This window comes from Rattus rattus, chromosome 10, assembly GCF_011064425.1.
Source record: "Rattus rattus isolate New Zealand chromosome 10, Rrattus_CSIRO_v1, whole genome shotgun sequence".
NCBI classification, from domain to species: Eukaryota; Metazoa; Chordata; class Mammalia; order Rodentia; family Muridae; genus Rattus; species Rattus rattus.
In genome coordinates, this window is record NC_046163.1 from 42,487,005 (window position 1) to 42,631,183 (window position 144,179).

Here is a 144,179-nt window from a genome sequence, read left to right on the forward strand (position 1 = left end):
TCTGTTGACGGACATGCAAGCTGATTTCACGTGTTCGCTACTGTGAACAGCACGAACAAATTTCATGTACAATTTGATGGCTCCCATATTTACTAGCTATACTATACTTCTTGTTAGAATGGCCAGGTCTGCTTATATTAAAATATCTACTTTTTTCAGTTAGGATTTTGCCTTCAACAAGCTATTATTATTCAGTCAAAATTTTCGTTAAGCCTGTAACTATGTGGGCACAGCACTCAGATAAGTTGGTGTGCCTCATACCTCTGCAGTTTGTTGAATTGGGGTCCATCACGTAAATAATCAAGCAATACAGATAGGTCATATGGTAGATATATACGCTGAATTTTTTAAAAGAGAGGACAGAGACGGAGGATACTCATGAAGTAGAAGCAAAGAAGAGATATTAAGAAGTTGGGGAAAGAAAAATAATAGAATACTTGTCACATGAAAGCAGAGAGGAATCCAGAGAACAGAAAAAGACAGTGGGGAAAGGAAGAATTATCATAAAGTGTAATGACACATCTGTATGAAATGTAATAAAATTCACTACCTTGTATGCTCACTTAGTGACTGAAAAATAATTCTGTTGCTGTCAGGCAAGACCATCCTCTGCTACATATATATCTGGAGCCATAGATCCCTCCAGGTACACTCCTTGGTTGGTGGTCAGGGAGGTTTGATGCCCTAGCATAGGGAGGTGCTGGAGTGGTGGTACTGGCGAGTGTGGGTGGGCGGGGGAGCACTCTCATACAGGCAAAGGGGAGGGAGGAGATGTGGGGTTAGTGGAGGGGTAACCGGGAAGTGGGATATCATGGGATAAGGGTTGGTGAATGGGATAACTGGGAAGTGGGATATCCTTTGAGATGTAAACAAATGGAATGATAAGTAAAAAAATAAAAAGAAAATGAAGAAAAATAATTCCGAATGGGAAAAATAGCTAATCCTGCACCCAATCCTGTTAGAGCACTTCAGAGGTTATCAACCGTCCTCCCACATACTGTATTCCTCACCTCCTTGCTTCCCTTTGAACAAGGTGGCTCAGATGTCATTGGAGGACTGTCCTCTAATCAGACACTCAGGACTGGGGGCTCCACCCTCCAACATCCATTCCATTAAGTTTCTTGACTGATGGCAATCTTGTCCTCTCTTTCTTCACTGAGAATTACAAATTGTCAACTATGCTTTCGGCTCTCCTTGGTCTGTTTTCTGTCTTCAGAGTCATTATTAACTTCTATTACACTTGAAAATTCCCTTGGTTAGGTAGACTATTTTACTGTCTATCTCTCTCCATGAGGTTTGAATGCCTACATGTTTACTGTTGACCTGAGTCGTGTGTCCACATAGTTGCAGACCTAACAAATGCTTTGACTCAATAATGATGGTTTCTATAAAGGCAAAAAATCCTAGCGGGAAAAAAAAAGTAGATACTTTAATATAAACAGAACTGTCCATTCTAATAAGAAGTAAGTCTATGCTGATCCCTGTTGTCAGATGAAGAATTTAAAGATTCTTGTTTAAAGTCCATAGCTCATAAATATGGAGGCAAAACTAATAGGTGGCTAAGTTACAGAACAACAAGGCTAGTAAAATTTTAATCTCAAAGAAAACACACATTGAGAGTAAAAGAAATTAAAGTAAAAGAAAAAATGTCTGACATTTAAAGAAAACCACAAGACTGGCAGAAAGACCAACTGCCCTTATTTAACAAATGAGGACCCTGAGAATTATAGGGCAAGTCCATGTGGTCACCTCCTACAGCATCTTTCAGAAGTGAGGCTGTTATTCAGCAATTCAGTACTGGGCTCAGTCCTCAGAACTGGACACAGCCACACTCTGTGTGTGTGTGTGTGTGTGTGTGTGTGTGTGTGTGTGTGTGTGTGTGTGTGTGTATCAGTTCATGATACTGTAACCTAATGGTCACTCTAACACATCCGTGCCCCCCTCATATTTCTATAGAAAATGGAGAGGCTCCACAAAGAAAATTGATTCCTGTGAAAAACCTAGGATAACCTTGAATAATTTGATTTAGCACAAGTGCGAAAGAAATGACTACTCGAAATAATAAGCTCTGGTCAACTGAGTTTCAAATTTACATGAGAAAAAAATGAACTTGAAAAAGTATGGCTACGTATTGACGCTTTAGAGCAATCCACTTTAATTAGAAGATGGCTTTTAATGTGTGTTGTTAATAGATAAATATGCAAGAAATTGTTTTGGTAGAAATATCCTCTTTAAAATGACTGGAACTCATATTTGCTCTTTAATTTTTACACATTTCCACAGGCTGTGATTCATATCTTTAGCAGACAAGCATTTGTTTATGTGCCTAGCATTATTACATGTTATATATACACACATTTACACATTGATTTGTCCGTGTCTCTGCGCCTGATAGAGACAGGTGCTACTCACATCCAGATTGTGTCTCCAGTTTACCTATGTGCATTCATAGGAGTGACTTTAATTTTTTCAAACCCTATTTTTAATAATGATTCTTAAGTGCTTTAATCTCCCTTTTAGCCCACCATTCACCAGAGGAAGTGGGAAAGTAAGGATGTGGGAAAGTGGATCTGTTTAGAAAGGTTCTTTGGAGCAACTCCCATCTGTGCTGTTTGGGACTCAGCACTTCCGTTCACAGGTTAGCAGCAGCAGCTCGATCCACTCAAAAACACTTCACAGAAACACCAGCAGTCCAGTTCCACAGCGTAGGGCTAGCAGTAGTGGTGACGTGACCTAGCAGAGACAGCCAGCAGAGAGGACCAGGAGGAATGCCAGAAGTTCTTGGCTGTGCCTCTTTCAGGGAAGCAAAGGTCACAGGAGACCCTTAAGCATGGCACAGCTAGCTCTACAAGCAAGAGCCGAGCTAAGGCCCAGTCACTGTCCAGTGAGTCCTATTTACACCCTCCAAACAGCACGTGTCCTCCATGGCTCTTGCTTCAGCACGTGACTTGTCTCAGCTGACAGCCCTCTGCCAATCAGCCTGAGTCTAGAGAGGCAGTAAGAAACTGCAGCACACCACCAGAAGGTTTTGGTGTGTCTATCTCTAAGAAGTCCAGACAAATGCAGCTCAATCACGTAATATAAGGCAGACTGATACATGCATGTTGATATCAAAGAACCCATCATGTGTCCTTTCACGTGCTTGCTTTCGCGGAACATCCTTTCTCCTGTGACTGCTTCAGCTAAATGTTCCTTCACGAGTCTGCTTTAGTCTTTTACCTGTGTCCATGTCAGGAAAACACTCTTTCAAGTGTTTGCCCCAGCCAAACGCTATCTAGCTGACTTTCCAAAGAGTCCTTAGGTTTCTACTCCATGTAGGCATCAACAATGATTGGTCTTCAGGCCTGAGGGAGAAACGTTTTACAGCCCCAGGTTCTCTTTGCTTTCCATTACACACTTGTAGCATTTTGGAGTCCTTGGCTGTGTGTCAACCATGAAATGGAGAGACGCATATAAACTGGATTCCAGAAACCTTGACCTGACCTTGTCCTTGGGATTAAATTATAAATAAGCAACTAAAAAACTTCAGTCCTTTCATTTAAAGTTTAACATAATAAATCAGAAAATGCTTTCTGAAAGCATTTAAAACATTACTGCATCGGGACAAATCACACTTACATTACAGTTATAAGGAAGTCCCCTAATCCCAAAGCAAGACCGATAGAGTCTCTGCCTTCCTCGAACACAGTGTCTAACATGTGTATCATGCAACATGGCTAACTGTAGGCATCGTTTTGACTTATAGTGATGCATGCTGATGTACAGCTTTTCTAAACTCTGTGTCTCCCTGCTAATGGCTTCCACAGTGTCACCCAATTATGCATGAGAATAACCAGATATATGCTGATAGTCATCTTCCCACCACAGCAACCATAGTGCATCCTCTGTGCTTTCCCTCCATGTAACTTCTATACACCTACCCCTCCGCCACACCTACCCCTCCTCCACACCCATGTCAATGGATGACTTTCGGTAAGGCAATGGGGACAGTTCACTTAGCCTCTGTCACTGCTATACATGGTAATGTGCCCCAGAATTCTTCTGTTGTCCTGGCCTCAGGATTCCAGCACTCACTGTTCTAAGCATACATAACCTCTCTCTCACAAGTCTATGTGTGGGACTCAATGTTCTCTTACATGGAAAGACTATTTCTCTCAGTTAAAATATTCTAATGAATACCCTAGGATCGGGAGTACAAATTCGCAGGTGTGAATGTGACCAGGACCAACACATGAATAGGTTCTTATGCATGACATTGTTTTGTTTGGAAAGGGAGGGAAAGAGAGGGTGACATGAATAAGGTACCCAGTTGGTGGATCAGGCTCATGTTCTGTGACCCAAGGGATCAATGGAAGCTTCCTGGAAATGAAAATATATTAGAATGGAAAAGCCTAAGGTATAATTAGATGTTTCCAATTCTTCGGTGCAATGCTTTCTTCTATCTCTTAGTCATTAGCTCCAAATCCTAAAAGCATACATACTAAAATCATACTAAAACATTTATAATATACTAAAATAATTTATACATAAAATACATACTAAGTACATACTAAGTTATTTATAAACACTTTGTGAGAATATAAGCCCAGAGAAGAAGAAACCATGTTTGGGCCAGTGTGGTATAAAAGTTTCAACAACATCAACATCAACAACAACAACAACAACAACACCTACAACAACAACAGCGACAGAGGTAATTGTTGAATAGCAGTATAACTTCCTATCCCACCTCTACCAACAAATTCTCAGACATCCTGGGGATGGCTTTTGGATTCCTGTTGTCCATGAAATGGGTAAAGGAGTTTAAAGGAGTAAGTAACCTTGTGAGAATTAGAGCACATTGTCCTAGAATAAGAGTTTCCAGTCTGGACTCCATTGACAGCTTTCGAACAGTTGACAGCAGTCAGGATACTTGTACTGTTGGGCTAGCTCTGTGTTTTATTTAGCAGTATCTTTGACCTCTAGACACCAAATGCTAGCAATAGACCCCTAATTGCGACAACCAAAAATGTCTCCTTTTTTTGAAAGTTGTATTTTTCTTAATTATTTTTTATTGGATATTTTCTTTATGTGCATTTCAAATGTTATCTCCTTTCCTGGTTTCCCCTCCAGAAACCCCCTATCTCATCTCCCTCCTCCTGCTTCTATGTGGATGATCCCCTACCCACCCACCCACTCCTGCCTACCCACACCCCACACTCCCCAGTATTCCCCTACACTGGGGAATTGAGCCTTCACAGGACTAAGGGCCTCTCCTACCATTGATGCCCAACAAGGCCATCCTGTGCTACATATGTCTTAATATATTGTCAAATATTTCTTGAAGGGTGAAATCATCCTCAGATCAGTGTCTGAGATGAGACAGAAAAAGAACTATCGTTAGAAGGTAATTGGGAAAGACAAAAGCAATGGCTGTATGTGATCCCCTTTGCTGTCATTTTAGACCTTTATTTGGGGAAAATGGGAATAAGATGTATTAAAATGTATTCCTGAGTAAGCCTGCTCTTGGTGCCACTTCTCAGAATCTTTTCTTTCTGTTGCACTGTGTATATCTTACCTGGCTGTTTGCTTGGGATCATGGTCTCATTGCCCTTTTAGATTCTGTTTTAAAGATCTCTCTGTAAAGTACTCCATTCAGCAATTCCACAGGTAATGATCAAAAGCTGCCTTTGTCTATCCCAACTCAGTCTCTCTATCTTACGTTTCCCAACAAGTTTCCAACGGTAACTCTTTCAGTATTCATCTGTATATATTTACTATCCATTTTCAATTATTGAGGCAGAACTTCTTACCGATCAGCTTGACCTTGAAGGCAACTCAGACCCAAAGATGGTCTTGAACTCCAGACCCCCCTCCCCTGTCTGAAGCTTTCCAAGTGCTGGGTTAACAGGCCTGTGATGCCATCAGTCTAGTTTTAAAATATTTTGCATAGGCCTTCCTTCAACAACAGATGATAGGGTCTTCTGGGTTGGAATAGGATTCAGAGACCTTTGTGTCCCAGATAACAGTAATAAAAGCAGCTAGTTTTAATGTGAGTATAGCACTTCACGGCAAAATTTCCATACTGTCTGCCTGGCTTCACTCCGACAGTTTTGTAAAGTATGTGTATTTAGAGAGGAAAATCTAAAGGGTTTTGGAGACATTCATTTGATATCATAGATCCAATATCCTATGGCCCTGACTGAGAACCTAGTCCTTCCGATGTTTAAAAGAATAAAGTAATAGCAATATTTTAAAATCCATGGAGTTTGATGGTTGAAGTTAAGGTATTGACGATCTTCAAAGGATAGACCCCATAACAAGAATTATAAAGCTCTGTATACATTTTCATAAAGGAGGGATGAAGGAGAAAATATGTATTTTGGAAATAAAACAGAGGAAGGCCAAAGAATAAGGTGATGGAGTGACAGGTCGGGGAGGTAGTTTTTGTATCACAGTGCTAGGGACACTGTGGTTGGTCTACAGAGTAATGCAGTCCAGGTGGCTTAAAGGGTAGGCCAGTTTAATAATGTGAGTGCATATAGTTTTAATGATGCTAGGAGCATAGGAATTGAGTCATGCAGCCATGCAGTCAGGGAGGTCCAAGAGGTAGGCTAGAAAAATTGTGCAGGAGTATCTCCCTAAAGAGTTACAGGAAATAAATTCAAACAAAGGTCAAGGTGAAGTATTAAAAGATAAAGTTATTTAATATTTTTAAAGATACTGCAGATCTACCAAAATCAAAGTGGCTGGAAGATTGTTTCCTAAGGTCTGTGATCTTGGCAGCCTCAGAAGCACGTTTTTCCTCCTGTTGTATGGGCCTCAAGTCCAGTTAGACAGATGCTGGTTGCCAGTTACACGTAAGTGACACTTATGCACCTTTACACAGATCTTCCCATGGTAATTGTCATGGCTCATGGGTCCTATAGCTGTGTGGACTGTGAGGTTTAATTTCTTCTCTCCCTCAGCAGCTTGCTGAGTATTTTCGGGAACAATGGAAGCTAGAGAGCAGGAAAGGGAATTTCAGGTTAGACCCAGCCCGAGTTATGAGTTATGTGTCCCAAGTGTGTAGTATCTTTAACAATGGAGGCTCATCTCCAACTTCTAAGGGGCAACCAAGGGCTGCGTTGATAATCTATATTGTTTGGGAAGAACATAAACTGCCCAGGTCAACCGTTGGAAAGTAGGTTTCTTGTGTCTGACACTGGGCTTTTGTCTATGGTTCTGTGGTGGGGAGCGTTGTTAACTTAAGCGGCTTTGCTTCCTTTAATGTCTATACTATGAGTGTGTGTGTGTGTGTGTGTGTGTGTGTGTGTATGTGTGTGTGTGTGTGTGTGTGCGCGCACGCACGCGTTGTATTGTTTATAATTTTAGCTAAATGGAAAATGAATCCTTGATGCCAAATCAAACAACCTTGGTGTTGCTATTTGTCCCTCCTCCTTCTGTATGGAACCCCCTCTCCCATTATTTCCTCTGCAACTTCTGTATCACTTGTATCCTGCCATTCCCCTCACAGTTTCCCTCCCCCCCACACACACACTGTGACACACATATGGTCCCTTCATACATTCCTAGTTTCTGTGTTTAGTTCATGTTGTATACTCACAACTGAGGATGTGGATCTGGGGACCACAGGTGGGAGAGAGCATGCAGCATTTGTCTTTCTGGGTTACCCCACTCAAAATCATCTTTCCTAGGTCCATCTACCTCCCCTCAAATTTCACGGTTTCATTTTTCTCTACAGCCAAGTAGGATCACGTTGCGTTTTTCTTTTATACGTTCATTATCCACATGGCTGCTGAGGGACAGTTAATTAGTCTCCATTTCTCAGCCTGTATGACTAGGGCAGCTATGAACATTGCTGAGCAGAAATCTGTGGAGTAGGCTGTCTGGTCCTTGGGGCATATGTCAAGGGGCGACATAGCTTGGTAATATGGTAGAGATTTGTTTTCCGGTTTTGGGGACTCTGTATTGATTTCCAGAGTGGTTCCACCAATTTGCATTACCAGCACCAGTGAAGGAGGGTTTCTCTGTCTCCACAATCTGCCATCATTAGTTGTAAGTCATTTTATTAATCATGGCTATCCTTGACTACCCTTGGCTATACTTGACTGAGGTGAGACGAAACCTTGAGGTTGTTTTAATTTGCATTTTTTTAATTGCTAAGGGTGACGAACACTTTGGGGAGGGGTATCTTGTAACTATTTTTATTTCGATTGAGAACTTTCTGTTTCGATTCCCCCAGCACTGGGTCATTTCTTTCCTTGAGTCTTCATTTTTTGAGTTCCTTGTGTATTCTGGATTATTAATCCTTTGTCATTTGCATAACTGGCAAAGATTATCTCCCATTCAGTGGACTTCTTCTTCACTTGATTGATTGTTTTCCTAGCTATACAGAGGCTTTTTAGTTTTACAAGACCCCAGTTGTCAATTGTTGGCCTTAAATCCTTGGCAACCGGAGTCCTGTGCAGAAAGCACGTTCCTACATCTCTACCTTGTAATGCTCTATCTATGTTTTCTTCTAGCAGTTTTTAGGTTTCAGGCTTCAAATTAAGGTCTTTGATCCATTTGGGATGATGATAATGATGATGATGATGATGATGATGATGATGTGTGTGTGTGTGTGTGTGTGTGTGTGTGTGTAATTGGAGTCTTCTGTGATATAGTTTCCTAGCAACACTTGAAGATACTGTCTTTTCTCTAGTGTGTTTTTGCATGTGCATTCAAGAACACACACACATCAACTTTTAAAAGGACACTGCAGATCTAAGCTTTAGAGTAAAAATTACAAACAAGAGCTTGCTAATCTATGCAACACTCGGGTGTCAGTGCCCACTCTTCTGCACTTGGCCCTCTTCAACCACAAGCTGCTTTTTCCCTGCAGTGACTCCTTGAAGGAGTTGTGCTTACTCTACATCTTAGGTTAGGAGAATAAATTCTGAAATAAATGATCAATCCTGAATGAGTGAGTGTGGCCCCGCTGACTCTGACTCACTTTTCCAAGAGGGAAGGCGTCCCCTGACCTCAGAGAGGGCATCTCCTCTGATCTGAGGGAAGCAGAGAACGAGCGTCCAACCTCTTGTCTGCCTGGAGAAGCATGAGGGAAAAACTTCCTATTCTGCTTCTCTGAAGCACTTAAGCTACTCTGATATGCAGAAAATACTGTTACTGGCACTGCCTGTGTTTGTGATATTCATACAATGCCTCAGTAAAAGGAGCCACAGGAAGAAGAAATCTCTCCTTAGAAGGTTTAGGTTCCGTGCAATTCTTTCCAGATCCACCATGTGGTATTGTTGTGCAATTAAAATAACTGCTTCCCTTAGCAATCTGGCCTTGACCAGCTCTGAGCTAAAGGGAGAATTTTCTGACCCACAGTTGTTGCTCACCTACCCGCCCCCAAGTGCGTCCTTTTCTGCACCTCAAATTTCTCTAAAAGCTGAGAGAAATAGCTGGCCAAATACATGTGTTTAGAAAAGACAGTAAGCTACATTTTCCTGTGATTCCTGGAAGAGGAAGAATTTTGTATTTGTTGGCTGGCTACTTTCTATCACTGAGTACTACACGGGAGAGAAAAGTTGAGTCACAGGCCACCTTCAGGAGACATGATGTCTTGTCTAGAGGACATCACCCAGGCAGTTCTGATGCGTCCCAGCTCCTCCACATGAGAGCCACATAAAAGCACATAAAAAAATCAGGTCTCACATTGCAACTTCCTAAGAAAGAACTATGGTGAGGGAGGCCAACTGCCAGAGAAGGAGAACTCGCAGTGTTGGAATTTGCATTGGAGTTCTGGAATCTTCTATCATACCTCCGGAAAGTTTCAGCCCTTAGATATTTATTTCATTTATGCTTTAAATGTTTGCCTTTGTCACCATCCAAAGGAATTTTAAGCTTTTAATGATTTTTTTTTACTCTTTTACACTTGTGTCTGGACACCCTATATGACAGTCCTTAGATACTATCTACAATTGAGGCAGCCACTCAAATCAAATATAGAGACGCACATCAGACAAATAGTAATAACCCTGAACATTTTTCTGTTTATGCACTTTCAGAGTACCCTACATTATCTGATTCATGCTCACAATTCTGAAAGATGTGTGTATGTGTGTGTGTGTGAGAGAGAGGGGGGGGAGAGAAGGAGAGAGAGAGAGAGGACAAGACAGTGCACAAGTTCCTCTACCTTGTATTCTTACTGAACCCATTTCAGGTTTGACTAGAATTTGATCTTGATGGAGAATCCCATGAGAAATTACCAAACTCTATTCAAGAAACCCAAGGTCAAGATGTCCTGAGTAACTTAGCTTCTGTTATACTGCTTGATTGAATGAAGACCCTCCCCAGAAGCTACCCAGCAAGATGCCAGGAAGTGGTTTCTGCTCTGCACACTGTGCTACCTGAGTGAAGTAGCAGCAGACTGGAATAGAGACTTTCAGTTGTATAAAATATCTGAATGGTCATCTCTTGTGGGCTCCCCCTAACACATGTATTGGTAACTATGAATCAAGCCAAGTGTTGGTAAGGTTAAATGGTTCTCGTTCTTTTGCAATATGGGGTTTTGATTCTCAATGTTCTCAGTTTCTACTGTATCTCAGTTAGTTGGGCTGAGTGTCAAAATATCACCACCAAATATATGCCCAGTAAATGCAGTTTGGGATGAATGGCAACGGTAGAGTAGGGCACTAAGGGAAGAAATGGCTTCCATGAATCGAGGGAAATTTCCACGATCAGCACATGGCACTTGCTTTGAACTCTCCTTAGGTAGAATTCATATAGAACAGCTTAGCATGCTGCCAGGAAGTTGATTCCATGGTTTAAAATAAAAGCACCTCTCATCAGCTAATGTTTGTCATGGTGTCTTTCAGTTGAAAATGTGTTTCGCACATGTGAATGCTTAATAAACGCTAGTTGATAATGACAATGAGGACCAATGAACTGAAATCGCCTTTGGCATTGAAGTTGTCCGCTTTCCCATGAGTAGCACATGAAGAAGAATTCTGTGTCCCATTAGCAGCTTTCTGAGCGCTTAAGTCCATGAAAGTAAGTCTTTGAACCCACAGCGATGGGGGTCCCAGGGTTGATAGCACAGGGCCATGCACGCACAGTGTCAATCACTCCAATGAAAACTGAAAAATTCAGTCAATCATCTGGGGGATTTATCCGCATGACACCAAACATCTGGATGACTGAATGTTTGCAGTTCTCACTAGAGCAGTGTCATGTAGGAGTCACTCAAGACCAGCAATGCTGCAAGGTCCACTGTCACATAGCGTGCTGCAAAAGGGAACACAAGAACATACTTCATTTATTACTTCTCTGGCTAGCATGTATAAAAGGAAGTACACGTGAGTAGTCATTCTTTTCACATACAAGAACGAACATTTGCAAAGAACCTACAGCCAAGTGGTAAAAGTCAAGCAGGTTATGATGGATGCCCGAACAAGAGGACAAAGGAATTCCTTGCAAAGGTGAGTTCGAAATGCTTCGAAAGCGGGGTGGCATTTGATCAAGACACCATACTTCAGTGCACAGCTCTACACCAAGTGGCAGTTCTTTGTGTGCTGTAAGGATAGGTGTTCGCAGAAGTCCCTCCAACTGCAGACTGGAGGTGGGTAGCAGATGATAGGACATCTGCACCCCACTCTTGGAGCCCATGACTTCTAAACTGGAACCTAGCCTTGCAGGTTGTTATAAAGATCGGATAATCGACAGGGAGTGGTATGGTGTATTTATTTCACGGCTTGTAACCCTGTTTTAGAGCATATCGATACTTAAGTGAGAGTAGATAGGCTTCCATTGGTACTCCTGGTGGGATCCTGTAAATGTTAGGGGGAATTCTGTATCTGCGGGGGATGGGTCAGAAGTGAAGTGGGAGAGACTGCAACAAGGTGCTGGAGAGTCTCATGCATCTTAGCAGATACATTCCTGAAATAGATACACGAGCTGTTTGATGAAGTTCTTCATCATTTCCCATGTTCCCCAGCTGTTCCTGACCTTAAAGAGATCTTCCTTTCCCAAACTAATTATTCCAATGATAACCCACTGTATGAAATCAGACCCTTATGTGTGGACTATATCTAGTTACTTCCAGAAAAATGAATAATATATATACATATAACAGCAAACACCCTTATTACCCAAGCTCTGAATGATGGTTTATTTGCCTTCCCGGGCTTTGATCTTCCACAGATAGAACTCCAGTCCCTCAACTCTAAGCACATAGCCATCTGCTCTGCCACACTGGTCTGGTCTTGAGGCAACACAGGCGAGAAGCTTGCCCTGCTGGAACTGCTCCTCCAGAAGACTGTTGATTTGGGGATTCTTTTTCCTTTTGTCATATTTCTTTTGAATTTTCTTTGACCATCTTTGATTTAAAATCTCTTCCTCCTCAGGGGTCACCTTGGCCCCCTTCTTGCGGCCCAGGGGCAGCGCATAGTGGGACTCGTACCACTGTCGGTACCGTGTGCTGTCAACAAGCACAATGCTGTTCCTCACCAGGGTCTTGGTGCGGACAAGCTCATTATTAGATACATTGTAGACAACATCAATGATCCTTGGTTTTCGAGTACAACACTCAGAGCTTCAGGAAAACTTCCCCACATCCTATCTCAGGGCACGTTACTGCCTCTCGAACTCGGACTGTGTATGCGGCAAGGACCAAGCTTAGTGTTGGCAGCGGGCCGTCTCAGCTCATTCTTCTGCTTCTTGTAGTAGGGTTTTCTCTTGTAGTGCTTGGGCGAGTTGTCCTGAGAGATGCCCATCACTCGGTGCTGGCTGGGAAAGAGGAAGCGCAAAGCTTCACGGTCCTATTTCTAAAACACCCCTAACAGCTTTCTAACGATTCATCGCAAAGGAGCTCCTGAAGTAAAGAATTCTTCAGTGTCACCATTGAACTATACTAGCTGCCAGCCTTTCCTAGTGCTCTACCCCTTCAGGATTGACTACACACTTTGCAAAACCTGGTGAAAACTGAAAAATATGGAACCACTTGTTGAAAACGTATTCAGAATTTCAAGAAGGTGACAGCTGAGCATTAAAGGAAGCCTGGGGCCCTCTGAGCATGGGTCCATGTGTGGCTGCACAGGACCTGCCTGCCTTGCTCATCCAGACAAGATGCTTTTCCTCCAGGCTTGGTTAGTGAATTTTGGTGCAATTTCCCAAAGCGTAGTCCAGCAGTAAATGATGCTTGGTGGCACGCAGATGGACATTTGTTTAGTGTCATACTTATGTACCAATGTGTTATGATATGTGTAATAGTTATGTAAATGTGCCCGAGGGAAATATAATTTGCACATCAATCAATAATTTCATGTTTATTATTGTTTGGGACAAGGCGAAGTAACAAAATAAGCCAAATTAAAGAAAATATTAAGTAAATAGGAATCCAGGTGGTCGGCAGATGTTGCACCAAGTACAAGACAGTACTTAAATGACTGAGCTTGGGAAACACTGGGAATGTTGGATGTCCTGATGACCTTGACTGTTTGGTAGGATCCTCAGGCACACCTGACCTCTCATTTTCCGTTCTAGCTGATCCCCTTTCCATGGTTTCCCCCCTTTAATAAGTTGGATTTTGATTGGAAGGAAGGCCCAGTTTAAATCAGATCTGGAAGGATTCTTAGGTCTAAAACTTTGCCCTCTCTTCACAGCATGCACTCCTGGTCCTGTTCTGCAGACTGGAGAGACTCATCAGCCTCGGCAGAGTGCTCATAATTACACATGGAGCTGTTGCCAGGCAACCTTGATGGACTTCAACATTTTCCATTTGCTATTTATTATTGCAGGTATTAACCTTGCTTGTCTGATAAACAGTATTTACCAATTAACCCCAATTACTATTCTCAAAATTACACACGGGCACACAAAATTTGGTAAATATTATGTGTGGTTATTCTTTGCATTGGTATGGGGTATTTGTAAAGAGTGTATTGAATGGTGTTAAATGATATAAAGATTAACCTTAATTCGATTTTTATCACCAATTTTGTTACATGTTAGTATTTTCCACTTTGTAAGAGTCACAGGAGCCTGAGTGGCCTACTCTAACTCCTGATTTCTTTCTTTCTTTCTCTCTTTCTTTCTTTCTTTCTTTCTTCTTTTTCTTTTTTTTTTTTTTGAGATTTATTTATTATATATACAGCGTTCCACCTGCATATACACCTGTAGGCCAGAAGAGGGCACCAGATCCCATTACAGATGGTTGTGAGCCACCATGTGGTTGCTGGGAATTGAACTCACGACCTCTGGATGAGCAGACAGTGCCCTTAACCTCTGACCCATCTCTCCAGCCCTAACTCCTGATTTCTAAGTTCAAAATATTTTCATCCTTCTTTGCTTCTTCACTGAACATCAGAGTCCTCATGTTACATTCAAGAATGGTGTTTCTCCCTAACCCAGGACTAACTAGTGCTACTTTGTATCGAAAAATGTTAATCTTAGGGATTTAGAAAACAAGACATCAGAACTTCTGGGAACTCTTAGGAATTTTATGTCTTAGGTTATTCTTAATGTACTTCTGACCTTCTGTATACTCTTGCTCATTATTATAGACGTCTAAATGGTGTAAGTACGATAAAATATTTGTTTAATAAATTCATTAATAATAATGTAAATAGTAAATATGGCTTGGTATCATTAAAAAAAATCTATAGTCTTTAACTAATGTACAGACACTAGAAAACACCAGAGAACATTATTTAGGATACTGAAAGACGCTGATGGTCATATCAGCTAACATGAATAGCAACTGAATCACATGCTGGTGTGAACAATTTAAAGATCATTTCTGCTTCCAAACTCTTATTATTTCTTGAAACACTACCCAAAGAACATGACACAGAGTCTGATTAAGCCTACCAGGATTTAATTTATTTACAAGAATGACTCAGTATGAGCTGCACACGGGGCCGTGGACACACATCGGGACCATGTTAGCAGCTCCAGGCAGGGCCGACCTCAAGGTCCTTTCTCACCGTACATCTTCTCATCCCCCTGCCCAGGTAGCTAAAGTGTCAGTCTCAAACTCTCCTATGTGATCATTTCCTGAGAATCCTCTAACTTGGCAACCTCTCTTTATTAAGTTTAGTTTTCTCAGGAGATTTTGCTTGGGATTCAGGATTAGAAAAAAAATCAGATTTTTTTTTTTAATGTTGAAAAGAAAAACCCACAGGGATACATTATCTAAAACAGACAGCATTATGGGCTCATGGGCATTTGGGTGGAGCACTTTGGTCAAATTATTTGTGTTCCAAGAAAGAGGAAGGCAATAATTAAATAAGGTTTTCAAGAGCACCCCCCTCTTTTAAACTGAAGAGCACTTGAAAGCTTATACTAGATAATGATCACTTTACATCGAATTAAAATGTACCCGGACCCTAGAAGGAATTATTACTAGGAGTTAATTGCAAGTCGCACGTTTAGAGTGTCTGCGGCTGTCAGGTTATGGCTGCATGGAGGCCCTCATAAACAAGGAGGAAGCTGCCTAACGTGTCCTCTCCAGACCAAACGGACATGTGTTTCTCATTTAAACATTTCATTGCCCCAACTGGAAACAAATCAGCTGTGTCCTTGGGATCTTAAGGGGAGAAGGTTGGGATTTATTCCTGGCCAAGCCTGAGGAAAACATTACCCTAATGGATGAAATATGTTTGCACTGAAGACTTCTGAAAAGTGTTGAACTAGCCTCTCCTAACGTGAGCTCCCCTGCCTTGGAAAGAGGGGAAATTCAGAGAAGTCCATTGGCATCAGGCTAGCTTTGTCTTCCTGTGAGGAATGGCGGGTAAACCTTGCTTTGCTTTAGCTAAGCATCTCAAGTAGTCACTGTCCCCAAGATTTACACACAACCCCCACCTACCTTCACCAGAGTGGTCTACCAATGCCATCCTGGGCTGTAGACAGTAATTGAAGACCACTTCCTGTTATCTCAGGTCAAATTCCTCAATCAATTCAATGTTGTTTCCTTAGAAAAGGTTTCCCTGATTTCTCAATGCTCAATGTGGCCAGCAAGAACATCAGTTCAAGGAAGATTATTTCTACATTGAAAATAATGGTCTCCTTAGGTCTGTGAGCCTACTGTGGAGGAATTTTGGCTTCCTTTTATGGCTTTTAACCCTGACAGAGCACAGGAAATAGGAAAATAGATTTATTTTCCTTGGCAAAATTGGAGGATGCTTGGTTTAGCAATCTGGAGGTTTTTAAGAGTTCAAGCTGGGCAGCACAACGTGAAGCCACTGTAAGAACTATAGGTCAGATGCTCCAGTGTCATTAGGGAAATGCATCACCATTAATAGTCTTCTTCTTGGTTCTGTGTGATAGGACTGCCAACAAGCAAGATAGTTGACTTCTCCTCTTCTCTTTTCTTTTTTTCCTCTTATTCTGTTTTTCAATGAAAAGACTTAAAAGTTTAAAGAAATTGGAGAATTGCAAAGTCCACAGTGTACCCACAGGGCAGCACTGGTAGGAATTCCCAAAGCTTGTGACCCGCTCATGCTGCTGTGATGTCTCCCTGGCTTTGAGACAAGGAAAAACTAGTGTAAAGGGGAGATTAGAAATCTGTCTTCATACAGGTGATGGATTTACATTCAGAATGAAATGTAGATGTCACCTTTTTGTAACTCGGATTTCTGAAGGCTCCATCCTCCAGGAGATGAGTCAATATGTGATTCCTATCTTAGGCTTTGCCCCTACCAACAATCAGACTTGTATCTGTCAGTAGAGCACATTTTGGTAGAATAATTTAAGAGGTTAATGTGTGGTTTTATCTTCTGACTTTCATATTTCATAGTATGAAGAATACCATTTAATTTTTTGAATCTTATGAGCAACCTCAGCTTTCTTCTTCTTCTTCTTCTTCTTCTTCTTCTTCTTCTTCTTCTTCTTCTTCTTCTTCTTCTTCTTCTTCTTCTTCTTCTTCTCCTCTCCTCCTCCTCCTCCTCCTCTTCCTCCTCCTCCTCTTCCTCCTCCTCCCCCTCCTCTTCCTCCTCTTCTTCTTCGTCATCATTTTGGAGTGCAGCATGAGATCTTATTTGACAAGATAATTCACATTGCTATGAAATATAAGCAAATTGTATCATATTGGGGAGTCATTGCTGTTTGTAATTTATGCCAGCATTATCATCCACCAGTAAGAAATTGTGTTTAACTTTCAACAAATATCAAAATGAACATATAAGCAAATTCACTAAGATAGGTGTAAGTACCTATCATGATCACCATTTCCCTATTTTCAGACCCTAGACAATGTCCTTCAGGCCTATATGCTAGTCTCTGAAGACAGACAAATTTTACTTTTGGTAAGGATTTCCAGTTATTTGAATGAACTAATATATGCCAAGAGCTAATATTTCAAAATAACTTCCCATTATCAAAATTTATAAGGATAATATTTCTTAATCGTCTTCTCTAACTTTCTTTTAAACTAAAATTAAATATCTCATTTGGTGCTTCACTTTACCATCAAGAGAATTACCTATGTTATTAACAATACATAGTGGTTTTTCACAAACCTGATGTGCTGCCAGACACCAGGCTTTTAGACAAAAAAAATAGTATGTGTAATCTTCATTGTCTATTTTACTGAACTTAGAATTACCTAGGAGATAAACACATCTATCAGGGTCTTCTCAGAGAGGTTTAACTGAGGAGAGTAGATTTCCCTGAACATGGGCTGTGCCATTCCAAGAGCTAGGGTTCTGACGTAAATAGTGGTGGGAGGAGTAGAGAAGAAGAGAAAGAGAAGAGAAGAAAGGAGAGGAGAGGAGAGGAGAGGAGACAGAAGGGAGAGAGAAAGAGGAAGAGGAAGAGCAAAAGAAAGAGAAAGACAGAAAGAGAAAGACAGAAAAGGGAAAGAGAAAGAGAGAGAGAGGAGAGGAGAGGAGAGGAGAGGAGAGAGAAGGGAGAGAGAAAGAGGAAGAGCAAAAGAAAGAGAAAGAGAAAGACAGAAAGAGAAAGACAGAAAAGGGAAAGAGAAAGAGAGAGGAGAGGAGAGGGGGAGGGGAGGAGAGGGGAAAAGGAAGAGAAAGAGGAAGAGGAAGAGAAAGAGAGAAAGAGAGAAAGAGGAAGAGCAAAAGAAAGAGAAAGAGAAAGACAGAAAGAGAAAGACAGGAAGAGAAAGACAGAAAAGGGAAAGAGAAAGAGAGAGGAGAGCAGAGCAGAGGAGAGGAGAGGGAACGGGAGGGGAGGGGGAGGGGAGGAGAGGGGAAGAGGAAGAGAAAGAGAAAGAGAAAGAGGAAGAGGAGGAGGAAGAAAAAGAAAGAGAAAGAAAGAGAAAAAGAGAGAGAGAAAGAGAGAAAGAGAGAAAGAGAAGAGACTCACTTCTCTCTTGTTCGTGACTGTGGATACAAGGCATCCCAACCTCTTCAGTCCCCTATGCTGTACCTTTCTCACTATGGTGGACTGTAGCTTTAAACTGTAAGCCAGAGTAAACCCTTTTTCAGAGTCGTACAGGTTTCTGTTTTGGAAAGACACTCCAATACAGGAAGAGCAAAACTACATGATCTGCCTTTGAGCAGTGCCACCTCGTGTACCAAAAGTGAGCCTGGGCATGCAGGACTGACATGCCATCTGCATAGTCACGTTTTGCAGTGACCTTCTTAGCCACCCATCAATCAATCAAAACTGAAGAAGCCTATGTAATCCCTGAAAAGTGGACTTGTGGTGATTTTTGGTCAGAATTCCAAACTTTAAATGCCTGAAGTGATATCTAAAGCTGGGCTCAGACTCTCGATGAGCAACTTCAGCTGGCCCTGCAGAATATTTGTGTGTCCACGTCTCCCCAGGAATGCTGTCTTGCAACCACAGTATTGTTAAATCTGGGTTCTACATATGAAAGAAGATGTATAATATATGTGTTTGTTCTTTCTCCTTATCATCTCTTGTACTCCCTTTCTTTTCCTACTATTCCCCTTTTATAACATCTTGTCACATATATATGTACACATATAATATATACATATATAACATATATTATGTAAACATATACATCTATTTCTAGATATATATGTAGATATACATAAAAACATATGTATATATCCATGTATATCTACATATATATGTATACACACATATTCATATAAATCTAGATTCTAGATTGCTGGAACATAGTCCAGAAAGGTAAACATCTTTGGAGACTAGGAGACTTTTCAAGTGCTTGTGAGAACACTCCAAGGAAACAAGACAAGAGTCCTGTGATCTCAGTTTCTTCAAAACACAAAATTGTTCTTGGAATGTGTTTTTGTGTTTCTCCCAGGTGTAGCAGACAGTGGTGAGTTTACTTCAGATTACTCGTTACTGCTTGATGTTGGTATTCAATTAAATATTAGATTATCCTTTATATGCCTCTATGTAAATGCATGATTTTTGCTATGTGACACTTGTCCTTGTGATCTTGAACTCATGAGAGCTTTATGCATGGGACCTCTCTTAACCCTCAGAGTGTAAATTGTCTGGGATTCTGAATAAAGTTGAATATTGCATGAGACTTTAGTCAGCTCCGTTCTCTCCAGTCCCACACCTCTAGAGTGGTGACATATATTATAAGAGAAAATATGCTGTAATATTTTGCTCAAAAGGGTCTCAAGCTCCACCCAGCTTCCTGAAAATGGCATTTCATCCTTCATTGTAGTTGAGTAAAACTCCACTCTGTACATTTTGAATCTTTTGTATCAGCTACTGGAGAGCATCCAGGCTAATTCTATATCCTGGTTATTGTAAATTACATGTTTACTACAGTTTATATGGAAGTTCTCTTTTCGGTTTTCTGCAGAGCCTCCATATTGATTTCCAACCTCCCCACCAAAGAGTCTCATCAGCATTGTCACTCATATTTATTTCTTGTCACTGAGAGAAGATGGTGCTTCCATGTAATTTTCATGTGTTTTCCTAATGGTCAAGGATTAAAACGCACCTTGTCTTAACTCTCAGATAATAACTAGGCTTGATTTCCCTCGTTCTGGAACAGATTCTTAGAATCAGAGCTCCAAAGACCTCTTCCTGAATGTAGCAATTCTTCAAAGCACAGTATTTATCCACATGTTGAAACTACTTCCAAAAGTCATTTATTAAAATTAATTATTGGCTGCAGGGCAGTTTCTCATCTTGAAAAAAAGCATTCATATCTGTATGCCAAATTGTCATTTAAAACTACTATGTCCCTGACCTTGATAATCAGCCCTACTTTTGTGTCTTTGCTCACTGAGAGCTTCCATTTGCAGTGGCAGGTTCAACAATTTAGGAAAGACGGCAGCCATCTTTCCCTGTGACTGGACCTCACCTTTTTTTGTTGGCTTTGATGAGTTTGATGACCACCAGCCAGCGGTGTTGTCCTCAGCTCCCCTCTTCTTCTTGCTAGGGAGCCCTATTGATTCTTTCCTTGGGGGACTCTCCCTAGTTACAATTTAAATCCTCATGTGTCACCTCATCTTCCAGTGTTCACTCTGCTCTAGAACATCTTTGCCCTTTTACAAAAAAACATCCTGCCAAAATGGCAAGATTTTAGATTTTCTTCCCTTCTTCTTAAAAACCTTTCTGTGGGTCCCTATGGCCGGAAGAAACGTTCATGTATTTTGTCTTTTTTCTACTTAGTTTTTCAAACAAACTCTCCATCCCACCTAGGCTCATCTTCCCATGAGCCCAAATTCCTAGTGTCCTCATCCTTTCCTCACTGCTTCCTTTCTCTGCTGCTGCCCCCTCTTCTTACTCCTTCTTCAAACCAAAATCCTACTGCCCTAGTCTAGCTCAGCATTTTCTCTTCTTTCTCTCCCTTCCTCCCTTCTTCCTTCCCTTCCTTCTTTCCTTCCTTTCTTTCCTCCTCATCCTTCTTTCTCTTCTGGAATTATTCTATCTACTCTATTTGTTTGACGACTATTAATTGATCGTTTTGAATTGCAGCATGAGCTTGTTTGTGTTCAAGTTGCCTTTTTGACTAGTTTTTAATTGGTATGAAAACAATTCGTTTTTCATGTTTTCTATTCTCTTTCGTCACTCGGTGTAAAATTACTTAAAAATGCCTCATTTAGATATCATTAAAACAAAGGGTTGTGCCTTGTATACAGACTATTTGTCACACTGTAGTACTGTCAATGCTAAACGCATTGGTAAAATTGCTCAATTCTCTCTCTTTTTTTTTGGAGCTGGGGACCGAACCCAGGGCCTTGCGCTTGCCAGGCAAGTGCTCTACCACTGAGCTAATTCCCCAACCCCAAATTGCTCAATTCTCAGCAGAAGTTCTGCCCTCATCTTCACATTATACAAACAGATAACTCCTTCTTCCTCCCACTATTTTCGCTTTCGAAGAAATTTAGTTTATTCTCCTTTTATAGAAAACCTTGTTCCTCACGATGCAGCTTTTCTAATCTCTTACTGTCCCCCACCCACACTGTGCACAGTGATCACAAAAAATGCTCCACTTTTATGTCATTAAAACAAAGGGTTCTGTATTACACTCTGATAAGAAATTATTTTGCTTATAAATCATTCTTGCCCTCATGTTTCTCAGCGTCATCTTGAATCTAAGCAGTTCTTCCTGTTGGAGGTTGAAAGTGAAAATAATCATCCGAGTCCAGTGTATTATAACAAAAGGCATGGTATTATCAGTCCTTCATTTTATTGAAAAGAAATCATTTCTATTCTAGCACAAACAATGTATATTTTACATCATCAAGCAAGATATAATTTACATATTACATTTCTTACGAGATCTTTATTATCATTTGTCATTCCCTTTTTTGTAATTAGGTCATTACTTCTGGTTTAATTTAACCTGCCATGTACTCTTCCGATTGGCCTCTTGTTTGGGAAGGGATTGTGGACACTGATAGTCCTAATGCCTTCATCTGGGTATATTGACAGAGAGACACAAGTGTATGCCTTGAATCTGGCACTGAGACACTTCTCTGGTAAATGACTTACGAGCCTCATCCAAATCACTTGTTAAACTTATCTTCCTTTAAAAAGTGAATCAGAAATGAACAAAATCGAGTGTTAGTGTTTCACACATATTTCCCAATAAGTGCTCAGATGAAGATGTTGTGCTGTGTGTCTACCGGCTGCAGGCATTCTTACGACTAACAGGGGTTATCCTACAAAATCCCAAGAAACCGCTTATCCAAAGCAGCAGATACAAACAACCTCCTGCTTCCTCCTTTGAGTTTATGGGATCAGGTTTGTTTGATGTCCACTGGAAATAGATGTCAGGATGAAGGTTTCAAATGACTTCAAACAACTGTCTTCCAAGGTTTGGCTTTCTTTAGAAGACCCCTTTCATTAATAATTTCTCTTCCTTGCCTATAATCCAAATCTTTAAGCTATTCTCTGCAAACTTTAAATTCCGAAAGTTGACCAGTCTCTCAGACCTGTACTCATTTCCAAATCAAAGAAAGTGTTTACAATAACTATGTACTTTTGAAACTTGATAACACAGAGCAATCAATGGGACAAATACATGATCAGAGAGACTCCTTATAAACAAGTAATGTGTATTAAGCCAGACCATATAAACTATTCTGAAAGAAATGTTTTAATAGTAGTTGTTGAGAAGGAATCACTTCATGAGATCAAAGGACACAAGATGATCTTCTTTCTTATTATTGAACAAAATACATTATCACTTGAAATATATTTTCAGATGGGTGCCTGCTACACTGAAGAAAACAATCACTATTAACTCAACCAGATATGCCAAGGGAAGTACAAGTGTGTGCTAAAGGTGAATCTTATACCCCAGATACTTTGTCACTCATATTACAAAGTTGACATATTTGGCCAAAATCAGTCTGAAGATTTTTATTCACTGAGAACTATGGTTATTAAAACCAAGCTATTGATGAAAATATAAGTTAAAAATATCTCTATACTTTGTGCCTTAAATTATTCTTTGGTCAAATGATGTGATTGTTGAGATATTTGAAAATATAAACCCATTTACCATTTCCAAATACAAGGTTATATTTATGTACAGTCAGATGCTATTTCCTCACTGGAAAACAAAACTTTGAGATAACGTGTTAGTCCATGAATACTGTATGCTCCTAACGTCCCTTTTCCTTTCATGGCTACAAAGTGCTGGACAAACAAAGAACAAGGGAGGGAGGAAGGGAGGGAGAGGGAGGGAGGGAGAGAGAGAGAGAGAGAGAGAGAGAGAGAGAGAGAGAGAGAGAGAGAGAGAGAACAAATGGACGTAGCCTCACAACATCCCTGTGAGGTAGGAATTGTTAGACCATTTTATAAACAGGTAAACTAGGCACGGCATGGTAACATGGTTTGGTCAAGTCTACCAGGAAAAGCATAGCTGGGAAAAAGAGAAACAAAGAAATACCAGTTCTGCCTCCCAGCCTAGATACTAAACAACCTCAATTCAAAACCACTAAAGTGTAAAAGTATAATTGTACTTAATTTTTTCAATTTAGACAAAGCTTTAAGCACCTCACTTAAATATATTTGTCTTTCATATTTCTGTGGAGTAGAGAAAGAGTGTTGCTTTCCCCCACCTTTCTAGCTGTATTCCCCGTGATACGTCAGATGATACAGACTTTCTATTCGAGCTCAGGGTCCAAACTCAAGGTCAATTCTATAACATCAAGTAATTCCTAATTCCATTAAAGCCCTATTGTAAAAATGGAAGTTCTTCTCAAACAGCTTCCTAGCTAATTTCTCTCTGATCTTAATGAGAATTGTATATAGAACATGAAAAATAGCAAGATGCCCCATTAATGTATCATTACTGTGTAAATAAGGACAGTGGTGATGGCAGACAGTTTGCTTTTATATAGTGTTTGAGAAACTGCAAACCCAAGCTTTCAATATTTTACATATAATATATATAAATATATACAGCATATATATGTATATATAAAAGTATGCATCTGACCACCCCTAAGGCACCAAAGAGATATAGACTATGCCTTTCACAATTTCAAAACTTGTCTTCCTACAATTTTTTTTCCATCTCTAAAATGGTAAGTATTTCTTCTACCAAAGAATGAGTGACAGCAATTGTTCCAAAACCACGAGGATCTTTAACTTAGGATGGTTTATTGTTTGGGTTGGGTAAGGAGTGGGGTTGATGGTGACATCATAACCTAAAGCTTAAAGCTTAGCATTCACTAGACATGGCCAACCACATCGATCAGACAGTTCAGTGACCAGAACATGTGCACATTTACTTTTCCTGTAGCCGATAGAAAAACCTTACCATGACCAACATAGACACAATAATACAGATTCTTCAGAAAGACTTTGGATTTTCAAAAATCTCCTAGAGAGACTTGGAAGGAGACAGAGTAAGGCACTGAAGTGTCAAACAAGTTACTGAGAAGTGATTTTTCATATATATATATATATATATATATATATATATATATTTCTTTGGCTGCTACATTTTTTTTTATTCTCATACAATTATAGGAATGGGTGGGTTGAGCCTAATAGAAGAAGCCTGAAGTATACTTAGCAAAGCATGGGTAGAAGGAAAAAAAATACACACACAACAAATGGTGATGGTATCCAAGAGGAAGAAGAAACATTTGTTAACTAATTTTCATTTTGTTCCTCTCCTGCTTTTCTCCGCCATGGTCCCAATATTTTAGTTCTGGCTTTGTTTGTTTGCTTTTATCTTTTTTTTTTTCCGGCGGATGAAGAAATGACAGAACAGGATAGGTGTCTTATGGTTTTTGATTTCTTCTTAGGCCTGTTTAATTTTTTTTTTCCTCAGTTGACTGTTGGCACCTGGTTCCTCTGTAAACTATATTCCTTGGCCTTCAGTCTCAGGTTGGCAATGCTGTTGGCCATGTTGATACCCTGCGCAGGGCTATTGTTGGCACATGTGGCAGAATAAGTAGCCATGGCGCTGTAGGGACAAAGGAGAGAGCGGGGAGAATAACAGACATTAGTTTCACGAAGTTGCAAGACCATGCCCTGGGTGGATATGCTCTCAGACAGGGGCAGACAGGGCAGTGGGGTGGAGAGAGGACCTCTGGGGTCTCTTTCAGCCCCCCCAGTTTTCAATTAGTTTAAGGTCCTTATAAAAGGGTGGCCATCCTTTGACAGGGCACGGGGAAGCAGAGGAGAATGAGACAGGAAAAGGAATTTGCTGTGTCAGATACAGTGAGTAGTGATTTATTTCATGTCGAATAGTAGGAATTTCATCAGCTAGTTCAAACAGAGTCTAGAATTTCCTACCTATACCAGGAAGCTTGTGAGACCAGTGAAGGAGGTTACCAGCAAGAATGTAACCATAGATAAAAAGAATTTTGCTTCTTCATTGTAGGAAACTGACCTGGACTCCAGTGCATTTCAGATAATCAATAATACTGGAAGAAATTATGTGCTTATAGAATCACTTAAACAGTCTAACATATTCCTCTCACACAGTGATTCATTCATTGGATGATAGTAACAGGCATTGTCAAGTCAAGGTTTTCCTATCAGTGGGTTTTGACTTTTATAACTTCTCAAAGGTATTTGACTAGCACACATCACCTCTGGGGAGGGTCACTTTGGAAATGTTAAAAATTTCAAAATAAACTTCTAAAGTTATAATTTTACCATTCTCGATCTCAGATGTAACTGTTTCTCACTGTTTGTGTTGTTGGGAGAAACACGAAGCTAGATTTGATTGTCATAAACTATAATTAAGACATAGGCAAGAACTCATTACTACTGGGGTTCTATTTATTGTATTCATGAATCTCTTTTAAAGGAAAAAATGGTGTGTAGATGCAAATAATCTCTCACTTTATATGAAATAGTTAAATGGAAACCTTTTGAATGCTTCTAGCTGTTTCTAAGATTAGTAAAATTTCTCTCAACAGAGAGCTGGGGTGGGACTTATAAGTGGAATGACATATGCTTTTCTGCTGCCTGCATTCCAATGGTATTTTGTCAGCCACACTGGAGTTTGTGGTTCTGGGATCAGATGACAAGATCAGAAAGAAGGAAAACTAAAGCTAGAGGGACCAGGTCCTTAATATTTATCTGGGACAGCACGGAGTCAAGGATAGAGTTAAGACTCACAGTAGTCTATTTCAGCTCAGAGTCTAACATTTACCAAGGAAAAGTATGAGTTAAAGAAATATATTGAGTATCAGATCTCTTAGTCCTTCTACTAAACAAATCCATTCAAAGCTTTGTTACATGCATATAAGTGAGTATGAGGATAAAGTCTACATTAGAGCAGTAGAAGAAGAAAGACTTGGGATTACAGACTTGTACACTTACATTTCATTTTTCCTAGTTGTTACTCTTATTGATCATTTCTGGGTAGCTGGTCTTAAGCCTCTCTCTCTCCCAGACAAGGTTCTCCTGGAGTGTCTTCCATTTTTTTCTTTACTCACTTCTTTCTCTTTTAATTTACGACTTGTTCAGTAGCTATCACTGTCCCCTACCAGCTGCATGGGTCACCACATCTGTTTCCTTCTCTACTATATCTTCAGGCAGAGCTGACTACATCCAGTGCATATTTCATGTTCAATAAACCATTTCCCGAGTAAACAGTCATAGCCAGATATAGGATGATTAAATTGGCCTGTGCTCAGTGTCTCTAATCCATAACCCTACCGTAGTGATTTCAAAAACTAATACATTTATTCTGGAGAACTAGTGCTTTCTATAAAATGAGTTATCTTAGTGGAAGAAAGAAAGCCAGAAAGATGTGATAAACCAGAACATCATCATCATATATTTTTGATTGATAAAACATCCTTTTACAGTAAAAAAGTGCATTAATACATCAAAGCTTAATAAAACAAACATTATCTTTATCACTGTCCATCCACGAGGCAGAAGAGTCCCTTGTTAAGGCAGGCTTGAATTATAAGTAGGTGACAAGAACAATCCACTAAGATAGGACAAAGGCCAGCTAGATACCAGTTACTCTCTAAACGAAGTGCATGTTTCTATCTAACATCCGACAGGAACTCAATGCAAACCTCAAATTTACAGTTCGAATCTTTCTAGGATATACCAAACATTTAAAAATTTAGTAGCTAAGGAAAAGGAAGAACCATATTTGGAGAATGTACCTAAATCATGGATTACTATAAAATAAAATTAGCCTTTCTAAAGCAGGTTTCTGTGAGAATATCAAGTTCAAAATATGGTCCACAGCTACTAGCATTTTAAACAAATGGTACAGAAATGAGCATTCGAGCATTTCTGTGTTATTTGTTAAATACTGGGAAAATATTAAATGACTTTTGAATATAAAAGGCTAAAACTTCATGAGAGAAGAAAAATGGCGAGTGGTAAACTATAGATCGTTATGGAGTACTTTTGTGTTTACTTGGCCCAAGTTTCTAAGAGAGCTTTTACTCATTCTTTGAGATTCTGGGCAGCAAGTTCCTACTTAATAGAAATCTACCTTTTCTGATAACTGAAAGTATTCCATTTCCTCACAGGAAGGAGGGATTTGAACTTTTGAGATCATGTGTTAATTTTCTGAAGTTGTTACTATTTTTCCAAATTGTCTACTACAGTATCGATATCAATTCTGTCTGTAGTACATCATTTTGGCTATAATTATTTCATAGTCTCCTATCTACGTTGTCTGATGCTGTAGCCAGAGTAGTTACTGTGGTCACAGATCTCTTAGAAATACTGTGCTTCTATCTAATTAAGTTGACAGAAAGTCAGAAGGACTGATTCATTTTTCTCACTCAAAACCAAATGAATGAGAATTAGAATAGTACTTCCTGAAGGGATTGGAGATTTACCAAGGCATTCAAGTGGCGGCTTATACGTGCATGGCAGAGAACAGTGTCTTTTCACCTTCTGTGGCACTGCTGAGATGACTGCAACATTCCGGCAGTGATTCTAGGGCAATGTTATATGGAGTCCCTCGAGTTATGAGGCCAGAAGCTAAGAGAGCAGTTTACATTAACGAATGAAGTTTGCACTTCCGTGCCAGGTTTGGTGATACCCCTTTTGCTTTATAAATCCTTAAGAAAGTCATAAACTTTCAACAATTGTGTAACTGCTATAGCACTCAGTAGCTGAATATGTAGGTTATAAAGACCAGACACCATCTCCATTCTCTGCCTCTTAATAAATATTTAAGATGGTCCCACAAGTCAGACTTCGAGTGACATTTTATATACGTCCTTTGGGGTATTTGACATGGGTCTGCTTTTACTGCTCCAGCTAAATGTGCAATATAGGCAAGCCACCAGCAGCTTTTTGACATACCCATGACAAACATGACCCATTACCAGTCAGAAAAGAGAGAATTGACTACTGTTGTGTTACTGGATAACTAGCTGGACGTCTGAAGGGTTGCTTAGTCATGCTTTAAACATAGCCCTGGAAGACGGAAGAGTTGCTTGCTTAAGTGACAACAGATGCAGGAGAGCCTTGGAAGGTTGCCAACCCAAGACACTGCTCATGACCACCTGTTTTCTACGTCATGGAAACTTCTGCTTTGGGAAACAAAAGAGTCCTAAAATCTCTTCCCACCAGAGGGACACCTACTAAGGTAACTAATTGATTTCAACAAATTCATGGGCCAATTCAGCCAATGTAAAATTACTTGTTGTTACACAGAATGAAACTTCCTAGAGTTGAGGGAGGGAGAGAGAGAGAGAGAGAGAGAGAGAGAGAGAGAGAGAGAGAGAGAGAGAGAGAGAGAGAGAGAGACTGAGTGGAGTGTATCATCTAGACACAAGACAACCACCAAGAGCCTAGTGAACAGGGCTTAGTTTACCACTGAATTCCCCCTTATTCTGGTATGCAGGGAGCTCGTCTGAGCTGAGTCCTGGGACCGGGTTTTAAAAGGTTGGCTAATGTACCATTTCTATTGAAATTTTAACAAAGGTCTTTGTAACCAAGAAGCTGTATTGCCAAAGAAAGCACATGGAGACATTAGGGATGTGAGCGAGCGGAACACTCGTCTTCCATCTGCTGACTCATCAAGTCTGCAGCGGGACTCCACAGAGCTGACACATTTCTGGAAGCATGAAGTTTTCCCTCTTCCTTATTTGGAGATTCCAAGCAGATGCAACCCAGCAGAATGCTAATCCTACTAGCAGGGTTAGATGATTGTTTCCTCTGGAGACAAGTCATTTATGACCGATTCAACTTTCTCTGAAAGGTGGTTTTAAGGAAAACCTAGAGAAAATAATCGCCAATACCAAGGAACTGTAGCAAATGCTCTCAACGGTTTGCTTTCTAACCACCCAGTGTCAGTCCTATAAATCATGAAACAATTGAGGAGAAAAACATCGTGCCTGACTCGATCTCTAATGCTATTTCTCACTCAGCCTTTTTGAACAAACGACGACAAGCAGCTTAAAGCATCATCCTAAAGATGATTGTGGCAGCTGAGACGCATGTGCGTGGTCCTTAGCATCCAGGTTTCTCATAGGCTCTGCTCTGCAGTTTTCTGGACCTCAAAATACAGAGGTTGGAGGCCGTCTCTTTGGTGTGTTGCCTTGCCAAAGCACGAACAATGGAGGTATGCGTGTTTCATCTAAGAAAATTAAATTTCAGTCTTCCTAGGGGAACTTACTTCTTAAGAGAGATCCCATAAATCCTCTGGAGGTGTGCCTGTGTAACTCGAATGGTCATTTCTAGCTTCTAATTGAAATGCAGAAGCTGAGTTTTAATGCACACTTGGCTTTCCCCACGTTTCATTGGTAAGGCTTTGGTCTCCCTCACTCGTTCTGTGATCCCTCTATAGTGTTTAACTTCTCTTTCTAGAAACATCTTTCTACTGCCACCAGATCTCTTGTGTTTCTCCCTCCTCAGAACGGAGTAGACCATATTGTTTATCACTGGGTTTCAAACTTCCTTGTGAGACATACAATAGGGAAGATACGTCTAGCTCTATTTTTATATATTAAGTTATAAGATGAATCAACTGTGGTATTGATGAAAAAACAAAGATAATAACATAGTCGGACCCCCGGCTCATACTTTGATATCTAAAGCCACCCCAGTCAAGGTCTATGAATGTGACCCTCACGAGAATGGCTTCAGTGGATCAGAGAGATGCAGAGTCCCAGCCCCACTCTAGACTCAAAGGGTCAAAGTCTTCATAGGCTCAGTCCAGTGATCCTTGAACACTAACTGTGTCTGAGGGGGGCCTCCTTGTCCTCCTACACTCCCTTAGCTTGGCTTGCTTTCATACATTTCTGACTTCTAATTTCCCATGTGGAGACCCTCTGCTGCTTACATGTCTAGGATGCCATGTCTTAGTTTCTTTAAAAAAAAAAAACAAAAACAAAACCTCTAATTCCCCCTTATGCCCTACCCCCAGAAGCCACCCTCCTCCCCATCTGACAAGTTACCTTTTCAGTGTCTTCCGTTAGAATCCGTTATGAAGCCCCTCGTGTAAACAACATCTTGGGAGGGACGAAGATCTATTTTTGAAAGTGTGAAAGGGAGAAATGAGCCAAATGCGTTGAGCAGATGTCAGCAGCACCATGACCAAGACCAACCGAGGGGAGGGACACTACACAGGAGTAATCGGCCTCTCTTGCCCTTGCTGCTACTCAGGTCCAGCCCTCCCTCTACAAATGGCACTCCTGATCAGAACTACAGAGCCAAGCCACTCACTATCTACCTCTCGTTGGAGCAATGATGTCTAGGGAACAGTTCCTTGGCTACTTCATCTCAAAGAATGGTGTAGAATTTGGTTGATTATTGCTACCCATGAGGCATAACAGTGTAAGGTTAGTGAGTCTTGATCATTTTAGTGTTGGTGTGCATTTATAGTCTCATAAATCACTTAAAGAAGATGGTTCCCACCTAAGAAGTGGGTTTATGTCCCAAAACAAGGACATAGCTACAGACAAATAAATAACAACCTCTGACAGGAAAGAGTTTTCATGTTAGGAAGTACATTGCTTTCTCTAGTACCTTGGCTGCTTGTCTGATGTCATCACCTAATGTGCTCAAGAGAATGAGTGAAGCCATCACGGTAAGCTACTGTAATTAGAGTGCACCAAATGTCCTAGTTAGCCTGGGAGAATCTTGGTTTATACCCTTTGCCCTAATCTAATTATTATTATCATTCCAAAACCTTCCCAGTCCAGATGACATAACTGTTCTATGATCTTTACACTCAATAGCAAAGACATCCAGCTAAAGGGGGGTGGTGCTTTCTAGCCTATGATTCTGACTCTGGGCAAATAACTGCTTTTATGACTTGGTTTCCTGTTCTTCTGAGACAAACTATGGAAGTCATAAAACCATCCCCTCTAGCAAAAGAGTCTACTCTCTGTCCTTGGGCTTCATGATCTAACCACATAGGCCATCGCCCTAAGATGCCACACCCCAGGAAGAGGACCTCAGCTCTAAACAGGCTTTGCTGATCCGGAAAGAGTGCTTGAAGCAAGAAGGAGAACTTAGATAGTTTCCCAATCTTACACATTTTGGTTTTTCCAATACAGCGCAATGTCAAATTTGAAAGAATAGGTTGGTCATGCAGCCCAATGTGTTGGGTAGAAACCTGGCCCAGAAGTACTGTTCTGACTCTGCTTGCTGAAGACTTAAACCTGTGAAAGTGACTGGTCTCCTCTTGTTTTGAACCAGGGCAAGGATAGAACTATCACACAGGAGTACTCTAAAGGTTGACCAAGAGAAAAGCCTTTTAATGAATATCTCGTGTGAGGTACTAGCTTGACATAGTGATACTGACAGGAACAACAAGGTCCGTCATCTCCTTTGCTTGTCATCGTTTCTTGAATTATTTTTATAGTTCCTCAACAACAGTTATGTTTCCTAGCAAGTTTCAAAATGTAAAATCATAACATATTTGATTCTAAACATAGCAGAAATATCCCCAAGTAACAGAATAGCCTTTGACACTTTCAGAAATTAATGAAATTATAAACACTTTAGTTAACAATAGATCAAAGAAACATTATCATTGATTAAAGTCTTGCCTTAAGCTTCTGCTTCTTAACTTATATTTGATGTTAATTTATTCTTCATACAAAATATGAACAATTAAGTTCTATCCTGCTTCAATTGGCTTTTTTTTTTTACAAACATTGTGTATAAGAGAAATGAATGCATACCACGAAATGAGAAAAGGACATTACATAGTCTTAAATGATAAAAGAGCACAATACAAAATAATATGTACACTAAGACTATCCCTATATAAAATAATGAACTCTAATCATAAAATGAACTAACTAGTTACATCAAGATGGTGAGACTATGAGTGGATTTTCAAAATGTATGTAGAATTTCTATTTTTTCAATTAAAATAGACTATTTCCCAAAAAGGCACACCAAATCCCCATGGTACTAGTTTCTGCTAGATGCCCACACTAGGGCATGTTTCTTTGGTTCAGATTGCCTAACTTGATGCTAGTTCAGGAAGGATTACGTCTCCACTTGTGTTAGTATGCTGTGTTCAGCTCCTTGGATAGGGACCACGTGGCAGCCATCTGGATTGTCAATAGCTGGGGGGAAAAATCCCAAGGAAGACATAAGCAGAAAAAGGAGCAATACTTCCTGGTTGGAACCAAACTCAAACCAGAGATCTTAATGCACCAGACTCCAAATTATACCCATATTCCAAGCCGGTTGCTGAATTTGTGGACTACCAATAGTTGTAGGGAAAACAGCCCTTTAACTTATTTAAAATATTATAGAATATGCTATTCCAACAACAGTCTCCAAAATGTGTTTTTAGTAAGTTCTACATCTAAATTTTAGATGAAATAAGGAAGCATCTAAATTTTAAGTAGGCAACATAGACATAGCTGCAAAGGTTGGCCAACGGAGACCCAGAACACACACACAGGCCCCTCTCATTTTTTTTAGACACAGATACCTATCACTGAGATCAGCACTGCTTCAGGCTAAGTTCACGAGGGACGTATATAAAACTTCCAAATGCATTTATGACATTTCTCCGAAGAACCCACTTGGACCCGAAAGAGCATTTAGATGAGACTTTGGGATTTAACAGTACCTATCAAGTGTGGCAAAGCACTGGTGTTTCACGAATGTGGCATTTCACATCTTTATCTGGGCACAATTCCCTGTAACCGGTTTTAAGTCCTTTCTTAGGTCAAGAATTAAATTTAAAAAAGATAAATAAATGTCATTCAATAGAAAAATGAGCGTGTGCATAGTTCTTCCAGGCAGGATATATAGCCTTGACTTGGGTTTTTCCAAGTTTTAAAGAAAAGTATACTAGCCTGATCATAGGTTAAGTCCAGGAATCCAAGATGCCCTTACATCAACTTGGGCTTTCTGAAAAGCACACTGAACGGAGGGTGACAGACTCCAAATAAGGATTAAAATAGTCCTCTATTATTTCCTGCGTCAAATGTTTCCTTTTTTAATATAAAAGTTCAGTGTGGTTTTTTTCTATTTAAAGCATACCACAGCAGAGAGAGAGAGAGAGAGAGAGAGAGAGAGAGAGAGAGAGAGAGAGAGAGAGAGAGAGAGATTGGGACATACAAGAAGCACAAACAGAGGAGGAGGAGGAAGCATTGGGGATCTTAAGAAAGCCTCACCTATTAACTAAGTACTAGGGTCATGAAAACGATTAAAACAAGCTTCTCTGTTGCTGAATTTCCCTTCTTCCCTCCTGTCTCACTCCTCTCTCTCCTCTTCTCTCCATCCCTGTCTCACTTCTTCTCCCTCCCACCCTCTCTCCTTTCCTCATCATTCAAAATCAGATTTATTGCGAAGAGCGCCTTTAGTCCTACACTCGCAGCATTACACATTGATTCCCTACTCGGCCATAACACAGCAAATGTGTTTTAAACGGGATACTTTTGTTCCAGAATGGTTCCAAGAGAGCCACCAGGCCCAGTTTGCAAAGGATCTGTTCGTTTTTATTCTTTCCCAGTTTTGCAACCTTGGCAAGAATTCCTGAGTCCGGGAGGAGATTGCTGATGGCTGCCCCTCTCTCTTCTGCCCCAAACCCTGCTCCTGGGGCAACTAGCAATCTCCTGGGAAAATGTGGGGATACCAGCAAGTCGAATGTCTCTGAAGAGGCTAACCCAGTAAGGAATGTAGCCGGCTGCAAAAGCGGCCTCGAGAGTGGTGGATGGCTGAGAAGCATGTGGAAGTGGAGCGAGAGAGAGTGGGCCAGTCATTCACCTGTACGGAGAGGCTGTCCCCCAGGAGAGATAATCGGTGGGTCTGGGAGCAGGACGAGGTACGATGGGTTGCTCCACGGCAGTCACGTCTCCTGAGTAGGACTTGAGGAGAGAAGCGTTTTTATTGGCCAGCATGGCTCGCTCATTCCTGCGGAACTTAGCTCTTCGGTTCTGAAACCACACCTGGAATAGTGTTGTGAAGGGAGAAAGACGTCAAGAGGGAGAGGAAGAACAAGGAAAAATAGGTTACACGAAGGAAATTTTGGTTGACTTTACTATGTAATGCCACCCCAAGAAAGATACAGGATGGGTCTAGACCTCTTCCTAAAATAACAGAAATCCTGCAGTGTTATCCTTCCCCCATGGTCAATGAGTTTAGAGGGAAATCTCTGAATCTGTGTAGTACTTCAGAGGTAGTGCTTAGCATATACAAGGCCCGGCACAAAAGGACCATCAAATACTTATAGCAATTAAGAATTCAGAGATGGGAATCTATACACATTCTACGAGACAACATGTCGGTTATAAACCCTGTTGTAATTATATTCAATATAATTAGAATTTTCTTAGATGTTGGCAATAGATACAATGGGTTTTCTAAGAGCATTTTAAGGATTCTTACAATTTTTCGTCTGCTTTCATTGTGTTTATCATTTAAAGAAAACCCTCCATCTCCCCCACACCTTCTGGCAAGGATTAAGAAGAAAATTATTCCTAGAAAAGGTGCAGGAAAAACCATAGGGGGAGTGAAGATGCAACAGAAGAAAAAGAACCACTAAAGGGTGCTCTAATAAATCAGCACCCCCGTGGGAGCCCAAGCAAATGGGGACTCTGGAGACCAAGATGAACAGTGGCTAGATGTTTAGGGGTATCCCTCTCCCCTCAAGGGTATATCTATACGCCGGCTCCTGGCTATAATATCCCAGCACTTCTACCATATTGAACCAGACAGGGAAACCTACTTACATTCTATAAAGGAACTCTTAGCAGGAAGGAAATGACAAATGAACAAACAAAAAAACAGGCACTAACCCTGAAAAGTCAATGGGAGGACATTTATTTGTACATCCCAAGGCATGCATGTAGCCTGACAGGATCTGTGACAACTAGTCATAACCTTCTATTTAAATTGATGCCAGGACTCGTAACCTACATTGGGACTGACACTATTTCTAGTTAGCGTGATAATTCTGCATGTTGGGCTCTATGCTTTCTATTTTAAAGTTGAGGATATGGGTCCAGTGAGAAGCAATCCTGAAGTTCGTGCAAATAATAACAACATTTAGTTCTACTTAAGGATGTCTAACCCATGGCATACAATTCTTATCATTTATTCACATAATTTTATTCATTCATTATGTTCGTTCCAGAACGCTCTATGGGGTGCTTACTGGAGTGCAGGCCTGATACTAAATCTGGGAAGAAGAGATGATTTATTTATTGCATTTATTTATTGACTGTATTTATTGACTGCTCTCAAGCAGTTCAAAGTTTGTGAAAGCCTGATGCATACACACACCTAAATAATGTAAACCAAACATTTTGGCCAAGTTATCGAAAGTATGACAGTGTGTGGGGATAAATTGCTCTAGTGGACAACATTGACCTAAAATGTCATGTGACTATTGCCCCCTCCCCCCAAGGAATTGTGTAGCATGCAGGACCTGAATGGACGTCAGCAAAGGTAGTTTCAGACATCTCCCTACCTGTCCAGCCCCCAGATCTTTCATTTATAATATGGGCAACACTTTGCCATTAGAGTTACCACTTTACATGTAAATATAGCTGATGCCTTACTTGATACCCTCTACCACCTTTCTACTGGGGAAAAAAAAGTGAAAATTTCTTAACATGGAAAAAAAAGCACTGTTCAAGAATTAGCTCTCGCTCTCATACAGACAAAGGGGGGTGGGGAAGGCAGACGTGGGATGGAGGCTGGTGGAGAGGTAACCGGGAAGTGGGATATCAACTGAGATGTAAAGGAATGGAATGATCAATAAAAGAATTAGCTGTTTATCATAAAGCCATACTACTTTTAATGTGTCTTAGATTCAGAGGACTCCCCCAAAACAGTAGATGAGTGTCCACCACATGCAGTGACACCAGACATTCCTCTACTTATCAGTGATACTTGTGGGGATCGTCTTGTGATGATATCACCATTCCATGGCCTGCATAACTCTTCTCTGTTCTAGGCAATGGTACCCTTAATGAGTGGGCCAGTGCCTTATTTATCTCCAACAATTCAGCAAGTCCACAGTAGTTCAATAGGCATTTAAGGAAAGGGGGAGAAATGTGTTTTTCCAAGATGAAAAAATAAAGTCCCCTCTCCACACAGGAGGACTTTAGCATGCAGTGAGGAGACTTGGCCCACAGACAACTTGATATAGTTCATGCCATGTTATAACAAATGCCCTGGACATGGAGTCCTAGAGTTCAGTGTTTGGTTTGGTCTGGGAAAAGCTAGAAGTTTAAGGAGAAATAATAAAGTCACAGAGGAACAACTCTGTGCCGCTCGCCCAGGAAATGTCACAGCAATAGAGGCAATGGTGAATGTATCTGTGTGCACATGTATGCATTATGTATGGACATGCATGACATTCATTCACTGAAATGGGACATGATTTATCTCACAACCCTTCTGCATTGTAAAACAATTTTCAGCACCACACTATCTGTTTCCTTTTTAAAATTCAGAGCACTAAACAAAATGGTGCTGTGGGCTACTAGGGGATACCCGTTTATTTGATTTGATTTTTTTTTACATACAATATATTCGACCACATTTTTTTCCTTCCTCCAACTCCTCCCAGATCCTCTCTACCTTCTTACTATTTAAGATTAGTACCCTCCTCCCTCAAAAAAAAGTTGAAAACAAAAGATCAAAATAGAAAAAAAAAAAAGGAAAACACCCAAACTAAGAGCATGTTTTTGTGCTTTTCTTTCTCCTTTGTTTCTTTTGTGTGTGGGTTACTCATTTACAGATGTCTTTCACTGCAGGCTGAGGTGGGAAATAGGAGATGTAAAGGGTTAGGAAGGCGGAGAGAGCTCACAGCAGTGGGGTGGTGTATACACTGAGGTTAACATCAGTTCTGCGAGGATAGCAGGAGGGAGAGAACGGGACCAATGTGGACACCATGGAGCTGTGCTATGTTTCTATGGAGCAGCAGCATCTGAGCCCTGACAGCGACACAAAGGCGTTTCCTCAACACTCTGTCTTCCTTTCCCTGGGGCCACAGAAGGGGCCTAGATGGCTTTCCTTGCATCTTTCCTTTTCCTTTTTTCTTATCTCTTGGGAGGAACTTGGAGGAGATGCCCCTGTGTCCCCGGGTGGAGAATCTTGTTACACTCTCCAACTGAAGGAACCACCATGGCTCTATTCTCCCCTTCCCTGTTTTATTTCCTCAAGACATTGGAGACGGTGAGACAGTATGTAGTTTAAGTGTGCTCTTAACTTCTCAATAGCCATGTCCAGCCTCTATCACCATTCATAATCACGAGTACTGAGAACAAAGTACTGGAAGGTTTATATATTCTCCCAAGCTGTCGAGGAAGAGTCCATATCTATGGACTCTCTAGGATTTAAATTGAGAGCTGGGGGTGCAGAGGCAAGCCCTTAGTGGACGGTTTATGGAACACGATATAGAAAGTTCACAACAGGGAAAAGGGATAGCCTTTCCTTCCCTACAGCATATTCATCCTTCCCAAAGGCGTTCTACTTGGCTTTTTTAAAATGCCATTCTACCCAAAGAAGCACAGTAAAGGTATGCAGCCCGTTGTTATACTTTATTTTCATAACCCATATCAGTATCATCTCCAGTCCCAAACCTCTAATTTGTATCCATAATCAATGTTCATGGCTGTGTCACTATGGAGGGGATGCTTGGTGCCTGCCACTCAAAGCATGACTTACCTGCACTCTGGCCTCCGTGAGGTTCACCCGACGTGCAAGATCTTCTCGTACAAAAGCATCCGGGTAATGGGTCCTCTCGAAGACGCGCTCCAAGGCCTGCAGCTGGCTGCTATTGAAGGTTGTCCTGTTTCTCCGTTGCTTTCTCTTCTTCTTCTCCTCAGAGTTCAGCTGATCATCTGGAAGGAAAGTGGGGATAAGGAAGGAAGGTCACGCGAGAGATCCCAGACGGCCTGCATTTACTGTCATCTATGAGAGATTGCAAAGTACCACAGTCAAATGCCATTTTCAGTGAGGGCCAAGACTCCTCCTCAGCGCTGGGGCCTCATTATCGCATGTCTATTTAAGATTAGACCTGAGATGGTTGCCTGAAGGATGTTACTTGCAGCTCATTGAGATCTGTTCTGTGACAGACAGCTGAAGGAAAATCTCACCCGTCCATATCCTCCTCATTTCACCAGAGATGAGGAAAGAAAAGTAGACCTTATTCTACCTCACTCCCTCACACTATCTGATGTTTATTTACACAGTTTCATCACGAAATATACCAGTTCCTCTCCACATCACAGGCACACGGTCAGAAGTGCACAGTGTACGGAAAAGAAACGGTCCAAACCAAATCAAAGAGGTTTCCATTTTAAAACACGTTCTCCTTAAATGCAGTGACTGACTAACTCAGAGTGGCGTTCAGAAAAAACTCCATGCCATGCCATCGCCCAAACAGGCTTCAGCTTAGAGCAGTATCAGGAACCTTAGCAACCATTACTTAAAAAACACACAAGAATGAGGAGCTGTTCCCTGAAACAGTTGCACCCCACGTTGAGATGTAGGGTCCTGAGGACCAGGGGAACCTTTGGGGAAAAATAATCACATCTCTGAATTTTTACCTGCCACGGACCTACATGAGTTAGCTCTGAATTATCCCAAAGTCATCTTGGTGTGCCAGTCATTCCAACAGCAAAATCCACCCATCAGAGAGGAATGTCCTGAAATCCCTCCCAGCCCCAGTACAAGGATGATTGACTGGAAACCAAGGGGCTGACCAGCTGTGCTAATGCCGCCATCAAACAATTATCCCAGAAGCTGGAACTCCCAGAGCCCGTATAGGTCATACACATTCTGTTATGGCATGTGCTGTCCAGAGAGGCTCAGTCCCAAGTAAATCACAAGGAGTAATGATGAAGATAAAGGAGAGATTGTATATTTGCTCCATTTTAAACAAACCGGGTCTCCTAGCACTTTGTTTCTAGCACATCTAATCATGGTTTCCTGTGAGTAAATACGCACAGTGCTCGCAACAAAGCTGCTGGCAAGAATCAACCTCAACTGTAGTATCACTGTTACCACAAAGAAACAAATGAGAGCCTGTTCTACGGTTATGTTTGGGGTTCAAAGTGCAGCTTAGACTGAGGACTCCTGCAGAGCAGATCTCTAGGTACCTGATGACTGAGACTGCTATCTTCGCACTCCAAGATTCCTTCCCTCTTAGCCTCCTCTAGGACTTAGAACAGACACTGTATATTGTCCTTGGTAATTAAAGACCCAGCTACAATAAACACTGGCTAATTTTCCCCCCTGGGAAACATGAAACTTCTCTTGTCCTCAGAAAAGTTTGTCTGTAGAAAAAAAAAGTGTAAGATCTTACCCAATTTCTCAAAGAGAGAAATCGCTGGTCTTCCTACGGAAAGACCAGCAGTCTCAACTAACCTGGACCACCAAGATCTTTCAGACACTGAATCATCAACCAGGCAGCATACATGAGCTGATCTGAGGCCCCCAACATATCCTTGAAAAACATTCAGGATCCTTGAAGAGGTCTGGTGGGGTGGGGGTTGGGGGTGGGGACATCCTCTTGGAGACAGGGGAGGAGGAATAGGATGGGATGAGGAACAGATAGAGGTCAGACCAGGAGGAGGATAACAACTGGATTTTTTTTAAATTAAAGAATAATAATAATAAAAGAAAGAAAGTAAGGAAGGGAGGAAGGAAGGAGGGAAGAAAGAAAGAAAGGAAGAAAGAAAGAAAGGAAGGAAGGAAGGAAGGAAGGAAGAAAGAAAGGAAGGAAGGAAGAAAGGAAGGAAGGAAGGAAGGAAGGAAGAAAGAAATAGAAGAAGTTGCTGACTATCAGAAATGATTGATAGATGCAGGAGCTCCATTAATCCTTTCTTCAGATGGAGCTTCTGTCGTGCTCTGATGAGACTCTCAAATCAGCCTCATTTTGATGATAGAACCATTTGAATCATAATCAAGATCTCTCGATGCCTAGATCATCCCAGTTAACATGACTGACACCATTTACCTATTAGAAGTATTAGCTGACAATATCATCATTGAAAGAACACTGACAGTAACAACACTGTAATTGAAGCATGTAGGACCGAACATCATTTAGCATGTACAGTCTCCTCCCTGTTCCATTGTTTGGAAGCATTTGCATTGTTCTTTTCTTCTTCTTCTTCTTCATACTAGATCTCTTGAACTCAATTCCGTATGCCTAGCTCTTCTGGTATCTCTTCATCTTCAAGGACTTTGAGACAATACCTTATTAGGAATTTCATGTTTCCATTAAGCATGAATCTGCAAAAAGTCCTTACTTTCTATACTTTTCTAAATTTGAGACCAATCAGACCACAGGTTACTATTTTGTTTTTTGTCAAATAAAGAAAACCCCAGATTAAGTAAATTCCCTGATTTTTCTTCACTCAAAATTCCTTTTCCTGCCTAACCACAAGTTCCATGTCCTTTTTTTCTGTCTTGTAATCCTGTTTCTTCTTGTACTGCCAAGCTCTGATCAAGATCAAGAATATTTTTTACGTCTTGGTCTTAGTACTACAACCTGCCCCATCATCTCTCCATAGTTCTTTGAGATCTCCCACTGTTGATTGAAATTCCACTGACTGTCCACTATAAAACCACCAACTCCCCTGACGTGGGAGTAAGGGAAATGAAGGATTACAGTTTATGACACAGAAATAAATAGCAATGATGTTCTGAAGTGATTCCAGCAAGAGTTTCCCAGTAAATGTTCTCGGTTTCTTTTAACAAATGAAAACATCAGTTCAGATCATGTTGAAGGTGAGAAAAGACATGCAAATCACAAGGGTCCCAGGAGTCTGGTTCTGGCAAATGTCCTTCAAAACCCAAGTCAAATGGAAGAGACAATGAGTAGGCAGCGAGGTAGCTGGGGCAGCTGCCTGTTGGCTCATCTGTCTTTGCTCACTGCTTACAGCCTGAGAGTTTTCCCTACCACTGAAGTACAGTGTCACCCACAGCAGGAGAAGATAAATAAATGCTGCTGAAGTTTACAAACTCAGGGCACTTGAAAAACGTATGATAAATACATCTATCAGATTTGGGGTTCTGGGTAAATGCAAGGGAAAATGCAGTGAGGGTTTATCATAGCAAGAGAGTCATCTTTCTGCTAGGCCAGCTACAGTGAAGACTAATTTCAAACTACATGGTTCAAAGGCACTAATATCCAACTGGCTGATGGGATGGACACCATTCTTGGGCCTGCTAAAGGCATTGGGATTTACTAAGCCTTGGAATAACCAAGAGTTGTGAATATATCTTTACAAAAAGAGATCATATGTAAATCCAAGGTGGTTATGGATGTTATAGATGTGTATTTGAATGCATTGCAATTATATAGTTATTGCTACTCTCTGGATGAAGTGACTAAACTGGATTAACGGGCAGGTACAGTTTCCTAAGATTCTGGCACCATATACAATGCAAGAAATTCCCTAATCCGTTCCCCCTCATTTTGCAGAACAAAGTGATTTGCCCAAAATAGCAATGGCATTTTGAGATTTCTAGACAGAACTGGGGGCCAGGACACTCAATTCTACTCTGTTCTTAAGAGCAAATACATGCTATGCAAAAGAAGAACAAGAAGTCGTCAGCAAGGAAAGTGAACCTAGCTGTGGAAATGACTCATGGGAAGTGATTTCTCGTGCTAGCTGTTATAAAAACGTTCTAAGGCGGGTCGGTGAACGAAAACCAATGTGTCATGCACTGTTGCTGCCAGAATGTCCATGTGTGCATCTTTAGTAGCTATTAAAGTCAGATGTCCTGTGCTTTCTTTCTCACTTGCCTCCCTGTGGTTATTTACGCACAACAGAACTCCTCTGCCTTCCATCTTTTTTCCAGAACACGTGGGCACACTTCTCTTTCATTTTAAAGAATACATGAAAATCGATGTGTCCTAGGAAGCACATCACGTTTTACTTCCTGTGTGAAGACTTGGCCAATAGTTTCAGCCTGTATTAGCCTATCTCTTTCTAAATCTCCATACATATGTTACTGTTTTATCAAATACTATATAAAAATTACAGTCCTGCCTAGACCCTATGAACATATATAGCAATAGATATGCAGCTTGGTCTTCATGGGAGTCCCCCCAACAAGGAGAGCTAGGGCTATCCTTGAATTTATTGTCTGCCTATAGATCCTATTCCCCTAACTGGGCTACCTTGTCTGGCCTCAGTGAGAGAGGATGCCCCTAGTCCTCCAGTATGGAGAAGGAGGCCTGGGGTGCTGATATTGGGATATAAAGTGATAAATAAATTAATGTAATTAAAAGTTTTCAATCCAATTCTTCCAGGTGAACATTTTCTTGTCTTTGTGCATTCAATCATTGCTATGAAAGAGATAGAGGCAGCATAGATGAGCTGGTGATAAATGTTGGAAGAATGGACCTATACTGTCATATAGAAGCAGGACCATGAGTTAGAAGCCCCGCCCCCCAAAGGGCTCAGGGAGTCCTGAATTCGGATGATTCTTTTTAATAGTGAAAAGCGACAACTAGTTAGGTCAGGACTACCTTTGTTTCTGGGTGATTTTAAATACAAAAGGAAGAAAGAAAAAACCTTTTACAGCGAGTCTTCTTCAGATCCAGGCACAGGAAAGGATGTGGGGTCTTGTTTCTTTGTAAATGGAGAGCTCAATCTTTTGGTTTCATCTCTTATGTGAAAAGCATCTTTGAGATGAATGAGCAATTTAAATAATGAGACACACATACGAGACAGAAATGCTAAAAAGAGTAGTGTTTTCAGTGGATCAGAATATTAGTGGCATCAGAATAGGGATTAGAATCACTTGTAAGATAAATTGTGTATACATACATGGGTTGGAAAGAAACCACGAACACCCTGGCTGTAGCATAAAGTTCACCGTGTATTCTGTATGAGGTTGCTGACATTCCACTAGAGGGTAGGGTGAAGAAAGCAGAAAGCGCCAAGACCAGGCAGCTATGGTAACCCCTACTTACTAAGACCTTGTGTACGCGCGGACACACACACACACACACACACACCATGCAGTCTCTGACCTTCTGCTGTGCTACATCCAGTAGGAGGAACCTCCGAGGTTCAAGATCAAGGGTCAGTCCAGTGTAATTTAAAGGTACAGTAAAAGAAAAATATATATATTTTAGGAAGAAAATCGCAGTAAAAATGCGTTCCCTAGGCCTGAGTCACATCAATTTGGGAAGAAATCTGATGCAAGAAGATAAAATGCCAACTTCGGTAGCAGAAACCGACCACCACATCAAAGCCCGCCGTCGGTCTCTGGGCTGAAATCATGGCAGGCCAGTGAATCTGAGTCGCAGACCGCTGATCACTTTATGGGCATTGAAGAATGTTTTCAAAGCAATTTGTATTGCACAACAGCCACTTACTTTAATGGGATTTGTGTGGTGCAGGCCCTGTAACCTTTAGAAAATTGAAAGGAGGCATAATTGCAAAAGCCACTAAGAACTGTTTTGCTTAGATTGCCAGGCCTACGAAAAACACGAAGACAACGGCGGTGCCCATTAGCATTTCTTTGAGTATACTTGGCTTTAACTGAAATTGGGACAGCATCCTTCTAATATGTGTCCTGATAAGTGGCTCTGGTACCACTTAACTGGAGACACTGTTGCAGTGTTAGTGGAGCTTAGCTATGTATAGCAATGACCAAAGCCATGTTTAGCATCATGCCTTCTTCCCCCTTCTCCACAGCATGGTACTCGCATGGTCCTCCATCACTGAATCTCATCCACGCTGACGAATATGCAGCTCTTCAGTCACTATAGGTATTTGCCTATAATGTATAGTGTGTGTAAATGATGACCTTAGAGCTTCCAGGCCCACACTGCGTGGTAAAATTAGACATGTGTTCTTGCCTTTACCATCAAGGTGGCATGCATTTGGCTTATTTCTCTTAGATATTGATCTAAATCTTACAAAATAATATTAAAACATGTAGAATGTGATTGTTTGTTAGAGAAAAAGAATGTTCTAAAGACATGAAAAGGGGTTGGTGTGCCATGGGGGTGGAGAGATGGTTCTATGGTTAACAGTGCAGATTCTTCTCGCACAAGGTTTCCAGAGCCCACGTCAGGTGGCTCACAGCCACCGTGACTTGAGCTCCATGGAATTGGATGCCCTCTTCTGGCCTCTACATGTCCACAGACACCTGCACTCACAAGCACAAGCATACACACACACAGACACACACAGACACAGACACACACAGACACACACACACACACACACACACACACACACGCTAAATCTTTTAAGACATTTACTTTAATGGTTCTTTAGGGTGAGCCTCTGGTTCTGCATACAGTCCCAAAATTAGCCTTCTCATTAAAGCCAACCTTCCTTTGAAACAGAAAGCACTAAAAACTGTGAAGTGCCTTATCATGGTTCATAGTATTTTAAGTCTCTCATCTTCTCTATAGTTTTTTTTTTTGATCTGTAAGGCAAATGTATTTCCATAGTACTAAAATGTTAATATAATCCATATCACTTTTCTGTGCTTTAACTCTCAAGATGTGTCTTATGGCATTTGTGAGCACAACTCTTCAGGGAATCCAGTACAAACAAACCGTCCTATGCAGTTCTTTATCAGAACTCTAACTTTCTTCTGGAACTGTGTAGAATGTGTATAACGCTCTAGGTTTGCTCTTCAGCACCACCTGATGAGGAGGAGGAGGGGGAAGAGGAGGAGGATGTAAGAAAAGAAGAAAGGAAGAAAAAAGAGGAGGAGGAGAAGGAGGAGGAGAAGGAGGAGGAGAAGGAGAAGGAGGAGAAGGAGAAGAGAAGAAGAAAGAAGAAGAAGAAGAAGAAGAAGAAGAAGAAGAAGAAGAAGAAGAAGAAGAAGAAGAAGAAGAAGAAGAAGAAGAAGAAGAAGAAGAAGAAGAAGAATTGAGTTATTAGAGTACGTCCCCTTTGCTAGAGACATAAAGATCTGGCTTTAAATGTGGTTACTACCCTCAGTTTCTCTATGGGAAATATTAAAAGAATAGAAAGAATAACAAAGTAGGAAATAAGAACCCTTGATTAGATCCACCTGACTGTAATGGAGGGGATATAGTGGAACAGAGGAGAAAGCTTAGCAGCTTAGAGACCAAGATAACCGTGTTTTCCTGCAGCCTCCCCATTATTAACTGTGACTGTGGACAATGTGCTTCACTTCTCTGAGCCTGTTTTCAAAAGAACAGAATAGAGAAAAGGAATTAGATCTCAAGGTTGCCTGGGGCACTCAGGAATGCATCCTAGAGGCAGTCAATCAGCACCGAGAAGGCATTTGAACCGAGAAGGCTGCACTGCTAAGTTACTGATGAGATTTCTCCTTGGAAACGATCTAGCAAAAGCCATTGTGCTGTTCTTTCTCATTGCCCTCTGCTTCCTGTTTGTAATGACCCATGCTATTAGTAAGGAACTGCAGAGGAAGTCGGAAGATGCTTCCGATATGGTCACTACTGCTTGATCCAGTTTGATGAGTGTGTAAATGAGGTCCAGTGCAAAAAAAAAAAAAAACAAAAAACAAAAAAAACAAAACAAAACAAAACAAAACAAAAAAGACTCACAAAATCTTTAAAAGTCAGTAGACATGGCGGTAGACCCAACAAAGCATGAGGGAATCCACAGTTTGTCCCAGACACCCTACTGGGGGATACTCTTCTGCTGTTAGTTAATTCCTGACTTTCTACGGAGCCAAATTTTCTCTCTAAAATTCATTTCTGAAAAGAAATGTCCAAATATCAAGCAGATGCCTGCACTCAAATAGGTAAGGAATCCAGAACTTTTGTAAACAATCCCACCAGAAATTAGTATTTTAGAAAACACTGGAAAAAGAAGAAGGCCAAAGGCTAAATACGGGCTGTGAAAATTCAATTATTCTCAGCTCATTTGCTTTGCGTTAACTAATTTGGTTGCCACATGTCTAAACTAAAAATCACATTACTCAGGATGTATGCAGTGACTTTTCTTTCTTCCTCCTCCTTTTTTTATTTAATTTTATTTTTCGTTAAATGTCTGAGCATTTGGGGAAATTCCATTTTTTTTAAGAAAACAAACAAGGAAAGAAATGACAAAGGGAGGCAAAAATTCTAGGAAAAGAGTAATTTTGAATCAGGTTGTAAAGCTTTCCAAACTTTCCAGGTATACAGTCCCCTGAGGTGATGGCTGCCTATACAGACATCTCCGGCTTCTTCCTCTGACATTCTTCCTTTGTAAAGAGGGTTTCCAACTTTAAGGAAGGCTTACCATCAATCATGGCATTACCAGTAGGAACTGGCAATATTGTGTGGATCAACTTGTCCCAGGTCATTTTTAAAGCTGATTCTTTTATTTTTATTACATTTTAAAATCTTACTTTAAGATCTGGGGGAGGAAAGGAAAAACCAGGCTCTAGGAGCCAAGTGCAATGAGAGAAATGTCCATGCCTAATGAATGAGCTCAGTCTTTGGAAGGACAGGAAGAATGGGACAGAGAGGGCTCTTCTCCTTGGATAAAAACATAGTAACGATTACAAGGTATTTAAAGTCTGAGAGCATGACTTGTACTGCCCTGCATGTTGTTAGTCCAGAGTGAAAAGGGCAAGATGAGTCTAGGAGAGAAGCCATAGGGAACGGAGAGCTAGCTATCCATCACAATAAACCACCAGAGTAAAGGGCTCAGTAATCTACCATAAACAAGGAAGTCGGAGGGGGAGATTAAGTATCTCTGAATGGTTACTGTGCTCTTGGCTACCAAAAGGATTAAAGACAGGAGGATGCAAATGTGCCCCACATAAAAAAAATATGAAATTGAAGAATAATGCTTAAGTAAAGGAAATTAAAATTCTCCCCAAAGACCAAGAAAACTGAAAGCATACACAGTGGCTCAAGCTTAGAACGTTTTTGTGGGGTTGGGAAGTGGACACTGCTCTACAACATCTCTCGGTTGGTCTTAATACTTTCATATATAAAATCTGTTGCCATCTCAGTCAGTTCAGGTTGCCATGAAAAAGTCCTGTAGTCTGGGGGTTACATAGCAGAAATTTATCTCTCACAGACTGGAAACTGGGGAGCTTTAGAGCTTTAGTGCCTGAGCGTGGACCTATTCAGTCGCTTAAAAATAACAGTGTGCGTGTGGGGGAGGTGTGGCTGTGTTTTCTTGAGGTAACAAGGATCATATTCTATAGTGAGGGCTCCACCCGTGTGACCTCATCTGAACCACATTACTTCCTCAAGACCTGACCTTCAAACATGTCTGACTCACTGAATGTTACAGCTATAACACATGAATTTGACTGGAGGTGAGGGTGGGGTAGGGTTAAGCATTTGCTGGAGGAGAATTGCTCTGACTCAAAGCATTTGCTCACGTACTTTTAGAGGGTTCCAGCTATAAGGACTGAGAGACACAGTTATATTCTGCTTTAAGATGTATTGAGTCTTACTAATTATTACTAGCAATTCTGGAAGTTGAGTACAAGTTGGAAGACAGGAGGATTGGATTCTAATTCAAGGAGTTGCTAGCCAAGTCTGTAATGTCAACCTGCAGTGCCACCAACATCTCACTGTGGGGTCCTAAGGTTGTTGTTGTTTTCTTTCTTTTTTTTCCCAGTATGTATGTAGCCAAATAGAAAGGTTTCAATAATTCTTTGTTTTAGACGGCAACTAAATTATGCTCTGTTTGATGGTAGTGTGCTCTTTTTCTTTCTTTCTTCCTTTCTTTCTTTCTTCCTTTCTTGCTTCTTTCTTTCTTTCTTCCTTTCTTTCTTTCTTTCTTTCTTAAAGAAAACCATGAAGGATTAAAAAAGATATGAGGGTTGCACTGTAGTTAGCATGCTTGGGGAAATCCTAGGAGATTGATAAATACCTGGATGCCAATAGGATCCCACCAGGATAAATCTCCAGATTGAAAATGATATGAATGCCATTTTATAAGAAATAATTCATGTACAATTATTGTCTAGACAAGGAAGAGCTCTACCAGTCAGTTGCCCTGTCCTCTAGCTGATCTGAAAGGAAGTAGTAACAACTACAAACCACTTCTGTTTCTTCCACTGTCTTTGACCTCCTTCCCATGAGTTAGAGGGCATTCACCTTGCTGCAAACCCTGTTTCTAGCAAACACTGGAGACCAATTCTAAAATTACTGGCACTAACTATGCTCAAAAACCAACCAATCATAACCTTCATATCCTTTTACCACCAGCCCAAATATCCACCAGTTTCCTGTTGCCTACCAGGGAGAGCAGGCTCCCTGGATGTAGAGAGGTACAACGTGGAGCCTGTTCTCAGAAGATTTTATGTTGAGTTGATAAGCAAAATTGTAAGCACATCAACAGAAAAATAACAGCAGAGAAAATATGTCCACTTAACTTAATGGCCACCAGAGCCAGCGGTAGGTAAGGGAGGAGGACGGAGCTATCCCGTGAGTGCTAGGGTAGAGATGAAACCTTCACGAGCTTCCTTCTCTCAGGTTGGAAGCTCAGTATCCTTCCTGTTTCAGCATTGCTTTCTCTCCGTTCTCTCCACTCTAGTAGTTGCACCAATGATGACCACCATCTTTGTTTTCGTACTTCAATTGTGTCACTTGTGGCCTAACAAAACCTTACCCTTATCCACATATTTTACATCAGTGGTGCCTTCTCCTCAGCTTGGAAGTCTCAGCTTCCCGCTGGCTCTTTGCATGAACCTCACCTACCAAGCAGTAGTTCTCTCTTCATTGTTTACTCCACCCCCAGAACTTTAGCCCATGCCATAACCTTATGAATTCTTATGGCAATGTGTAATTCATGGTTGGCATAGTAGGCCATTATGTCTGGAAGGCAAGAACTTTGTCTGACTTGTTAAGTGTGATGTTGTGGCATCCAGCAATAGTACCCAGCATAGTTTAGGAACTGTTCTTGGAATAACTAAAGGGACATATTAAACTGGTTAGCAAAACTGCCCTTCATGGCCTACCCAGTTCACCCTTAGCTATAAGCATAGCAAGTCTTTCGGGCATCAGTTTCTGTTTGAAAAAAAGTCTGGACACAAATTTTCAAATGACTAAGGTTCCCTGTTTTGAGCCTTATAAATGTCTTCAGATCTTTGATGTGCCTTCTCTCTCAGTGGCTTTACATCAGAAATGGAACCCTTGAAGGCAGAGGAAGTAAGTGTAACACCACAGTCCTGGTAGCCTTTAATAAATATTAGACTCTAATAATAGAGGTACTACAAATTATTGACCAGTTTGGTCTTGTGAAGAAGGCAAAGGAAATCTTGAAAGATGGCTCAGTACACCTCTTCCTGTGTTTTAAAAGACATGGGTACTTTAGGGTTTTGTTTGTTTGTTTGTTTGTTTGTTTGGTCTTTTGGTTTTGTTTTTAAGTCAGTCATCTCCAGGCACCATGTTTGCTATTCCCTTTCCCTGGTAAGGAAAGCTCTTATGAAAGCTTGGCTAATTCCCTCTCTAACATACAGGAACATGACTGCCCACCAACCACTCCTAACCTTAACTAGATGGTGAACTCTTCCCCAGGGATTTGCAAGTGTCTTAACTAGCAGGGATGCACTGAGGACATACGAGAAAAAGAAAGTTAAATTTAGACAAAACTCCCCTAAACACCATGTGGGATAGTCTTATTCCATTGAGTCATGTGCCCTGGTTTTATGCAGCCTGAGGAAGTCTGTGTTAATAGATGCTCCTGTCAGCCTGGGGTGGAGACTGTGAGGGACCTGTGTGTTGCTGTGACTCACTTCATGACCACTATCCACACCCTAGCATCTGAAAGCCGGTGGAAGTCATGCTATAGTCCCTCAGCCTCGGTTCTCAGTCTGCCTCCCATGCCACACGCTTTTCTTTTCAGATCCATGGGCTTTTACTCTGCTTCAGTATCTTGGTAAAAAAAATTGACTTTTCAATGTCTTCTAAGGAGGAAATTTTTTAAGTTTTTATTTTTTTTATTTTATTTTTTTTAATTTTGAGACAGGGTCTCTCAATGTGGCTCTGTCTGTCCTGAAACTCACTCTGTAGTACCCCAGGCTGGACAGGAGCATCTATTAACACAGACTTCCTCAGGCTACATAAAAACCAGGGCACATGACTCAGTGGAATAAGATTATCCCACATGGTGTTTAGGGGAGTTTTGACTAAATTTAACTTTCTTTTTCTCATATACCCTCAGTACATCCTTGTTAATCACTCTCAGTCTGGGCTCAAACTGAACTCAGAGATCTGCCCGATTCTGCCTCCCAAATGCTGGGGTTAAAGGAATGCACCACTGCCACCCGATTAAAGAGCGAGTTTTAAAACTGTTTGTAAAATCATGTGTTATGTGTGTGAGTGGGTATGCGCACATGAGTCCAGGCACCTGCAGAGTTCAGGAGTGCGTTAGAAGATTCCCCCTTGAAGCTAGAATTACAGATGGCGGGGAGGTCTTCAATGTGGGTATTAGAAAATTAACTTGGGTTCCTTGCCAAAGCATTATGGGCTCTTAACATCTGAGCACCCCAATAGGTGATTCAAGCACAAATGGCAGATATAAGAGCAATAGTAAATAAACCCAGCAGTGTATATGTGCATGCTCACACACACACACACACACACACACACACACACACACACTCAGAAAATCCACAGCTGAACTAATAGCAACAATGCTATAAATATAAGAATTCAAGGCAGATCCAATTGTCCATGGTAGAAAGGCCCAGACTCCTGCATTGTGAAGGATTTACTTACTTGGGCTGTCTGTATAGCCCACTAAAACTGCTGAGAGCTCTCAAAATTACCTGGTCAGACACTAACTATATCTGGTAACTCACTTTGACATATTAGTTGCTGGTGGGAGTTCCCAGATAACGGCTCCCATGTCACTGCCAACTGGACTTGGTTTCAAAACAAAGGAACATTTAAATAGATATTTCAGACATTTTAAATTTAAATAAAGCAAGGCAGAGTACGTCGGGTTCCAAGTGTAGCCAACTGGCACATTGCTCTGGCTGGCATGACCAAGCACCACACCAATGGGATCTTAAATCATTGTACAATCCAAGCATGGAAAAATAAAATGGAAGTTAATGGAGACATTGAAGACGAATCACAAAAAGAAAAAAAGAAAACTTCTTCCACTAAAATTTGAGTGTTTATACATTGACGTTGAGACCGCCCCAGTCCCACTAGAAACCCAGATGATATACGCACCTTCGGAGCCATTTGTGGTGTATATTTCAAAGTTCTGAGCTAAGCCACTAGGCAAGTTTTATGGGTCCCTCTAGAAAAAGAGGGTTTTCGGTCAGAACTGGAAAAACAATGACATAAAGCATCCAGTCACAACAGAAGAGAAGCCTGTTGGAATCCAAACTCGTGCCTCTTCCAAGAAGAGACTGAGTGAAACAACTTATTCTCCAAATTCGATTTGAAAGTCTAATACTTAGCATTAGAAAACGTTTTGCTTATGGCATATGCCACATGGGCAGACCCACTGAGGGAAGCCTGGTTATCATCTAGTTTGTTTCCATTATGACTATCTAGGCAGTGAGTTTCTCCGAGACCATTGCGTGTTGGGGTGGAGAACATGAGTAACATGTATGTCGCTGGCTTTCTGAAGGCTATGCTGCTTCTCAAGGTGCCTTGAGGAAAATAATACGACTGAGAAGGGAGGTTTGCAGACGGCCCCAGACCATCACTGCAGTAACCCATGGCCGATAAATCAGTTACGTTTTAGGCACCCACCTACACCTATGGATTCAATGACTGTTTTGAGTGGTTTTTTTTTATGGTCTTCAGCCAAAAGCTAACCATAGCCTCAAGATTTTTCAGTCTCAGAACAAACAAGTCGGGATCTACATCCCCCTGCTCTATGATTACATGGTCAGAGCAGTTCCATCAGCAAATCGGAATGGAATGGTGCTCTCAGCTTCTGCACATTTGACAGGTCAGGTTTCTATAGGTCTTTTCTTCCAAAGATCATAAAACATCTCACATATGCTATTTCATTTATATTCTAAATGTTTTTGGTACAGCAAAGGAGCACTTAATACAATTTCAACCGAAAAGGGCTATTTTAATACAGTTTCAATGTGACTTAACAAAGTCATATTTATCTAATTAATTGCAGAGGACAATATAACACTTAGCAATATTTTGGCAAAAAAAATAGCCAATGGGTAGGTTTATTATTTTTACCTTTTAATTGAATTTATCTGGGAGGTGAGGTGGCAACTAGAGAGCTGGTTCGGTGGTTAAGAGCATTGGCTGCTCTTCCAGAGGACCCAGGTTTGATTCCTAGCACATACATGCAGGCTCACAACCGCCTGTAACTCTAGTCCCAGGGGATCTGATGCCCTCTTCTGGCCTCTGTGCTCACAGACATACATGCAGAGAAATCACCATATGGATATCAACAAACACAAGGAATATTTTTCTTTTCATGTTTCATGTTAATTATATTTTTCTCCCTTGAGTTGGTGTTTGAGGCAAACAATTCATAACATTGTAGCAGGTTTGATACTGGCTGAAAGACTGAGCCAGTAGGATCTGTCCTTTACTTCAGCAAACGCAGCCTTCCCAGGCCCAAGTCCATTTAATTGACAAATGAAGAAAACAAACCCTAAACATTTTCAAGGGCACTGTTTTGCGGTTTAGGCGAGCATTCTAGTTAAGGGCTTACAGCTGAGACATCTCTCAGTCTGGCTACAGAGCCCAGGTTCTGAAATGCTTTTCCCTGCTTGACCAAGGACTCAATGATCTTGAAAGAACTCAGAGGCTGTAAAATGTTGTTCCTAAGAACTAATAAGACCTGGAAGAAGTTGGGTGTGGCAGTGTAGGCCTCTAATGCCAGCACTAGGCGTGTGGAAAGATGAGGGTTGCAGACAGGAGAGCATTCAAGACTGCACATGAAACCCGGTCTCAAAACACCAGAAAGGGCAAGAGAAGAAGAGGAAAGAGTGGGAGGGAATGAAGGAATTCTTTCGGTAGGTAAGAGTTTTCCCCAAGTCTATTGGATGTCATTTGAACCCAGAAACTGGAATAGACATGTGAGTCTTCACCTCCCCCTGATCAGGGTGTGATCCCGTGACTTTCATACGACATGTTCTTCTAGGAAATGTTTCTGCACCTTAGGGTTTTTGTTGCCTTTGAGAAAATGAACTTCTGGTCCATGTTCCTATTCCTCTCCTAATTCTCACTACAGGCTTTTCCTGGAGTCGTGGGAGCATGGATCCGATAATGGATGCAAGAGAGTTGCACGGATCTGTTACCCACCCATCACACGTGGCACCACAGATCACGTGCTACAGCATCAGTGTTCTGCCATCACTGAGTCGTTGGAAACATTCTCCTAGCACCATGGATGGGAGAGAAATATTTGACTGCCTTCCTCTCAATTATAAAAGAAAAGGGAAAATAAAAAGGGTGTCTATGTTCACAGAGGAATTAAATACTAAACATCAGAAAGCAGAAAAAAAAAACCGAAACAAACGAACAAAAAAACCAAAAATCAAAGTGTGACATCTGTCAATATATCATAGATAATAGCTTTGATCTTAGGCCTTAGGACCAGTTACCCATGCTTATGAAATTATACTGGATGGTTCCATGTTTAGTCCTTTTGTATAAAAAAAAATTACTTTTTTTTTCTTTTTTCTTTTTTCCAGAGCTGGGGACCGAACCCAGGGCCTTGCACTTGCTAGGCAAGTGCTCTACCACTGGCCTAAATCCCCAACCCAAAAAATTACTTTTATTTAGCAAAAGTGCAGCTCTGCTCCCTCCTCAATCCACCATTATGCAGTTCCTACTCCATACAGAAAAGTCTAATAAGTCTACTTCTTAGGTGTTCTTAAAAATTGTCTACTCCTTAGAAGTTTCAGAAAGAAGGCTGTATGTTCTCTGAAGCGGGAAATGGCAATGCTTGAGAAATACAAGGAAAGCGCCTGCCTTATTGAATAGAGATGAACGGAGCAGATGCCCACAGAGTAAACTGAGTTCGCCCCAAAGCCTTCCCTCCGCTGGCAACTGGTGGGATTCAAAGGAAGCAACAATTTTAGAAAATCACAATTCAGATTTCCGGTCCTGTGTTCTCTTCCTGACTCTTAGAACGTGTATGTTTAATGAACAACACTTGGTTGGTAATTATGAAAGATGAGCTCCTTCCAACAAGGAGTTCCCAGTTTAGTGGGGAAGAGGGGATTATGTCAGCAAGTAACTCCAACAATTAGTTAAGTAAACTATCCAGATGAGGGTGTGCACTGCATAGTTGACACAGAGGGATCAACTGCGTCTTGATAGATGAAGCTAAATGTTAGAAAGGAGTCCTAGAATAAGAGGAACTAAATGAGTTGCATGTTCAAAGAAAAGAGTACATATGTTGGCTAATTGAGGGGGGAATACTTGTGATGAGTGGAGCAGAATGATAGAAAAGCTGTGTGACTCGTTGCTAAAATTGATTTTTCCTCATTTACATCCTAAGACCGCATCTCTGTCTAATTTTAGGTTGAGAGAAGAAAGTCTGTCAAGAGCCCAGTGTCAGTCAGAGATGAGATGGTGGCTTTTCAGTGTTGCAGGAACTGAGAGTTTGGGAGCTTTGAGAGGAGAAAAATGAAGCCGATCTAGAGAAGGCAGAGGTGGCTGGCCGTAGGCTCTTTACAGCATTCTCGGGTGGTTAAACTCCACCCTTTGGTGCATGGAAGTCAGGGAGGGTGGGAGATAGTCACATGAGCACTTCAGCGCTTCACGTAAGATCATGGCGCCTGCGCAGAGTTCATCTTTGTCTGGGCATGAGGCAAGCGCCTCCGTTCTAAAACTAGGCAACGGTTGAGCCCTAGCCTTGTGCGTTGTCATGACGCTTTAATGCTTAGCCCGTGCACCCCTGTCTGATTCCCAATTGTCTACCTCGGCCCTGCCCGTCAACCACCACTCCCCCCTTTTCTTTTCTATCCTGTTCTGTTTTTAAATCCTCAAAGTCATGTTGTATCCCAGTCTGTGAAGTGCACCTGTATCCAAGTCACTACAAAAATAAAATAAATAAAATAAAAACTTTAAGACTCAAAGGGCATGAAATGATATCTTTCTTTCAGTATTTCAATACAGAGGGGATCTGGAATATTTTCCTAGGGTCCAGATACATCACCTAAAGGCCCATGTTCACTTCTATAAGCAACAAACAATCAGACAAGTCATGAATGGCTCTAACCCAGCCGCATGTGCCTTGCCCTCTAGTATTTCACCTAAGACCTAGTGAACTTCCTGGGCTCCTGGAGAGCCTCACTGTAAGCAATCTGATTCATAAAAACATAATTTCCCAGACCATAAAATCAGATATGTCAATTCACTTCCTTTTGGAAACAGAAAATGACCACAGGATGTTTCTAAGACGCCAACTTCACTGACATTCAAATATCATTACGGACATGTGTGTGAGGGGCCTTGAAATCCTTCTGTTTGTATTGTGAGGCATGCTGTCACGTCTCAGCGTTTGGGGGAGTAGCAGTAACAATGTAATTCTAAGCAAGCCGGACAGAGCCTGCCTCTACCCTTCACAAACTAGGCACCATTCCCTGTCACCTTCTATTCTATATAGAGATGGACAGACCCTTGGAAAAATCGTTACCTGGTTCTATATGTCATAACCCCCCAGCATTCTGTAAGCTGCTACAGAATGTCTTCTTGGCCCTTATGTGGAGGAGCTTTGTGCAAATCAGCACCTCTGAGCAGAAGAGGGAACAGAGAGAAGTATGTGCAGACACTCAACGAATCCTCATTTCAACGCACTAAGGCATTTACTTCTGAAAGGGTTTTGTTAAGGGTTAAAAATATAGGTGGGAGGGAACTTTATTACTGTTTTTTAGAAAAACAAAACTGTCTTTTCCTTTCATAAGAGAAGTCTTTTCTGTGCTGAAATTGGCAGTCGGTCTGCCTGGCATTTATCTCCTGTGTAGAAAGTGCTCTGTCAGGCGATCTGTGACTAACAATGAGCTGAGAAACACACCACAGACGTCCACTGTATTTTATTTGGCAGAGTGGAATTATTTCTCAGTACAAAGTATGTGCAACTGGCATTGGTTAAACAAGAAATTACAACCTTTAAAAGCCCTATTTATCATTAGCTGCAAAAGTGCAGACTTCGCTGTCAATTAACCTGACAAAGGATTACGGACCATCACCAAAGAATCACGGGCTTGGCAGCCCGGGCCTCACAGAAGGGGGGCTGGAAGGGCCTTGGCCAGGGGCCCCTTCTCTAGAGACCCCTTGGCCCTTCCATTCCACTCTTCCCTTACAGCTGCGGGTGACTCCCCCACTCTCTCCCTCCCTTTATCTTCGCTAGCTGATACTTGGGGGTGGGGGGACAGCAAAGAGGTGAGCACTGTAGGGTCGGGGGGACAGCAAAGAGGTGAGCACTGTATACCAGGCTCATCTCATGGCCCACTGTCAACACAGTCCACAGCCACTTACCTCTGGCTCTGCTCTGCATGCATTCCAATGCGGTACATAAAAAATACAGGATTAATTTCTGGCAGTTAATGAAATAATAGGGTGCTATTTCTCAACTGCTCTAAGAGGCTAAACCAAAACAAACAACAACAACAACAAAACCAACAATAACAAAAAAAGTCTATTAAAAAAAACTGGTTATATAATGGTTTTTCTGAAGAAACATAGATAGATAGATAGATAGATAGATAGATAGATAGATAGATAGATAGATAGGCAGGCAGAAAGACAGACAGACAGATAGACAGATAGATATCCCTACTTGGCTTCAGCTTTCCAACGAAGCTCATGATCAGGGTTTCTGACATACCGTTGTTAGTACATTAGTTTAAATGATCCTGAAGTATCTCTCACAGAAATGGGGCTTACCTCTTAACTATAATTCTTTTTAATGCTTTTGCCCATTTTGATCACACTTTTCTAAGTATACCAACATTAATAGTGAACAAGGGTGAAATGAAGAATCACATGTATGTAAGCCATCTCTACACCATTTAACACGCAGTGTTTAAGGGATTTCAAAGTCATAATAATCCAGATGTTAGATGCAAAGGGAAAGGGGACATGGCATGAAGGGGGCTGAATAGTACTGAAATAAACGCTTTCAATACCGTGAAGGGACACACGCGAGCGCACGCGCACACACACGCACACACACACACACACACACACACACGCACACGTACACACACACACACCCCTTACAAGTTAGATGTATGTGTATTCTTAACTATATAAAGCAGTATCCAGCAGAAAACCTGTAAGAAGACAAATCAATGTATTTAAAAGTGTTCATCTCTCAGCGATACAAGAATAGATACTTTCTTTTCTCTAGTCTTCTCTAATTTTCCATGGTAAGTTTGTCTCACACAGATATCAGAAGAAGAAGACAGAAACTGTCAACAGTGGCAAGAAAACCCACCCAGGCTAACATATTAGCCATGTCCAAGGGTTTTAGGAGGCTTTAACACAGGCTAACAGACTCAGACTCAACTACAACCCTTCCTCAGGGAAGAGGGTTGGTTTCCATTGCAGCACAGTGACTGAGGTTTGGAGATGAGGTGGCCAGCCTAGTAGAAACCAGCTCTTCCTCACAGCCGAGCTAAGGCGGTCATTCTGTACTGGAGCCTACATCATTCCTTCGGTCCTTTCCTTTTCTGCTGGCTACGTGTGTGGGTGCTCTTGTAGCTACTGGTTCCTTTGCTCCCCTATCTTCTCCAGTCCGTATATGTTGAAGAAGGGGCCTGTCCATGTGTATGGTCCCTAATCTCTTTCTTTCATGTTTGCTCTGCTCTGTGTGCATAACAACTATCACAGGGATATCCTGTGTGGATGACCTTCTCCAAAAATCATGCGAGTTTGGATAGCTTTATTTAGCCCTATTAAGTTCAAAGAATGTGCCAGGCAGATTCGCAGTCCAAAAATAATCTCCTTTTATTGGCACTCTAAATTACCTCATGGAGCAGTGAACTGAACTAAATTAAAGCTTTCATACGGCAGGGCCCAGGGATTTTTACTGAGTGGTAAACGTTTTTCTCTCCGTGTGAGAACTTTACTGTTTCCTTCCTCTGAGAGAGACTGTGCTTAGAGGCAAAGTGGCTCAAAGCAGATCTGTGAGAACTCATTTTATTTGACAAAGACTCTTAGTGTAAGCCCCTGGTGTGGAATATTTAAAATTTTATAGGTTTTCCTAGCTTTTTGACTAATTTGCATATAAATGAAAGGGACACTAACCCCTATTACAAATGGCTGAATACATTCCTTGCTTTTTCTTAGGCAGAAAGTTATGTTCCTAAGAGTCATTGAGTGTGGGATTTCTCCTTTTAAATGACTTTAAATAGCTTGACAAGTCCTAACCACATCCCTTTTGGACCTCCGGCTGCACCTAGTGTTATCTTTTTATAACTGCTGGAATACTGGGATACATTCCTCTTTGCGATCTGCACACTAGGGACACAGCCAGTATAAAACAGAAAGAAAGGATTCACAGCTACATTTTTTTCCCTCAAATTCAGACCGTCCTTGCTGGTCTCAGCTAACAACGGGCTCACCACTGCTCTTGCCATGCCTGGGTGATAACCACTGGGATTTCGAACAGCCAAGACCAGCATGCCTGCTCCTCCCTACTACCGAGTTACCCTGGGTCTTCTTGGTCTCACTGTCTGTTAAATGAGTGATTTGTGCAAATGTGAGGCCTGTGTCCCCTGTGTCCCTGCTTCCCTACTGAGTTTTGGACACACCCATTGTTATACCCAAAAGAAACAAAAGCACCATAGTCTTCATGTAGATTAAAGAAAAGTCTGCTTGTATTTTATTTCTCCATGCCGAACATCTAGATTCTAGGTGCTCAATTATCTACGTAGATTCTAGAATTTCCATTGGAAAAGCCATCTACTGTTTCTCTGAACACACACTTTGACTTCAACAAAGAGCAATGCAAAGTGGAAGAGGGATGCAAAGTGAAGTTTTTCATATGAGAGATTACATGTGAGAAAATACACTGCTTGTGGGATTCTTGTTGATTGAAAAGATGTAGAAAAATGAAACAACTAGGTGTTATGTCCAAGTGCAAAGACCCTGACACTAGCAGTGTGAATGGTGTTAGTCCTGATTGGAAAGTAGAAGATGCTTTTCTCCATGGATGATCTCATAAAACCCCCAACTTCAAAGAATAAACAGTCCAACTCAGAACATTCATACCTTTGACCAGGTCTACATGAGTTCCATCGCTATTTTGGTAGAAGGAATAGGGAGGCAAAGTTTAGAACAGAGGCTGAAGGAACACCCATTCAGAGCCTGTCCCACATGTGGCCCATACATATACAGCCATCCAATTAGACAAGATGGATGAAGCAAAGAAGTGCAGGCAGACAGGAGCCGGATGTAGATCTCTCCTGAGAGACACAGCCAGAATACAGCAAATACAGAGGCGAATGCCAGCAGCAAACCGCTTAACTGAGAACGGGACCCCCATTGAAGGAATCAGAGAAAGGACTGGAAGAGCTTGAAGGGGCTCGAGACCCCATATGAACAACAATGCCAACCACCCAGAGCTTCCAGGGACTAAGCCACTACCCAAAGACTATACATGGACTGACCCTGGGCTCCAACCTCATAGGTAGCAATGAATAGCCTAGTAGGGGCACCAGTGGAAGGGGAAGCCCTTGGTCCTGCCAAGGCTGGACCCCGAGAGAACAGGATTCTTGAGGGGAGAGCGGTAATGGGGGGAGGATTGGGAGGGGAACACCCATGTAGATGGGTTAGGGGGATGTTGGCCTGGAAACCGGGAAAGGAAATAACATTTGAAATGTAAATAAGAAATACTCAAGTTAATAAAGATGGGGAAAAAAAGAAAAGGAAAAGAAAAAAATCTATAATCACACTGAACATTTAGGTAGGTATAACATCTGATAGGATCAAAAACACCGAATGGCTAGAACGTAACACAGCTGTGGTAGAGCCATGGACGGAATGTAATGAGCAGTGAACAGGGGCTCGGGCTTTGCAAAGTAGCAAATTGACTGCGTGCAGCTTGCTTTCCTTTTGCTCAGTTTGCATGTAAGTGACTTGGAGGGACACGCTCGCTGGCTCCTTTTCCCCCTCACAGTCCACTGCTACGGTTACAGCTTTGGGTCATGCTAGCATCCCGTGTCTCACTTCTCATGCCTCCAAAGGCATTCGGTGAACATCTCCCACCATTCCCAGGGAGTGGGACTCCACCACAAGTTCAGTGATAACAAATCAAGTCAGAGAACCCTGGCTTTCTCTTCCATAACAAATTACACGGAGAAGCTAAGTGACAAATTAGAAGAATTGATGCCTCCAGCCTGCTCCTAGTTCCTTGGTCTGCTCCTATTACAACAACAGAGCAACAACCAAAACCCTAAGATGCTAACACACTTTTGATTTTTATCTGCAGGACCCTTTCAAGCACAGCTGTTACTCGTTAGACTCCAGTGGCTAAAAGCCTTTGGTTGCTACAGAAAGAAAAAAAGAAAGAAAGAAAGAAAGAAAGAAAGAAAGGAGGGAGGAAGGGAAGAAGGAAGGAAAGAAGGACGAAGGAAGGAAGGAAGGAAGGAAGGATGAAGGAAGGATGAAGGAAGGAAGTAAGGAAGATCAGTAAAGTTTTATTTATAATCTACTCTCACTATAAAATGGTAGACATTCTAAATCAATAGAAATATATGCTTGGTACTAACAGCAGAAGTATGTGCCCTTAAAACTGCAGTAAAGTGGGGTTGGGGATTTAGCTCAGTGGTAGAGCGCTTGCCTAGCAAGCACAAGGCCCTGGGTTCGGTCCCCAGCTCCGAAAAAAAGGAAAACAAAAAACTGCAGTGAAGTCTCCATGGGCACACTTGACAGGCTCAAGCACTATTTCCCTTTGATCTTAATTTCCCCATACGTACAGCTGTGATTCTCAGCACTGTGCCAGCTTTTAAATAAGAAAAAAACAGCTCTGTAGAACTGGGCCCTTCCTAGCTGGATACACAGGTTATACATATGCATACCTATAAATCTCGTATAATTTTGTAACAACAACGTGCACCCTCTGAAGCACCGAGCTAGTGCACTCCTTGAAAATCTTTAAGCAAGGTTGGCTCGTGTCTGCCAGGAACGTGAGAGAAGGAATTGCAGCTTCCAGGATAGGTTCCGTTTGGTTGCTTAAAGGTTCTCTTTCAGTTTTGACGTTCACAGTTCTGTAAGTCACAAGTGCGTTTCCTAATTTCATTTCGAGAATTGATTGTGCCTTTCCTGAGGTGGTAGGTACTACGTACAGCAAACACAAGTGAGAAAATGAAAACTTATGGCGTTGAAACTTGGATATCCTGGCACCTGGGGTCCGGACCCCCTTGCACCTGGAAAGCAGACTATGTGGTAATGACCTCCCTCTGGGCAGCAGCCTTCGTCCAGGAACTACAAAGCCTTCCAAAAATTAAAATTCTATTTGTTTCTCGGAATCTCTTGTGGTGGAAAATAGTATTCTCCCTTCCTATGGGCAGGAAGCATAAAAAGTAGGCCTCAGACGGGTAGAAGTCAGATGGAAATATTGTCCCCAACCATTGTTGCTTCGGGAGCATAAAACCTACCTGAGTCTCACAGCCTGCAGATGCTTTGTATCTAACTACATCTTCCCGTTTTCCCAAGATCAGATTTCTCAGAAGATACATTCCCTTTATCTTTCATCCCATCTCGTAAACCTAGGCTAACACAAGGCCTAACTAAGCCTTTCATCTTTTTTGATTAAATTTCTGAAGGTACTGTAATATATTGCCATAGTAAACGTGTTAACCACTGCCCATAATACTATCAGTCCCAGAAAATCCGTTACTGCTAAATGTTTTCTTTTAGGAGGCTGGCTGAGCAGCCTTTACTTAACACACGTATTTTGACATTTTTCATGATGGTGAGAGCTGAATTTAGTGGTAGTCAGTGACAGGGGAGAGTGGGATCCCAGCACAGCAAGGAAGCAAAGTGTTGCTGCTCTTTTTACCCCTCCTTAAGCGTGACTGCACTGCCACATTGAGTAGCCTGCCTTCCAAAGCCTGCTTCTGAGATTGGCATGTGCAAGAATTACATCATAGTGGAATTCGGTCACCCTGACCCTAAGTGCACCATATTCCAGCGGTCATCCTCTGACCTCTGTCTCCCTAATCACATTTGCATGCTGTCTCCACTCTTTATAGTAGATTTAGGGCCTTTTACTTTTTACAGCATATTCTATTTTGCAAGTCATTTATCAATGCTTTTTCATCTCTCCTTGCCTTCATTCCTTTGAGGTAGGGCCCTGCGATTAGTAATAATAATAAGGCCATATTATGTAGCTCTTCTGGAGTTCTGTCCCCTGAGAACTCCGCAAATATTAACAGCACATACAGAGGTCTCCTGGAATGACTTAGGTCACAGACGGAGTAAGGAAGAATGCAGTGACTAGCCTATGGAATAAATTGAAGGTTGGGTTGGAACCGGATCAAGACGCTAGTGTTAACATGCCTGACTATTTAGGAAAAGTTCCAGGATCACTTAATGATGAAAAGCAATAAGCCTGTCAAAATTTGCCTGGAATACGTATAGGATTAGGCCAGCTCCTAAAATTTCCCAAGGTACCTCTGGGTCAAGGACTTTCTGCAGAAGGTAAGCATTCTTGATGTTATAAAAATTCCAAAAGTCTTAGTTGCAGAAAAATGTAGTAGTTGGGGGGCAGGAGTGGAAGGAGGGAGGGAGGGAGGGAGGGAGAGAGCGAGAGCAAGAGAGAGAGAGAGAGAGAGAGAGAGAGAGAGAGAGAGAGAGAGAGAGAGAGAGGGAGAGAGAGAGGGAGAGAGAGAGAGAATATGAAACAAAGGGTTTCTTTCTCTTGTTTCCAAGGACATTATTCAGTGAGCCTGGATTAATCCCCAATATTTGTCATAGATTATCACTTCTAGGGAAAAATAAGATTCTATAGCTAGGATCAACCCAATCGTTAAACAGTAAGAGAACTACAGTGGTCTGAAATAAAATACAGCTTCAACTGGTCTTCAAGCATGCCTGGAGATTTAATAATATGTAAGATGATCCTTTGTAAGGGAACGTTAGCTACATTCTAAAACAAAATACAAGAATGACTCAAGGAAGGTTACCTCTAATAATTGAGAAAGGAAGAGAGGGAGAGAAAGCACAGAAGACATTTTTCTCAGAGATGTCAAAATTCCTATAAGGGGCAGTGGCCCCTAAAAGTCAATACTTTATAGTTAACCCCTAGATTCCTAATAAATGCTTTTCAACCAATTCATGCTTGGTTGCTGGCGCCTAACACATCATGCTGTGAACAGCCCCAGAAGAGCAATGGTGAGTGAGGTAGGAGCCTCACTTGAAAGCTGTGCTCTGCTCTCTCCACTGTTCCCTAAACTGGCAAATACTATACGCACTTGAATGTCACCACGCATTTCTCCCTGTATTCAAACCATTGCTAATGGACTACTGACAAACAAGTCATCTTTACTTTATTCTGATCTCTGGCAATGACCGAATCAAGCTGCCTTTCCCTTTTTAACCTCGATATGGAGTAGCCATCTCTCTGAACAGCTTCAAAATTCCATTTCATTCATCTCATCTCACGGTCACACTTGCAACACCTTCCTAGCACATAGTCTAGATATTTAATCTATCTGACCCAGTAAAAATATTTTAATATTAAAGCCCAATTTATATTACAATTGGAACTGTCACACAAACTCCCATATATGAAGATATATGAGAAAATGAGGTCTCACCAAATCTGCCCAAGTTTTCACATGCAAAGCTCACACTGGTCGCCCACGGCAATGGATGCAAGCCCGTAATTGTTGCATTTGAGAGGCTGAGGGGGGCGTTTGAGGTCAGCCTGGGCTACACAGTAAATTCAAGGCTTGCCTAAGCTACTACAGGGTGACACTCTGTTTCAAGCAAAACAAAACAAACTCCAGAGAAGCAGGGAAGCAAGAAGCAAACAGATAACTCTGCTAACTCCTGAGTGTTCCTCCAAGATTGACCATGTGTAAATGCTTGGACCCAGTCAACTTTTTCTTTATTCTACGTGTGCTTGAACAGCTCCAGGGGTAGAGCCTTGTGTTACAGTAATTTCCTTACTGTACATCACCCCATCATCCAGGTCCAGCTGAGGGTTCATATTCATCCTGGTATTTGTGTCTTTACCCATTGGATTGACAGCTCCCCTTAGTAAGCCTTACCTTGACCCTCCTTCATTTTGACTTCAGAGAACGTGGCCAGTTTAAAGTTTCATATTGGCCTCCCAGGCAGCAGGGACCAGGCACTGCATGCAGTGATATTTCTAGATCTTATTCACTATGTGGGCCATTATAGGTAGGAGGGGAGGAGCAGAGACTTTCTGTGAATGAAACGCTGCTACTGAAATGGCTACTGGGATCTACAGGTTCAGTAACTCCTACATTTTGAAAACAAAATGTATTAAATGTAATAAAACTGTTTCGTTCAGATGGGTGAGGCTAACCTAATGTTTCTTAGTCAAAATTTAACTAAACCTTCACTGGGTTTCCATTGTTAATTTGTCTCTCAAACTGGCACACACACACACACACACACACACACAATCACATGTTCACATACACACACACACAAACACTTGTACACACACATGTACACACACACAATCACATGTTCACATACACACACAAACACTTGTACACACACACGTACACACACGTACACACACATACACACACATACACACACACACTTCTTCCTTCTCCAAATCTCAGTGGGCTTCCCTTTTAATTTAGGACATAATCTAAGCTGCCTACCCTCCATGTACCTCACAGCTCATTTCACATCACCACATGATGCCCAAAAGCAAGAATAATACCTAAAAAAAATGAAACCTAAAATCATTTTTATCTCTTTAATTTTGAGATCATTTCTCATGCAGCCCATGTTGGCCTCAAACTTGCTCTGTAATGAAGGATGACTTGAACTCTTGAACCCTTCGCCTCTACCTCCCAAGCACAGGGAATATAGGCGTGTGCTACCATGTGTGGCTAAAAGTGATTTCTCAAGGTGATAAATACCCAGACCTTGGGATCATGTGCTGAAAGTGTTTCTAAGAGGCCATGTGTTTTCTGATACAGACATATGGTCACAAACATGATTTAAATACAAATCTGCTTCACAAACCAATCTTGTTTCCATCCACATCTTTTTATAGTAATGTGAACACTCTCCAGCCCCTGAGCTTCCTCCTCCAACATTCTGCATATCTCAAAGCCTGGTTTATCAAGCAAGCTGTTTCTGTAATTTGCATTACATCACCGCAGGCTGTGTACCCTGTGATAGCCAGGCATAATATTTATTCACTTGTTGATTCATTTCTTGATGATGCAAAGCTCCAGAGAGTCCACTTGTATCAATCCAATTTTAAAATAATAGATTTCTTAGATATTAGAGAAAAATAAAGAGCAGCCATCATTGTATGAGTGAAATTAGCCACTGTATAGTGAAATATAGTAACCAAAAAACATCTCCATCAGGGATGCCCAGCATACACATCTCAGAACAATGACAACTTTCAAATGTCACGATATATGGTGAAAATAAGTACACGTGGCAGTTATTTTTTATACGTTAAATATGCTTATTTTGTCTTGAAAATAAACTCACTATTGTTTTAGTGCTGCAAAGTGATTTGTCCCATGAAATAGCGAATTGTAGGTCAATTTGAATATTCTCACTAGTCTACGTAAGCATTTCCCCAGTTTCAGAAACCAAAATTTTACTGCTACAGAATTTCTAAATTCTGGGTACATTCAAGCAGGAATCTAAAATTAATTTTCAAGGAAAATTAGAAGTCAGAAAGCCCTGGAAATGTCTGACTTAAAGCTATCTTTAGAAGCAAGTGTAAAGCATCCAATTACTTTTTTCCAAAGATATTGGTGAAATTAAAGCTTTTTTTTTTTTTTTTTTTTTTTTAAGAAAATGGGAGTGAAGAATCAGAGTTTAGTTTTTGGCCTCAGGCAGTCCGGTTCAGAAAGAATATTCGAGTTCTATAAATCCTTCTTTCCTAACCCATGTTCTGCTTTCAGTGTGCTGAGTTTCCATGAGTTCCCCTCTTCCTTTACTTTGTGGGTTTAAAGTCCATAGGAAGGACTAGGATTTATTTTACCTTCAACAGTCTCTAGGGTAATAAAAAGAATGATAATAATAACAATTGCTGGGATGTATAACAATGAATTCAAAGGTCACACCAGTGAATGGGTGTACTGCCTACGTGTCGAACGATTTACAGGAGAGCTGCGTGTTCTCCTCGAATTGTTCTTATGGCTTAACTTTATGTAAAATCTATTTCCCAAAGTCCCTCCCTTTCTCCTTTCCTTTTGGCTTTTCTCTCACCATAAAGGTCCTCAGATTGAGGAGAGGTATTTGGTCACTTGCTCTTTGACCTCCGAGTCTTCCGAGACTATATATTCATTCTGAGAATGAGTCCCTTCAGTTACCTAAACTGTCCTTGCACTAAATCGTTTCCAGATGTTTACAAATATTTCAAGGAAACATTCACATAGTTTTTATGGCTGAGTGATAAAGGACTCCACGGTGTCTGTTCCTTGTAGAACGAGCTCCAAGCACTCATTATAAAATAACTTTGAATTGACTGGGACTCACTACATGACAGGCACGGAATTCACCCCTTTCAATGCATCATCTCATTCAATGTTCATGAACCCGTCCTATGGGGGGTCTGGGAGTGTTTTAGTCTTCCTTTTAGGGGGGAAAGAGGCTCAGAAAATCCTTCAGAACAAACAAGATAGAAAAAGAAAAGATGCCGTTCCCGCCCCACATTCTGCATCTGTGTGCTGTAACTTTCTCAGAGAAGAACTCGCCACTGTTGGTGGATGATTAAAAAAAAAAAAAAAAAAAGGGATGGGAGAGTGTTTACAAAAGTCCTGGGACATCCCTACGTATGTATCCGAAGAGACTGTCATCAGAGAGCAGGGAAGGGGGCTTGTAGAACAAAAGTCCTACAGTTACAACTAGCAACATCAATGGACTTGTTCACAAAATACACATCCGAAGTGTCTGGAAGCCTGAGGCCAATCTGTTTTTATTGTTTGAAAAGCAGCTGTCGCATGTGAGGTCCTGAAAATTCCCTATTGGATGTTTATATTGTTTTTCCCTTATAATATTCTGACTTATTAAGAAAAAAAGAAATCAAATGGTCAGGAAGATCTTTTGTTTAACTCTTTTCATAGAAACTTTATATTTAACATTTTGACACTGAAAAAAGCATCTATTAGCAAAAAAAAAAACTTGAATAATTTGTGTTCGGAATGAGGTAGGATAATGTCCAATTGATATTTTGTTATTCTACTTAAGCAAAGAAGCAAAGCAGAATGATTTTTTTTTTTCAGGAACTCAGTGAGCGCTGGCTTCTTTACTCAAAATAAACAATAGTCCAAGATGCTCTGTGTGCTTGGAAACCATTCTAGCTTCTTCGCTTTCGTTCACTGTATTTATCTAGGATGTTTACACTTCCGATTCGTCTTGCCTTGGTGTATTTCTATGAGATTTTGCGTAGGCAGATGATGAGACAAAGGAACTCGGAAAGGCGCACATGAGAGAGAAGTGTCTACTGTAGATTAGCCAAAGAATTCACGAGGTGGGAAAATCCACATGCAGGCAATTAAGAGGTGACTGCTTGTTCTGGAATGTCTCTCAGGGAAGCCACTGTACGAGCTGCTGTGGCCTGTTTGTCTTGTAACCATGTTAAATGTCATCCGTCCCTGCCACCTCTTTCCCTGACCTCATCAAATTGCTCCCCCAGCCCCAAAGGCTAGAATTCAAGTAAGTGTCAGAAGTGGTCAGCCTTAGCCAGCCACCTTTCCCAGCCCACTCCCCAAGGCACTGTAGGACTCTCAGTCTTTCGACCTTGCTGAAACCACAGGAGAAATCTTTTTCCTCACGGTTCTTTCTTCCTTCCTGTTCCCTCTACTCTTCAAGTCACCTCAGCTCCTTTTGAAGAAAGGGTCAGTTATAAAATAGAACTGCCTATTTTTGCTTTCTTCGGTTCTTGGTCTCTCAGGCCAAAATTTTTTTCCAAGCTGCCATTGCCTACTCGCTAAATTACTCTTAAAACAAAAACCAGAATATAGAAATAGGTTGTGATTTTTTTTTTGTGGTCTTAACTAAAAACACGCCAATATTTATTAATTAATTTTTTTCAATCTTTTAAAAATGTTTCTGTTTTTAAATTGTGTGTGTGTGTGTGTGTGTGTGTGTGTGTGTGTGTGTGTGTGTGTGTGCACATAGATTCTCATGGCAGCCAGAAGCTAGAGCCTTTTGAAGCTGGAGTTACAGGCAGTGGTAGCCTGCCCCCTGTAAATGCTAGGAACAGAATTTGAATCCTCTGCAAGAGTACCATGCAATCCTAAGTGCTAAGGATCATCTCTCCAGCCTCACTGCAAATTGTTTTTAAGTGACTTTAACACCAGTGAAAAGAGCCAGAGTGGAAATCCACTAAGCAAAGGATCCACCTTTTTAGTTTGTCAGAAAATAGTGCAATGTCAACTACGACCACAGGGACCCACTCGACTCCACTTAGTCCTGGAAGTGTTCGTGTAGGATCGAACAGGTACCTCACTAATTGAATTTGCTTGTTTGGTGCTTACATTGGTCTTTATTCACAATATTTGGACTTGTAGAAAGAAAAAGAAAATATATTGTACTATACTCCAAGTCTCAAACCAGACCATCTCCTCCAAAAACCTTTCTTCTGATTCTCTGGTAGATGTCAAAGAGTTGCCCTCCAGGCCTATAAGGGTTTATTATTTAATGGGAATTTCCATCAGACCTCAAACCATACATAGGCCTCTTGGCTTAAACAAACTCCTTCAAGCATTAACATTTTTTCTTTTTCTTGATATGCAGAGGCCAGCAGTGTCACTCTTAGGAAGAAATGAAAGTGGAACTGAAATTTAAATGTTCTGACTTCAAAGGCCAAACTCTTCAGTCTCTATCTATCCAAATGAACATTTTTCAAACTAACAAGACTAGATCAAGGTACTTTCTTCAGTAACTCGTATCCTCTGAGTTTGTCTTGCAGAAGGGCTAGCTTCCGGTCAACCTGCTGGCCCTAGCCAGCTGCTGATCCAGGCTGGAGTCACCCTTTGACAGTGCCTCCCAGTCTCGGGCCGCAGGCTTGACTCACATCACATCACCCTCTTTCCTCCTGTGTCAAGAGATGAAGCTGGTTTGTTGGTCCAGCCATATAGGTGTAAACTAGCTTATCCTGACCCAATTTCTTCTTTTATTTTTCCATTAATGAAAACATCTGGGAAGGCTCAGAGTTTGAAGACATGAACCTCAAATAAGCAAGACCTGGTTAAAACAAAAAGCTGATCTTTCAGCCTTAGGCAAAATGTAGATTAAATTTCCTGTGCTGAGCAATGAATCCATTTTAAAGGTCGGGGAGCATGTTAAAAGATTCAGAATGCTGAAACAGAAGAGGGAATGCAATAGTTTTGTTTCCCTTTCAAGATGCTCTAAGAGGCTGAGTGCTTAAGAAATCCAGGGTAGAAAATATTCTGCAAAAGCTACGGTTTCTTCTGGTGATTCCAAATTAATGGCTTCTTACAGATTTGAAATTGACATGCTTTGGAGTTACATCGGGCTCATAGAAAGTACTAGAGAAAAACTGAAGCAAACCTTCTGCGAGGCAGCCTGCCTGCCCTAGAAAAAATAAAGGATGCTCCAGAGGCATTCGGAAGGAAGACGAGAAGAAGATGGAGATGGTGTGGAAGCTTTCAGCTCTGTCGTAATCAACCTTCCAAACGCTGCGACCCTTTAACGCAGTTCCTCATGCTGTGGTGACCCCTGACCATAAAATTATTTTGTAGCTACTTCATAACTATAACTTTGTTACTGTTATTAATCATAACAAAAATATTGTTTGACATGCAGGATAACTGTTATGTGATCCCCGTGGTCTAGCGGAAGTCTTGAGATACCACTGAATGGTAGAGAGAAGAAGAGCAGGATAACGCACCAGCGACATTGGGCATATTAAAGTCAGGCTACTTAAGGGATTGTACTCAATTTGTCCCTTGTACAAGAGGATGTGTCAGATATTTCTTCACTGTTGTCCAAACTGCTTCATGTGGTGCTTACCACAATAAATATTTGCGAACGAAATGACTACTGCTAGACAGACTTTTCTGGTTTCAGCCCTTCTGAAGTATGATTTCAGTTTTGTTGTTGGGAGAAACAATCTGACTGATTTATGACCTTCAGTTCCACTAACACATACCCCTTCAAGGGGAAGGGCTCAGAACCAGGAAATAAGTAACTTCTTGGGAAATTTTAGTTACAGAAGTCTTCACACATCTGAATTATAACATTTAGCAATGTTATCTGCTAATGTTTTGATGCACTTCAAAGATGTTGCTTTTGCCAGAATTTAAAGCAGGCTTTAATCATTCAGATAATGAACTCCAGAGAGGAATTGCTTCTACTTCATGCCCTACTTCACACGGTTGCTTTCTCCACTTTCAACCGCTCACAGGGAACCTGCAAGCTGAAGAGAACATCCAGGTCAAGCTACGTAGAAAAGATGGGGCTAGGAAAATTATCCTCCAGACCAGGTTACACTTAATAATGTCCCCTTCAGTTCTCCTCCATCCACGAAGCTTAGCCAGTTCTCCTCAGCTTGTGTGCCACTGTAGTATGCATGGTCTGAGTGCCTAGCATGGTTTCCTGAAACAGCATCTCATGGTTGCTTCAAGATGCCACCACCTCCTCCTTCTCCTTTGTTGTTGCTGTTGTTGTTGTTGTTGATGATGATGATGGTGATGAAGATGAAGGTGATGATGATGATGTTCCTGCTCTAACATCTATTCTCATAGAATGGTCCAATTGTTCTTTTAAAGATCAAAATCGCACTATAAAATTCCACACCCTGGCCAATGGCTTCCCATTGCCACCATAGGCAACAGACCACCCTCCCTCAGCACCTAAGTCCCTGACATCTTGCTATCTAACCTTCTCACCTTGTCTTCTCTAAAGTTCCCACAGAATCCTATCTTCTGGCCCTCTTGTCCCTCCTCTGTGCTCTGGATGTGCAAGTTTGGTCCCACTTCAGAACCATTACATCGGTTCCTTCTTCTTGTGGCTAAGTTTTTCATTCACATTTTTGCTCAAATAAGCCTGTTTCATTTTTTATAGAACTCACCTGTGGTCCTAGCTAGACTATTTATCTAAGTGTTTGTTCATCTACTATTGACTGATTTCCTTCGCAGGAAAATGTCAAGTTTATGAGACAAAGCAGTTTTTCTGTTCTCTGTTGTAGCCCTAATACCTCGGATAAGGAGTGGAATGTCTGGTACTCGGTGCATACTTGCCAACAGTGTAAAAGCATGGGTAAGAGAAAGACATACTGGAAAGGGAGTCTGCATTTATTACTGTTGACTCCAGACCCCTACTTCACTGTATAAGCAAATCTTATAAACCTGGGTGCCCATGGTTTAGTGAATGCTTGTCTAAATGAAGGCTGTTTGGTATATTATTTGTCACTTAATCACTCTTCTATGTGTTCATTTTCCTCACAGAGAACGCTGAAAGAATCAGTAGGAAGATCAAGGTCTTAACATCTGTTGCATGCTTCAAGAGATGATGCTTTGTGGAAGTTCTGGAAGGAAACTATGAGGGTGCACAGGAGATATGGAAGATAAACTGTTGAGTAAGAAAATCCAGAGGTTAAACTCTAAGTTTGGCCTAACATAGGTCCTACACGAAAGAAGAGAAAACATTTACCCATTCCTTTTTCACCCTGGAATCACAAAATCACATCCTTCTAGGATGTGGCACCCTGGCTGCCCCCACCAAGACCACAGTTCAACTACATCATACATTCACTAATTATTTTAGGTTTTCTGGGAAACGAATCACTACTTAGAACATCACATTTAGACAAATGAATTTCCACATTTAAACAGTCAAGTTAGAGGTCACTGTTAGAAGCTCTTGAAGGAAAACAAAATCCAGTCCACGATTTTCAAAACCCTGTTGTTACCTCAAATACATAACTAGAGATTTTGAATGTAATTTTTTCCTTCATAATGTTCTACAATTTAACATTAGACCTGACACAAATCAAGAGCTTGGTTACATCCATCTGTGATAGTTAAGTCCATGGGCATTTTGTTTTCCTCTAATGGACTTGACAATAAGATGTTTCTGTCATTCCTGTCTCATAGGCCTAGAGCCCAAAAGTATCAAAGTCATGCAGTTGGCAAGCTCCTTGGTCAAAGTCAAGTGTCAAGTGTCTCTATTTCACCTCGAGTTCTTCTCTAGAGCTCATTGTCTTATTTTCAGAAATCAGAACTAGTCGGGATCCCTTGGGTACATTATATTTCATCATCCGTCTTTGAGCTCTCCCTTATCTTCCAGTCACTACAACAGTAGAAGTAATAGAGCTGGGTCTATAAATTAGGAACAACAATATCTATCATTCAGCATTGCCATGGACATTTAAGCAACTTAATTAGTAAAAAAAAGTCACTCATCACAGTCTGCTCTGTGATGCGTACTCAATAAAAGTCAGTTTCTTTCCTTTAGTACTCTTATCCCAACGAGAAATCCCAAGATGCTAGTTCAGTTGAGTCATTTCTGACTTTAAGGACAAACACAAAGAAATACAGAGAAAAGTCCAGAGTCTCCTTGCTTACCCAGAAGCCCTCTTTGCTGTCTCATTGATAGCAGTGGATTAACAGGAATAGAATCTTGCTTCTCAGATTGTATTGTAGACGTTAGTATCACATTATTTGTCAATGGAAACATATTTGCTACTCGTAAAAGTGCCTTTAAGCTAGGAGCTGTCTTTAATAACTACCCACCCCAAGTAGGAGGACTCATTAGGAGGGTGAGTCAACCAAGATACCTTCAGGACAGTCATAAACAAGACCAGAACGAGCTAGGCCTGAGACCTGGGATGCAATGACACTTGGTGAATGTACTTCTGATGTACTTGATTATGTAACGAGGAGATTTGCAGGAGCATAACCACATAGCTCCCCTGGGTAGGTAGCCAGTGTGCTCACAAATAATTAAACGGAAAATAAACAAGAGTGAGCTGTGAATTATGAAGCTGTAATTCCAGCAAGGGGGGTTCCAGTGACATCATAGACCACCAGAGCAACATTTGTGTCACCAAAGGCTCTCAGATGGGATTAGAGGCCTATAACTCCGTAGTAAGCTCTGCTACAGGCCTGGATCTAGGAAACTGCTGCCCCTAGTTTTGGCTAGTCTCATTGGTGCAAGGGTTTTCCTTTCATTCTCTTTTCCTTTGAGCTTACTGAAGTCAAACTCACTCTGCTTTTCTAAGAGTCACTCTTTCTAATTAGTCCAAGATAGGCCAACAAATAGATCACTTGGAGACCAATCTACTGTGACATATACTCCATTAGAAAACATGCCTTGGTGTTAATAGACCAACCACTCGTGACAAGAACCTTGGCGCATACTTAGAAGGGGACATTGAAGATCTAGCCCTAATATATGCTGGATCCAAGTATGTCACTAACAGAATAAGTTCAGTCGTCATTAAACACGCTACATTGGGGAAAGTTATAGTGAAATCTCATGAACAGTCTTCCCATAAATATGCACGCAAAGGGGGGTTAATTTAAAACTTGGTTTACTGAACCAAATTAAAGGTCAAAGCATTGAGAAGTCTGTGCTTTATCAACTACCTGCAAGTAAAGAAATACTTAATTTTAAAAGAAGGAAGAAGTGGATGGATGACAGATGGCGTCTTTCTGAGAATCACTTAGACTTACAACTAAACAGCAAATGCAGCTCTCTGTGTGACAGGAAACCAAACTTCCAACACATGCTTCTTCGACACTAGCACTGAGACAGCGGTCACCTAAGTGTATACTCGGGGGTTGTATATTTCTCAGTAGTGTATTTCTTTTCTTAGAATGGCATCATGCGCCTCTAAGTACTGTGCATGTGCTCTTCATTTCTAGCTGGGTTGTACAGATTTTCATTTGTTCATTACAGCTGCTTTAAAGCAACCTGCAATAGGAAAAGCACCACGGCAGGTACTCCAAGGTATAAACCATTTGTCTCCTCTCCTCGTCTTTCAAACTGCATGTACCTGGCTAAAGACAAAAGATTGGCACATACAGTTTAAGTGACACTGGAACAAAATATTCACCCATGGTCACAAATAAACACATTACTCTGTTCCTTGATGCCAATTACTATGGATCGAAATGGTCTAAGTATGTGCTTTCCAGGGCCACGTAAAACTTCACCTGTGATATTTAAAACATGCCAGTGTTGGAGAGTCTCTTTCATGGGAGATGGTGGAGTCCTAAATGTGTCCCTTGGGAAGTTCCAATGCCAGTGACTCCAGTTTGCACCAGAAGGGGCACGAATGTGTTAGAGAAATAATCACACTATCTGGTATTTCTGTTTCTTTTTCTGCAGACTGATAGAAATTACCAGCATTACAATAGCATAAATAGCACATAGATTATGAAAACAAGCCCCCAAAGAAAGTACTTCTAGGAAAGAAATGATTCCATGACTTTTGAAAGAAAATGGTGACTTGAAATTAGCTATGCCCCCAGTACAAACTGCACAGGTCATTAAAATGAAGACTATTTTTAAACACATACACACACACACACATGTTTCTGTATGTTTCTCAGCAAATAAGACTGACATTTATTCTCCAAAAAAATCCATCTAATCTTTGCCTCCCAGTCACGAAGACTGTTTGGGGCATAATCTGCCCCACTCCAGAAAAGAGGAAATAACCAAGCTGGTTGTCTGGACCACACCGGGGAAGGCACATCAGCATTGCAATAAACTGTGGTCCAAATGCCTCACCCAGAGAGACTGGTTTTCTCCACATGTGTCACAGCTGTAAGCAATACAGATCCACCACTTGAAAATGCCAAGGAGATTTTGATTGTCAATGGCTTGGCAAAAACAAAACAAAACAAAGCAAAATGAAGAAGTCTTCGATACTTCATGATCTAGAAATGCAGTCGTTACATATTCTAGGCTTATTAGATTTCAAAGAGGGGCGTAAGAGAACAGGACACATCAGATGGAGGGCAGAATGTTTACATTATGCAACTTGTTAGGAAATTGAAGTTGAAGAACAGAAGGGCAAATTTATGGGCAGTCATTAGTTAACATGGTATTATGTCTGTACGAAAACTTAATAAGCCCCACAGAGATCTCAGTGGTGTAGTCAGTCAGTGCTACACTGGAAACATGATGGACCCAGGGAGAATGCTTCATGGTAGGTCCCTGGGAACTTACTAAATCAGGGCTTAGTTTAACAGTCTTGATACCTTGTGCCCTAATTGTGTATCATATGATAGGACGGTGCTGAAACTGTGTGGATAAAGGTTGCTAATGCCCCCTGAAGCACTACAGGGTCAGTATGACTAGTTATCATGAAACATGGCCCAAAGGGGGTGGGGGATCTTATCCAGAAAGTTCTAGGGCAGACGCACGCCTCGCATTCATGGTGGCATTTGTGGTGGAGCCGTATGAGCGTCACAAAAAGTCATGAGGCATCAGTTTCTAGCTGCAGATTAAAAACGGATGTCTACTTAGTCACTCTGTAAATGACACACTGGAAGTGTTCGACTTCCAGAGTGCGGGAATATTCTAATTTCAGTAGTACTCAATGGCCTCCAGCATTGACTGGGAAACCACAGTGAATATATAACCAAGCTGGGGATAAACGATACTCGTCAGAGACGTTTGGGCTAAGTGCAGAACAAGAAAAGGGCAAGCCATCTATTTGTGCTCACAACAGGAAGCATGCCGGAGAACCGAGCACTTGGTGTTCATTAGCCAGTGCTTCTCGACCTTCCTAATGCTGTGACCCTTTAATAAGGTTCCTCGTGTTGCGGTGAGCCCCCTACCACAAATTTATTTTTGTTACTATTTCATAACTGTAATTTTGCTGCTGCCGTGAGTCGTAGTGTAAATATCTGGGTTTCCTTATGGTTTTAAGTGGCCCCTGTGAAAGGCTAAGCAGTGAGCCCCAGTCTGCCATGTTGATGTGGCACTTTTATAGACACAGACACAGGGACACAGAGATTTGTGTAAATCATAAGTAAACGGAGAATTCTCTGAATCCACAGTAAACACACAGAAATCCCTAATACTCCTAAAACCCAGACGAGATGTTTCTCACTTGCGTGTGTAGACATTGTAGGGGTTGTTCTTTTGCATACTAATAAATGCTTGCTCTCACGATCACCAATATTTCCAATCCCAATGAGTCCTCACATTTTGAGCTTAGCGTGAGTCCAATAAACTGTATTTTTAATTTTTGATCTCTTCTCGATGACTTAATTTTGAAAGATTCTATCTTTTATGGTCCACTGGTGCACATACACTTAACCCTTTGCTTTACCTTATTTTTATCTGGTTTTTTTTTCTCACTACGTAGCTCTGGCTGTCCTCCTGGAACTCACAGAGATCTGCTTGCCTCTGCCTCCTGAGTGCTGGGATCAAAGGCAGGCGCCACCACACCCAGCTTGCTTTTCATTTATTTTTACAAGCCCAATTTCTCCTTGGCTTACTGAATTCCCATGAAGGAGCTCGAGGCAGAGCAAGTGCTTTATAGCAGAGAATGCGATTACTTTTCAAATATTTGCACAGCTTGGGGACATATTGTGAAGTAGTAGCTCCTTGGCTCCTCGTCCCTAAGAGATAAATGCACCCAAAATAATCTGGTGGACATCAAGGGTCACAGTAGGGTACAATGAAAAAAGTTAAAATGGGATCAGGAGAGTGAGTCACTTCAGAGTAGTAACGCACTAAGATTCTACACGCCAGAAAAACTCCAATCCGTAAACAGAAAACAGTTGCAGGGCTCGGTCTCCTCAGAGTTCGATTTATTGAATGGAACAGCAAGTGTGCGTTTCTGAAGCTTGTGAAAGAGTTATATATTTTCACATCACTTTATTTTTCATGTATCGATACCTTATGACAAAGTAAGTCAAGCGAGTAATAAAGGACTTGCCTGAAGTAAGCTAGCAGCGTGCGTGAACTAGGTCAGTTGAAGTAAATGCCACTTCCGGGCCTAACCGAACACAGGCTACATTTCCTCCCTCAAAGAAGTGCCGTTCTTTCAAAAATAAAATAAAATAAAACAAACAAACAAACCTCAACCACTGAAGAAAACAAATATGTGTGCCATCTCAAGAAAGCAGAATACTAGAGGTAAAGGAAGCTGGGGAGGACGGAGACAAACACTTAAATAAAAGCCCTAAATACCATCATGCTCAGGGAAATTGCTCCGTCCCCTGAGGGCGGCTGAGAACAGATTGTAGCCGTCGAGATATTGTTTTCTGTTTCTCTTGTCAGAAGGGATTCAGTCTTTGAAATATGTCTAGCTAAACTGCAGAATTCGGTTCCATGATTAATGAACTAAATTAGGTTTTATTTCTTAAATGTGTTGGGGATTCATCCTGTGGTCTTCCCCCAGTCTTGAGGATTAGAGCAGCTGGAAGGCACATCTGGTTACAGGCAGGCAGCTCTCTGGGTGATCTTTCTCCCCTCCTTTAGAAGGAGGAGGTGTGGGGAACTGCGGAAACTTTTATTGGGTAAGTGTGTTTTTTTCTTTCTTTTAATTCTTAAAAGTGATGCTTATTCTATTCCCTCTAATGAGAAAGAGAAAGAGTGGTTACTGAGATGTATAAAACACATCTAACTCATAAGCTAAACTTTTATTCAGCATGGTGTTAGACCCTTTATCCATCCTTCCCTTCAATAAAATGTTTATATTCATAGGGCAAATATTTTAATGGCAATCTTCCTTGGGATGACTTGTAAATAGATTTCATAATAACAACTTCCTATTTTACTTATATTTATCTCTTTAAAAGTTCATGTCTGGATAAATTTCATTACGCTTGATCTAAAAAAAAAAGTTTCTTCCTTTGTTGAAATGCTTTAATAGGTACCGAGTCTGCCACTACCACCATCACTCTACAAAGTAGAAAGGAACGTATAAATCTTCCAGCATTTGATAAAAGGAACTGTAAGACCCAAGATGCTACAGTAAAAGAAACCATGTCAGGCTCCACTCCGTGCCCACTCGGTGAACATTCTCTCTTCCAATCCTACCAAAAGTTAACCCTGTGGAAAATTCTTCTCTAAGCATGGTGTGGAGTATCACTTATATACGAGGCAGGGTTTGCCAATTTCAGAAAATATGAGCTAATGTCTAGGGAAGCTTCTCAACTAGAACAGGCAGAAAAGAAAAAGAAACCACTTATTCTAAAGTCTCGGGGCTGGAGAGGCCTCACTGGATGCTGAGAAAGCTGAGAAGAGGCAGGACTGCGATGACGAGGGCTTACATAACCCTCCAGAGACCTTTGTTTGCTGTTTGCATGTTTATTCGTTCAACTTTGCTGAGGAGAACAAGCGGGATGCGTGTTTATGTGTTTTCTTGTTTTAAAAGAAACAGGATATTTGGAAATGCACTTGTAAACTCTTTTACTGATTAAAGAACAATCAGTCGTCAAAGATGTTAATGCCATATAATCAAAAATTGCATAAACAAAACTGAAAAGAAAACACTTTGCTGTCAAAATATTAACTGTATTTACCTCAGGGTAGTAAGATAATGGTAACTTTACTTTTTCTGTTTTAAATGTTCATGTAAATAAATTTAGTTTTCTAAAATGGGCATGTGCACTACTTCGTTTCTATTTTATAAAAATATTAAAACACAGAAAGCAACAACCACAAAAAAAAAAAATACTTGCAGCTAGAAAGACAAGTCAGTAGAATGCCTTCATGCAGAGGTGTCTATGTAGTGTCTGAGGAAACATGCCCTAAGCCAGTCCCTAGTCTTGTGTGTGGAAGCATCGAGTGTCCCCTGAACCAGCACTGGGGGCATCTACAGGAAGAGATTTGCAGGGGCTGCAATTAAACAGAGGTATCACAAAGAAGTGTCATGAGACTAGAACCTTGGAAGGTAGCTGTACAGAGCCAGATCTCTCCATATAAGAAGATGAGACCCAGAAATGAGGCTTCCAGATAGGAATACACCTTCCCAGCTAGCATAGGGGGCATAGCAGCAAGCCAGCTTCTCTCACGATTTAGACTTATGAATACGGCAAGTTGCTGGAGCAGGATGGAAATGAAGACTATAGAGGAGGAGGAAGAGGAGGAGGAGGAGGAGGAGGAGGTGGAGGAGGAGGAGGAGGGTGACAGGGAGGGAGAGGAGGAGGAGGGAAAGGAGGGGGAGGTGGGGAGGGGGGAGGAGAAAAGGCCAAGATAATTCATTTATCCTCGATGTTGAGAAGTTTGAAAAGCAATTGTATGTTCTAATGTAGGAAGAACTATCAGGCAAAGAGGAAGAGGTGCAGGTCAACCTGTTAGGGATTTAAAAAGGGAGAGGTTTAGGTAGATTTTAAAGGTAAACTCAAATAGAGTTAGAGAGGAAGTCTGCGAAGGCATAAAGGAAGGAGAGTTGTGGGTGGATGTGAACGAGGAAAACAGGGAAATCTGAGGATCAAAGGGAGTTCCACACTTTTGTTATCTCTGTGGCCAAAGCCCCTTTGTGACTTGGAACAGAAATATCAAGTAGGCAGCTGCATACATAGTCTGTGACTTCAATGGAGTTGTCTAGCTATGAACAGGGAGCAATTATATACAAACGCCTATTGACACTATGGACCCGGGCAAGAGTCAGGACGTGAGAAGGGGAGGCTAGACTGCTTAGTAGTGTCACTGGGTAATGAAAGCCTTTGACTGAAAGTGCTGACTAAGCACAGTTGACAACCGTCTCTCTGTGTTGCAGCTGCGATGAGCTATGGTAGTATTTGTGATAGACGAGAGCCGAGATGCCCATATTATTTAGTGCCACTTCCCACTCTAGACTAACTGCAGTGCGGGAGAATGGCAAGGAGCAAAGATTTAGAATCGGTACATTGTCCTTCAGAACCCTCAGTCCTGTGAACTCATCAATGACTCTGAAAGGGAACAGAACACGATAAACCACCTCACAAAACGCAACAGGTTTCCAGCTGGGAGAGGGTGGGAACGGTAGCACACAGCTATGATTGTGTACAGTCGGAGGCAGGAGTACCATTGTTAAAGCCATTCTGGTTCAAAGCCATTCTGGTCTGCGTAATGTGTTTCCAGGTACTCAGGGCTACATGGTGAGACCCTGACTCAAGAACCCCCAAATTAAAAGTGAAATAATAAACTGAATTAGCAGAGAGGAAGTACACAGGTAAAATCTGGCATGTAGTTATTCTCTACCTCAACACTCACCCCTCTCTTTCAGAAGATTCCACAACATAATATTTAAGGGATGTTTTAAATTCTAGCACTGAATTTGTTGAGGCAGAGACATAAAGTAGGAAAAGTAAAAAGGGCAAGGTGCTAGAACCTGACTCTCTCACCACCCACCAGGCCCAACCCTACCAAGCCTTTGGCAGACTGGCACCGGATTAGTATAAAATGATTGCCTGTAAACATGAGAAAAAATGGTTCTCTGATTGCACCTACTGCTGGCCAGGCCCTGTGCTTTGCCCATATCCAAGCTGACTGGCACGGGTTTTGATTGAGTTGGGCCCTTTGGCCTTGAAGTTGTCTTTCTGGGTCTCCTTTGAAAAGCCTTGGCTTCCTTGTATGAACATAACTGGGAGTGCACCCATATGTTTCCACGCTCATTTCTAACTACACCTCCTTCCAGGACTGTGGGGTCCTTTAATGCCATCAGTAACAAGGAGAAAATAGCCAAACGGGATGAATGTTCGCACTCTCTGACACGGAGTTGTGGGAAATCAGACTCCCTTACGGTTCTGGTCTCCTGCTTCTACTTCCTCTGAGCATCTCAGGTCAAATTACCTGGAGACGTTTGTGTTTTCAGCCATCTACACTAAGACAACAGTATTCTTACTCAGCCATTGTGCTGTCCCCAGGATCACCTTGTCTTGTTCCAGCCACCATTGAGTAATGAGAGAATTAAAAGAACTGTGAAATTTACAAAGGAGGTTGAGAATTTATCTTCAAGTCCTTGAAGCTTGGCCATAAAGGGTCAGACATAGGGACTGGAAGTGATTTCAAGTGTTCGAATCTCAGTGTTTCAAAAGTATTAGGGCAGTTAACTGCCTTCCTCTGGGAAAGAGGGTTACCCTCATTCCAGGGTGCCAGACTCCTGTTCTATTTAAAAACTCACAGGTACCCAAGGCTTTCTACTGCAGTTTGAAATATCTTGCTCATACCGGTCAAGTGTACACACACACACACACACACACACACACACACACACACACACACACAGAGAGAGAGAGAGAGAGAGAGAGAGAGAGAGAGAGAAAGAAAGAAAGAGACAGAGACAGAGACAGAGAGACAGAGACAGACAGAGACAGACAGAGACAGAGACAGACAGAGACAGACACACCCACACTCACACTCACATCCATATGCCCTCTCCATAGAACCCAGGCACCAGTTTTAGCAGCTCTAACTGAAGGGCCAGTCTTCTGGCAATGTCTTCATGCTGTGGAGATGTCCTATGTTTTGCATTAGACTCTTACAACTTGTGTCTCCTGACTGAGAGTTGTTTGTATGTATGTATGTATATATGTATGTATGTATGTATGTGTATGTACATATGTTTGTGTATGTGTGTATGTATATAAGTATGTATATGTGTATGTATGTGTGTATGTATGTGTATGTGTGTATGTATGTGTGTATGTATGTATGTATATATGTATGTATGTATTTATGTATTTAAAGGTAGACTACTTCCTAGCCTTAGTCCTGGAGAACTGCACCCCCTGTTGGAAAGAAAAGGCAAGAAAGAGCCAGTCAGGCTAGGCTGGTGGTCCTACCCTGCATAAGGTAGCAGGAATTTTTGGATTAGCAGGAAGCAGTCAGAGGTGGAGGAGGCTAGTTTGTATCTTTGCCTGGGCACGAACAAAAGCAGTTAAAACTAAAGACACTGAAGGCTAGGTTTTAAAATTTAAAATTTTGTTCAATTAGTTCCTCTTTACCTAACACACACACACACACACACACACACACACACACACACACACACACACACACCCCAGAATACTACTACGTCTCATGAACATTCCCAGGTTTATTCTTCATTTGAAGCTGAGCCTATTGTAGCCAATAATCATAAAAAGGAGTCCGGGATCCTCAGGATCTGAGCCTTCCCTACTCTGCAATACAGCAAAGAGTATAGGCACTCAGGACCCAAGAATATATGTGGTCACAACTCAGCCTTTTGTCCCTGCATTAGAGGACCCCCAAGATGATGAAATTATAAGGTTGGCTGTCTTTGGACCCCTCTGAAAGGTCACTGTGAGTTTTACTTGTTGCCATGATTTCTGTTTCCTTCATAAGAAGAAGCCTTTAAGTCATCACGAGTAGAGGTTATTCTACTCCGCAAAACAACCAAGGTTGTCACCCTCCGGAATTAGCTTCAGGGTTTTTTTTAACTAAGTGATTTCAAGCTGATGAAACACTATTACTTTTAAGGTCAGTATGTCACAGAGGTCTTCACAAACACGTCTTTGAGGACTCCAACCTAGTGATGCGAAGAGTCTACTAATATTCCCTCACCAGCAGAGACACCGTTCTGTGAAAATAAACTCGCTAATTCAGAAACATCCACGACTGTCTTGCTGTCCTTTCTCTGATGCCTTTACCTATACTGGCTTAACCAGAAGCTGCATTGTGAAAAGTCAAGAGAATGCTGCTTTGTTGATATTTTCGCTACTGTTTGAGAATATTGATTATTTGCTTGAGGGCTCTAGGTCCCCCCCACCCCCCGAGAATCCAAATTCTTGTGGATCAATACCATTATCAAAAACACAGATCTTTTTCTTGGTAAACAGGGAGATAAAAGTTAGGAAACCCATGGAAGGTGGTACCTCAGAGCATCAGAGTAAATCGGGGAGACAGACAAGACGGTGGCTTGTCATCCAGCGATGCCTGTAAGTGACTCTAATTATTGGTTCACAAATAACCATAGGGAGGTGGACATTTAACAACAACAAAAATAATCAGTTCTTAAAAATAAATGTTTTTTTTTAATCCAAGAGTTGGATAGAGTCCGCCGAGGCCTGTATTTTACTTTTTATTTGGGGGAAGAATACTGTCCACCCCAAAATGTCTTTTTGCCCACTCCCAACACAATGCAAACCCCATCTCCTTTTCTATAAATACTCCTTTCCAGTTTCAAAGTGGTTCCTCATGTGGCTCTTCCACAGAGTTAATAAAATGAACATTCCACAGCATACAAAGAGGATGGGGCCTTAAGCTGAAGGCTCCCTGGGGTCACAGTGCAAGGCTGCAGGCACAGAAGTTTGCAACAACTGGGTACTGGCACGCCTAGCTTTTCCCGCCTGCTTTGTCTTGGCGGAGGCTCACTGCAGTGAATACCGGTAACACCGCATAGGAAGAGAACTGTAAATTCTTTAAAATAAAACGTTCAATTGGTCTAGGGACCGTCATAGTTGCGAATCTATAGCCGCCATTTAGCGCATAGGGCTCCCGGGCTGACGGCCTGGAGCAGTGGTCAAAACTCTTCAAAAACTCGACCATGGAGTGTGTGTAATAGAAAAGTACTCGCTGCTTTCTTTCGCAGGGGGTATGGGGTGGGGTGGCATTTGTTGGTTTAGGGATGTTTTACTCACTCCTGCTGTTAAATCTAGAGTGATGGCCCTGGGAAGACAAAGGAAGTACTAACATTGGTGTGATGCATCCGCTGCGGGCCTGCTTTGCTACCCAGCGCTGTGACTTGAGGGTCTTTTAAGAAAGTTTATCAACACAGCAAAATCTAAATCTAGTAAGAGTCTCAGAAGGGTTTCATGGAAAACGAGGACAGTGACGCCTACAGTTGGTTATCTGGAGCCGCTAGGAGTCTGGTCAGCCTGGGTTCTTGGCTTTTCTGGGCCCAATTTCCTGACATTTCAAATCCAGAGACGTCCTTGGTCCCCAAGCTTCGAAGTTACTAAATTATCTTTTTCTCTGAAAATTTTAAAAGGAGGCGACCGCGATGCTCTCTGCCACTGTGTGTAAAACAAGCAATTCCCCACCAGCCTTTGAGCTACACTTCAGGTTTTGAGGACTCCTTTGCTTCTGGATTTTTAATCCCCTGCTCCTGTGAAAAGAGAAATTTCCAGGCCACCCTGAAAAGGACTTGTTTTTATTATCTCTGTCTTGAATTAAGATCATTGAGGCCTGAATTCAAATTCAGAGTACCAGCATGGGGCACAAACCCCAGGGTGGTGCCCGAAAGACACTCGTGGCGCCATAACTATTGTGAAACAAGCCACTGCGGGGAGAGAGGGAATTGATATTATTTTGATGCAGATTCCAACTGGGAAGCGCCCTAGAGAATGTTCTCGCTCTACTGGGCGTTCTTCTGGCTCAGAGAAATTGGGGAGCTGGGCCAGCAAGAGTGGGGTTGGTGGCTCAGGAGGGCGATTCCTGGCCTGTGTGACACCTCTGCCTTCGTGACTAATCGATTTCCCCGCGCCGCTGTTGTTCCCCATTTGCATGCACCACGGCCCGGGGCCCAGCTGTGCCCGGGTGCACACTTAGCGCCGGCTGGTGAGTGTGTGCGTGTGCGCGCGCGCGCGTGTCTAATTGACTTTCCGTCTACCTTTTTATGACTACATGTGTTTCCAACAAAAGGTCTTATTAGGACAATCTGGTTTCACTAATTTAGAGGTTGGGAACGTGGAAGGCAGGCGCTTTTTTTTTTTTTTTTAAGAGTTTGCAGAAGTTGAAATTAAGAAGTTGACAGCGGGATAGGGGGATGAACTGCGCCCCCCCCCTTCAGGAATAGGTCTGCCTGTTCTGAGGATTTCTACCTCTCCCTCCCTCCCTACTTATCCCCTCTCTACCATCACCAGCGTTCATGTTCACACGCCACAAATTCATTCCTCTACATTAGCCATAGAGTTTTAATAGTGTTAAATGAACCAAAAATTTCCAGAGAAATATACTGGGCTGGGAGAATCAACAATAAAAACAGTCCTTCCACAGAGAAGAAAATAGAGCCACGGGAGGGGGGTCAGTCCCCACCCAGGAAGAGGAGTGAGATGAGAGCACAGGATTACTGACTTATGTTGGGAGAGGCCAGTAAGGACTCAACTTTTTTATAATAATTGACCAGGTTGAAACGCAAAGTTTTACAAAATTAAGACTATTGTTGGGGGCATGAGTAGAACCTACAGGCTCATTTCCTCCAGATAGATGGAGAGGCCAGTTTTCCAAAGAGCTGGAAGAATAAGCATCTGTTCACTGTTTCCCATCTCTTTGAAAGGTATTTTCTTTAGCACCTGACTGGCTGTGAACTTCTCCATCCCCCTGTGACCCCTACTGTGACCCCTAAATCCCTTACAGCCAGATCTCCTGCAGCAGCCCTCCTCTCTTGCAGACTCCCCACTTCTCTGTCTATAATCTGAGCTCCGCTGTCTGCTTCAAGCCGGAAAACCGGAGAGTGGCACCCTGTCACTGGTCCCAACTGCCTCTGCGTTCTACCTGGTGCTCAAGAGGAAAGATGGGCATCTGCAGAGCCGCTTGATTTGAGATAAAATTCTCCTGTTATCACCCCCTATGGAGAAGGGGGACGTTGAGAAAAACCTACTTCCAAAAGCAATCGCTTCTTAGTATGACTCTGCAGTCCATCTCCCCGAAAGGCAAAGACCGTCAGCCCTGTACATATGTGTGTGTGTCTCTGACTTATTTCTAAGTCCTAAGTGCTGCTCACTGATACCCCTATGTCCCCTGCATTTCTGTTGACTGATGACTGTCCTGGTTGGTGTATCCTTTACCTAGGCAAGCTGTAAGCTGCTTCCCCCCCCCAGGCCCCCTCTCCTGTGGCCTCTCTATTCATTACAAGTATGAGATGGGGCGAGTTCGCTGCAAGAAGATTCTTGAGGTCTTGTCCCTTTTTCTGGGGGCAAAAGGTCCTCCAACTTCCGTGGAAACCTTAAAATTGACCAGGTGATTCATATGTATGAATGCAACCTTGGTGGTTCTAGGCCTGAGTCTCACAAAAACCATTTCCCTGTTCCAACCAGGCTCAGTGCAGCCCCTCCAAATCAGCTCCCCTTATGGCTCCCTTAACCTAGCTTTACTATGTACTCGCTGTAAGACCATGACAACCCCAAGCTCCCTTCTCCTATGCTTTCCTTAAAGAACAAACAAACGGAAACCAAAGGAGCAAATAAGAGCAGTATGTTCTACCCCAGTCCAGCCCCACACAGTTTCGAAAGCTGACTGCCACCCTGGGGTTCTGGCTTGCTGAAACCAGTCCTGGTCCTGCTTTTCCTGTACACCAGCGTTTTGGAGGGAAAGGGCGGTATTGCCTTCTCTCTCCTGACCACTCTGGTCTTCAAAGAAGCAGTTTCTGCAATACCTGTTTTCTTTTTTTCTGTTGGGATAGCATATGGGTCCTGATGGTGGTGGTGGTGGTGGTGGTGGTGGTGGTGGGGACATAAGGGGTATCAGTGTTTGTGGGTGGTGGTATTAGGTTCTAACATTAGTTCTTCAAACAGTGATAACTTTTTTAGGTCAATACTGAGTCGTATGGAAACTCTCTTGATAGAATCACAGAGTTCCAGGTACTGTCTTCCTAGATTTTGTTTTATACTTTCCCCAGTGAAAGAATTTAAATAATCAAAGTATTTTGTAGTCCATTTTATTAGAGCTTCAGATGCTCTATCCATGTGATGCTGGCATGTATACCAGGATCAGCCTCCCTCACACTCTACACAGAATGACTGTAGTTCCCATCCTAGCCCTTACCCAGGCTTTGGGGATACCGATTCTTCCTGGCTGTGATTTAGACTGGTTTCTATAATTCAGATGGCTAGTTCAAATCTCTTCATCAAGCTTGTGTGGCACTCAGTGGGCCCAATCCAGAGTTGATTGCCCCCAAGTTACTGCCATCTATAGTTCAGTCCTAGCAGGCTGCAGAAGCAGGAGCCAGTACCCTGACCAAATAGGGCTCTCCTGGGGCCTGCCTAGGCGAGCCGGGTTCCCCCCACAGTGCCCAGGAACCCTTTTCAGCTGTTTCTGATGCAGGTTTGTTTTGAATGTCTTTTTAAAATTGTTATTTGGAAGTCTAACGGGGACGGTGTCTTAAGAGAATCATAGAATGGCAGAGGGCCCTCCAAGTTCCAAAAGAGGGCTCAGCACAGAATGATAAGGAAAGAGGTCATTTTAGAATGTTCTGCGGGAGTCCAGACCGCTGCAACTTCTCTGTGCCTCTGACTAGAGGATGAGCCAGGTAGGTGACAAGTGTGTTACATACTAAGGGACCACGACATACACTTGCAGTCAGTCTTTTTCGATAGGTGGAGTTAATAACTCTGAAATTAACATTTCGAGGGGTGATGTCGACAGTGACAGCGGCTTTTATGTAGACTTTTCTGGAGGTCTAGGGGCCAACAGGCCGCCGTGCTGCACAAGGACTTGGGCCTGCAACCCGCGATTCCCCAGTGCAAAGATAGTGCTAGGTCAATCCAGGCAGACTCTGATTTTGCTTCTAAAGAATATTCTCCCAGCTCCATCAAGATTTGCCTTAACAGGTGGGCGTTTAGCCCTGTCTCAAACACAGGTAAAGATGACAGCAGGAGTCAGAGACCAAGCCTGCGCATCCCCGCTCTGCCCTCGGCCTTTTCCAGGCTTGGCTCGCACGCACATAGAGTGTGGGACCTTAGTCTTGTCTTCCACGTTCCTCGGAGCACGGTGCTTTCCCCTCAACCCCAGGGAAGACACGCTCCCAAGTGGGCCCTGCATCTTTGCTGTTTTCGCTAAGCGAGGTGGCTGTATGGTCTGTGCTCTGGCCAGACCGCTCCTACCCAGGCTTGGGCGCCCCGCCTGCGGGACTTCTGGCCGCCGCTCCCGCCCGAACCCGTGATGCAGCCCCAGCGGCTAAAGACAGTGGTGGCCGTAGAGTCCCTGCGTTGGATCGCCTGGCCTCCCAGCGTCCCTGGGCCTCCGGGCTTCTCTCCAGAGTCTGCTTGGCTTACACCCTTGGGGGAGCCCTCGTTTTCTCATCGGTCTTTCTGCGATTAGCGACCAGTCACTTTTCCCCAGGTCTCTTAAGTTCTTAGCTAAGCCTCATCTCCCCGAAACCGAAGCCTGGAACACGGTCCCCGCCGCCCTTCACGGGCCTCCACCCGCTGTCCCCAGTACACACTCCCCGGAGCAAGCGCCCCTCACTCACTGTCCTGCTGAGGGGTGTCGCTGCCACTGGTCAGTCCCGGTGACTCCAGCAGGCTCCGGCCCGCCTCGCCCACGCTTTCGTCCGCCTGTGCCGCCACCATGTCCCCGGCCTCCTCCAGGTCTAGCAGGTGACTGACGGAGAAGTTCTTTTTCGCCTGCAGGGTGTCGAGGTTGCCAGGGCTGTCCAAGCGGCCGCCCAGAGCCGGTTGCCGCTCCAGAACGTGCCCGTAGCTGGAGGTCATGGTCTTCCCTCCAATCCCACCCACCCCCCTCTTCCCGCTCGAATCAACACCAAACGCTGTGGGCGTGAGGGGGGAGAGGAGCCGAGTGGGGAAGAAAGAGGGGGGAGTGGAGGAGAGAGAGAGAGAGAGAGAGAGAGAGAGAGAGAGAGAGAGAGAGAGAGAGAACCCCCTTCTGAAGTGCAGAACTTTCAGCACAAGTAACTTTTTCTCGCAGCTTCGGTTGCTTCGCTGAAGCCAAGTCCGGCGTGGTCCAGAGAGATAATCCACACCAAAAAAGTTTAAAAATCAAACCAAACAAACAAACAAACACCCTAAGCTTAAATCAAAAAGAAAAAAAAATCCCTTCCAATTCTCAAAAAGCGTCTACACGCAGACACTAAAAATAATAATAAGGGGGAGAGAGGAAAGGGGAGGCCAACAGGGCGGGGGAGTTAGGCAAACAGAAGAGAGATGAAGGGGTGGAGAGAAGAATCAAAGTGGGTTTTTAAAAAAAAAGTAGAGAAAGAGGTTAAAAAAGTTATTCCCCGGCAAGAGTTCAAGCACCAACAGAAGGAGGCTTGTTCCAGCTTTAAAATGTCTTCAAGAAAGCGCGTTCCCCCTCTCTGCACTCCTGTGGATTCTCGGGAGTGACTAGAATTTCAGGAGAGTGATGTCTTGCAGATGTATTAGAGAGCAGGATTCTCACTTTACTCTTCGTAAGGAGGGAAAAAATAAGAAATAAAGAAGTGGGGCTTCAAGAGTCTGCAGAAGAGTGGCGCGTCCCCCTTCCCTCCGCGCTCTCCCCCTTCTCCGTGCGCAGCTCCTTTTCCCTTCTCAGTTGGATCAAGAAGCTCTCTGGCACTTCAAAAGGCACAGACTGGCATGGAGAGGAGGCTTTGTAGGGAATACAAGAAAATTGGAGACCCCTGGGAGGGCAGATCTCCACTTAATAGGAGCCTGTAATTACGTGGCAAAGCCTTTGTGCGGCGCCTGACGTTTTACAGACCCCCTTTCTCCATCACAATCTCCTACCTCCTTTTCCTCGGACCGAAAAAACAGTCTGATTAAGAAAACCCCTTTGCCAACATCAGAGCCGGAGAGAAGGGGAGAGGGAGGGAGCAAGAGGGAAGGGAGAGAGGAAGGAGGGAGGGCTAAGGGAGGGAAGCTAAGGAGAGAGCCCCTTTGGATTTTTAAAATAAAGGTCTAATTATCATTCCCTTGCAGTAGTACCACAGACAGAAAAGAGCCCGAAACCCGCAGTCACTTTAAAACCGGGCTGACTATTTTGTTTCAGCATTAACTCCTCCCGATTTGTTTGAGATCCTGTTGGAAAATCTCATTTGCTTGTTTTGATAACGGCTGAGAACAAACTTGTTACGAAAAAGAAAAAAGAAAAAAGAAAAAAGAAAAAAAGGAAAAGATGCACATCTCTAACAGTCAAATCTGCGGCTGCGCCGCCCCCAGCAACTTTTCCTGCAGTTTTGTTTTGGCGGACAGAGCGCAGGGAGAGTCTGAGACTGAGAGGCAAAAAAGAGCAAGCCTATTAAAGCTCGTTTGGCTCTGTAGAGACAGCCTATTAAATAATGTAATAAAAGAACTAGAGCGATAATAACGGCAGGCTCTCTGCGGTCTAAAGACGGCTTGGGGAGATCCAGAAGTCTTCAGCTTCGAATGGATTCGGGACTTTCGCTGCCACCAGAAATCCCCAGGCTTCAGACAGTAGAAAATTATTTATCAAACCGGAGGAAAGTCCATCCTAATCATTTCCCCTACCCTTGCCAATGTTCTAATTTCTGACGCGCCTAGCCGAGGCTGCCCAATATCGGAGCAGACAGGAGCACTAGGGCTGAAAGAGCTGGGGGAGCGGGAGAAGCTGGGGGGTAGGCTCTGTGCTAATCTGGGTCCAGGCGGGTGAGGTCCTGGCAGACACAGAGACCGAGGAAGCCTGGGTCGAAGTCTATGACCAGTCTTGACAGAGGACAGAGAAGTGCTGGACGGTGTTTTCATGACCTGTTGGAATCTGGTAACAGCTTTAATAGTCTCATTAGGAATGAGTTACTATATGGCCAGTAAGTAAAATACTGAGTGCTTATTTGTGGCATTTTATGTCCTTTAAACACACACATTCATACATTTCCCCTCACTCCCTTGATTGCTAGATTTCCCCTCCTCCTACAGCTAGGAGGCTGAATTGAAAAGGAGGAAGGGTCCCAGTGTGTATAAACGGTTTCTGGGCTCCAAACGGCCATAGTTAGCCCAGAACTTCCAGCCCTGATCTGGGAAAAGAACATTTGATGCCATCAAAGGGTTGAAGATTGAAACCAGATGTGCGCGCCTCGGTTCTTTCCATGCATTTAATTAAGGAGCCAGGATGGAGGAGACTTTTTCATCATTAGTTCACCCGCTGCCCCCTCCTTTTTCCACCCCTTGCCTCCCTCCAGCCACTCCTGCCGTGCCCCCGACCGGCAGCCCGCAGCCCCCAGCCCGGTCAATGCGCGCCGGTCCCTCCTGCTCTGCAGCCCAGGCACTGAGCCGCGAAGGTTTGTCTGCTGGCCAGCGCCTGGGCCAGGAGAGCTGGTTCTTGCGCTGGGGACTTGCCCATGGGTGGGCCGGACATAGTGGGAATTTGTGTATCCCGAGGTGCTTTAGGAGACGCCAACGGTGAGACTCCTAGAGCCTAAAGCGCCTGGAATGGAAGCGACTCAACAGACAGGCTAAAGTGGCATATTTCCACTGGTGTCTCCGGAGCGCTAATCTTTCTAGCTTCCTAAGGCCAGGACGTCTAGCACCCTGGGTATCACTTCTGAGAAGTAGCCTCACTTCTGTGTGCATCCAGAGGATGGATGAGGAAAAGATATCGTAGACCATCCCCAGACATACCATTAGGTGCCTTTCCTTCTATTTGACCTTTTCTCCAGGATGCAGGCACATTTTGAAAATCACCCGCTGGTTACCCATGCTTATCAATCACTTGCAACTAGGGTACGAATGGTTTCTATAGGAACTTTGGATACATTTTTAAATATCTGTGTAGCAAATTTGTTTAGGTAGTTACAAATATAGCATATAGCAAATTCAAATGTGTGGTATTTTCCTAAAGGTCAGATCCAACCAATTACACCACTTGCTGACCTCCCCTCCCCCCCCCAGTTGCTCCTATCCTGTGGCAAGGAGAGGTATACTAGAAGGGTCTCTTTTGAAATCTGTAGGCACAGAATGTGCTCTGGTCCTCTATAATTCACAGAAACCTGTATCATTTGTGCCTGGAGAGAGCAAAGGAGACAGTTAAGACCATCCCACAATAATGTTGAGAATTCTTAGAGGGTGTGCTAGATCAAAAGAGTCCTAGAACCTTTTATTCTTCCTAGAATGTCTCCTGGGCTTCAGCTGCGTGCAATAAGCCCCTTTGTCTGGCAGGGAAACTTAAACTATGACCCCTGCAGTCAGGGGTAAGGATTGGCTGGACTGTGAGAATCCCCTCTGAAGCCTCTAGGTAACCCTCACCCTATCACTCCAAGCCTTTTCAGGTGTTTCTGAGTCTGGTCTTTTATTGTCTTTTCTTTCCCTTCCTTCCCTTTCTCTCTCTCTCTCTCTCTCTCTCTCTCTCTCTCTCTCTCTCAGCAATTTCAACTGCATTGAATCTGTATCCTGATTGTGTTTACACATGGCACTTGTGATTTGTGGATTGCAATTAAAAAAAAAAAAAACGTAGAATAGCCCCAGGAAGAAAAGTAAGGAGTGTCAAATAGCATTTACATCAGCGCTGACAGAAAGTGTGCTTGGGCAGGAGAAGGTGTGCCCAGACCCCACGGAGTCGGTCCTGTCACTGCTCTACCAAGTACACTCAGCTCAGGGCCAGGGAGGGCTTTGTTCTTGTCTCTTATCTCTTCTGGATCCAGGCTTTAGGAAGGCTTGTTGGCTGCTGGGGTAGAGCAAGGAGGAAAATGTTGAACCAAGTTCTCTGAGCTCAGGGCTCAGGGCTCAGCTTGCAATGACCAGGGGAGCCAAGAACTTTCAGAATTCCAGAATAGCCATCTGGCAGAAATATTCCAGGAGAAGCTGTAGCTACCAGTATATGGTCATCTTCCAGGAAGACTGCTGGACCAGCCTGAGCATTCAGAAAGCCCTAGAGGAAATGGTCTGGATTTGCCTTTGCCTTTCTTTAATCATCATTTTGTCTTCCAATGTGACTTCCCTGGAAGAAGGTTGGAACGTGTGTAGGCCTTTCCTTGCCTTTAGCTTTGACTCCTACCCATCAATCATTATCTATAAAAGTCTGTAACCTTGGATGATATAACTTATAGAGCCCTCTTCCTTATCTGACAGTGGTTTTCCAACCACTCTTTCTGGTCTAGCCCCTCTAAAAGAATTCCCGTTTCCAGACTTCCCAACCCTGGCCCTGGCCTCAGTGGGAACAAAAGTGGAGCTAGGAAGGAGAGTTGCCAAGAGTCGGGACCAGGGTAAGAAGGACGCTTGGTTGGCAGCCATGCAGCATTGGGTGGTCCTACATACAAGCTTGGTAGTGATTATTGTCCTGGGTTTCCCTGGTACAAGAGGCTTGCAGAACATTGCCTCATCTGGCTAGCAGGATGTCCCCCACCTTAAAGCAGCCCCCCCTTCAAGCTAGAAGCCAGAAGTTGTGCTCTCTGACATCTTAATTTGCTGACATGATAATCACACATGACAAATCACAGGTTCCAGGACACAGAAAGAACACAGTATTACCCTCATGCAAATAACATGCCGATATGCCAGAGGAGGAACCGCTTGCCTGATCATGACTGACAATCTAGTACATATTCATTCATAGAGAAACAAGGGGCAAAAGAAAGTGCCCTCTGGATTCTGGTAGTTCCCATCTCTTAATATTTCTAGGAAGCTTTTATGCCAGAACCTATTGTGTATCTCCAATTCTGTTTCCTGTAATCCTAAGTGGCAAACTAGGAAAATTCCTCCTGTCCACGAAGAGTAGATGTTTCCTACTTACCCCCAATTCTGTTCAATATTCCTATTGAAAGATTTTGAAACTTTGCAGTAATAAAAGGATCTAAGACTAAAAGCACACTTCCTAACAGTAAATTGATAATGGTCATTTCTACACATCTACAGGATAATGGTCACATCTACAGGATGTGAGGTCATTATGTTCGGGGACCTAGCATAGTTTCACTGTATCTATCTGCTTCTGAAACCATCAAGGGCTGCTTATACCATGGGGATAGTTTTAGTCAAAGGCATCTGCGTGTGGGCAATGCAAGTGAGTGCTTCTCAGGCCTAACTCTACTAGAAGCCTCTGCTGTAACTGCCAGTGCAGGGTGCAGTACTCAGGAATTCCTCCTGCTCCTCTATTCTCTGATGGCTTCCCTTGGTGTTCATGGAGAACTGCTCTCCCTTTGAAATACTGATGTTTTCCTGAGCTGTGTCCATTGTCTTTACTGCCTTCATAATAAGTGGATTGCTCTTCAATGTCATACACACTCATAGGCTAACTGCTCCTTGCTTGCCCAAACTCTCCTTGCTATCCTGTCTCTCCTGCCTCTGCCTCTCAGGTACATCTTACTACTGAGCAATATCACAAGCAGCACTTGTTTCCTGATGCATCAAACATCCATCATTTTCTTTCTATTTTATTCTTCTCTCACAATACTTTCCTACTGCCGTTTCCCCTCTTTCTACTCCTCCTAGCCCCCCCCTTGTGTCCACTCCTCTGCTTCTCTTTAGACAGCAGCAGGCCTCCCAGGAATACCAACCAGACATGGCATAAACAAGTCACAGTAAGACTAGATGAGGTAGCCCAGGCTGGCCTCACACTGGGAGTCTGTCTGTCTCAGCCTCCTGAGTGATTTGGTTACAAGGGTGCACCACCAGGACCAAGCTCAAAAGTTAGTACAATAAGACTAATCATGACTGCTACCACATACTTCCTTAAAAGTTAAATGACTGCCCATGGAATCCATCTAGCTCAGTGCTGATCACACGGCCAGCTTTGAGGATAAAAAGACAGTCATCTCCCTTGCTATTGTCATGCATTCATTGAGGAAAATGAAATCTAATATCTCTGAAACTTGTTTGTTTGTTTATTTGTTTGTTTGAGACAAGGTTCTCAGTACAGCCCTGACTGTCCTGGATCTCACTGTGTAGAAAAGACTGGCCTTACACTCAGAGATCCTTCTGCCTCTGCCTCCTGACTGCTGGAGTTAAAGGTTATGTGATACCATGGCCTGGCTAACATGCCCAAAACTTAACTCATTACCTCCTCCCCATAGGAATCCTCTTCTCCCAATAGAAAATGAATTATTTCAGTTTCTTTATTTTCAAACAACACCCCTAGTTTCTCCAGGTAATCAATAGTACCTATCAATTTTAGGGCAGGAGAGGTGATGGCCCAGTGGTTAAGAGTACTTGCTATTCTTCTGAAAGACCTGGGTTCTATTCCCAGCACCCATATGATGGTTCACAGCTCCATTTTCAGGAATCTGATGCTGTCTTCTGGCCTCTACAGCACGGCATACATATAGTGCACAGACGTGTATGTAGGCAAAATATCTGTACACATAAAATAAAGTAAAAATTTTAAAGGTTCTACCAGTTGCATATAGAAATCCATGATCTTGACACAAAAGAATCAGTGCATGCTGGTGGAATTGAAATGGACAAAGATTAAGTAATAATAGAGTGGGAGAATAAGATAAACTCCATGAAAGTATGTAGGTGTGATATGTGAGTGTGTTTATATTGTGTGAACATGATATAGTCTGTAGTCAAGACTCCTGGCCAAATGTCCTCAGTGAAGTATGCGTGCAGATGCCTCCTTGGAGGAACCCAAACCTTAATCATTAGGTCATTTTAGATGGACCACATATGACTCTTAGGAAGATTAAGAAAGAAAACAAAGAGGGAGTAATTTATCACAGTCTTATCCAACAATTATTAGTTCTCTTTTTCTGTCTCTTCCCTGGTATCCAAATGGCCCAGGCTGCAAGTTCTCTGGGGCTGCAGTAAATAATAAGTGGCCCAATTCTTGCTAGTTTTCTACATTTAAAAGAAATGCTTTAAAGATGGCGAACCCCATGTAACTATGATGCTAACATTAAGACAAATAGACATGTGATAGCACATGGAGCTCCTGAGAGGCCACTGCTGACCCTGAAATCCCTTGCAGGATGAGAGCTAATACTTGGTGGGGATTAGAGATGCTGGTGTCTCCTTCTAAAAATTCAAGAATCTGCATATTCATTGGATTCTTTGCCTTGCATCAGATGTGTACTGCGGTTCAAACTGGCTTGGGGCCTCTACAAGATCCCTAACTTGGGGGGCACAGATTTGGCCGTGTGCCTAATGACAAAGACCTTTACTGGAGAAATACAAGATGCTTTGTTTCTGGGTAAATTTGGCTGATCAGTCTCTTTGCTGCCTTTAGTGTTGATTTACAAAATGTAGGCTTTGGATAACCTCCCTGGTCTTGTTGCCTCCCGAAGTCTGTAGCTGACCCAAGCCACTTCTCTACCTCTCTCTTCCCCTGACCGTTCCCACACACTTCTCATTAGTTTAGCCTCCCTCTTCTCTGCTTTCCCCAGTGCCAGATGCTTGCGATTTCTTCTCTAATGTTATATGCTAGGTTAAGTATATATTTTTACCCTCATTTCTTTGCGTTTTTCTCTTTTTAAACACACGCGGATCTGTCTTACTTCAAGCTCTGCCACAGATTAAATAGTGGTAACAGTAAGAGGGTTGTTTTCACTTGCTCAGCTCCAACAGATGCTGTGGGCAATGTATACACGTAACTTGGGGTAGAAGTCACAACTGTGTGTAAGACCAGTTGCGCTAACATCACCATCAGTTGTCTTTTCCTAACGTCCTTACCCCTTACACCACAAAGAAGAAAGCTTTAAAGAGTAGAATCAAGGAGCCTGATTTTTAAAAAGCTGAGGAAGGCATTGTTTTAATACTTAGAGCTTCTGGGAAAGCCACTGCTTTTCCAAAGACCCACATCCACCCATTGTTGCACCAGGGAATCATCTTTTAACCTGAGAATGTATGGTGGCATTCCAGCCCCCAACTATGACACCAGGTGTGGGGTGGATTCCTGCCATCTAAAATCTCAAGAAACTGAGGCTAGAAGATTTTGATATTCAGGCCAACCCGGGCTACATAGACGGATTTTTTTCTCAAACACCAAATAAAACACAAACAAAATCCCCAAACACAAAATCTGAAGGTGAGATTTAGTGATCTATAGTATTCCTTAGTATTTGGGTGTCTTGTTCTCCATTAAATTATTATCTAAGTCCTTAGATGTTAAAATTCATGTTTATTTTGTACTAGATGATTAAAACAGAAGATAACCATTAACTTTTTAACCAGTACGAGACATCTTGTTCTGGCCCATTTAGAACCTAGAATGGAGGAGAGAAAGGTGCTTTAGTTCTGTCCTTTCAGAGCACAAGTTAGTTGGGCCCCTTTCATTCTCCCACTCTGAGCTTTGGCATCTCAAGTTACTTCTGAAAAAGTAAGGTAACAGGTGGAACTTCTAAAATAGTGTCCAGAAAACAGAAAAGAGTCAATAAAGTTTAGTTCAGTCTCTACATTAGGCTATGATGTAGTTGTTTGGACCAGATAGCAATGCTTTCTCCAAGAGCAAATAAAATAGCTGAAATATTTGTGTCCCTGTCATCTCCTCAAATACCAAAAGAAAGCCAAGACTTGAGCAACAGTGTTCCAAAAAAAGACACTCCAAGGTTAACTAAATTTTCTTCCTTCTTTTTTTATACTTTGTTTGTCTTCAACACTTCAGGATATAACCAAAGATTGCAAAAGGAGTAAGTGTTCATTAAGAAAAGGAAAATACAGTACTAATGCCTACAACAGTATGCTTGGGGAAAGACAGAGTTTGTGATTATGATTACAAAGAGAATAAAAGCTAAGACAAGGAAGAATAACTCTCACATCAGTTTCCTCTGAAGGTATTTCCCAATATGGAAGTATAGGTGATAGGCTACAGATCATTAAGTAGATAAAAACCATAGCTGAGATTTTGGTAACTTGAGAGTTCCAAGAAGGCCAAAATTTATGTTTACAATTTTATAAGGACGAAAATCCACACAACACACTCTAGTGTATCTGTCAGGAGTTCTAGAAAGCTGAGCTTTTGAATAAGTCTCAAAATTATTGAGAACATTGAGACAAGTCAATTAAATCTTCAAGCTAGATAGAGTTCAAATGAGATTAATCTATTATTCACTAAAGCAGATAACCAAAACATCTCTGGATACTTAGAAATTAAGCTATTCATTTCCACAGACTGATCATCAAGAAAGAAATTAAAATACAAATTATGAATGATTTGGGCCATATATCTTATATATTTGACCTATAGTTTTAAAATATGGTTAATAGGAATTTTTTTGCTCTTAAAACATTTTTAGAAAGAACTAAAACCTATTTGTCACATAAAGGTAGGAGATGACATTTCAATAAAAGTCAAGGCTAGGAGTGAAAGCACACACCTTTAACCCCAGCACTCAGAGGCAAAGGTAGGTGGGGCTCTGTGAATGTGAAAATCTCCCCACAAAGAGATCTTCAGACTCAACTGTAATTACACTGGATTTTTCCCAGTAATTAAAGAAACAACAGTAACATCATAAAACTTAGTGAAGAGCAAAGAGGAAATACTTGTTAACATTATATGTGAACACTGTAATCCTAACAATAACACCAAAATTGGAGAAGAAAAATAATCACAGAAAAGTTACATGCTAATCTTTGTAGGTGGACAAGACTTTGACACAAAGTTTTAGAAAAGCAAGTGAGATACAGGAAACCAAATGTTTCACAATCAAGCTGGCTTTGTTGTGGGAATGCAAGGTTGGTTTAATATCATAAAATGAACCAATATGAGTTTAAACATAAGAGCTTGTTGGCAAAATGTCAAAGTATTTCTCTTAAAGTTTTGAATGAGGAATCTATAGCTAATACTTCTATATAACCTGACTGAAGGCAGAGGGTGTGGACAAAGATGGAGACTATGTTGACAGGAAAATAGCTCTCTTTGTGTGGAAAAAGAGGAGAGTAATGCACCTGTTCTGAAGTAGCATTCATATACCATAGTGCTTCTCCAAAATGGCTAGCTAAACTGATATGTTTAGGGATTCAAAACAATAATAACTTCACTTTCATGCCCTGGAACACTCATATTGGAACACCAGCAAATTAGTACAGCTAACTCTAACTCTCATGTACTGTTGTGGGTATATGCACAGATGCAAATTTGCAAAACTGATAATATCTACAAGTACCAAGTATATACTATGACCCTGATATTCAATTTCTTTTATAGAATTTTATATATTCCTGCTGTGATTACATTAGTCTACCCGTGTTGAAAGTATGAAGATGGCTATTTTGGTTGTATTAATATAATATTTTTTGTCATTTCATGTATATTTGATTTCTAAGTTAATACACATCAGAAAGGCATGTATTTACAAACAATAGTATATGCCTGTAATCTTAAGCCTTGGGAAGACTGAGGCAGGAAGAAGATGAATTCAAGACTAGCATGGGCTACAGAATGAGTCCCTATCTTAAAGGAAAAGCCAAACAAACAAAAAACTTGAGAAAGCAGAGTTATTTAAAGCAAAGCCAAATTTCCCCCCAAATACCCCAAATCAGCATTATACATAAAGATGTATACTAATTAAATTGAACACTAGCAAAAATATGGATAATTTTCCCAAAGATAGTCCTTGAAAAGCAGTGGCAGACACCAACAGCAAAAGGTTTGCATATCATTTATTTGGAGGAAAAAGTTGTTCTTCACCTGTTACTTTTTCCAAACTGAAAACATCTCATATCACATCTCATAGAAATGATAATTCAAGCAGGAAATCAACATTTCCTTTGCTATCAAGATACCGTTTACCTACCATAGAGGATTTCTGTATGAGTGAGTTGGAACGTGAATAAAATGCTTGTAGCATAATTGGTCTAATGAGTAGAAAGTGGTTTTTTATAAGTTGCAGGACTTCAGCCATGCTTTTCTGTTCAATAAAATGAGAAACCGTGCTGGGTAATATCTGTCAGCTTTACACAAAATTTAGACATAGCTGGGAAAAGCAAACGCTAACTGAGAAAACACCTCCCTAAGACTGGCCTGTAGGAAAGTTTGTGGGGGTACTTTCTTGATTAATGATTGATTATTAATTGATTATTAATCAATGATGTCTTGATTAATGATTGATATGGGAAGGCCCAGCTCACCACTGGCAGTGGTCCACTCATGGTATATGGCCCTGGATTGAGTAAGAAAGCAAGCAGAGTAAACCACAGGGAGCAAGCAAACAGACAGCACTCCTCTATGCGTTTAGTTCAGTTCCTGCCTCCAGGTCCCTGCCTGTAGCTGCTGTCTCAACTTCCATCAGTGATGGAGTGTGACTGGAGAACCATAAGATCGCTTTAGGTCATGTATAGCTTTATCACAGCAACAGAAACCTCAACTAGGACACATACCAAGAATATAGCACTGTGCACGCTTGTCTAAAACCCTATGCTCATAATAATTTTCTGCCGTGTCTGCCGTTGTTCACACCACCCTCGGTTTTGTGACTAAAGAGCTGCATTTTGTCCTCTTTAGACGAGTGTCGGCAATGTGCCAGATACCACAGTAGGTGCTTCTCTCCACTCGTTCGTGGTCTTCACAAGAGCCACATACTAGAGGCTTTATTCCCCTTTACAGACTTAAAAAAAATTAAGCAGATTTCAGTCATTAAGCCATTATTAAGATCCGTTTCTCGCCGATGATCAGTGCTTTACAAAGTACTAACTCAGGGATGTGAAGCTTTATAAGATCCGAGTAAATTTCTCCTTGAGAGTAGTGATTTCCCCTGCTCATGCCTCTTGGGTGCCATGGCTCTAGAAAAGAAAATCACAACACAAAACAAAACAGAAATATCAAACGTAAAAGAACACCAGTACCTGTGTTTATTCCATCAAAGGATCCATCACCCAAGATAACTTTAGCAACGAATGCTTAAGAACTTGTCTACTCTGGTTCCTTCTACTGTGGTCAAAGTAAAGGAGGAGCGGTCAGCCAACATTCAATTTTGCTAGGAAGTTATGGGTGCAATAGAGGGTGAAGGGGTTGTAAAATGTACACTGAGTTGTAAGTCAGAGGGCTCCTGATCATGGAACCCCCATCCTTGCCCTCATTTTGAAAGCTCTTGGTTTTCCCGGTTGTCACACAGGGGTGCACAACTTCTTAGGCGTGAAACTCAGCATACAGGGGCCTGCTGCCTGTCCTTGCACAGAGAGGAGACCTCTTTTCACGACTGCACTGGCCTGGTGAAACATCTTCTTTTGGAGATAACAGCTATAATTGAGGAATAAATCTGTACTTCCACAAGCTGAAGAAGAATATGAACCCCTGCTCCCTGCTGCAGCACGGGAACTAATAAAAACCTCAGACCCATGACTCACGCATCGGAGCAAAGAGGGCTTCATCGAAGATCAAATAAAAAGGTATAGCTACTGAGCCAGGCAGTACCTGATGTGAGGATCCCAGAGTCCTTCATGGCCCATCCTGTCTTTAATGATAGGTGAGTTTCAAGCTCAGAAACAATCAGCTCGCACAAAGATGACAGTCCCGATTTCTCTGCATGCGATGACTCGGGATATTCACAGCTTTAATCTAAAGGAGATACCTGTCCTCAGCATACTTCTCAGGTCGCTTGATCTAAAACTGTAACCGTCAAAATGTGAACCCTAAGAACAACCCCTCAGACTTTCCTGTGCCCAGCATGCATGCCCACTATCCCTAGAAATTAAATCTGACTTGCCCACAATATACTCACTGCTAAGGGAGAAAAACTGCTAAGGGGTGTTTGTAAAATGATTCGTGTTCCAGGGTCTCTACACCTCAAGTCAAGAAAGAGAGAGAGAGAGAGAGAGAGAGAGAGAGAGAGAGAGAGAGAGAGAGAGAGAGAGAGAGAAGCAATTTCTACAGTTTCTTTAATTGAGTATTCTTGGACTTTTCTGTCAGTGGGACCAAAGGAAACGTCTAAATTGCCCTTTCACGATACCTCAGACTCCTAAACACTGAAGTCCTTTGAAGGTACTGAACGTCACGCCTGCTATTTCCTGGCATTTCTTCCTTGCTTCCTTCCTTCTGGCTTCCTCTAGGATGGAGGTCTCAAGTATCCGGGGGCTGGGAGAAGAAACCTAAGATTAATTTATGCAAGTTTTGCCTGGACGTTAGGGTCCTCTGTGACAAGATGCTTTGGGGGCCTCAGTTCCTGGGCTCCTCTTTGATAATCTCATTGGTAAAGATGTGTTTCTTTTCTCTCTTCACTTAAGCTTGTTGTTGAACCTCATCCAGCACTGCTCAGTCTCAGCTAACTGGGTTCTGGTTTCCAGCACCCAGACCTATGCAGAAGTCTCCCACCTCTTGCGATAAGCATTCTATGCAAGCCTAAGGCCTCAGCCCAGCTGTCTTCCACATCCCTAGCCAGCCCCATTCTGCACACCGGAGGATGCAAACTTCCGGGCTTTTCCACAGCCTGAAGGAGAAGAGGAAGCCATTCAAGGGATAACTTAGTACTCACAAACAAGCCAGCCTTTCCACCACTTTATTTTGCTTCAGGATGGAGTTCCACAAGGACACCAATTTCCAAAGAGCTGGACGAAAAGTGGGTTTTTGAAAAGACCATGAAATTGGCAGGACACCCTGTAAGGAGTGTCTAAGGCTGGGAGGCTAATCCTTCACTCCTCCCCTCTCTCTTTCTTACTTCAATCAAGTTTGCTGGCAGGATTGTCTCACCCCCATCTATACGGACAGGACTTATGTTTTATGACGTTTCTGTACCATAGGAAATCTGAGATGGAAGTAATACGTCCTAATTCTTGATGATTTATAGGAGTTTTAGAAAACAGAAATGTGTTTTCTTTTTCCCAGGGTTTGCCCTCTAAGAACATTATTGTAAAAATGATTCAAAGGCCTGTTCCACGTTTAATCAATTGTTGAATTATCAGCTACTTTTTTTTCCAGTTTCTACTTTACACCTTCATGCAGATGTCTATTTCTGAATAATTAAAGTTACATGTACTGCAAGCTTTTCAAAAGTGTGCACTGTAAGACTTACTATATTCCAACCTGCTTACCATATCTTGTACTTAAAATTGAACATACAGATTTATATTTCTTATGCTGATGTTTTGTGTTTATTTATATGTGTGTGTGTGTGTGTGTGTGTGTGTGTGTGTGTGTGTGTGTGTGTGTGTGCGTGCGCTGTATGTATGCAGGTGCATGTGTATGTGAAGTTCCGAGGACAGCCTTGGCTGACTTCCTTAGGAATGTCATTTACTTCCTTCGCAACAGGGTCTATAATTAGCTCAGTGCTCACCAAGTAGGCTAGACTGGCTGACCAGCTGGTTCCAGGAATTCTCAGGAATTCTCTAGTCTTCAGACTCTGCCACCCCAGGATGCCACGGTGTCCACTATTTTTACATGAGTTCTGGTGCTCAATCTCAGGCTCTCATGTTTGCGAGACAAGAACTTGGCAGACTGAGCCATTCTCCCTGCTTCTATTACACTTTAAAAAATATGCTATCTCACCGCGAACTTCTAAGCTACAATGGAAACACCAAAAAGGACCATAGGACACTGCACAGACAACCAGAAATAGTTCACGGAACTGCTAGAACTGGTTTCCTTTTGACAATCTGTTGCAAAAGACACAAATAAGTTCCTTTGTTAGGATTTCTTCACGTTTTCTGTGATAGACACAGGATTATCATGCCAATATGTGAGATGTGGACTCTGTGTGAAGAAGTCATTCTGATTTAAGCCAGGCATGGTGACACAGCTTCCAAGTGTCTGAGGGAGGGGAGTACGAGTTCAAGGACTGTCTGGGTTACAGAGTGAATTAAAGGTCAGATTGGGCAACTTGGCCTCCAAATAAAAAGCTAGAGATTGTTAGATATATATCTTAATGATAGAACATTCATCTAATATTATTCATGAGTTCCTCGGTGCATTCCCTAGCAGCACACACACACACACACACACACACACACACACACACACACACACACACACACAGGGAAAATGAACTGGTAAAGTAAACTAAAATTCATTAACTGATGATGAACCTTTGGGCATTACAGAAAAAAAAAGATGCTCTTTTATCCTAACATTAATAGAAAACAAATAATGTAGGCTTAGATTTTTAAAACCTATTTTAATATAGGATCTTAAGTGCTTTAACCTCCTTTTAGCCCACCCTCCAGAGGCAGAGGAAACAGATTGTGGACCTGTTAGAAGTAGTTTTGGGGGGCAATTCCAATCTCTGTTGTCAGGATATCAGCCAGTCCAGTCCAAAATACCAAACACGGATCAACAGCAGCTGCTCCCTCCAGAAGAAACTGCGAGGCTCTGACAAACAGGCCCAAGTTCGAGGAAGTAGAAGAAGCAACTAGAATACCACAAAGAGTTCTCTGGTGCTTTTCTCTCCATAAACTCATGACAAGTGAAGATCGGCAAAGAATGCAAAGTGTTGCAAGGCCAACCAACTCAAGAGAGTCGTCAACAAAGACCAGTGAAGCACTGCGAGGTGAACCAGTGCAAGAGTGTCCTCTCATTGCCTGTCAGATTATATTTATATTCTTTCTAAACATCATGTGCCCCTCAAGTGTCTGCCCCAGCAAGACATCACAGGCCTTCTCACAAGACAGTTTCCAGAAAAACACCGTGATGTGTATGTTCTCAGCAAAACATCCTCTAGTAAGACAGCATCACATGATACAACCAAGTCTCCAAAGAAACCAGAAGTTTTCACTTCAAAATACTGTTACTAACGTTGGGTGTTTTAGAATATATCTGGGAGAAAAAAAGGATACAGGCTATGAACAGAGGGCCATACACTGATGTTGCTGTAAAATTATAAATAAAAAAGGCTGTCTTTTACCTTGCCCTAGGTCTGGTACCACAGCGCCCCAAGATATCTGGTGGATATCATCATCTCAGTCGGCAAAGCCTCTCACCCACTCTGCTTCATCCCATATCACACTGCCGATGGTTTCTCTCTGAGCCTGACAGCAATCTCTCTACCCATCTACTTCCCATGGCAGGTTGCCTCCATGCCAGACAACACAGCAACCTCTGATCCAATTGATAAGATATAATTGCCCATTTAGACATGCAAAGCCCTGTACACATCCATCCTTTAAGAATATTCATAACAACCTGTAAATGTGCAGAGAGGAATCTTAACATCTGTCTCCATGTTCTGTCTTCCTGTCTCTTCAATCCTGTTCCATTGATCTACCTACCTGTCTCTGTATCAATACCATACAGTTTTAATCACTATTGCTCTGTAATACAGTTTATTTAATATTTTTAAGACTAATTATTATCATTACTTAACACATGATAGGGCACTTGCATGGCTAGCTTTGCAGTGCTTTGTTGGTCCCCATCTTCAATGATCTTTGTTTCATAGAGAGAGGCACTGCAGAGAGCTTCTCCTGGCGTCCATACTGGTCCTGGTTGCTCCCACTCACTCGTGCTGATTAGGTGGAGGCCTGGCTGTATCTGCTGGATGGTGCCACCACTGCTGATTTGTGTTTGGTATCCTGACACTACAGAACTGGACTGCTAGTATCCTGACAATGGAGATTGTAATCGCCCCCAAAGAGCTACTTCTAAACAGGCCCACATCTCTTTGTCCTAGTTACTATCTTTTCTCCCCCGCCTTTGACAGTCGGCTAGAAGGAGGATCAAAGTAGTTAAAAACCCTTATTAAATGTAGATTTAAAAAACTCTAAGCCAACACATGAATTTATCTAAAGATGTCAGGAAAGGGTCATCGAAGGACACAGTAGTAGATACATAAAGGATAAGAAGAATTCACAAGAGATGTCAGTGGATTCAAATGTATTGGAAAGCATGTACTGAGGATGCAACAGAACTTGGTATCCTAGAACTCAGTGTGAAGCAATGTAGGAATGGGGCCAGCATGGCAATATCAAATAGACATCCTGAATGCTTGGCAGAGTGATTGTTTTGGGTTGATTGGCTTTTATTTTTCTATAAATAAAGAGGGTTAATTGAAATATATTTACAGATAGTAAAAACTTAGATAATTGTCACTGACTGTCACCTTACCTCTGGTTCTTTTCTCAATGGTTCTAATACAGTAATTCACTGAAGCCAGCAAAGTCACGGTGAAGCACTGTGTGATTAAATTCTTTGGCCAAGGTTATGAAGCTTGGTGATGAAGCTGGGCAGGATATGGCACAGTAGAACTTGTGATTAGAATTACTACTCTACCGGTCATGTAGAAAATGAAGTGGCTGGTGATAAACTGAGACAACTGTAATGGTGCTGGGAGAATGGAGGATACATTCCAAAAATACAATTGACAAAACTGACAGTTGATTGGCTATATGAGGGATGGGAAAATAAAATCTAGAATGATTCTAAGATTACAACCTGGGAAAATATGGAAGCATATGATTGACTGCATTCCAAAACTAGGGAGCATTGGGAGTGAAATTGTTTTAAGATGTTTTACTCATTCATTCATTCATTCATTCATTCATTCATTCATTCATTCACTCTATTTATTCAGTCCATATTGACCACCTGCTAAGACTCAGGTAATATGTTAAGTGTTGGCCATCCAGAGTTCATCCAATTAGACTAAACTCCCAATTAAAAAATATAAAACCAAATTCAGTTTTGTAAATGTTAAGGAATCTGTCGTTCATCAAGGTAGATATTTTATGTTTTAATTAGCATGAATTATACGTGCCATTAGGTTTCATTACAACATTTTCATTGGTGGACATAAAGTATTTTGGTCATATTCACACAATGGCACTCTGGAAGATCTCTTTTTCTTCCCAGCCATTCTTCCTTCTTTTATGTCTTTTGTGTGAATGATCCAAAGAATTACATTAGGGTTGGTTGAAAGGCATGGGAGTCCATTTACAGGAGCTTGGGTACCTTAACAGTGACTATACCACTGAAGAAAATATTTTTTTTCTTCCTTCAGCAACTACAAACCTGTAGATCCTCAGGGAGGGCTGAAGACTCGTGAGCTCTCCCCCTTCGCTGCGCTTAACTGTCTAGAGACGATTCTAAGAGAAGTTTATACATCTCTTCCCAGCCTCACAGATTCCTTAACACTTATCTTATACTGACCCTTTTTCTAGTTCTTCAGGTTGTACAGTCCAGAACCAGATCTTGAGATATACCTTGAACACGATTCACTTTCAGCCCCTTTCTAGGAGGGTTAATTGTCATAGAAAAGGGCAGGTAACCCCCAAACTCTAATCAGCAAGCCACCCTTGGGAAACTCTAGTTCCCAAATGAAGACTAGCTTGAAAGGAAGTATGAACTAGAAGGAGACACAGAAAAGGCATCAGCATATAGGAGATAGAATAACCCACTCACGTGAAAGATACTGGGAAGAACAGAAACCTGGGAATGGCATATAGAGTACCATCAGTAAGAGACATCCTCTAGAGACAGAAAGGAGATCTGACAGTTGTCAGGCAAAGCACTAAAGAATAATACCACAGGTTTCCAAGAAAAGTCATATATGCAGAAAGTTAATGATAAATAAACCTGGACTAAGAATGTCTCACTAGTAAGACGAATCTCTAAGAGAGGATTACTTAATGATCAACAACAAAATATCCTGAGGATTGGCTCATTCGTGTTGACTCTCATGCATTTGTAAATCGATGGTCTTTGCTGGTGATTCTGGTTTTGATAAACAACAGGTCCTATGATCATAATAAGGTATTTTGTTATAGAGTGTTTTAGGGCTAATGGATATCACTATGCTGGGCCATTTGATAAAGTGTTCTGTGATGAACTGTTAAACTCTGAAATCTTAGAAACACACCTACTAAAATCTTCTGTCTGTAATTTTTTTCTCCTATCTCTCCTGAGCTGTGTGAGTAGCTGAAAAAGTATAAGTTCTCCTTCTTCTTTGGATACTCCAAATGTTGGGGTAGAGTTTAACATGTGGTAAATCCACTTAATCATCATCCTGGTGTTATCTTAAAGGTGGGATTGATCCAGTCTTGGAATTGTCGTGCCTCTTGTCCAGGTGTCTTTTGACATTCAGCAGAGATGTCTGTGTTTTACTATGTCTGGAGCCTGAGAGGCAATGTGCTGGAGGGACTTCAACAGCTGAGAGACACACTCGTGTATAAGCTTGTTACATGTCTGTCAGTTAACCTGGCATAAAGGGAAGGCTGTAACCCAGGGGCTGTCTGCTAGAACTCCATGTGACCATGTGACCTACATGCAGTCACCATGTGACCTACATACAGTCCTGAGGCCTTCCCCAAGATTTGACTTTCCTTAGATCAAGTGGATGCAGGGTAGCTGGGATTTTAAAGCCAGTGATCTAAGACAGCAGATAAGTGCTCCAAGGAAAGAAAGTGGACATTGTATTATCAGACACCAGCAATAACTCAGAATCATAGGTTACTCGTCTTAGGGCTTTTCATGCTCTGACCAAAAATAACTCAGGGCAGAAAAGGGTTGTTTCACTTTACAGCCAAGAAGTCCAACACTTAAGGAAGCTGGGGCAGGAACCTGGTTCCACAAAGCAATCATGGAAGAATGCTGCTTACTGGCTCGCTAAGTCTACTTTCTTACACCATCAGGACTATCTGCCTAGGTGGTAGCCCCATCCACAGTGGATTGGGCCCTCCCATACCAATCATCAGTATTGCCCATGAGCCAATCTAGTGGGGCCATCTTCTCGATTGAGGTTACTTACCATTTTGCAAATAACTCTGGCTAGTGTCAAATAAAGCTAGGCAGCACCTTACCCAAACCAAGGAATAGAGCAGTGATCTGACCTCCTTATGTCAGGATCAGCAAAGCAATTGCAGTCATGTTTTAAGAGGACCACACTTAATCAGTGATATGATAAAAATAACAAAAAGTTCATTACAATTGGCTTGCTGGATATTTCCATTAAAAGGGATACAAAAATTCATTAGAACTGAATTGTGCTAGAGTTAGATTTCCAAAAATCACAGGTTTTACAGAGAGTATTATCTGGACCCATTCTTTGATTGAAAATATAATAACTAGGTTTGCCTTTTTTTTATAAGATTAAATTCTGGCAGGGTGATAGAGTCTAGACGTAAGTGATGGAGAAAATATAGAAACCATGAATGAAAAGATTAAGGTCAGACGTAGTCACACAAGGAAATCAGCCCAGGCTCAGGAGATTTCGCACTTGATAAGAACTTCCATAACAGAACAAACCATACAATTCTCCAGCTGTGTGAGAACATGGGGAGGAAGCCATATGCTGTCTACAAGCAATACGTGGACAAAATAGGAAAGGTGACTAAGCTTACCTGCTAGACAAACGGTCTTAGGCGTCACAGAATATCAAAACTGTAATACCCAAGTTCAAGTGTTACGCAAATGTTGGAACCGAGTGTAGAAAAGGGGACAGGATGGAGCCAGATGCCACATGTGATGTATAACAGGTGATAAACAAGAGTGGAGTTGAGGGTCTGGAGAGATGATCCAGCTAGAAGCACTAATTGGTTTCCCAGAGGTCCTTGGTTTGATTCCCAGCAGCTGCACAACAGCTGACAGCCACCCGCTGCTCCAGTTCCAGGGGCTCTGATGCCCTCTTCTGGCCCCTCCAGGCACCAGGAGCTCGGGTAATGCACAGACACCCCTGAAGGCAAAACATCCATACATATAAAAATTAAAAAAAAATGATGGGGTTATGAAGAAAAACATAAAGTGAAGGTGCTATAATTATGTATTTCTTTTTGATATGATGGGTAGGATCAACAAATACAGCATACACACACAATTATAATAAAGAAAAGCTATTTGTAAGCCATACAATTAATTCAGTATCTCAATTTTAAAACATTTTAATGTGATGGACTTAACCCACAGGGAAAATAAAGATAGGAACAGGAAGGGCAGTTGCAGAAAAGGAAACCGGTCTCATTGCAATCAAGGAAATGCAAAATCAGGTAGAACGTTTCTTTTCACTCTTAAGTACTTGTTAGAGACACTATGAAACTCATAAATCACTCAGATATGTTTCACACTGACAAGAATCTTACATGTTTAACAGGGAGTTGGCTGGATAATTTCAAATACATCCACAGCAACCAAATTATTCTTTTGAGCCAGGGTCTCCTGTAGCCTGAGTTGGCGTAGGACTTCCTGACTTTGTTTCCAAAGTGCTAGTCTTACAGGCATGCATCATCATGCCTTATTTAGGAGAAAACCATTACAAAATTTCAAAGAGCACTTAAGGAAGAAGATAGACAACATGCTTATCCTATGTAATTTTGTATTGCTGTAGCTAAAACATCTTGTTGAGTGGGCTTAAAAAGAACAGCATTGAGTGTGTTCAGACAACTCAATGCAAAACAGTAATAATAATAATAAAATAAACTTTTAGAGTATTATAATTTGAAAGGTGCCTAATGTTCCTTTTCTCCAATCAGGAAGGAAAACTCTTTTCCAAGTCACTTGGACAAAAAATAACCATTCCCCCAGCATTCTGTAGCATCCCAGGCAGACTTCTTTGACCCTTCAGAGAGGACATCCCAGCTCTCATGACTTCATCAACAAGGAGAACATTGGTAACGATCACAGCACAGGAGTGAAGCAGCTGCTTCTTCACACAGTAGTTATTCCACACACCCATTTCTGCAGCTACCACTGGCTCACCCGTGTTCAGATCCACACCTACAAGCTGACGGGATTCTGAATGTTCAGCTTGAACTTTAACGTTTCCTGAAGGTCAAAAGCAGAGTTCTGCGCGAGAACCTTGGGAATGATGAGCAAGGTGTCTGCACATGCCTGGACTCCAAGCTGAGCCCTGTCCTTCACACTGGGCTTGTATTTAATCAGAGCCTCTGCCAGGGCCACTTCTACTGCACCTGCACATGGGTAACAAAGCCATCATCAGTAGCATTGTTGACCGCCCTCAAGCCATCTCTGATTGCATCCTTGATCTGAGTCAGCGTGTGCTTATTTGATCCTTTAACCTGACAGAACAGGGATTGTTACACTTCTCAGTACAGGTGAACTTCTCTTCACTCAGTGTATACTTATAGGCAAGACCTGCGTGCCCCAAACCGTCAGGATTCAGGTTATCAAAGGAATTCAGAGCTATCCCTCCACAAGCAAGTGTCAGCCTTTCCATGTTTCTCCTCTTGGCTCTGCACAGAGCTATGATACCTTCTTTCCAAGGGCATCTAAAGTAAAGGAATCAACCCCCCTTTGATTAATAACAACAAATTCTTTGTCTGAATCACTACAGACTTTCTTCTGAAACTTTATCTTCAATGAATTTTCTTTGAGCCTTTACTAGTTTCTCTCTCTCTCTCTCTCTCTCTCTCTCTCTCTCTCTCTCTCTCTCTCTCTCTCTCTCTCTCTCTCTCCTGCACTCTTATAAAAAAAAAACAACACAGAATTCACCTCTGTTTTTTTATACTCCAAGGACTCTTGTGCCACGAGATCCAAAGCAAGCCCTCTGGTTAAGCTTGTATCAGTTTCAAATTTATGCTTCATCTCCATGGTCTCAACCATGAAGAGGTCATCGGGCTCATCTTTTTACATAATGTCCAAAATGGAGTCCACCACAGCCTCTGTCAAGACATCTGCAAGTTCAGCATGAACTTTAGTCCGCAGAGATGTCCTCGCCACATCGATGAGGGTTCCTCTGTCCATCTCTTTGCTTACTTTGACTTGTTCCAAACACCGGAGTGCCTTTTCCTTTGCAGCTTCAAAACCTTCCGTTATTATTCTGGGATGAAGACCTTCAGAAACGTAGAGGTCCGCTTGTTTGAGCAGCTCCCCGATGATGAGGACATTGGATGTAGTGCCATCACCAGTTATGTCATCCTGCGCTGTAGCCACTTTTTCTATCAAAGAGGCTGTTGAATTTGCATTTCACGAAGCAGCACATTGTCATCTTTAGTAAGGTTGGTGTCTCCAGCACCAGATACCGGCGTCTTCAACTTGGGCCTCAAGTTGGTCCTCAGAACATCCTGCTGGCCCCGTGCCGTGCTGATGTTTACCGCCAGTACTGTCTGCGCCCGGACCACGGGCCTTAGGATTTAGGGTCTTCACCGCCGCCATGGCTAGCCTAGCTCAGGGAGAGCCCGAGAACAACCAGAGCAAAATTTTAAATAACAATATTTATTATTATAAACAAACTACAGTTATATGGCCTTCCTTCCCTGCTGGGATTCAGCTAAGTAGTGGTTGTGATGATTAAATGGGATGTACATATACCAAGCTGTAAATGTTGGCAATGCCGTGGAGAGGCAAACAGTAAAATAACAAAATACCATGTAGGCAAAGTTTTAAATTAGGCAACTGATACTACTACATAATGGTTCTGACACAGCCTTATGCAGTGATATCTGAAAACAACACGAATGGAATAGGTATGGATTTCTGCTTACTGTTGTGCAAAGACAGGCAGAGACTGAGAGGAGGGGGCATGGTATGGCGGTTGGTTCTGACTTCATTTTTACAGAGAATTACAGCAAAAGGGGACTATATGCTAAGCTTGGGAACATAGCTAGTGACAGCATACTATTTTGTGCATGCTAAAATATTCCATACCCGATTCTGTTTTAAATAACAGAAATGTAAACAATAAGGTATAATGACGTTTAATTCCTCTCTGTGGAGCAAGTAGGAAAAACTCCTTGTTCAGATGTGGCCACGGGGCACATGTCTCTCCTTAGCCAGGGCCATTCTCTCTCTCTCTCTCCCTTGAGCTTTTCTGCACATAGTGAAGTTATCCCAAACCTTGTGATATCAAAACTAATTTTCATGCTTTAGAATTTCAGTGCTAATTACAGAGAATTTCTGCTAAACTTATCAAGGCTTGTACACAAAATGCAGAGGTTTTGTGTCTCTTTAAAAAAATAAACTATGATGGGAGATCTGGAAAAATATGCTTGTATCCGGATGTGTAGTGACACAAGCCTTTAACCCCAGCACTTGGGAAGTGGAAGCAGGAGGATCTGTGTGAGTTCAAAGCCAGTCGGTCTACATAGTGAGTTCCAGGACAGTGAGCGGTACATGGTGAGACCCTGCTTCAGAAATACAAAGGAAAAAAAATAAGAAAAAGGAAAATATATTTGCAGTTTCTTCCTTCATCTGACTTATCATGCTGCCCTCTTCTACGTTGTGTTGACATACAAGGCTTATCATCATCATCATCATCATCATCATCATCATCATCATCATCATCATCATCATCACCATCATCAAATTGTTCGATAGAGAAGCAATAGTTTGAGTGAGGTTAGAGAAAATGTCTCAGTTATACAGAACACAGACATTAGAAGCTTTGTGACCTTTCACCTCTAAAGGTATTTAATGTTTGATTCACACTACTCAGAAGTGCACTAGAATATAAGCCATCATTAGTTCATCACATAGCCATGTACTCAACATAAGGACACTGGGATGAAACTCTCTGGAGTCTGGGAAATAAATGACCATTTTACTTGGCTTATTATTACCCTGGAGCAAAGATTAGGTTGTGTAGCCATTTAAATGCTGAACCAACTCCCGCCATATGACAGAGCAACTCACCCTTTCCCTGTCATATTCCCATGCTTACAAGACCTGTGGGTATATCCTCCAAAAAGGTTTTATTCAAGGTATCGCTACCCAAGTTTCTTTTCTGCTTGACAACAGCACAGACCAAGCATACCTCTGCACAAGCTCCATGCTTTGTCTGGGCACCCTGAGCCCTGTTTCTGCCATGCTTACCAGAATTTACAGCAGGCAATGGTTTCCATCCACCCACCTCTCTCTGTCCATCCATCTGTGTGTCCATGCATCTGCCATCCCTCTCTCTCTCTCTCTCTCCCTCTATCTATATCTACCCACACATACATGTATACATATACAGAAGAGAGAGAGAGAGAGAGAGAGAGAGAGAGAGAGAGAGATCCTGTCTTGGGCATTGCACTGCCACATGACCTATGCCAAGTCACTCCCTTCTGCTCCACTATAACATAATATAACATAAGGTTATAATTATAATTATTTCCCTCTCAGAAATGGGATGAGAAGCTAATCATAACAAAGATTGTCAAAGTTGCAAACATCACGAGAAGTAGATACTAACTGTATAAAAAATGTTCTAAATTGAATATTCATTTCCTCTTTGGCTCCATGAATCCTTAAAATTTATATGTAAAAACAAGAGTAGAAAGATCAGACCCTTCTGTTAATACCATTCACAAATTAAATGGGTATTTGGTCCCAAATATGGCCTTGATTTTCAGATAAATAAATTTTGCACAGGGGAACACTATCTTTTCACTGCTTTCTTACCAGGCACATGTCTTTTTTCTTTCCCAAGAAAACTGAGGTCACTTACTTGATTTTAAGTTGGGAATTTGTGCTTGCTCGGTGCCAGACACATGACATGTCCTAGTAGCCGTCTGGACTTGGATCTGAGATCATATTCCCTTCAGCCCCCAGTCTGTGTTCCAAACGCTTTCGTGCAGGAGGGCAAAATGCTTGAAGAGGTGAGCTCGGGCCAGGCTGGCATCCACTCTGTAGGATTCAGTGAGAGAGTCATACTTCAAAGTGGTACGAGGGAGTGATTGACAGTCTACCAGGACTGCTCATGGGAGGTGGAAGGACAACAGGAGAGAAAGAAATTGGAACTTTTTTTTTCAAGTCTCTGTTTCTCTTCCATCTGTAGACTCTTTAAACCACCTTCATATTTGGATGTGGACATTGAAGTATTGCTGACCAATGCCAGAGTCACAGGAATATCCTGCTGTGCTTTGATCTTCCCATATGACTGAATTTCCTGAATCATCATGTTCCCCTCCGTGTGCGCACATGTGCACACGTGAATCTTCTGGCACGTCTCCCAGAAGTGCTCGTTCTGGGACAAAGGGCTCATTGGTGCTCTCAGAATGTAATATTGATCACTTTGGCTTTGCTTGGCTCAGAGCCAGACCCTTCGTCTTTCAGTGGGCAAGATGGCTGCCAAGTCCCTTGGTTTGTCTCCTTGTGACAGCCTTCGACACTGTTTCCTGAAAAGTGGGCTAATTCTTTAGGAATCTTGTTTAAAATTTGATCTCCCTATTTTACCGACCATGGGCAGGAATTTGCTTCTTTAACCCTTACAGGCTGTGGTACATTCTCTTGTCCATCACACAGTGCAGGGAAGTCGACGGTGGAGAATGATTCATGGAAATGCCTCCCTTCCTCTGTACGCTGTCTTCTAGCCTCAACCTCAGTCATAGTCTTACCTCACGCTTCATGTTAACTCAAATGATAAAGATATAAGAATAAGAAGGAATCTCCAGAGCATAGTTTTCATACACTGCATTATCAAAATGAAAGTATTTGGGGCTGACCTCGATACCAAAGATTGATCTTTAAAATGGTTAAAAAAACAAAAAAACAAAAAAAACAAGTGTACTCTAGCATGGGGCAAAAATGCAATGATTGTCTTCAGGCAGATATCAAAAACAGGGGTATAAACTTCAGACCTGTTACAAGTATTTGGACTCCAAGGGGAATTAGTTCCTCAAAATTGCCATTTCTCTTTCCCCCCTAAATACTATGTCTAGGGCCTGACCGGAGCCGAATGTGAAATAGAGGAGTCTTTTTTTTTTTCTGCTGGGGCTCCTTTCTGTTTGTGAGAGTTATCACCTGCTGCCCTCTAAAGACACGACTGCCTTTCTTCTCAGAAGAAAGAATATTCAAGTAGTCTCAAAACACTTGAGTGTGCCTTTATATCAGATGTAAATTCCTCATCTTCCAGACAGTAGTTTTTGGTTCAGACTTTAAAAGAAGGGCCTAGGTATAAGCACATATAGTGACGTGGAGATGCTGTCATCGAAGGGAAGGAATAGTAGAAGGAAGAAATTTCAATATTTCATGCTAGGTACTTCAATAATGAGACCAGGTCGGGTCCCTTGCTACTAAGGTGTGTCTTGTTAAGGGACAGATCACTTGCTTTCATTATCTTCTATTTTATTTGGCTCCTAAGAGATGTCCAGAGCAGACTTTAGCACAGGACTAAAAAGAAACTTAATCTGAGTTCCAGGCATTCTAGATGTAAGGGAAGGTGCACAAGCTCCTGAGTCAGAGAGTCCTGGGTGGGGCTCCTTCTCTGCCATTGCCAGGGAAGGCATTGAAACTCTCTAAGCCTCGTTGCTAACTTACAGAATAAAGAGGTTATTAGTCAGGGGTGGTGGGAACGCGATCAAACTATATTGGATGAAAAATATTTTAAATAAAAGAGAAATTGTTACTTCTGTTTTCTGAGGCTGAGCCCAGTCTGTGACGTGTACTCCCTATCAGTGTAAATTCCCTCCACCGTGTGCTCTTAAGTGAGAGTAGTTAGTCTAAGGCAGACCCTGTGGAGCGTCTTTCTTAAGGACAACTTATGCAGCCTAAAACTTAGCTGTGATATTTTTAAAAAGTTATATTCCATGTTTATGATCTCACCAGTGTCCGATTAAACTTCGGATGACAGAACAGCTGAGAGCTCTTTGGGCGTCAGATCCGATCCATCGGAAGCAGAGCCCTGTGACAGCCCTTGACGCTCTATGCTTGTTAGAGCCTTAAATTTTCAGACAAAACCAGTTGATTGAATCTTCCTCATTCCCTCTGAGTGGCATACTTCAAAGCCTTTTTTTTTTTTTAAAGCATGTAGCTTAAAAATAGGTGTGTAGGGTTACTATATTCTCCTATGACTATCCTTCAGAAGAAACCCCATTAACACTCATGATAATTCATAATGATCTGTCTTGAGACCCATCTTTAAAATTAAACATTTAAACGAAAAAAATCGTTAATTATGGGGTAAAATAGTTTTAGTTCAATAATAGGCCCACGACTTAATAAAATAAGGAGTTATTGTTATTTTCAGAAGAGTAACAATAGCAGCCTTGAAAAATCCAGACATTAATATTTTGACCCAGGATATTATTCTCTCCCCCCTTCTTGAGGAAACACAGTATTTGCCACAATTGTTACACAGTGTAGCTGGCAGCACTGTCTGCTTTAATGCCACACAGCTTGATGTCGTCTTGGAAAACTAGAAGCGGGTTGTAATCAAGAACCCTGCTCAGACAGCGGTAGGGTGAAGACTGCATCAGACTCCAATTAACCACTAAGTAGCTTTGCAATTCCAAACCTGATTTGGGCCCTCGTTGGTTTGATTTGAAATCATATTTGAGCTCTCGTTGTAGGCAATCATTTCCTCAGTATTGTGATATCCAGACTGCGCTGGTAAAGAACAGGACAATACATTCATTGCTCTCCCTTCTCGGCAAGACTCTCTTAGAGAAGCAGTGAAAAGAAGGGGGAAATGAAAAAAATCATTGTTTTTAATTCATCTTAGGGCAGTGCTTTGCATTAATGAAGCGTTCACATCTCCATGTTTGGGACGCAGCTTTCTGCTTTCCCATTAAGCAAGATCCACAGTCTGGGTAGTCCTTCACCGTAGAAAAATCGCGCAGCTGGCATTTTGAAAGCATTCCAGTCTCTGAGGAAAGCAAACAAACACACAATTTACTTACTCCCGCTGAAATCAATTTTCAGAGTTTATGTTTTTGAAGACACTATGCCTTGTCCTTCATACTTTTCTCAATATTGAGATTTTTTTCTCACTAATGTATTCTAATTACGGATCCCCTCCCTCTACTCTTCCTAGCTCCTTCCCAGTTCCCCACCTCCTTTCCCATTCTGATCCACTCCATTCCAATGGCACATCATCAGCTTCCGTTACTGTAGAGCTCTAGATAGTCACAAGGACCGATTGACTCATTAGTCTCTGGTGGTGGCGCCAAGGCAGTGTTTCTTCATTAAACATTAACATACACATCAAATGCCCTGTGTGAACTGTGTGGAACACTTGGGATTTGGGGTGCCACAGAGCTAAGTAGAGGACATATTTGCACCTCCACAGAGCTTGCTCAGTGAGAAAGATGAGGGTCGCTACCATGATACAATCTGTCTAAGTCAGAGGTGGCCATTCATCATCCAAACTACCGTGCACTCTACGTTCTAAAATTAGGATGCTGGTAGCTACATTCCTCCCTCAGATGTATTTTATTTGGTTCATTCAGTACTGTCAAACATAATTTGGAAAATCATCAGTATTCTGAAGTGGAAATGCATTTCTTGTAGGTGTGGAATTAAGATTTTTTTTATTTTTATTTTTAAGTAGAGAAAAATCGCAGCATTTGGATGGAGTGCCCTGCTTCTTTCCAATCCTAGCCACTCTTCTACTGGAATCTCCCAGTTAGAATTTCTTCAAAATACACCTGGAATTTTCCAGATAAAAAAATGTTAACATAAATATAGCCTGTCCTCTTTCCTTTTACTTTAGCTCTCTTTTGCTTTACCAAAGCTCACTGACGCACACTTGTGTGTGAGGTTTATCAAGTATCACACTGGTGGTTTGAATATGCTTGGTTCAGGGAGTGGCACTATGAGGAAGTGTGGCCTTGTTAGATAGGTGTGGTCTTGTTAGAGTAGGTGTGGCCTTGTTGGAGTAGGTGTGTCACTGTGGGCGTGGGCTTTAAGACCCTCCCACTAGCTGCCTGGATGTCAGTCTTCTCCTAACAACCTTCAGATGAAGATGTAGAACTCTCATCTCCTCTTGCACCAGGCCTGTCTGGAAGCTGCCAAGCTCCAGCCTTGTTGATAATGGACTGAACCTCTGAACCTGTAAGCCAGCCCCCATTAAATGTTGTCCTTATAAGAGTTGCCTTGGTCATGGTGTCTCTTCACAGCAATGAAAACCCTAAGACATTCACTGATGCACACTCATCACTGTGAGGTTTACCAAAGCTCATGGATGCACACTGGTGAGGGAGGCTTTACTTAAACTCACAGGAGCACACTCATGTGTGTGATGCTCAGCTGCGTGGCACCCAGGGGAGAAGCTGTGTAGAGATGTGTTCAGTGTGGTCTGGGAGAGCCTGAGAACAGAAGATCTTCAAGGTGAAGGCGGGGGAAAAAAAGGATCCTTAAAGGAAAATTCCCTGGTCTAGAACATCATGGGTCCTCAGAATAAAATCAGTATCGTCACTGCTTTAGATACCTGCTTTCCTAGTCTGCAGCACCAAAGAAGAAGCGAAACAGTCTGGGTTCTCATGAGCCCTAGGGCCAGAAAAGGGCCTGGGTTTCAGAGAACGGAAGAACTCCACCTGCTTCCCCAGAAGTAAAGCCCTAGTGTCATCTCTTTGCCTCCCCCATCCCGAGTATCTCTACTCACTTGCTCTTCCAACTCCTATACTGTTAACTCATGATAACAAGCAATGCACTCATGAGAATAAAATACAGACACTTTACAATGCTGCTGGGGACACATGACAATTGTAAGAGACAAAAAATACAGTCCCAAAGTACTTACTGTATCTAAAACTGTAAGTTCCAGAGTAAACAGTTCAGTAAATGAACAGGCGAGTCAAACTATTACCACTGAGGTTCAGACCAATGGTCTACACTATCAAGGAAAGGTAATATACTCAATCACAGCACAGTATCTCACACACACAGAACCCACATACAAGGGCATTACAAAACATACACGCACTCTCACACATATGAGCACACACATACACCCATGCACGCACACATATATAAGGCACCCACATACACAAACACATACCACGTGGAACTTAAACGATAAAGCAGGTGCCCTTTAAGTGAGTGGTAGAACAGCTAGAGGGTGCAAAGGAAGATGAAGAGACATAAAGAAAATTATAGGTTTTCATGGAGTTTAAATAAAGGTCTAATCTCAAAGTTAAAAGGGCCAATGGGAAAAAGAATCCTCCAAGGATAGATTTTTTTTTTTTTAAAGAAAAGCTATGGTTAAATTCTTTCAAAATTATTCTTTAGGCAAAGAAGTAGTGCAAGCATTATACTGATCAGGGGTGTAAGAAAAGCCACCAGACGTATTAAAAACCAATGCTGAGAAAAGGCTTATCTAACCATACAAAATAGATAGTTATGACTCATTCTAGGCCATGGGGGAAAATAGAGGGCATGTGATGGTTTGTTTATGTTTGTGCTTGGCCCCTCATCCTAGGGCAAATGCATAGGCGAATGCTGGCAAACCACTGAACTGAGAACGGGACCCCCTGTGAAGGAATCAGAGAAAGGACTGGAAGAGCTGAAGGGGCCTGAGACCCCATATGAACAACAATGCCAAGCAACCAGAGCTTCCAGGGACTAAGCCACTACCCAAAGACTATACATGGACTGACCCTGGACTCCAACTGCATACGTAGCAATGAATAGCCTAGTAAGAGTGGAAGGGGGAAGCCCTTTCCCTAAGACTGAACCCCAGTCATTGTTGGGGGGGGCCTATAGAAGGGAGGGAAGGGTTAGGGGATGTTGGCTGCCTAAAATTGAAATGTAAATAAGAAATACTCAGTTAATTAAAAAAAAAAAAACCTCATCCTAGCAAGCAGTCTTCCCCTAGCATGAAGACGTAGAACCCTCAGCTCCTCCTGCACCATGCCTGCCTGGATGCTTGCTAACCTGCTCCCACCTTGAGGATAATGGACTGAACCTCTGAACCTGTAAGCCAGCCCCAATTAAATGCTGTCCTTTATAAGACTTGACTTGGTCATGGTGTCTGTTCACAGCAGTAAAACCCCAAGACAGGGCTTATGTGACTAGCTTGTTCTCCAGCTAGTGATGCTACTGAGAGGCCATTGAATCCTGTGGACACTGACCTTGCTTCTGATGAGTTCCTAGGAGGATGGACTAATAGAAGGTGGGCCCTGGGCGGGTTGTACACAAGTAGTGTCACGCCCTCATCCACCCACCATAGGCGTGATGCTTCTATTGTTTTTATTCTGCTGTCTCCTTTTTTACAGGTGCTTCTGATTTGATAGAATCCCATTTCTTTGGTTTGGGCTTTGCCCCTGTCACTGGTTGTCTCGTATGGACTGGCATGATAATGGCGCAGTTGATACCGCACATGTGTCGCGCTCCTTGTCTCTCTGCCCTGTTTCAGAGCCTTCATTCCATTCTCCCTTTTCACAGCAATCGTCTTCAGTCTAGTGACATGATAGTGTTTTTTTTTTTCTCCTTTCTATTTCCCTTCTACAGGAACCTGTAGGCAACCCTCTTGCCAGAAGTAGTTCTTTTTTGTTATTGGTAATTTGTGTTGTTTTTTTAAGTTTGACTGTAGGGTTTTTATTAGTTCTGTGGATCTTTTCAGTGAATCAGCCTTCAGTTTCATCCAACTGTTTTCTGTCTTGTGGATTATCGCTCTAATTTTTATTGTCTCCTTTCTTCTGCTATTTTAGGTTACCTTGGATCTCCATGATCTAACATATTAAGGTAGGCCAGGGTCACCGTGTTAAGAACTCTCCTGCTTTGAAATGAGGCTGTAAACTTGTACATTCCCTCCTTGGGCACTGATTTAGTTATACTCATGAATATTCATATGTCAGAAGTCTTAGCCTCCAGAATGACCACAGGATTACAGCATGTGCTTCCCACTTGGGTAGAAAATGATAGTCTTAAAAAACTGAGACATTTTTTTTAATTCTTATGAAAAATATAAAAAGTTACTCATAGATAGTTAAGGGCTCTGTGGCAACAATTATATTTGCATTCCTGAATAACTGTCTCTACTCTTCTTCATAACAATTTTATGTGGTCATTGTCATTGAGGCAGTCTCTAGTCCAGACTGGTCCCAACCTCCCTAAGTAGTTGACTTTTATACTTCTGGCCCCCTGACTCTGCAAGCCTCTGTGCCAATGAATGCAGGCTGGGCGAACATTTCTGCCAGCTCCTGAACTGTCTTGTTACTGTCTGTATCCATTTAACTATAGCTTGTCATTCTTCTTTTCCCTCAGAGTCTACCCACTCCTATTTCATTCTCGTGATTTTAATAACCATAAATACGTCCTATAGGAGAAATCCTACACCATTTGTATGTCTGACTTCTCTTACTTAGTGAAATGTCTTTGTCATTCATAACACGATTTTTTTTCTTTTTAAGTTGGAACTTTTTCTGTGTCTGTTCAACAGCAAGAAAGCCACATTTTGCTCATCCTTGATTTCTGATAACACTTGAGTTATGTCCACATTTTTGTCTATACTCAATGTTTCCATGAGGTTGGCTATAAAAATATCTTCCAGACTCTTGTTTTGGTTTCTAGAATTTATTTGAGACTTTATTTATTTGTTTGTTTGTTCATAGACATGTTCTCACTATCTTGTCCAAGCTGGACTAGAATTTGAGAGTCTCCTCCTTAGCGTCCCAAATGCTAGGATTACAGGCATGTGATACCTCACCTGGCAAGACCCTGCTCTTAATTCTTTGAGGACGAACCCTTTATTTATTTATAGACACGCTCTTGCTGTGATGTTCAAGATGAACTGGCACTTGAAAGCCTCCTTGCTTCTTCCCTCAAATGCTATAATTACAGGCGTGTGCTACCACACTTGGCAAGATACTGATCTTAATTCTTTGGGGACATACCCCAGAAAGAGAATTCTTGGATCATGTGGTAATTCTATTTTTATTTGTTGTTTTAAAGTACCATATTGTTTTCCTTAGTGCTATACTAGTTTACTTTTTTATGAGTAGGATGCCAGGTTTCCAATTTCTCCACCTCCCTCTAACATTGGTTATTTTCCATTTGTCTTGCTGTACAGTATATTAGCCATTCTGGTGAGTGAGGCGGTGCTCTTTGTAGTTTGTGATTAGATTTGGGGCATCGTTTTATGTGCTTACTGGGCATTTGTACACACACACACACACACACACACACACACACACACCACACATGTACACACACATGTGCACACAACACAACACACACACCATACACACACACACAATGCACACACACAACATACAAAGCTTTTCCCCCAGTTTTAAACTGAGCTGCCTATTTTGTTGTTGAGTCTTAGAAGTTCCCTGTAGGGGCTGGAGAGATGGCTCAGTGGTTAAGAGCATTGACCGCTCTTCCAGAGGTCCTGAGTTCAATTCCCAGCAACCACATGGTGGCTCACAACCATCTGTAATGGGATCTGATGCCCTCTTCTAGTGTGTCTGAAGACAGTGTACTTATATACATTAAATAAATCTTTTTTTTTTAAAGAAGTTCCCTGTAGGGCCTGCATTAATCTGCTGTTGCACATATGAGCTACATGTACGTTCTCTTATTTGTAGTTTTCCTCTTCGCTATCAATAATCTTGGTGTTATATGTAAGAAGCCATTAACAAATTCAACACAGGGAACTCCTCGTCCTATGGTTTCTTCTAAAAGTCTATTTTATATTTTAGATATAATTTTACCATATAGAGTTATATAAGGATCCAATTATTTTGTATGAATATCCAGTTATCCTGGCACTGTTTGCTGAGAAGTCTTTTGTTTGTTTGTTTGGGTTTTTTTTGCGGGGGAGGTTTGTTTTGCTTCTTGAACAATCCTGGTAATTCATCTGTAAGGTGTTATTTCTGAGCTCTATTCTATTTGAGTGTGTCTGACTTTATGACACTTTTGATGATTACTTTGACTACATGTATAAATTTTAACCCATTTCTGCAAAGAGTAACATTAGGAATTTGATAAAGGTTTTGTTAAAACCTGCAGGTCATTTGGGTAGTGTTGTCACTCCAGATAGTGCTGAATCTTCCAACCCATGAGCATGGGTGTCAGTTGTCTCCTCCATCTCTTTAGTTAAGCCCTAAGTGCTTTAGTCTTTCTTGTGTAACTGCAGGTGGAACTGCTGTTTGATTTCCTACTTGGATTGTCTATGTCAACGGGTTGAAGGACATCTGATTTCTAAACGCCTATTACATGTCTTAACACTTGGCTGAATTTGTCAGGTCTATTGGTTTTATTTTTGTACATTGTTTAGGATTCTTACCATATCAAATCCTGGCACCTACACACAGAGAGAATCTTCCTTATTCCATTCTATAGCCATTGGTTTGTTGTTGGTGTTGACGATTTTCATTTCATAGGTTTGACTGGGACACCCAACTATATGCTAAGTAAAAATGACAAACCTGAGCACTGCTGCTTTATGTGAAAGGAGAATTAGTCGTTTGTTATTAGTTATTGATTATTGTTATTAGTCATATCAGTCGCTTGTTATGCAGTGCAGTGCTCGTTGTGGCTGTTTCATATTCACAATACTGATGCTGATTGTTGCTTTGCTTGCTGTTGGAGACAGAGTCTCACTATGTAGCTAAGACTGGCCCCAAGTTCTGAGCCTCCTGCCTCAGATTCCAGAGATGTATGTTGCTGTCAATAATAAAAACAGAATGCACCACCCCATCCTATTGCTGGCTCCAACGGGCCACAGGGCATCTGCGGGGTATTTTCATCTTAATCAGCAAAGCATCTCAACCCAACTGGATAAGTTTCCAATTTCCATCCCACACTGTTGCCGGCTCTCTGGGCCCTGCAGTAGCTGCCCTCTTGCAACTTCCTGCTGTGAACCCTGTTCACAGTCCCACTGTGGTTAGAGTCACAATTCCCAGTATCCAGTAAAATCAAAACTCCAAAAGCTTGTAATTTATTAATCATATTTATATAGTAAATTCTCACACCACAAAACATCCATACAATAAATTCTGAGCCAATTAATGTTGATATAAACTGCCCACCCAGATAAGACAAACTGTCCTATAAAGATCCATCCCTTAAGAAATATTCATAACTACCTGTGGCCCTTTAAGGCCGCACAGATCTGGGTCGTCCTTCTCTGCCTCCATCTTGGTTCTTCTTTCCCTTTCTCCTCTCTCTCTCCTCACTCCAAAACTCTGTGCCTGTCTTACTTTTTCACTGCCCAATCACAGGCCTTGCCTTATCTTGTGCCTGCCTTCACTTGCATATAGACTACAACCCACAGAGGTATATTACTTAAACTTTGTTCGTATTTTAATATTTAAAACTTCATCTGTCATGAAATCTCAACAATATAGGTAATGAAACAAGACCTGAATGATGACAGCGCCAGTTGGCATGTCAATGTGGATGTGGGAAATCTCAGAAGGTTCCACCCTTGAATGAAGAGCTATAGGCAATTAAAGACTACTGAGAGAGGGAGAATCAGTATTCTCCAGGAATGACTTCCTAGTTGGTTATTCAACACTGAGTAGTCAGCTCTAAAAATGTATATACAAGCAACAGTAAATGGAATCATTTATGTATATATACATATGTATAAGTACATATACATACTACGGTTTATATATGTGTGTGTAATATATATATATACATATATATACACACAACAGATATATATTGTATACATAAATAGAACACATATATATGAAATTATATATGCAATTATAATGTACATAATTAATTAAAAATAGGCCGTGAATCGAAAGGGAATAGAGTAAGGGATATAGCAGTCATTGGAAACTGGATGGGGGGGAATAATACTAGTACAGTACTCATGACGTTCTCAAAAATGTATAAATAAAATTATTACAAACCTCTAATCTAGCACCCATGTCAAAGCAATTCTGAAAGCATCTGTGCATCACTTTTTATGCTTGTTTACTTGAATATACAGTTCATCTAACTTAATAGTGTAATGACATCGTTAACATTTATTTACCTGACATTGTGTTAGAAGTCGAATGTCTTAGGAAGCCATTGAAGAGCCCCCTTTAAAGAGTGATAGGATACTGAGGTGAAACTCTCCACAACTGATGGCTTCTGGGAGGGGTGGGAGAGGGGAGGACTCAGTTCTAATTAAGGGGCAGGCCACCGAGTTTGACCATGCTCCAGTGAGTATTCAGATGACACAAGCTGGACTTGTTTCTTTTTTATTCTTGTTTTCATCGTTACTTTTTTCGTATGTGGAGGGTGATTACAAGAGAAGGGAAGCAGAGATAGAAAGACTGGGAAGTGCATGTGACTGGGCTGTGAGATGCAAAATCCTCAGAGAATCAATAACAATGTTTGTTGGGAAAAAGTGAGTTGAATGTCTTTGATTGGAAATCCGTGGGATTAGCAGGTTTTTTCAGTTGGGAAGATGTTTTAATTGTGAACTATCTGTAATGATTTTATACATCCCAAACCTGAAAATTCAAGATCTAAAATTTAGAGATTATTTTTCAAATTCTGAAAATATTTAAGCGTTATGTTATATTTTAGATATTTGAACTAAGGATATTCAAACCATCTCACTTTAGTAATGATAACATTTTTCAGTGTGCAAGGGTCAATATTTCCAATATTTTTCCTAATTGTGGACATACCTAATGTTTCTAAATTTTTGTTGTCATAAATATCTTCTTCCTTATAGCTGTCTACTTACCATTTTTCCAGCCAATATTAATAATGTGTTTATTGAGCTGGTTTGTGTTTTAGCAATGCATTCTCTGTCGTGCCAGCTGAGCTAGTTATTATTTAATAAAATGCAGAAAATGCTAATTCTGGATTTTAACCTATGAACGGTCTGCTTCCATGCTGCAACTGGACTCCCAGGACATCAGTGGACCAGCATTTGCCCCGAGCTTACAGACTGAAGACAGGGGCACATTTACTTAAAAAAGCAAACACATCCCACATTTATCACACTCAATAGGGAAGAGCTCAGAATATCCTATGATCTAGAACAAGATATCACTGCTCTCAGCACTTCAAGTCAGCGTAATGCTAGAAGTGCTATCGAGAGCATCAAGCAAGAGAAAGAAATAAGCAGTATATTGACAAGGGGGAAGTCAAGTGGGCACTCTGCATAACTGGTGTGATTTTGCCTAATAAATGAATTTGGCAAAATCACAGGATATGAAATTTAAAATAAAGTATCATTGCTCTATGTCAATAATGACTTTCCTGAAAAATAAAGAAAGTAATTCTGTTTATTTTTTTTAAAAGCATTTGAAATTAATTAATCAAAGACACAACCTTCCAAAACCTATGGTGGAAACTATAAAATTTTGATGAAAATAACTAAATTAGCTACAAATAGGACAATGTGTTAATAGATAAGAAGGCACAGTGCTGTCCAGTTATCCATAGTATGCAAGTGATATACAATGCCTACCAATCTAGAAAAAAAGAGTCTTAGAATTCCTATTGTATCACAGATCTCTAAACAGCCAATTTTGAACAATGCAGGAAATAGTAAGCTCCCTGAGTTATACACTCCAGAACTCTAGCACAATACTGGCATAGAAAGGTGAATTGCTGGACAGATAAAAGCTATAATGTGTACTTTAATCCAACTGTTCTTAAGTTGCTACAAACACAAATTAGAAAAGTATAGTCTTCGATGAATGGTGCAAAAGGATGAATTTAGACCTATCTTTTCCCAGTTACAAGAACTGGCCTAAAACAATTTAAAACCTGAACCTGGCTAAAAGCAGGAAAAAAAATGTGGGGATGTTTGAGAGCACTGGACTGTAAGGGATTTAATTTTTAGACGAGGCCCTCGAAACACAAGAAACAGAACCAAAGAATACACAGGACATTACAGTAAGCTAAAGTTTTCTGTGGAAGCAAGGAAAATGTTTCAGACATACATCAGACAAAACCAGAATACATAGAAACACAGTAAATCCAACAGCAGAAAAATCAGTATTATAATTTTAGGCAATGGGTAATGGGCGTAAATAGATACTTCTGAAGAAGACACACACGAAAGGACACCAGACAAATGCAAAACATGGTCAACATCACTAGTCATCAGGGAAATGCAACCCCAATCTGCAAGGGAGATGCTGCTTTGAGAGTTTGAATGGCTGTTATAAAAAGGACAAGAGATAGCAAGGACTGGCTGAGGAGGAGAGAGAATTTTAGCATACTGTGGGTGAGGATGTAAACTGTGTGTAGTCATTACAGAAAACCATAATAGAGAGTCTTCAAGAATTAAAACTTGAACTCTGCCATATGAGCCAGCAATCCACTCCTGGGAATTTATCCAAAGGAAATTAAACCAATATGTTAAAGAGCTATCTGTACTTTGATGTTTATTATAGTACCACTCACGACAGCCAAGGACTGAAAACAACGCGAATATGCCGCAGCCAATGAGTGAACTAAAAAGGAGGTATTTACCATGCAGCGGAATGCTACTGAGTGATGAAAAGGAAGGAAAGGAAGAAAGGGGGGAAAGGAAAGAAAGGAAGAAAGGGGGGAAAGGAAAGAAAGGAAGGAAAGGAAGGAAATATTTTCACTTGTGACATCACGGATGAAGCTGAGATGATCTTAGGTGAAATGGGTCAGCCACTAGATGAGGACTGCTCGATTCACTTGTGTGAAGAGTATATTTCAAAAATAATCACATGAATAATAATCGTGTGTGTGTGTGTGTAATGTGTGAGTGTGTATATGTGTGTGTAATGTGTGAGCATGTATGTGTATATGTAATGTGTGTGTGTAATGTGTGAGTGTATATATGTGTGTGTAATGTGTGAGTGTGTTATGTGTATGTGTAATGTGTGTGTGTAATGTGTGAGTGTGTAATGTGTGAGTGTGTATGTGTGAGTGTGTATGTGTGGCTCGCTCTCTCTCTCTCTCTCTCTCTCTCTCTCTCTCTCTCTCTCTCTCTCTCTCTCATTTTGCACTCTGTAAGGTGAGCAGGGATTTTCTACCATATGCTCCTCCTATGATATGCTGTGTTGTCACAGAGCCAAACTAATGTGGCCAGGTGGCCATGGTCTCAAACAAGAGACTAAAAAATCTTTCATTTATTAAGTTTTGTGATTGTCGTTGTTGTTGTTGTTGCTGTTGTTAATATGAAGCTAAATAGCTGACATATCCAGAAACTCTTCACGGAAGAAATTATCTTGTGCCGTAGCTTAACACTCATCCTGGACTCGATGTCCAAAAATACAAGACAGCAGCCAAGTTCTCATGTGTTTATTGCCCGCTATTTTCTTTTCTTCTGAGTGTTCTCACTGGGATACTGCAAGACCGAGTAAGAAATGTTGACTAAGGAGTATCTTAGACTCAAAGCGCTACCTTTGATTAGATTATCCAGGATGGAATTCTCAACTTTACCACTTTAAAGTCCCGTGAATGCGTGAATGTGAGTTCATATTTAACTTCTTTAGGCCCTATTATCCTTATCTATAAAAAGGGAGACAATCGTGTGTTCCGTGTGGTTAAAGTAAGAAATGACCTATTTGCATCGATAGCCTCCCTAGCTCATTAGATACTCCATCAACAGCAAAAGGGTGCCAAAGTCCTGATGCCAGTGAGATGTGTCTTCTTCAGGCTTCAGGTGTTTCATGGCTCTTCCGGCATCTCCACTGGAAAAATATGCCTTTGTCTATAGTAAATAACTGTACACAAGGTAGTCTTTGAATGTAGCCATTGAATATCATTGGTTATTAGATTCCAGCCTGTATTGAAGAGTCTCCGAATGAATTCAATTACTAAGACTGAAATAAATGGAACCCAACTTGAAAGCTCAACTTGGGAATGCACAAAGACGACAGCTTCCCCCAACAGTGCCTTTGAGAGAATGCTTGCCACTGTGTAGTGAAAAAAAGAAAACAAAAAAAAAATGAGAAAAAAGAGCCACACACGTTTTCTGTCTAATTGTTTAATTCATCTTTTGACTTTAAAGAGTTTCAGAAACAAATTTAAAGGTAATTATTCTAAGAGCTATCTAAGCCATGGCTCATTTGATGCACATGAATTACTTTGAATTATCTATTATACTTTATGTATATGAGTACACTGTAGCTGTCTTCAGACACACCAGAAGAGGGCATCAGGTCCCATTACAGATGGTTGTGAGCCACCATGTGGTTGCTAGGAATTGAACTCAGGACCTCTGGAAGAGCAGTCAGTGGTCTTAACTGCTGAGCCACCTCTCCAGCCCTGAAGGTGACTCCTTATGTCTGGCTCTGAGCTGGGGCTGGCCAGATGCATTCTAGGGGATAATTCAGTGCCCCAGATATTTTCCTGTGTCCTATGAGACAACAGACCTTACCTTGCTATCAAAACCCAACAGTTGAGCATCATTCAGACAATATTCAATCTATATTATTATACTCTAGCTCAGGGATCAAAACATACTTTTTTGCATTAATTTTATACTTTGAGAGTTAAAATGGCATTTTAACTCTCATCTTTTTTCCCAAGTATTACACTAGATGCAACACACACACACAACACACACACACACACTGAACACACATCAGTCTCAGACCCCAGAAAACCCAGGGACCTAATTTTGATCACTAGTAGAATCCTTTCCTATCTATCTGTTCTGTTCTGTCTGTTCTGTCTGTCTGTCTGTTCGTTCGTCTGTCTGTCTGTCTGGTCTATCTATCCATCCATCCATCCATCCATCCATCCATCCATCCATCCATCCATCCATCCATCCATCCATCCTATCTATCTATCTATCTATCTATCTATCTATCTATCTATCTATCTATCTATCATCTTTCTATTCCTTAATGCTTCTATACAGTTCAGAGTCCATGCCCCTCCCGGCCCACCCCAGAGACTGCTCCATACCCCACACCTCCTCCCCCTGTCTCACTGTCTCCAAGAGGATGCCTCCGCCCCCACCTCACTAGACCTCCCCACTTCCTAGGGCCTCCAGTCTCTTGAGAGTTACGTGCACCCTCTCAGACTGAGTCCAGATCTGGCAGTCTTCGGCTGTATATATGTGTGTGTGGACGGTGCTCATATCAGTTGGTGTATGCTGCCTGGTTGGTGGCTCAGTGTCTGAGCGATCTCGGGGGTCCAGGTCAGTTGAGACTGCTGGTCCTCCCATAGAGTACAACCTCCTCCTCAGCCTCTTCAGCTTCTCCCCATCAACAATAGGGGTTGCCAGCTTCTGTCCATTGGTTGGATGTAAACATCTGCATCTGACTCTTGCAGCTGCTTGTTGGGCAGTCATGGTAAGTGCCTTCCTGGAAACACACCATAGCATCAGTAATAACGTCAAGCTTTGGACCCTCCCCTTGAGCTGGACCTCACTTTGGGTCAGTCACTGGACCGCCTTTCCCTCCATTTCCATCCCTGCATTTCCTTCAGACAGGAACAATTATGGGTCAAAGCTTCTGATTGTGGGATGATAAACCCATCCCTCACTTGATGTCCTGTATTTCTACTAGAGATGGACTCTACAAGTTCCCTCTCCCCACTGTAGGGCATTTCATCCAAGGTTCCTCCCTTGGAGTCCTGAGAGTCTCCCACTTCCCAGGTTTCTGATACATTCCAGAGGGTCCCCCACCTCCTACCCTCTGAGGTCGCCTGTTTCACTTCTTTCTGCTGGTCCTCAGGGCTTCAGTCCTGTTCACCCCAATACCAGACATGTTCTCTTCTACCCTTCCCTGTCACCTTTCCCACCAAGGTCCCTCCCTGCCCCCTTTGTGTGATTGTTTTTGTCCCCCCTGTGAGCATTACCATCCCTCATGCTGCCTTAGAAAAATCCATCCACAAAGTACTGTAAGCATAATGGAATTTTGTCGAAATAGTGATACAAAAATAAAGAAATAAAAATAAATAAACAGCAAAACCAAGGATAACTGTCCACAGACTTGATCTTCTGAGTCATGTATTGAATTGGCATTTTCGTGTGTGTGTGTGTGTGTGTGTGTGTGTGTGTGTGTGTGTGTGTGTGTGTGTGTTTCCGGTAACTTATCGTTGTTCCTGGAAGCTAAGTAAATGTTTTCCCGAGGTTCATCTTGGGAGCATGTTGTTTAAAGAGATGTGTTAGCTTGTGTTAACTTAAGCTGGTTATCCTTTACCTTTACCTTGTATTTTAGTCTGTTGTCCACCACTGTAGCAAAACACCCAAGGAGATCAAAAGAAAAGGTTCTGTGGTTTCAGAGTTTTGCAAATTCCAGCCATAATCAGTTAGTCGAGTTGCTTTGGGCCACGGGGGACACTGCACACCATGGCAGAAAGCAAAGATAGGGCAAAACAATTCACCTCATGGTCAGGAAGCAAAAATGGTCTCGGGAGGGAGTCAGTGAGAGACTCTGTGGGTAAAGATGCTTGCTCCATAGTCTGGAGGCCTGAGTTCAATTCCTGGAACTCCTGAAAGGGTGGGAATCGAGAATCAGCTCCACAAAGTTGTGGTCTGATCTCTGTACACCGTGGTGTGCATTTGCACACACATGTGCCTCAGGCAGGCACAGTAATAGCTAATTTTTAAATGCATGATAGGGAGTGTGGGACTGGGGACTTAACAATCACCGTCAAAAGCAAACATCCAGTGACCTAAAAACCTCCCCGAGAATCCACCTTCCAGTAGCACATCTTGAGGATAAAGCCTTCATTAAGAATCAAGCCTTTGGAAGATGTTCTCGATCCAAATCACAGTACTTTGTAACCTATTTCAATATTGTGTCTTCCATTTTGGAAAACTTGGAGCACAACTGCCTTCTCAGCTACAATGTTTAAAAACTGATTGTCTCTTTAACACTGTAAGAGTTTGCCTTCAGTCTACATTGTCATTCCTCCCATGTGCTTAGAAGCTCTCTGGCATCATGACAAACTTTTTGTCAGACTTCTCTGCCCCTCTTTGGTTTGCTTGTTTGTATTTTTTTCCTGTCTGAGGTTAGACTGACTGTGGACTTTCCATAGGAGAGGCAGGAGTTTGGATAAGCCAGTAGTTTAAGCAGGTTTTATGAGCAGCCATGTAATAAAATGCATTCAGGGGTCACACGAGAAACTTTAATCAGCACCAGGGGTCACTGGATAGCACTTCTAGCCAGGAGAGGAAGAAAAGGGGGAACAGAGGTTCAAAGGGAAGGAAGAAGAATTGGGGGAGGGGGGCAGTTTTTTGAAGGTTCTCAAGTTATCAGAAATAACTTTAAAAAAAAAAAAGAAACAAAGTGTTTTGCAATCAGAAATGGTAAAAAGAGCCTTAATTGCCCAGCGGAAACTGGTAGAGATCTGCTGTAAATTAGATGAGAATTTTACCCAAAGACTTAACATTCCCCCACCCCACCCCTGCCCCTGCTTGCACAGTTTTGCTTGAAAGTATGGCCTTATGACTGGTCTCAGGATGGATATCAGATATCTCACCCTGAAGGGAGAAACATTCCCACCAAATCCTTCTCTGGAAAAAAGAAAAAAGAAAAGAATCTCCATCCAAAAATCAGAGTCTGGGCAGACAAATTGGCACCAGTTTTTTCTCTCTCCCTAGCCTTCCTTTTCTATTTGGTGAGAAATAAGACTGTAGACTTGAGTCACAATTCACAAATATTTAGTAGTATTATGTTGCAAAAAAACACTGGTAGGGAAAAACCAGAGGAAGGTAATTCTTAAAAGCTTTGCCTTCACTCATGCAAACAAACTTTATGCCTCTCAATAAATCTCCTGTTTTGTAAGTGGCTATTAAAATAACGGATCATTTGATTAAAATTCTGTTTTCTTTCCACAACATTCATTTGGAGTTTTGGAGACCTCCAAATGTGGTCTTGGCTATGATGTCATTAGCATTTTATTAATGCATCCAAAAGGTTAAAAGCTCTTAGGTTTTATAGGGCTTTTAAAAGCAAACGTGATTGTCTCTTGCATAAACTGGGCCTGAACCCATTAAAATGTGACAACAACTTCAATACTGACCCTGTTTAAAGCTTAAAAAAAAATTGATCAAGGATTTGCCACATTTTTAATTGCTTTGAATTAAATGGAATCTGAACAGAGGCCAATATTTGTGAGTGGAAAGAATTAAATCCAGTCCAACACCTTTCAGTTTATTATTTTTTAAAAATTGGGTTTCCCCCCTTTTTCAGTTGAATGACTCTTTATGGCACAAAAATAGTTTATAGTTTAAAGGTTTACTTTTCTTTCCCTGGTCCAGTCACAATGCAGCCAAATGGGAAATATATATATATATATATATATGTGTGTGTGTGTGTGTGTGTGTGTGTGTGTGTGTGTGTGTGTGTATTCAGCATTTACATGGGCATTTAAAAACAACGCCCAAAGCAACAATAGTCATTTCCTCTGTGCTATTTATTTGGATGGGAAAAGAATCCAAGTCCAGCTCTGGGATGGTCCTATCAAAATTTTAGGACCCAAATTATTTTCTGGAGATAGCCTGGAACTCACTATGTAGCCCAGGCTGGTAGCAATCTTAGGTAGTCTCCGCCCCACCCCCACCCCCACCCCCACCCCCAACCCCTCACTCCGTCTCAGCCTCCCAAGTGCTGGTATTACAGGCACATGCCACCACACTTAGCTTTAGAAACTCTTAAATGGCCATTTATGAGTTACAGAAATAAATTCACAATAAAGCAAGGAAACCGGAGAGGCTGCAACACATGTAGCTGTGCACTATATCCCTCTTTTTCTATTTCGTCTCCTCTCCATATACATTCTCAGATTGGATTGTGCTACCCTGTGGAATGATCCTGTACGCACCAAGAGGAAAATTCCCTCCTCTCCCATTGCCTGATTGTGTCCACTAAAATGAAACCGTTTAGATTTTCCCTAGTCTTACATTACTGACCATGGAGTGTTCTATTTACCTGTATTGCTTTATTAGTTAACTTTTGGCAGCTAACCTCATGTCTCATTCTAGTACATTCTGTACTTTCAGGGCACATTAGCACTTTTAATAATTTAATTTATTTTTTTTTAGCCCTCAGGAATGAACTACTGAAAAGCCTTCTCCCTGAGTCTCCTCGTTTAATTGCTTCTGTGTTCTGAGGCAGCTATAACTTGCAGAAGCCGATGGGCAGATAAGCTTGCCCAACATGCACTTAATTATACAAACAAGTCTTTCTGGAGAAAGTCTTCAGACAATTACCTCCCGAAATAAATATACCCCAGCGACTGTCAATAGCAATAAAACCCACACAATCATTTCTTAAAGCTTTTATTGTTTGCCTGTAATTAGCATGTTGATGTGATTAAAGCTACATTTGACTTCTGATAAACCCCAGACTCCTATAGATAACATTTCCAGCGGTTCAAAGCTGCTTTCATTAGAAGCGATATTTATCTGATTTGTAACCAATCAATTGGAAATAAAACTTTCTTGTGGCATGCCGTGAAAACAGCCAGCAGCAGCCCCTAGTTTCCCCCCAAACCCCTCCAGCAGCCTAGGTCCTTGAGCGAGATGGATTCCATATGGTTTAGGAGGAGGCACGAGCGGGCCCTGAAAAGGTAAAGAGCTCAGCTCTTGGGAGAATCACTCAGACCTGCGCCTTCTCTGCACGCTGCAACTACAGTCTGCAAGGCACAACTGCTGCAACCAATTTTCTTGAAAGATACGCTTCGTGTGGCAGCTAAAAGCCTGCCGAACTGGGGTCCGCGGAGGCCATCGTTTGTAATGTTTACTCTGCTTCCATATTTTAAGTTTATATTTGATTACTTTTATCAGATTCTTTAGACTTGCTTTTTCACTTTTATATATACTCTGCCTTTCCCCTCTTCTCTCCTTTCTTCTCTTCTCCCCCAACTATTCTCTCTCTCTCTCTCTCTCTCCTCCTCCTCCTCCTCTCTCCTCTCTTCTTTCTGACTTTTTGACTCTATATGGTATTTTTCCTATAAAAATATTTCTTTTGCAATCACTTTAATTTGCCTCTTTCAAAACTACAAAGCTCTAAACGTTGAGGTTCTGACAACTAGGTTTTCAAAAGTTGATTTTTGTCCAGCAAATATTCTGAGAACGCCATAGTGGAGGAGGTCTAAGCAAATAGCGTCCCTATGCTATAAAAATGCCACGTCCTACATCTTGGCTTTTTGTGTAGTTTAGTCACTATACCAATGTATTTATTTTTGTTCTTAATGGAGAAATAGGAAAAGAAAGAAAGTCAATTGCCTTCCATAGCTGTATACAGTATTCAAGGCACTTCTCTTTCACTCTCCACCCTCTCCAAACATTCCATATTTTTAGAAATGCAGTGGGGGAAGGAAAATATTTTCTATAATGGAATAGTGTTGACATGCAAACCTTGATGTATTTCTAGCCATGCTTCATTAGAATCTGTCTTTAAATACGTGGTAAACATGTGCGTAAATACGATGTGTGGCATGCTTTTTAAATCGAGTTTTTAAGTGACTGTACATCAGAAAAGTAGCTTATTGCTATTAAGTAAAAACATGAAACTCAGGTCTGAGAACCTTATACTAATCTGGGCAAGTTCAAAGGTTTTCCATTTTTGACTGTATGGTTTTTCAGTGCCCGTTTCAAGTGTTTTCTGCAAACGTTGTGATTTATAACTTGATTGTCCCATATCATCCCAATTTTATTTACACATGCATAGTTCTTTACACATAAAAATTAAGAGAACTGTCTTGAAATGCTGACAGTTTCCAACCTAAAAATGGCCACAAATATGACATTGAGTATCTTAAAAATGAATGTTACCTCATATATGTATGAGCTACAAAGTGTGTGTGCGCGCACACACACACACACACACACACACACACACCAAGAGAACAAGTAGAATTGTGCCAGCAAAATGAACTTCTGCAACAAGAAGACTGGGTGTGACAAGTCTGTCTCCATGGGTCTGCAGTTATATTACATAGCAGGAACATTTCTGAGGGTGTATAGGCTCAAAGGAAAGGTCTATGTGACGTGTACTATGTACCTTTAAAAAATCAACTTTCATCAAACAGTTTAAACATTTCTTTCCCACAATTTAGAAAACATTTCAGAAGTCATTAAAAATCCATTTAAAAACACCAAGCATGTGTTGTTCTCCTTGTAAATACATTTCCTCAATCCTCCATTTCTTAATTTATATAACTCAAATAAACTACTAAAACACAAAACATTTATCCTCATCACTTGATTTTAGATTCATTCACTTGAGATTATTAATCACATATTTTTGGATAAAATTTTTGTTTCTGATAACATCTTTATTATAATTTGGACATTAAAGCTGGACTCTCTTTTGTGAATCCATTAACTCTTCTGTAGTATTTACATGATTGCCAAGACAACAGAGAGAATATTCTGGACCAGAACAACGCCTTAACTCTACATATAACCGCAGTTACAGTATCTCAACGAACAGAAGGAAAATTATTTAGAGCTACAAAGAGAAGTTGTATATTTTTACAGTTTTATTCTTGAAGGAGCTATTTGGCTTACTGTTGAGTGATTCTGAAATAAGGTATCAAATAACTCAAGTCAGAAGAGGAAATCTGGCCTAACTAGGTTTTTGTTGGTGGTTTTTAAGTGTGTGTACATACATGTATTACTATATTACACTGAGGACACATTACTGCAACATGACTTGATGATACATTTTGTGTATTTTTAAAAACCTCATTATTTTAAAACTTGCAAATGAAAGTTAAAAGAAACAGACATTCAGCTCAAAGAAAGAATGAAAGAAAGGAAAGAGAAAAGGAAAGCCTAATGCCCAGCAACAGTTATTATGTATCAAACGTTTTCTTCTGAGAGACCAGGAATTACAAAGCCATCAAAAAAAAAAAAAAATGACAAATACTCTAATTAAATGGATAAATGCACCAGCTCTCTGAACTATTGCTCTTTCTAGTCTTTGAATGTCTGAATATTGAAGCATGTCCTAATGCTTTCACCTTTAATCCAGTGTTAGGTACAGCCATCAGCTGTGTTCATCTCTGCTGAGCTTGCCTGCCTGTCAATGGTGTGACGCAGGACATTTAAGAGTCCTCAGTGAAACGACTGTGAAGCGATTTAGGGTGACATTTCCCAGACTTCAACCTCAAAAGAAGGCTTGGACAATTTCTTCCTGCATGGAGCCCAGCCAAGTAATTCCAGTTCACAGCTCTCATCTTAGACTCTAGAGAGGATTTTCTCTCCCATCAGTCTTTGCACTTGCTTGTGTTAATTCCTTTTAGTTACTGAGAACTTTTAGGTGTTTTTTGTGGGGGGGGGAGTCAGTGGGGTGGGAACTAGGAATGAATCACAAGGCATCCATCAGGCAAGCTACCCAATCACAGTTGTGCATCTCACAAGCCCCACAACAGTTTTTAGAAATTTTTGTACACAGTGGAGATGTTGGTTTTGCTTATAAATCTTACACATACCACCAGCAAAAGGCTGTTCCCATGGCTCAGAGAAAACTCTAGCCTAACCCATAGGGAGAGAGGGAAGAATCTCTCACTTGAAGTGTTATCTGAAGAAAGGGTGGGCTCCCCGTCTCACTAGCAATTCTTCCAAAAAAGAATGTGTGTGAGCTAGAAACGGTTCCGTTTCTACTGTACCATTAAACTGTAAGGCTGATTCAAGTTTAACTAACTGTCAGTTTATTAGGGGGAGTGACTTTGCCACACACCCCCACACACATGTTAATCTGAAGCATGTGCGTCCTGATGTTAAGTGGTCCTTCCAAAGGGTGATCACACATTGACGGAAGCAACTCCAGATGACATCCATAGCAAAAGCCCAGTCTAAAAAGAGATGGAGATAACGGTGTGGTGATCTTTAGAACACATTCCATATATGTACAAAACTTGTTTGCTTAAATTCAAGAGCAGAGAAACATCTCTGCTTTTTAGGTCTATCTGTGGCCACGTGATTTTCCACAACTCGAACGTTCCAATAAAAGACAGCAGTTCTAAAAATAAATGGATACAATAACTTGGACTCTCTGGATTTCAAATTGCTGATTTTTAAAAGCAAGCAGAAGGATTGTCGTGAAGGAAACCCTTCACCCAAAATGGCAGTGCGGGGGTGGCGGGCTGGAGTGGGGGTCTGTTCATGGGCGAAGGCTGGGGGAGGGCCTATGGATTCTTCCAGAGGAGTGGACCAGCAGCTGTGCATTTGCACTCCAGAACCATCTGGGGCTGTTCCTGGGAGCCTGCTCTTTACATTTTGTGTGAATATCTGAGGGAGATGGACAGCGTGGGCGTGGGAGGCTGTTTAATCTCATTTTGCCTCCTTCCTCCCCCCACTCCCACCCTGAGTCATTATGGGACTCTGGATAAAGAACACCAAAAGAGAAATTTTTAAAGGGATGAAAAGAAAAAGAAGAGGGATGAGAACGTGGGAGAAGAAAATAAAAGAGCAGACGCCCTCAGCTCCAGCGGAAGCAATGCCAAGAAGCAACTAACCAAAACCAGACAGAAGTGGGGCAAGAATAAGATGGCTTGGACTCAGGCTGACGAACGCACAAGAGAAAAATTCACATGGCCTCCGGGCGGGGCTTGGCATCGGGCTCAGAGATTCATGTGGATATATGCACGTAGTTTTTATTTCTGGAGCTGTATTTTGCAACTTCTTCCTGAAAAAGATGCGTTATTTTTCTTCATTAAAATAATGGAAAGCAACACCCTAAACCCTGCCTTCCCTAACTTACTACAGTGAAAAAATACTTTCTTCTAGACCATTTCCTAGGGGTTCTAGCCAAATTAAATACTAAAACTTCAAATGTCTAATGACTTTTTAGCTCGTTTCCTAGCACTCTGTTTTGAGGAGGTAGGGGACCACGTTGCCTTATAATTCAGTTCGTTGTGACAGCAATAAAAGAAGTCAGCCTGTGAGCAGGGCCAGGGACAGTTTGGATTCTGAATTATTTTGCATAGTCTAAGTAGCCTGTGGCCTCGGTCTGCAAGCATTTGACTTGTTAGATTTAATCCACTGATGGCTTGTATGGTAATGAATGTCTGAAGTGCTCGTCTATAGGGATTTCTTTAATGCTGTCCTCATGGGCTCTGCTGAACTTTTTATATTTTGTAAATGAAGGCTTAACACACTCAAATCATCTGTGGAACTGTGTACACTGTTGCCAAAGAGAAAACCCACCACTGGGATGTAATTTTCCACTGTCATCTTTGAATAGCAGGAGCAATTATACACGATTTATGAAAGGAGCCCTTCTGAAATGAGAGGTCACAGGAAATATGAGAGACATATATATATATGCATATATATTACATATATAACATATATTATATACATATATAATATATTATATACACAAATATGTGTATATACATATATACGATATAGGTATATGTATGTGTGTGCACACATATACAGTCACACATACACACACCTATATTTATTGAGTGATTTATCTGAGTCCAGAACACCACACATGCTAGGCAAAGGCTCAGAAACTTTTTGAAATAAACTGAATAGCTTTCAGATAAGGGGTAGAGATGCACTTTGGACTGGATTGTTTCCACTTGCCTTCTTATCAAAGCACTGGGAGATTTCAACTGCTCAGAAAGCCATGGCATTAGAGTGCAGACCCAAAGTGACACAAGGTGACAAGAAGCAGGCTCGGTGACACAGATGCCCAGCAGCCAGACTTTGGTTTCCTTCTACAACAGACACATTCTGAGAGCACTACTGGTGCCAACAGTGATGGTCGTTAAAGGGGAGCGTTCTACTTGGTGTGGTTCTATTCTGTTCTCTCTCCTGTACCCAGAAAAACAAAACAAAAAAGCAAGAAACCCTTTAACTGAATTGTGCCCTGCTAAACACAAGAGGAAGGCCACTCTGGATCAGGGAGTAGTTAGGTGTCTCCCATGTCTTGGGTAGTTGCTACTCTTGATTTGAGAGCATTTGTGCAGCTTTCCAGCGTCTTCTCTAAGACTGGTCAAACACATATTTCATTGAGCGTGTGAGTGCATCTCCATTTCTAGAATGGGGCGTGTTCAGGGAGTTTTCCTTTGTTTGTTTTGTTTTTTAACAAAAGAATTGAGTCCCCTTGGAAGGCTGCAACTTTCAGTGGCATTGAAAGAGGACAAAGTCCAGGCAGATTGTGAGATGGACAGTCATGAGGTATGCTTACCCCTTTTGGCCAGCGTCTAGTGGGCATTGGAGGGCACGCCCTCTACCCACAGTCAAGCAGCCATGACGTTTGTAAGGTGTTTGTTGGTTTTGATTGGTTGATCGAGCTACTCTGTCAGACCCTGCAATTGGTTGAAATTTCCAGACTTGTGATAAAGTCAAATCCAGTCATTTTCATGTAGTAGAAATAGTGTGCACTAAAGCTTAGAGCTTTAAAGTTGTACAGTGTCAGAGTCACACAGGATGTATCACCCATGTGACCCTGGCCTTCCTCTATCACAAATTTCTTATGCCTAAATGAATGCCCTATCAACAGCTTTTAAAGTATAAAATTTTCTAGGCACATTGAAACAAAAGCACCAGTCAATATTCAGAAAGGGTTCTCTTCTTTCCCCAATGACCAACAATAATTATTTTCCAGTGGATCATTTTGTTGCAGATCTTTTAAGAACGGAGTCAGTAATTTTTTAATAACTGACAACCTTGTTTTGCTATAACTGCACAACTCAGATAATCGTGTAATTGTACACGTTGTAGGAGAGATGATGAACAGTATCTTAAATGCTAAATAGACTCTTACATTCATTCCAACACCAGATATTCAAATGCTTTCCAGTGCTTTAATAACAACAATGATATATTCTGGCAATATTTGATTGCAAGCTATACTTAAATTTATTTGTTCTGTTTCCCCTAATGATTTTAGGTAATAACCTGTTTCAAAATGAGGCAATGGGTACTCAGTAGTAAAATTAAAAAAAAAATGTTACTACATAAATCACAAGTATGAAACTCAAACCCAGGTCTATTTAACTGAAAACTTAACCACTGAGCCTTTTGTCTTGAGCTCCTGATCAGAAAGGGCAGAATCTTCTGGGACCTCCAAGTCACGAAAACTCTACGAGATACTCAGATGATGTAAAACTCAATTTTCTATCTCGCTTCTTCATTCATGTTGGTGAGTTTCTTCTTCTCTCCCAATTCTTTGAATCGGATGACTGTTATAATGAAGCTAAAAGGAACATTTGAATAAAAAATGTTATAGTCGTAGAGGGGGAAAAGTTTCTGAATTCTCTCCAGGGTCCCTGGCCACTATCTGGTGCAAGTGAGATTCTCCACGGTCATTAAATGTTATTTTTGTCAGCATATTTTCAAGATGATATATTAGAACTGCACTTGCACTGAGACAGGAAGATCGAGACCAGCCAGAATTACAGTGAGACGTTGTCTGCAAACGCCAAATAAAAGCACACACCACCTGTACCTGCTACACTTGGCTATTGGGCGTTTTCTCTGCTGAGGTGTGCAAAATATACTCTGAGTTGCAACACAGAAGAATGCGAAATACCTCATTTATGCATTAGCCAGTGAAAGGCCAATATTTTGCTAACATTTCTGACAGTTCTGATGTGAACTAAATACACTATTAAGATTCTTTTGACATGTTTACATGCAGCAATCAAATTTCTCTCATTACCTTTGTGGCTTCCATGTGCGACCCTGTGTTATACTTCTGCTGGGCAGAACTTACCTCAAGCCTTGCCATAGGAAGGTAGAAATCCTGCCTCTATCTTCATGCGGGCTCAGAGAAGAACAAAAGCAAAGGTTGGTGGGCCTCCCTACCCTGAGCTGTGGCTTTCCCTGAAGGTTACTTCCCATGAGTGGCCAGAGCACCTCCTTCTTGGTGCATAACTGGTTTTCAACTGAGTGTCCCTTAATTTTTCTTGTTTAAGCTTGATGAGAATTAGTTGTGTCTTTAGAGCGCTGTTTGTACTGTAAGTGAAGGCATTGGTTTATTCCACAAAAACTATAATGTCAGCATTAAAAAAAAAAAGGTTAGGCATTTGCCCTCGGTTCTGCTGATTTATACACAGAAGGGGATAGAGGGTCGGTGTGGAACGGGGGACAGAGTTGAGTTCAGTGAAGTTGGGTCTAAGCTCGCATCAGTAACTCTGTGAATGCTCACAATGAGCCCACACATCTTTCCAGAATCAGCGGTCTCCGTCTGAAGAGAACAGAACACCGTCCAGAGGGGGCAACGACGCTGAAGGCTTTGATATCTGTTCCTTGAGAACTCGAATGACGTTATCCACCACCCCACCTCCATCGGATCGGTTCTGGAGACTACAGCTGACTTCCATCCTGAAGGAGGGAATTGTTTCTGTCAGCCTGCCTGCCTGAGAGTGCAGTTGAGCCGCATTTAGCATCTCTTGCTAGATGTTTTAGTGCCTGGCTCTTTTTAACTGGCATATGTTAAGAGCTTTGAATTAACAGGTGCATAAAAACTGTCAAAAAACACTTAAATCTCAAGACAGACTGTCAGTTGTATTAAAAAATATGGCGTCACATAACCATGCCGTCTCAACACATCCAGCGCGCTACAGTTGGAATGTCCTTTCCCGCTCCACGAAATGCCGCGATGCTAATCCATGGCTGGAAACAAAAGCCCATGGTCCTTCAGCTGGCAGTGCAGGACCCTGCTTAGGAGGTAGATGGAGACAGTAGATCCTAAGCGTCAACTGAACAATTAAATCTCCTTTCAGGTTTAGAGATCCGTTTATAAGCCAAGCTAACTCGAGGGAAGAACTAGACCTCTAGCAGGCTCCTATACTGTGTTCCTTTTAACGAACATCACATCGCAGGTCTGCGCTAAAATTTGAATTTATACTATCACCAATTATATTATCATATTACTATGGAGAAAATTCACTGATTTTCAAAACATTTTACTTGTATTTGATGAGCAGGCAAGTTTTGTCTGCACCGTGTATCACGTGCATGCCTTGTGCCCTGGGAGCCAGAAGAGGGCACTCGGTTCCCTGGATTGGGAGTTACAGATAGTTGTAAGTTTCCTCACAGGCACTGGGAACTGAACCCAGCTCCCCTGACAGAACAGTGAATGCTCTTAACCACTGAACCAACTTCGGCTTGCATTGACTGAGTCTGTGTGAACTATTGCCATTTCAAGTAAATGGCTAAAAGACGCAGCTTGCTTAAAATAACCAGAATCAAGTAGACAGTTATTGCATAGAACAAACATGTTTACACTTATATCAAACATCCTTTTTTTTTTTTTATCAAAGGCAAGAGTTACTTCTGGAATTCTGAAACTGGGTTATAACCAAGTATTTCTGGTTTAACTACTCCTATGCACATGGTATACATCACTAAGGCATTTAAAAAAAAAAAAAAGAAATCAAGTTAAAAGTTAGACTTGACCTTGGCTGTGTTTTAAAATATCTCATATTTGGCACCGATCACTAATCTGGCAAATAATGGGGTGGCCAGGAATAAATCACTTTTTCTAAAGTTTTTTTAAAAAATTATCTTTAAACGTATAATAGAGGAGGACGGGTATAGAATATTTGAAAAAGACTCGGCATTCATTTTAGTAGTAAAGAGGAGTAAAGCCTATGGTGGGTTCTACCACCCTTCTAGATATTCCTCTGTGGAATGCTACCATCATATTGAAACTATGTTTTTATTTTGCTTTCGTTGTTTTTCTGTGTTCTGACATTGATGGCTCTCATACATCAGGTTTCCAGGTAGACTCTGTTTCAGGTAGACTCTGAAGCAGAGACATGTTTACAAAAGTTTATTGGTGAGGCTGTCTGAGGAAAGCCACCCAAGGGTGGCTCAGGAATAAGTACTGGATGGATTTCAGGCAGGAGCTCCAGTGACCAATGACTCTCTCCTCCAGATGCTGTATGAGAGGTCTTGGCCCAAGTTTTTTCCCAACTCAGGATAAAGAGAAATCATTTACGCACTCATAACTATAGTCTGTCTTCTTTCTGTCCCCCAAAAGAAAGTACTTTTGGCAAA

General features: G+C 41.7%; 1 protein-coding gene and 2 pseudogenes across 2 annotated transcripts; all 3 read right to left on the reverse strand.

The window, feature by feature from the left end:
• Positions 1-12,135: 12,135 nt before the first annotated feature.
• LOC116911783 lies at positions 12,136-12,740 on the reverse strand (annotated as a pseudogene).
• An 11,249-nt stretch (positions 12,741-23,989) lies between these two features.
• Positions 23,990-89,670, reverse strand: Prrx1 (paired related homeobox 1). Of its 2 annotated transcripts, XM_032915169.1 has the most exons (5): positions 88,431-89,670; positions 37,951-38,126; positions 34,039-34,220; positions 30,255-30,326; positions 24,686-24,820 (listed from the first exon to the last, which is right to left on the reverse strand). In XM_032915169.1, exons 1-4 carry the CDS (start codon positions 88,669-88,671, stop codon positions 30,272-30,274), a joined length of 654 nt encoding a protein of 217 aa, XP_032771060.1. In that variant the 5' UTR covers positions 88,672-89,670; the 3' UTR covers positions 24,686-24,820; positions 30,255-30,271. The 2 variants fall into 2 exon arrangements, with proteins under 2 accessions (XP_032771059.1, XP_032771060.1); XM_032915168.1 differs by lacking the exon at positions 30,255-30,326 and having other exon boundaries at positions 23,990-24,820.
• Positions 89,671-110,159: 20,489 nt separating this feature from the next.
• On the reverse strand, positions 110,160-111,805 carry LOC116910896 (annotated as a pseudogene).
• Between the last annotated feature and the right edge of the window lie 32,374 nt (positions 111,806-144,179).

Bases quoted from the DNA above. Each gene is read 5' to 3' on its own strand.
- Prrx1 (XM_032915168.1), bottom strand. From the start codon at position 88,671: ATGACCTCCAGCTACGGGCACGTTCTGGAGCGGCAACCGGCTCTGGGC. The intron at 38,127-88,430 runs GTGAGTGAGGGG...CTTTCCTTCCAG, and splicing joins CGACACCCCTCAGCAGGACA to ATGATCAGCTGAACTCTGAG. The intron at 34,221-37,950 runs GTAAGTCATGCT...ACACTATTCCAG, and splicing joins TCACGGAGGCCAGAGTGCAG to GTGTGGTTTCAGAACCGAAG.